At 40.3% G+C, this 144179-nt stretch overlaps 6 protein-coding genes across 6 annotated transcripts; all 6 read right to left on the bottom strand.

Annotated features, from left to right (window-relative positions):
• Positions 1–84767: 84767 nt before the first annotated feature.
• LOC139443106 (four-domain proteases inhibitor-like) lies at positions 84768–87646 on the bottom strand. The gene is made up of 4 exons (XM_071224048.1): positions 87541–87646; positions 86636–86754; positions 85512–85584; positions 84768–84940 (listed from the first exon to the last, which is right to left on the bottom strand). Exons 1-4 carry the CDS (start codon positions 87644–87646, stop codon positions 84768–84770), a joined length of 471 nt encoding a protein of 156 aa, XP_071080149.1.
• Positions 87647–94705: 7059 nt separating this feature from the next.
• LOC139443796 (carboxypeptidase inhibitor SmCI-like) lies at positions 94706–106483 on the bottom strand. The gene is made up of 6 exons (XM_071224711.1): positions 106409–106483; positions 103442–103571; positions 101572–101743; positions 95578–95710; positions 95341–95413; positions 94706–94890 (listed from the first exon to the last, which is right to left on the bottom strand). The coding sequence occupies exons 1-6, from the start codon at positions 106481–106483 to the stop codon at positions 94706–94708; spliced, it is 768 nt and encodes a 255-aa protein (XP_071080812.1).
• Positions 106484–107899: 1416 nt separating this feature from the next.
• LOC139443925 (uncharacterized) lies at positions 107900–112440 on the bottom strand. Its single transcript, XM_071224814.1, has 5 exons — positions 112343–112440; positions 111514–111659; positions 109986–110107; positions 109162–109237; positions 107900–108183 (listed from the first exon to the last, which is right to left on the bottom strand). The coding sequence occupies exons 1-5, from the start codon at positions 112438–112440 to the stop codon at positions 107996–107998; spliced, it is 630 nt and encodes a 209-aa protein (XP_071080915.1). The 3' UTR covers positions 107900–107995.
• Positions 112441–116264: 3824 nt separating this feature from the next.
• LOC139442958 (putative carbonic anhydrase 2) lies at positions 116265–117459 on the bottom strand. Its single transcript, XM_071223882.1, has 2 exons — positions 117150–117459; positions 116265–116290 (listed from the first exon to the last, which is right to left on the bottom strand). Exons 1-2 carry the CDS (start codon positions 117457–117459, stop codon positions 116265–116267), a joined length of 336 nt encoding a protein of 111 aa, XP_071079983.1.
• Positions 117460–123377: 5918 nt separating this feature from the next.
• Positions 123378–126027, bottom strand: LOC139444289 (aspartate and glycine-rich protein-like). Its single transcript, XM_071225221.1, has 3 exons — positions 125939–126027; positions 124324–124708; positions 123378–123442 (listed from the first exon to the last, which is right to left on the bottom strand). Exon 2 carries the CDS (start codon positions 124689–124691, stop codon positions 124377–124379), a length of 315 nt encoding a protein of 104 aa, XP_071081322.1. The 5' UTR covers positions 124692–124708; positions 125939–126027; the 3' UTR covers positions 123378–123442; positions 124324–124376.
• A 3812-nt stretch (positions 126028–129839) lies between these two features.
• LOC139442407 (aspartate and glycine-rich protein-like) lies at positions 129840–134247 on the bottom strand. The gene is made up of 3 exons (XM_071223221.1): positions 134112–134247; positions 132042–132257; positions 129840–129865 (listed from the first exon to the last, which is right to left on the bottom strand). The coding sequence occupies exons 1-3, from the start codon at positions 134245–134247 to the stop codon at positions 129840–129842; spliced, it is 378 nt and encodes a 125-aa protein (XP_071079322.1).
• Positions 134248–144179: the final 9932 nt, after the last annotated feature.

Here is a 144179-nt window from a genome sequence, read left to right as displayed (position 1 = left end):
CATTTGAGACAATATTTGGCGTAAATCTCAAAGAGTATGGACAACCACGGCTTGATGTCAGGTCTCTTCATAGATCTTATATTATAAAGAGTTCATTGAGGATATGAACTTGTTCAGAATGAGTTCGAAATTACATGAACGTCAAAGCACATTCAGTCAGGCAAGAAAAAATTTGAAGATGTTGAAGATGTCTTTTTTGACCTGGTGTCTTACTTCTCATTGGGCCCGTGAAGATCCAGGGTAGAATAGGTCTTCAGTAACCCATGCTTGCCGTAAAAGGCGACTATGCTTGTCGTAAGAGGCGACTAGCGGGATCGGGTGGTCAGGCTCGCTGACTTGGTTGATGCATGTCAGTGATCCCAATTGCGTTGATCGATGCTCATGATTTCAATCACATGATTGTCTGGTCCACACTCGATTATTTACAGACCGCCGTCTTACAGCTGGAACATTGCCGAGTACGGCGTTAAACAACAAACCAAAACCTCTCATTGGTATTTGTTAGGTCAATGTGATATCAGTCATTGGGATTTGTCAATATGATGCCGTGGCCTTTTGTCTCTCCTTTCCACTCTTCGGCTGTCTCATCAATGCAGCTAATTAAGCATCTTAGGGGATTCTAAATAAAGAAATATATAGAATTGAAGCTGACAAAACGTACTTCAAGATCTGAAACAATGAAGCAATTCATTAATACATATTTTTTTTTCCTTTTTATTAAATTGAGCTTGGGGGCAGGGGTGTCCCAGTCGCCTAAGGCGCTGCGATTCGCTGTGCAGAGTTGCGTCCCTCGGGCACGCCAGAAACCTATGACTGTGGGTTCGAATCCCGGTTCGCCCTGATTATGTTTCTAGGTTTGTCAGCACCATACCCGTGCTGGTGTGTTTCAGACCTGCATCCCTTCTGGCTTTCCTCACAAATTAAGCTGACACGCCATGATATAACTGGAATACTGTCAAATCCAACTCACTCACTCACTAAATTAAGCTTGGTTATCCCCAATGTACGACAATACATTACTTACTTACGAGGCTTCATATCTGGTCTCCAGATAGAGCTCATATAATTAAAAGCTCGACTGTGTTCATTACAATATGAACTTCCAAAGCAAACACCAAATTGAAACTCAATTTATATTATTGTGATAACAAAAAGATAATTGGATATATCATATATTCACACTCAATTTCATTCTGAACGTGTGATCTTAATGTGTACGTTGATTGTCTACTAAACACTAGCTGTATCACAGAAGGAAATAAGGGGCGGTCGGGTAGCCTAGTGGTTACAGTGTTTGCTCAACACGCCGAAAACCCGGGTTCGATTCCCGTAAGGCGTAAGGAGCCCGATCAACATAGTGTTTAGTCGCAAGATCCACGATCTCAAGCAGATTGTTTCGTCCCATATTTTCGTCCCCAGCGACATCCCAACCTACCTGTTACACCATACATCAAAGCTGGATTGCGAAATCTACTTAATTTACCTAATCGTAGCAGCATCAATCTAATGAGAACGTTCTCAATGGAAAAGTAGAATAAATAAGTTCGTTACTTATAGCGACATTGAGAATCTCGATTTAAAGTCATGAATCATTAAAACAGCCACATTCCAAACTACCTGTTACGACAACGTTCAAGGCAAGATGACGTATTCTACCTACTTTAAATGTACCTAATCGTAGCAGCATCAATCAAATTAGAAGGTTCTCATTTGGATGCAATGCATGCTATTTTGGAACAGAAGACATTTGTCCAGCATCTTGTTGCAGGTAATAGATCAATCGTGTCCATGTCCATTACGATAAACTGCAATTACATCGAATCAAGGCCGTCAGGATATCGTCTTCGGTTTGGAAAATGATACAAATAAGATGAAATGTAGAATAAAAAAATATGTTTCAATAAGGCTTCTGAGAATCACGATACACGTCACGAGTCTGTATGCCACTCTTATTTCCAGTATTTTCCCATATCTGCAAAACAGAAAAGTTTACATACACTGATGCATTATCCCAGTTTGAATGTAGTTCCCATAAACTTTCGAAATCGTAATCGAAAGAGAACGACGTGCAAGAATGGATAGAAAAGAAAGGATATGCAAAACGTTCAAGATAACATATTGAGGATGAGTATATTATTTTCTATTAATCAGAACAGACTATAATTAACAATCATGTACATCAACTACCACCTTAAAATGTATTTGATAACTACAGGCCAATGACCCTGGGCCACGCAAACCACAACCATTACACCTTGCCTAAGTCTCAATTTACAAATTAACCTAAGACATTAGATGCACAGTGATAGGGTTATGTGGACAGAGTCATATGTTCATGTAAGACTGTTAATTAATTTTAGTACCAATATTAACCAAAGACTCACAAGAAACAAAATGAATTAACAGAATGTTTTTTCACAGAACATAACATTGAATATGCTCTGTCTCCAAAATGTTTTAAGATCTTCTTCTCAGAACCAACAAGGCTCTCCAACCCTTATCAGTGATGCTGACCACAGGCACTTTATTAAAGGACTATTACACGTTCATGTGAGGAGAGTTTTCATTTCTACTGTCTAACAAAGCAGAATTGTATTTAAAGCTATGAAACTATGACTATTTGACAAAATAAAAGGCAAAACGTGACTATGTGAACATTTGCATTAACACTGATGTATGAAACGTTTCCTGTTAGAAACAATGATACTCAGAAATGGGTCTAATAACACTGACCGAAAGTTAAATTTCATCTCAAGTCAGCTGCGTAGTTTAATTATCTACGTATCATTAAAGAAGTCATTACCCTCATAACTTCAAGAAACGCCACTATATATCTTGACGAATACCTTGTCCAAAGCTACCATCATCATACCCATTGTATGCACAAAACGTTACACTATGCCAAAGGTAAAAATGCAATATAAGTATTACACTATACTTGTTAAAATACGATAAATCATTCGTGCATGTTGGTGTGCTTGATATGAAATAAATAATAGCGACCAAAGTTAACTCTTTCCATAAAAAGGTCAAATGAAAACTCATGTTTCAAATAATTGGTTTGTAAACATGTTTCGACTGGAAGATGTTTTTAAAATGAGATTTTGTGATTGGTCACTTACATACTTGAAAATCATAAAGAAAAATTATCAACGTTTCTTTCCTGACTTTTGCATAACTGTTTTATTCTATGAAGAAAATTAATGAATACTCTTCTAGACTGAAATATCTTTCAAAATGGCGTTAAACTCAACTCATTTACTTGCCCGATCAATGTTCTTCAGGACAACTATACACCAGTGGATACGACAGTAGATCTACTGGAAACATACGTATGTTGGAACTCGAACTTAGTCCTCGGCAAAATAATCAGCGAGCAAACTCGTTGATCAAGAATCTTCCTTGTCAACATTTATTAGTTTGTGCCAGGCGAGCTTCACCGTCTGGAGCATTCTACAACGCCATACCTTGTTAACTAGTCAGTGTTTCCCTTAATTCAGATCGAAACCCACTCAAAACTATAAACTCAACCAATGCCGCTTCACTCAATATCAATCAGTTTGCGTATCATTTTGTAATACTAGAATATGGATACATATACCATGTATTTAATGTGGAGATAGGTTACTTGTGGATTGAACCACGCTCAAGAAAACATTTGTAAACCTTATGATCACGCTGCGCGTTCAGTTTACCTCGTGAATATCTTCAGGTAACCTAGCTTTTCATGCAAAGCAAAGTAATTTCATTTATCTCGGAATGTTTTATATATCGTCCTTACTATAGTCAACTTATGGCGTGGATGTGCTTTACGAATGGAAAAAGTAGCCCATTCGACGCCTTTTGCCAAAGAACACACCCTCCCCAAAGATCTGCGCGCGAAACATAACAACGCTCGGGATACGAAATCAATAATTCAAAAAGGGCTCGTTGGTTATTGTCGAAATCATTATGGTATGGACATTCCCAGTCGCCTCTGAAATAAATGAAGGCGGTTGAAATCTATGTCCCCAATACTGCCATGTCTGACAGTGGCATGTAAAATACAGACCATATGATGATGACCCGGCTCCATAAGAGTGTCTCGGGCACACACTTTCAAAGATGTCTTATACATTACATATAGGGATGAACTGATCTTTGGACTGAGTGCTCTAATCTAAGCTTCTATGGACCCACATATTGACATATTTAGAAGAAGACAAACAGGGATTTATTGGGAGTCTTTTTCACAAATAACATATTGTTAGGTGAAGTCTGGTGGGATGTGGTGCCTATAGATACATTTACATATCTATCTTCAGAGGTTCAGGGCAATTAGTTGAAAATGAAAGCAAATACCGTCTGAAATTTACTGAGAAAACAATATCTGAAATGCTGGACATTCTTATTGGTAACATCAATATAGAACATGGGGTAGGACATTCAAGCATGAAGTATGTATCTCCTATTGTACCCTCCTTCTCACTGATATGTTGGCACAGTCAACACAAGGTAACCAGGCCAAGAAGTGTAACTTAAGCTTCAGGTATATCGATGATCTGATATCATTCAATAACCATAACATAGCCAGCTCCCTTTCACTGATTTACCACCTGAACTAGAAATGAAAGAGACCAGTGAGACCGCCTCATCTGTTTCATATCTATATATATGCATAACGATTAAGAGTAACAAAACAGTCATACGACTCTAGCTCAGGGTGAGTGAGTGAGTTGTGTTTAACGCCGCTTTTAACAGTATTCCAGTTATATCGCGTCGTGTCAGCTTTATGTGGGAGGAAAGCCCGAAGCGATGCAGGTGAAACCAACGAGACAAACCTAGAAACATAATTGGGGCAAACCGGGATTCAAACCAACAACCATAGGTTTCTGCACAGCGAATCGCGGCGCCTGAGACAACTGGGCCACCCGTGTCCCCCTCCTGCCCAGAAGCTGTTTGATCTAGGTTATAACATCCAAGGCCTCAGGAAAGCTTTCAAACAGTGGTTGACAAGAGGAGGACATTTCCAAAATTGACGCACCAGCGTAAAGAATGATGTCCGATGCAATTTTCTATTTTGACATGTAATTTTATTTCCATGTTTTTTTTCCATGTAAACAGTTGTCTTGTCGTTGTGATTCATAAACATTTAGTCGGAATCGTACAGTCTTTTGTCTCATAATAACAGTCATCTATCAGTGGGCTTTTGATATCGTATTATTGTATCCTACATTACAATAGTTGGTTTCAGAATAGCCGGCGAATACATTTCTTTTCTTAAATAAGTTTGTTACCAGGCTACACGAGCTTTAACAATGGTAAATTCCTCCTACCCGAGGATTTGAGTCTTGACATATATATATATATATATATATATATATATATATATATATATATATATTCCATTGAGCTACTGTTGACACCCGATTTGCACCTGCGCCGCACTGACAGTCAGAGATAAAGACTAGCAAAGTGTCTCCGCAAAGCGTGGTATGGTTGTGTTCAACAACTAAACAACTCTCAACAAGAGGTTCCAACCATGTGGTGTTTCATCCTCTCCACCACAACGGGAAATCACCGTGGTTAAGCCCTGTTGAGAATTACAACATGGCATTTGCACGCTATTAACTCTAACAACCACGGAGTGAGTGAGTGAGTGAGTTGGGTTTAATTCCGCTTTTAACAGTTTTCCAGTCATATCACGGCGTGTCAGCTAATGTGGGAGGAAATGCCCGAAGAACCGGGATTCAAACCCAAAATCATTGGTTTCTGGCGTGCCCAAGGGACCCAACTCTGCACAGCGAATCGCGGCGCCTTAGACGACTGGGCCACCCGACTGGGCTTCTGTACAATATAATCATATATTTGTCAATTAGTGTTGTACAGAAGCATAATGAAACAGGAATCCTGTCTTACGTAAACTGCAGATAATGACGTTCATCAATAAATGTGGCAACGTGCTTAATAACATATATTCACGACCTATGGCGTTGTATGTAATGAAGTAAAAGTTACATAAGCCTTGTCATCACAGCAAGTTTAACGGTGTTTCATTAACGTCATTGACTGTAAAAGACGTTGCCCATGAATGCGCGAATACGTTAGTGAGTAAGGATGGATTTACACCGTTTTTAGAAATATATTTCAGCAACATAATAACTGGCATGGTCTGCATGAAATGTATATCAGCAGGGAATCACAGTCGGTGTTTTGTACAGAAACGTTAATCACTACGTTAAACTTCGATATAATTCTGCCCACAGGGGCATGGATATCGGTGAAATTATTTTCAGTAAATTGTCACTGAGCATTATAACTTTTGCATCATTGACTAGTTCGTTCCAATTATCCAATTGTTTTCTTTGTTTGGGAATATGCCCAAGGCTAGGAACTTACACAATTACTTCAACCGGGGCAGTGTGAGTTAGTGAGTTAAAATTTAATGTCGCATCGGCATTATTTCAGCCATATAGCGACAAGACCAAGTTAATATATTCACAATTTAGTTATTTATGCAAAGTTATATTTTAAAAAACAGTTTATGAAACATATTTGAGCATAACAATATCCTGAGTACAGTTTTAAAACACGGGCTATAGGGCACCAGTAACCAAAGCTAGGCCACCTCCCTGGGGATGATGGTGACTTACAGTACGTCTGTTTCCTGCACGATACCCCATGCGACCAGCAGGATTTACGTCATCACTTTAGCTAATCGTGGTTGTGCACAATACTAGCCAATATTAAAAGATACGCAGCAAAGAGTTGGCTTAAAAACACTGGTTGAAGATAGTTACATCGATCATGATAGGATTACGTGTCACACAGGGGAACAACAGTTTTACGGTACTTTAACCTCCTGGAAAGAGCCTTCAATAATGTCAGTTGGTAATAGCATCACATATTTAAAAACAAGCATTTAATTATTCACATACATATTTAAAATTTATTATACAGACCAATTTCTTTCAAGTAATTTATGATGAGATGCCCGCTGACACTGGCAAAGAGATCTTTCAGATTTACATTTTGATAATGCGAATCCCTTGTGATTGCAAAGTCCATACAAGCAATATAGGCTTGACGGTGAACCTTTAATGACAAGGATACACTTAGGAGGTTCGTCCTCATTTGTCTTAAGCATATATTGGTGGGTAATTATAAACCGACTGTGGCCAATACGGCATAAAACGACTAGGTGGAACCAGTAAACTTTCCAAATACACGTAAAGAATAAACATGGAATTTGTTGTTTCCCACATACTATAGGAAACAACTGATTGGTCTAACATACACTGAGTTATTCTGAAATGGCACCATGTGTCTTTTTTATAGAAAACCCTTTCCTCTCGAGCACACTGTACCTTTCTCTCTGTGGACTCAACAAAAGCGTACTATCTTACACCAATTATACCATAGGTCCTTTATATTACTTTACTGCGTCCGAATTTTCATAACACCAGCTTCATATGCAAACTATATAGTTCTACTGAAAGGTATGAAGAAGCTGATAAATGTCAAACCTATTACGGGGCTCTCACCTGTCGATCAAGTGCACACGTATTAACACCTTAGGAGATTCTTGTGTTATCCAAGATAGGTGAATCACCACGATGATTAAATGACATTCTAATCCGTTAAATGACATTGAGTAAGAGTTAAACTACATTGTCCAGTATGGCCTGGTTATGTTGGGCAAGCAGAAAATTTAAGATGTATTGCTTTTACCATTTTCTGTAATCATGCCATTTGGCGATTCACCGTCGAGACGTTGATTCGCTGGTCGGACAAATGTACAAGAAAACTCATTAGGACACAAGCATGACGTATTTTTCCAGTAGGATACAACCATCGATATCCTTAATGGTACGTGTTTGAAATAACGAGGTCTTGTTTCGCACAGCATATACAATATTACGTACTCGTAAGGTAATATTTCTCTATAGAACCTGCCAAAGTCATTGCGATAAGTCTCATTGGTATTTGTTAGGTCAATGTTATATCTGTTTTGGGGATTTGTCAATATGATGTCGTGGCTGTGTCCCTCCTTTCGGCTGCATCACCAAAGAAGCCAAGTATATTTGGAATACTAAATAAAGTAAAACATAGAATTAAAGTGCACTTCATAATCTGAAACAATTACGAAATTCATTTCAATACATTTTTTTGTTTCCATTCTATGAAATGGAGCTACTTGATCCCCAGTTTTGACAAAATTTGGTTTAAGTTTAATCTTAAGAGTATGGATTCATAGTAATAGAGTATGGTTATTTTCATAATCAATATTGCTGAGTGCGGCGTTAAACAACAAACCAACCAACCAACCAAATCATGATCCCGAGGATTGATATCAGGTCTCTAAATAGAGTCTATATAATTGAAAGGTTGACTGTTTGTGGGTTCATTAGAATATGAACTTTCACAGAATATCAGAGCACAACCAAATGAAAAAGAAACATTATCATTACACAATGGCTAAGTGGATATTTCATATGTTCTCACTGAATTTCACTCGTAACGTGTTATCTTAATGTGTACATTGTCATCTAAACACTTGCTGTATCGTGGGAAAAAAACTTATATAATATATTATACAATGTAGTAATCATAATGGTTCACAGTAAGAAGTATCTAACTGTGTACAATTTCTTTAAAACGTGTTTTAAAAGACGACTAGGGTCACATAAAAAATTGCAAATTATCTTATGTGTTGAATTAAATCACTAGTATGACTAAATGAACACTATTATTATATTGCAACTAAACTAAAATATCATGTCCATCGTAAGTTGCACCATCCTCGGACTAACGGAATAATGTACGAAAACAAAATCAATATATTTAAGTCTTGCGTTTGAACTTTTCGGACATTATCTCTTCTCTTCTTGAACACATCTTTTCGAGGCGTAAGGAGCCAGATCTCAAGCACTTACTTACTTACTTACTTACTTACTTACTTACTTTGGAGATTTAACGTGCGCTTTCCGACCGATGCGTATTTCGCACACGGCCCGGCCAGACCATTTAATGTGTTTCCGAAAGGGACGAAAGTGGTCTGTGCAACCCAAGAGGGAGGTTTAGGGGTTGCTTATATAGAATTTGGGAATTTTGAGATTTGGAATAGATGCCGATGGGGTTGGGGAGGAGAACTAAGGGAGCTGGGTATGGTGGATGTTTGTTTGTTTATGTGATTTTGATTTGGTAGGTTATTGTGTTTTTAGATGCGTTTTATTAGTTCCGTTTTTATTAAGAATACGCCTAAGGCCTTGAAGTTTTCTAGTTTATTTTGTGGATTTAGTATTGCTTCTAGAGTGAGAGCCTTGTTTAGATTGAGGGTGGTTTGTAATGCGAATCGATGTGTTAGGTATTGTGTGCAGTGGATGAGTGCGTGTTCTGGGGTTTCTGGTTGTTTGCAGTTACCTGTAGTGTGTTTTTTAAAAAAAAATTAGGTGGTTATTTAGGTTGGTGTGTCCTGTTTGGAGTTAAGTGATTACTCTGTCGATCTTTTTATGGATGGAGAATTTTTGGTTTGGTTAGTGGTTTGCTGAGCACTTTTTTTATTTGGCTATTTGGATCTCAAGCAGATTGTTTACTCCCATATGTATGTCTCCTAGCCATCTCAACTGTAAATCGTCTCATCTCAGTTTCTCAGTGTAATAATTGTTTCTTCCTATTGTTATTTTTGTAATTTCTAAAAATTGTCTTCTCATCATACAGGCATCAATCATTACACTTACATTAATTCTTCTTTTTTTAAAAAACTTTCCTTTAAGTCCCCTTACCCCCTAAAGCTCTACCCCTTTCATTTCTACTACATCTACTCCAGACCTTAATCTCTCCTTTAGGTGAGTTCATAATGCCAGACAGGTAAATGCCGCGTGTTGTTTTAACTAATTGTAGGGGAACTGGGTTGTAGGGGAAATGGGATGTAGGGGTTTTGGGAGATAAACCCCTGCGACATCTAAACCTACTGTTACAATAGTTCAAGGCAAGATGACGTAATCTACCTACTTTAAATGTACCTAATCGTAGCAGCATCAATCTAATTAGAACGTTCTCATTTGGATATAATGCATGCTATTTTGGAACAGAAGACATTTGTCCAGCATCTTGTTGCAGGTAATAGATCAATTGTGTCCATGTCCATTACGATAAACTGCAATTACATCGAATCAAGGTAGTCGGGATATCGTCTTCGGTTTGGAAAATGATACAAATAAGATGAAATGTAGAATAAATAAATATATTTCAATGAGGCTTCTGAGAATCACGGTACACGTCGCAAGTCTGTATGTCTATCTTATTTCGAGTATTTTCCCATATCTGCATGAAGCGCTATCTTAGAGAAATGGGTTAACATAAATTTCAGGTTGCATTAGCTCAGTTTAAATGTAGTTCCCATTTAAGATTAATCGAAAATGACGATATTCAAGAATGGATAGAAAAGAAAGGAAATGCCAAATGTTCAAGGTAACATGTATTGAAGATGTGTATCTTTCCTAATCAGAACAGATTATAATTAATAATCATGTAAATCAACCAACACCAAATAAATGAAAACAAATTGCATAATAAGGATACCGTCATTAAATGTTCCGAGAAACTGGAATCCCAATCCGCAACCAACCAACCCTTGCGTACGCGTCTTTCTCATTTTGTAAGTTTCCTGATATGGTAGACACAGTGGTAAGGTAATGTGGACGTTGTCATACTGGTAAACGTGATGATTATATTGAACCGTTAATTTTAGTACCAATAGAGCCATAACGAATCAAATGTCCAACACGTTGACAATATATCATATTGCGATGAATGGAAGGGCTGGATTAATTGACATAATATGTTTCTCTGAACTAGCATTGGATATGCACTGGCTTGTAAAAATGTTTAAAAATCTCCTTCTCAGAACCAACAAGGCTATAAAACCGGCATCAGTGATAATGACCACCGTAGACTCATGTCTATTCAAAGCATCGTGATAGGCATTCAACTTTGACCATAGTACACGATATGACAAGGACGATATTTTAGAATTCATTTGTCTAAAGTGTATGACAAGCAACGAAACTGAGATAATTACATAGAAATGATTGGAACACATGTACATTTGCATTAATTCTGATGTTCGAGACGTTTCCTTTGAGGAACAAAACTACCCAGACAACTGAAATGTGTCTGAACAGTAAGATATCACGAGGGACATCAGAACCTTCATAGCAAATATCATGATACAAATTTAGGCCAAAACGACATTTATATTATATTATATTATATTATATTATATTATATTATATTATATTATATTATATTATATTATATTATATTATATTATATTATATTATATTATATTATATTATATTATATTATATTATATTATATTCAGTGCGAGTATTATCAATACTCGGTCATCATTACTCGGTGCTCCAAAATTAGTGTCATTTCCTCATTTCAAATACGATTAAGGATTCGTGCATGCAACTATGTATATCACATAAAGCGACAAAATCCGTTCCACAAAGCAAGCAAAATGATAACTATTTTTTAAATTATTTGGTATATAAACATATTTCGACTTGAAGATATTATCATAGTGTGATTTTGTGACTGATCACTTTAATATTTTAAATTACTATTTCTTTCCAGACCTGTACATACATAATAATTATATGGTGACATTTTCTCAGTGCTCTCCTGAAAATTAAATTATTTTTCAAAGCGGCATTAAACCCAGTTAGTTGCCCACTCATAGTTATGAATTTTATACAAGAATAGAGACAGAATACGACAGTAGATCTGCTGTAAACATTAACTGCTGGGCAAATGAAAGTATTCACCCATGTTTGATGGTGGCTAAAACTGAAAGTATTCACCCATGTTTGATCGTGGCAAATGAAAGTATTCACCCATGTTTGATGGTGGCAAATGAAAGTATTCACCCATGTTTGATGGTGAAACAAACGCGGAATGGTTATTCGTTGAAGATGTATTCGATACGGGCTGTTCTGTTTTCATCTTACGTTTGTACGTCGTAATTTTTTATGTAACCAAACTTTCAAGAGTATTCTTTCCCTTGTTCAGCAGGTATTTACTTCCTGATGACTCACAAAAGAGGGAAGACAATAGAGTCTCACATTGTTGGTTGGTTGGTTTGTTGTTTAACGCCACCCTCAGCAATAGTCCAGCTATATATGACGGCGGTCTGTAAATAATCGAGTCTGGACCAGACAATCCACTGATTAATTCGCACGGTGTACCCAAGTAGGAAATCGAGCCTGGATCCTCCGCATTATTATTAGCGCACGAACCCATTGATCACAAGGCTTCCCAACCGATATGTATCAGTTTCTACCAAGTAAGCCACCCCGTCTGGGATTCTAAATGTCAATTCCACGTTCTGGCGTCGCATTTGATCTTATCCTGTGTTAGTTCGGACTTTTCTCCTGTATCGCCGTGTCTATCTCAGAGAAATATAGGATTGCTCACCTAAACGAGAGATGACATTCAATGCTAATCAGTGGGTGTCATACCAAAAGACGTTAAAAGATGGTACTTGTTGTTACCCTGTCTGGCGCTCGGCATTTAGGGGCTAAAACGAAGACTGGTCGGCTCGGAGTCAGTATACTGTGTCTGAGTGGGGTATTCATGTTCAACTGCGGCATGGTATCTCAGTGTGTTAGCACTATAAATCGGCATCAGTCCGGACTAGTACAAGCAGCCACACAAACACACACACGTACATGCACGTCGCTATATAAGTGCAATAATCTTGGACGCGACGTTAAACCCAATTTCAACCTTACCTTATCATTGAGAAACCATTGCATTCCCGCCGTCATAAAGCTGGAATATTGCCGAGTGCGGTGTTAAACAACAAACTAACAAAACAAAACCATTGTTTAAGTGTATACCACGAGGTCATACATTGACCCGAAAAAACAAAATGTCAAACGGACCGTCATGATAAACGTAACGGGTGGAATTATATAGTGTATTCTTACTTATAACTCTTTTTACAGCCCGGTGATATCATCAAATACGGGCTTAGCAGACAAACTGCAGTGTACATTCTACCTTAAATTTGGAATATGTTCGAATCTGATTGGTCAATCAGAGGTTTTAAATTACAATAGACACTTCTGACTGGTACAGCTGATTTGATGGCATCATCATCGCGAAACTAATATTTCAAGAAAAGAATTTATTTCTCAATAATTGTCGGTAAGTACTTTTAAATAATGACGTGTACAGTAATAGGATACAAAATGCAAAGTTTCGGATGCTGCAACATTGTGTGCTTGATTTTGGGGGACAACAATAAGATTTGGCGCCTTTCAGTGGCTTTTCTTTCAGGGGTATGCTGCACAGTTTCAGTGCCTGAAATATATGGGTGGGTGGGGGTTTGGAGTAAAACAAGATTATTTCAGCATTTACAGCTTCATTCTTTGTACATTTAGAGACCCAACCCCAAGAAAAACACTGAACGTAGCTTTTAATTACTCATGTCTAAGTTAAACATTTGTAACCTCGTGATCACGAGGGGCGTTTAGTTCAAAACTCTGATAAGCGCGAAAAGATCTATGTGTAACCTAGCTCTATATTGAAAACAAAGTGTACTTATGGATCTCCTTATTTACCATCATTTCGAAAGTCACTAGTAAACAGATCTCGTTAAAAAACCTATGATCATGTACATTTAACATTCTTGGTCATGACATTATTCATCGTAATCCTGTCAGGCAAGAGACTGACAAGCATAATGACGTCATCGCGTGCAAGTTATGGCATTTGTGTGCTTTATAAATGGAATAAGTAGCCTATTCGTAGCCTTTCGTCTCGTAAATCACGGTTAAAGTCTTTTAACAATAGGCAATTTACAATAGGGCACACATATTTCCTTAAACTGTCAATTCATACATGTTCGACATTCAGCTAAGAATCTGTTCATACGATTACGTCGACCCGTATGGTAAATAAAATAACGTTATCTCCGAATGCCCCCCTCCATTTTGAATTAATAAAACAAACCCTCCCCAAAGAGCTTTGCTTCAGATATAAAATCGCTCGGATACATAATCCATAATTCAAAAGGACTCGGTGGTTATTGTCGAAATTATTATGGTGCCAACCGTATAGAAATTACCAGTCGTCCCGCAAATAAATGACACTGAAGTCTCTGTCCCCAACACTGCCATATGTCTAACTGTGGGATGCAGAAGTACAGATCGTATGATGACAACCAGGCTGCCTCAGAGTGGCTCGGGCTTACAGTTCGAAATGCAAAAGATCAGGTATAGGGCTGAACTGATCTTGGGACTGAGTGCTCCTAATGGAAGCTTCTGTGGACCCATACAATGACTCTTTAGGAAACAGAAAAGGATTTGAAGCAGTCTATTTCGCAAATTACATCTTGTTAGGTGACGTCTGGATGAAACTAATTCTTGTAGGACTGTGTTTACACTGTGTGTCTTTTGTCTCATAATACGAGGTATCTATCCGTGGGATTTTAATAGGACATTATTGTATCCTACATTCAGGCGCACATATGATAGTTGGATTCAGAATGGCTGCTGACGAAGGTGATAATTATAACTGATATGTAGCCGTGTGACCGTATCGAGGATGATATTTGTCCAGCTCAGATAAGGCAGTGATTTGGTCACACCTATTCCTAGGTGAAGTAAACTAAAATAATATAATTAATTACAATTCCGAACTTTCAAATCCAACAAAATAAAAGTAATTCCGCTTCTTGTTACTGTTATGTTCAAACAGTCAGTACTGTGGTCGGTTTAAAATCAACATAATTAGGGTCACATCCATGTGTATTACGTAAACCAATAGTAAGTGAGCATTTCGTTTCTTAAATAGGTTTACTGCCAGGCGACAAGAGATTCAACAATGATAAATTCCTCCCAAACTAGGATTTGAGGGTATGTTCTGTATTCCATTGATCTTATGTGGTCATCCGATTACAAGTGAAGTCATACTAACAGTAAGAGAGGGAATCGATAAAAGTGTCTCTGTGATGGTACTCAGCAAATGAACAACTCATAACAAGGGTTCCCAACCATGTTGTGTTTCATTGTCTCAGCCACAACAGGAAATCACCGACCTTAAGCCCTGTTGAGGATTACAAGGCAGTGTATTCTTTTAACTCTCACAACCATGGAAACAACTTATTTGAACATATTTCCATCGGGTAAAGGCTTCAAAGAAATTATCTCTTGTATCTAATAATGTATTTCAGTGTTAGGTTTATTGATGTCGTAGACATGTTTGAAAGTAACAGCTAGCTATAGGTTATTTGTAAAGATAACAGGTCCCTTGTGGGTAGAGGAGGTATGTTTGTTTTCCATCAGTGACAGACACGAGGATGTGACTCCTGGCCCTGAAGACACGTTAAAGGAAGACATACTAGCAATAACGAACCGAAACAGTGGATCATTAAGCTTAAGTAATCACAATATTTTTCTCCATAAACCACTACCTTGCTTTCTTTGTTTGCCATGTGACGTCAAATGAACCTATTGCCTCCTAAACTAAAGCCAGGAACTTATTTGAAATTACTTCACTCGGGAAAGATTGAAGCAATAAGCTATCCAAATATACGTAAAGATTATGCATGAAAACCGTTATTTCTCACAAACCATAGGGATGACAGCTGATCGGTCTGACAAACACTGAGTTACCCTCAAATGCGGCCTTGTGGGTTATTCATAGAAAACCATTTCCTTTCAGGAACAAAATGCATCATTATGACCGTGTACACAACAAAAGCATACTATCTTACAGCTAGTATTACGGTAGTCTATCTATCAATATTACTTCGTCCAGATTTCCATGACATCCGCTTCATATGCAGACTGAATAATTCTACTGAAAAGTATGCAGAAGCTGATAAATGTCAACCCTATTAAGGGGATATCACCTGCCCATCACGTATGCACGCATTACCTCCCGAGGAAATCCATGTGTTGGCCGAATCAGGTGGACCACGATGACTAAATGACATTGTGACGCATTGTCATTTACGGCGGAGAAATACTACACTGTCCAGTAAGGCTTGGTTATGCTTCGGCAAGAAGCAAGTTGACCATTGTCTGTAATCATGCCATTTAGCGATTCATCATTGGTGTTAAGATAAAATATTCCCCACAACTACACGATTTAATGTCAACAAATATAAGGTACATGTATCTCGAACTCAGATCTGAGCATGAATCGTTTTCTTTGAAACGAGTCCGATCTGGAATAATGCCGATTTTATAGTGCTAGCCCACTGATCATGATCATGAGATACCATGCCAACATGAATATCCCACTCAGACACAGTGTACTGACTCCAAGCCGACTAGTCCTTGATTTAGCCCCTTAATGCCGCGCGAAGGCAGGGAACCAACAGGTACCATCTTTCCCGTCTTTTGGTATGACGCGGCCGGGGATCGAACCCTTGACCTTCGCTCTCTGGTCAGGCACTCTACCACTAGACCCACGGAGGCGGTCTTCGACTTTTGGTTGTTTGCGCGATGGTCTGATAAATGTAACACAAATCAATGGAAATATAGACCATTAAAAATACACCTCACCTTTGTCACCACATGCGGACTAATGTTGGCATATTTGCGGCCCAATGAAGCATGTTTGTTAATTACCGTCAGAAGGAGAACAACCTTGTTTGCAAAATCAACAGAACAGAATTTTATTACTCTCAGGACGAACGTCATGGCATGCGTAAAGTAAAATGTTCGTTTGTTTGTTTGTCATTTCTTCATTTCAAATACGATTAAGGATTCGTGCATGCAACAATGTATATCACATATAGCGACAAAATCCGTTCCACAAAACAAGCCAAATGATAACTATGTTTTAAATTATTTGGTATATAAACATATTTCGACTTGAAGATATTATCATAGTGTGACATTAGAGTCTCACATTGTTGGTTGGTTTGTTTGTTGTTTAACGCCGCACTCAGCAATATTCCAACTGTATGATGGCGGTCTGTAATTAGTCGAGTCTGGAAAAGACAATCCAGTGATTGACACCATGAGCATCGATCCACGAAACTGGGATACGAAGACAGCGAGCCTGACCACCTGACCCCCTTAGTCAAAAGGTGCTTTGAATTTTAACACATTGGGTCTTTCTAAGTATTCTCAACATTGTCTCTCTTCAAGGAAATATTTACATTTAAATATAATGGAATTTATCACCAATGTCATCAATTCAACGTTTCCTTTCATATGCTATTTTAATCGATCTTCCCATTTTATTAGGCAGGTGGTGGCATTATGTTCAGAAATGTAGTTACTGCAGCTTTATTGCCAAAAGGAATGGAATCAATTCCGTCTCCCTGCTATGTTTTGTTTGTTTTGTTTGTTTGTTTATTGTTCCACTCCGCACTCAGCAATATTCCAGCTATATGACGGCGGTCTGTAAATAATCGCGCATGGACCAAACAATCCAGTGACTGATATCATGAGCATCAATCCACGTAATTGGATACGATGACGTGCATCAACCAAGTCAGAAAGCCTGACCACCTGATCCCGTTAGTCGCCTCTAACCCCAAGCACAGTCGTCTTATACGGCAAGCATGGGTTGTTGAAGACCTATTCTACCCCGGATCTTCACGGGTCGCCCTGCTATGTGGCACCTATAAGCCGAGGATTGTGTTTGAAAAGACTGCTGAAGTGTCTATTATGATGCTATTCACTCAGTACAAGTTATCGCTTGCTCGGCTTGGTGGCCGCTCCGATGTTAATGTGGTTTCATATGCCTTATTGGCCTGGTGTGCTGTGTGACACACACATCTTATATTTTAAAATTACTACAACACAATTATTTTGCTAAAGATGCCTACGTGTAGTTAAAATATAGGAAACAAGTGTACGGATGACACTCTAAGCCATGAAAAAACATAAATATTTAGATTTTACTTTTGCTATCTGCAATTATAAAAAGAAAATGAGAGTACCTATAACCTGGATCATTCAAAGGGGGACAGTTTCAGCTCAATCCTTCATGTGGTTCTGGAAAAGAAAAATTGTAAAAACAGTTTAGCATAAATTACTGCGTCCGATTATATGGCTATAAAAATGACTCCTAATAATCTTTATATTCACAAATGTACGCTTTCTAACATTCCTTGTGTAATATTAAACCGGTTTGTAAACGATGGCTGTGTTACAAAAACTTTTGATGACAACTTTATAGTTTTTGCTTTCCTCAGTGTATTTCCTATTGCTATCGATTGTGATTTATGTTGTTGTACGTATTTTAGCTGATAGAAGAGATCGTTAAGAGATGTCAAGGATGTAGTGATCTTCTAAACATATAATAAGTAACCCATCCTTCTCCTTTTCAAAAACATTGTGTGAAAATGTTCATGTCTTTAAGACGTGCTCTAATACGCATTGCCATTCTTAATCGTTTGTTGTAAAAACATTATCTTTGCAATTGAAATATTTAGAAATATATACGTCTTTCGATTCTGAATAACCAATGTCATCGGTTTGACGTTTCATTATATAATTACTCGTAATTGTGCATCTCATTTATAATATTAATACTTTTGATTTCACTGATTTTTAAAACCAAACAAATGTAATTACTGGATTAAATTAAAAATTAATAACATAATTATCTATCGTCAGAAAAAAACTAATGTCGTTTTCGTAACACTACAATATGCTATCATAGTGATGCCGAATAATTGTCTTTTCCTTGTACTGAGGATAAAATACTCAATAATCCTTATGAGGCGTCTCAATTGATCATATAAAATTCTGGTCTTGCCTGCCGATCACAGGGCCTAGTTAGTTCAGCTTATGCCTAATTGTGATCACTGGCGCCATTATTTAAAGCAGTATGTGTTCTACGACCTCCGAAATAAATACCAGCCATCATATTCCAACCACAAGCCAGACCTCAGTTGGTTCACAGAATAAGGCCGGGGCGTTAAGGAACACTTCAAATGGCATGAGTACGAACTTTATCTTCCAGTAAAGGATATATATCTGGAATTAAATTCATCATTATCTAACTTGTGTCTCCCGTTACAGTTAGCTTTGATCAGTATCAGTTCTATCAATACCATAGTACTCGATACCTCTTCAGTACGTCTTTGTTCTATTTTTGCTCTCCACCTTTATGCCTTTACAATCATTGTCCACAGGAGCGCTTCTCGTACTCTTGTTAATCACAATTATATGGTGGATAAAAGGACTGAACAGGCCTGCTGTAATGGTGAACATTAAGAGGGTTTCATTGTATAGCTGGAGGCTACATATGTTCGTTATATCACTTTTTTTTATTTCTAGGAATTTATAGGTCGTGTTTTCTGATTGCTCACACGTTTTTTCTTTTCCAGTTGGGTCGCATTTCAAGGTCAATTAGGCAAAAAGTCAAACAGGTGTTAAGGTGGGTGTCGTGCCCTCGATGTTGTTGTAGGAAATGCTATCACTGATTAACTCAGTTGACCTCTACGCACGAACATATCTGGGATCGCGTTTCTGCATAATGGACACGTAATTTCATCTTTGACATATATGGTATCGTAAGGTTGCATTGTGAAATTCATAAACATGGCGGCATTAATTAATTGAAATACAGCTAATCATGGTCAAACAATGCATGATTGGTAACTTCTCTGTAAAACCTTGTAAACGAAGAGATACACTATGTGAGTGAGTGAGTGAGTTGGGCTTAACGCCGGCTTTAACAGTATCACAGTTATATCACGGCCTTCCATGAAATGATGCAGTTATCAATTTTTTTACCGCTTTGGTAAAACCCACAAGTACGGGTATGGCGTTGTCAAACCTAAACACAAAGTCGGAGAGTTACACTATGTGTTCACAGTACATTTCTGACCGTTTTCCCGATATTGTAACCATTCACCTCTGCTCTTTAAGACTTGGACGGAATTTGATCACGTTTCCAACATTAGCAGTCGTTCGCGACGACTTTACAATTGTGCCCGGTGGCCAGATGGTGTAAATTAGGCGCCGTTTCAATGGTTCCTTTTCAGAGTTATCTCTCCTTACCTCCGGGGGACCGCAACATCCCTCGTCTGCCACCCTTGAGGGTCACAGTCGGGACCCTCATTAAGCTTCTCCACAACTGTGGCTATTCTTCCAAATATGGAATTCCTTTTTACTGTCATAATCTTTATATTCTTATTGAAGGAATTCGGCTGAAAAGAATGAAAATAATTACCGTGAATGTTACAAGGAGGTCGTTGCGAGGAAAACATTCTTTTGTTAGGACTTTCATCTGTTCTATATCAGACTTTGCTTGCAAGGCAAGCCAAGGATGCCCCGAAGCCTCAATGAGTATAACAGCATTGTCTCTGTTTTGTGTTACGGCGGCAGACAGAGTAATGAAGTATTTAATTCGATACAATGTTTGAACCACTGGAACAAATCCAACTAAACCGAAGATGTTTATCGTGTTGGTAATTTTATTGAATAAATTCATTGGAAATAAATACAGGTAGATAATATGTGTTCTTACCGAGGTTTATAACATTCTGTTTATTTGATCTTTGAAATTTAGATTTAATGCAAAATACATTATATCAATACGATCTACACAGATCGTCCCCGGAATGTCATTTGTTTTCACATAATGAATGTTCAACCTTGGATATGACGGGGATTTTATAAATACCGTATTTCCTCTATTAGACGCCGGGCCTCTAATAGAAGCCGGGTAAATTATTTAGGGCAAAAAAGAGAAGCCGGGCCTCTAATAGAAGCCGGGTCCAATTGATACAATTTGGGACCCAAATTACATAATGATAGTGAAATGGGGGTTTTAATAGACGCCGGGCCTCTAATTGACGCCGGGTCAAAGGCTTATCCGAAATAACTAGAAGCCCGGGTGTCTAATTGAGGAAATACGGTAATCGAGTCTGGACCAAACAATCTGGTGATTGCAATCATGAGTTCAAGTGTACTGCTCTTGAGATGTTCAAGTGTACTGCTCTTGCTATGAATAATCAAATATAACTAATACTACTCACAACAAGTTAAAGAACACCCACAATTGGAAGACGGTATGTTGCAACACCCACCAGCCATGGCAGATTAAATGTCATATGAAAAAGCTCGAGTGTCCTTAAAGACTTAGTTCTTTTGAGTAGTAAATATAGTTTATAATGTGTTATTTATCCATACAGGGATCCATTCGTCAAAGCGATCATTGCTCTTAAGGCCGCAACTGCCGTCCACACTGGACAAGGGGAATCGTTGTAGGACGGGCCTGCCGTACAACGAGCACAGATGCCTATGTTGCAGTAGAGTATATTGGGGAATTAAGAGCAAGATTGTGCAACTGGATACCAGTAAAAATATGTCCCAGATTGAAAATGGTGAAATAAAATTTGATTAATTGATTTTGCTAATTCGATGCGTTCACATGTACAAAAATACTCTTATTTAATACGGGGGACTGGGTAAGAAGCCTGATGAATCATTTACTAATTCAAATCGGGAACTTCATTATACTTAACACCGAATGATTTGGATTCATCACACCAGACAGATTATTATTTGCCAGCTTGTTATGGGTTCGCCATACCAGAGTACATTTGCCGAGGTTTATTAGTAAACCAAGTCTCATATAGCTTCCTTTGTTTGGACTGTATTTGAAAGTTCCCCTCCGAAGCAAGACCGGCGAGACATTTCTAAACATAGTGGCTATGTCTGGGATGGAGGTAAATAGGCGTTATGTCCCACTGGCTTCAGGCCACTCAAAAGCACTTGGCTGGAACTTCATCGCTCCTGGAGGGACTTATTGCAGTTTCTAACATTATTAGGGTCGCCCATGCCATGATAGATGCCTCCAGAGATGGCCACGGTGTGTTTGTAGTCAAGCAAAGTAATGGATCTATACAAAGGTGTAATCTCATTCTGATAAAATGACAGTAATATTTTTACTTTTCTATCCATGAAATGTCTGAGATGCTAATCGTGCTAATTAGTTTGTGATATTGCTGAGCATTAATAATTGTATTTATGGTTGTATGTCAATGAGATTTAAAGAATTAAAGAATATTTCAAATATATCACGACTTGACAGTTTATAATTAAGTATCACCTTTCTGAGGACACACCCATAGAAGGTCTTGTCAGGTGTACCCTCGGGGAAGTTTGACTTCCAAATCTAACAGGTGAGGTGAGGTGAAATGGGGTTTAACGTCGCGTCCAAGATTATTGCACTTATATAGCGACGTGCATGTACTTGTGTGGCTGCTTGTACTAGTCCGGACTGATGCCGATTTATAGTGCTAGCTCACTGAGATACCATGCCGCAGTTTAACATGAATATCCCACTCAGACACAGTATACTGACTCTGAGCCGACCAGTCCTTGTTTTCGCCCCTTAAAGCCGAGCGCCAGACAGGGTAACAACAAGTACCATTTTTTAACGTCTTTTGGTATGACGCGGTCGGGAAATCGAACCCCGGACCTTCCGCTCTCCGGGCGGACGCTCTATCACTAGACCACGGAGGCGGTCCCCAAATCTAACAGAAGGGTGTATGGTTCTTGAACCAATCGACTTTTGATTCGGCTTTAGTTTTTCTACCATCTCGATTCGGAAATTTCAGTTTGTACAAATAAAAACCCACATACCACACAAATACTCCTTCGCTGGTACCCCAGTTTGGGTGTACATATAAATATATAACGTCAACTCCAGAGAATAACCTGTCTCGATTATCCACCAAAACAGACTCCATGTCCGCGAAAAGAGTAAGCATATTCTTCTCTACCGATAGCACCCGCCACTGACTCAATTTGCATAAAAAAAAGTAAGTGTTTGTAGCCTGACCCCACACAGCAGCACTCTTGCAAGGCGACGGTATGCCACGGCGCTCAGAAACGACAGGGTGTGTCAAATATCTACGACAATATACTGGCACCACAAAACTTTCAAATTTCGGAATTTGTCGTTTTAATATGAGATACAAAATTAGATGTGCTGAATGTTTCGATCAATCGAAAATGTAGAATCCTAGGCACTTATTGGCTGTAAGGAACAATCACCTGACGCGATGTCCTTCGGAGGTTTTCTCAGATCAGATCAGATACGGAGAGTGGTATCGTATTGGAATATAAGTATAAGTATGACAGCTTAAAGTAAAAACCAACGACAGCATATCATGGGATTGCTAATTGACGCAACTTTTAAGATTGAAGTAAATAATTAACCAGACAGGTGAAGTAGAAATTACTTCCTTTCTTTCGAACACATGGTGTCATCGCTGGTTTTCAGTGATCCCTTCATATAATTGTAATCGCTACTTTGCCCACAATGGAATCTCTTTCGGCGGATCATCGACACTTTTTATTGTCTGGCGTTAGCGATTTATATTAACTAGCTTGGTCTGTTTTCTTCTCCAAGACAAGACTCACATTTCCTTATGAGCCCAAAGTTTATAACTATTCATGTTATCAGCCACATTGTCATGTTGAAAACACCGCCACCTAAAACTTTCCTATAAATCTTATTTCTATAATCGGAGCCTAATAGCCTCCATATGCCAATACAGTCATTAATCTGAGCTTAAATAGTGAATGTCACTGTCAACTGATTGAGGCCCTAGGCACGACGTGACTGATAAGAAAACGCACGCAACAGACAAATTAATGTGACTTTCCCAACTCAACGGATTTAAAAATGTTTTTTCTTGATGACTAACTGATGAACAATACATGCGTCGCAGTATCAAACTAAACATAATCGTAGGTAAATATCAGTAGGTTATAACTAGAAAGCGACAAAAGCCATTTTCCACAAACACTAGAAACCACAAAGCCCGATTCCACTGTACGACTCGACCACATCATCAGCATGCGCTCACGAACCACTGATGACACCGTGGCCACAAGACGTTCGCGACAGGGCGTGCGCATCCCCCCAACGTAGCTGTCATGAGTCTTGTACAAACCTGTCTGGAAGTGATAATTTGGTTCATTAACTTGAGTTTCCTTACAATATAATTAGAGCGACACCTGTTTGTCTGATTGTCTTGGCGTTTCTGCGTGTGCGTTCCATGATTCATTTGTCCCCATTTTTATCTTTGGCTATGATAGTGCTATTATTGTGAACTTGAGATTCACCAGTGGTGTAATCACTACGCTACGCTTTCCTCCCATAAACAGCTGACACGCCATGACACAGCAGAATAATTCTTAAAATCTAATGCTCTGGCGCTCTTATGGGATACAGTAAACTACGGTTATAGCGAAGTCAACGGGACCACTATTTTTAGTTCGTTATAACCGTAGTTCGTTATAAGCATATATAGAACATAACTACAGCAAATTTTTTGGACAAAAAAGTAAGTTCGTTATATCCGTCAGTTCCTTATAAGCGTGTTCGTTATAAACGTAGGTTACTGTATATGAATTAGTTATTGTGATCCCCTGACGTAATGCACTCAACTATCAGGGTTGGATTCTAACGGGTTTCTTGTGTGAAAATGACTGACCACCAGAGTCATGTTTTGTATTCCATTGGTATTCAAAGGACTAGTGTTTTATGGGGTTGTTATTTAAAAAAAAGCTTGGAATAGAATTCACAATACAGGAAGTAGACACCATGCATGTTGCATGGATAAAAAAACCTCTACTGATCCAAAACAACAGATTTTGTTCAATTAGGTCTTACATTTAGATGTACCTAGGGTCTGTTTAGAGGCCATCTCTATTTGTGGCTGTTGGTATAATACTGCTTTCAATTTGATTGATAGACCATTTCCTGGTGGCATGAATGAAGCTTAACTTAGCAAAGAATTAATGACATGGCTAGAGATTGGCCCATAGGATTTAATCACTATTATTGTAACCAGATATTGTTGTAATGATTGGACATGAACCAAACATGTTCTTAATATTGAATAACCGTTGTCGAAAGAGTTATGTAGTAGTGGAAGAGTAAGAAGAAAAAAAAAGAAAAAAAATTTCATCAAATGATTATGTTTCTTATTTTCTTAATCACAATTGCGGATATCAATTACGTAATTAGAAAGATAATCTGCCACGTGAAACTAATTTAACTAACATCGAAGGATATATGATACACCCTTGACAAATTGCTTGTATTAAGTACAGTTATACACATGATGTCCATGATTCGAGGCATCGTTTTAACTAAATGCATAACCAGGCTGCATACTTCTACAGGCATCAAATGACTATGTATTCTCTGATAATGAAAATGGACACAACAATTGGCTACCGCGTTATCATCAAGTACGGTCATATATGAGGACATGGTGTCAACTTTAGGAGATGATGCCCTTTCCTTCGCCACCATTAGTAAGCGAGGTAGCGGAGGTCAAGAGAGGAAGAGCTAGCCTTAAAGATGATCCAAGATCAGGAAGACATCTGCAACCCATTCGTCACCACTCGCCTCTTTCCGTAACTTGCGAGAAGATTCGTCCCCCTATCGATGAATGTTATGTGCGAAAATACGACAAACCAAGCAGAAGGCGCGTATGATTTCAAGTTCTTCGTCAAAGAATTCCTCAGAAATATCTTTTTGGATTTTACATCTGTTTTGCATCTAAAAATATACCCAAGGCACAGTTAAATGTGTTCAATGATACCTTATAATTCCCATGTCCTGGTGTGCTTAAAATTGCATCTGAAATATAAAAAATATATTGGGAAACATATGTGAATCATTACGCAACGAGTTGACAATTTTTTTAGGCATGCCCGTTTGCACTAAGACGGAACCCGGTCGCAAACATTTCCATGAGAGTCACTATTCGGCTTGTCCCGGAATAACACGAGTTGGTCACGAATGCTCTGCAACCACCACGGAGAATGTTGATGAAATACATGTGCATCATATGGGTATGGTTGAACAACGAATCATCATACGTCACATAGCCAATACCATATGCATCTTTCAAAAGAATGTTGAGAACATTCTGGGGAATGAACTGGCCATGACGTGATAATTCTTATCGTTTTGATGCAGTCTTAGCTGTTTTCTTTGGATCGCAACTATCAGCCAGAGAATAAACAACCGTCAAAGCAGCAGACACATCTAACATCTCCTCCGAAAAAGGCTTCGGTTGTCCAGGGTTCCTTCTGGGTGTCTACATACCGAAAGGTCAGATTAATGGCCAATATTTTGCTTATCTTTTCAGGCAACTTCGTGCTATATAGGCTAACTATCTATGTATAGTTCCAATAGGACTATGCGTCTGTGAAAAGAACATTCTCTGTGTTCACGAGATTTGGCACCGTCAGAGTCCACTTCTTTACAAGCAAGAATTATGCAAATGACGATGACGACATTTCTGCTGGAGGGACTTTCTACACAACCAAGAGAGAGCTTTCGACACCAGTGGAATCCAGGCGCCCCAGTATCATTGGCAGAAGTGTGTGAACCTCGGGAGGGATTAATAAAAAGCTATTGAAAGATAATTTGTCGCCAACTCAGCCAATGCAATCCATCATAGACTCTGAACTTTCGGCGGCCCCTTGTATGTTTGATACATTTGTAGGAAAATGTTGAATCAGCCATAGCCATGATCGTATGTTTCAGAATAATCCCTTAAAATTTTCTGCAAGATGATATTAAAATATGCATGCCAAGTAAGATTGTGTGTTTGAAACATATCCAGACTGAGTGTTCAATAAAGACTTTGTACCTTACAGAGGATGCAAAAATATTAATCGCATGATTATTGAACAAACTTCTTATCTATAATCTATAAATATTACAGATGCCCTTGCATTTTAGTAATATGACAAGTAAGGAACGATGAACCACAAAATACATCGAGTCTTTTATACTTCTCAATCATTGACTAACTTCAACAAGGGTCAGATCTTACTTGTTCAGGGCTGTTATATCAGGTTTCTTTTGAAAGGTTTGAATCTTTTATTGTAGCTGGAACTAATAAGATTATTATTTTCTGCAAATTTATCAGGTCTGTGGTAAACATGCAGGTATCATAGGGTAATATCATCCTTAGTGATTTCCTATAGTTTGACGTTATTTGACAGTATTTTTCATGTCCGTTTTCACAGACCAAATATCTTGAAAGTATTATATAGATTCAGTGAAGACATGTGCAGTAGGTACCTGTGGCCACTGTATAACAACGACATGTAAAACAACATGCCTCTGCTATGGATGGCATGTGTATCAGGATCGGCATGAGGACTTGAATTTAGATGAAGAGAATTTCCATATTTGGCGAATGTAGTCGTCCAATAATTACAATTTCCATCAAGGTTCTCTAGTGCCATCTGTATGGTAACCTCAGCGTTCCTACACTGATAACCCCGGTATGTCATGACAACCTTTCTACATACATCTTGTGTAATCAGTGTAATTAAATTGATTTATCAGTCTAGATTTTAAATTGTCGTTTCAATTTCATTAATTTTAATTTTGGTTCTTGTGTCAAGGAAGATAACTTTTAAACACGCCTACCCTGAATGTAAACAGATCAGCTAAATTCATGAAATGAATAATACATGTACAGTGAAGGTCAGGTAAGTCTTTGTTACTTGTTCCCTTTCATTTCATGACGAAAATATATGAGGTGGGGCTGATTACTTCTGTAACTCATGGAAATCCACTTAGTTCTACCGTTGGCTTCTGTGGGCAAACCATTCCATCAATTACATTCACTCTATTAGGCACGCACCTACTGAAACCGCCGAGCAGGTCATCAAGTCTCTTCAGAGACATATCAACTGTCAAATCTCCATGTCCTAGGTGTACGTGGTATGATAGTGCAGGGCTTATTTGGATCGTAATGGCAATATCTTACAGTCTCGCCATCCTTCACTACCCCATGATACAGTCATCAACAACCACTCTCCACTGTCACATTGATTTATCAGCAACAAACCACCAACTCCCATACCAGACTCGATTCCACTTTCCTTCGCCCTAGACAGCATGTTCCATCTGCTTCCATGCCACAGACCTTAACAAAACTGTCAATCTCTACACTTGTCCACCAGTGTATCAGTGGGAAACAGATTGAAATCATGCACTCCAAAATCAATGACGAGGTTATCATATTGATGAGATATCATCCACTGATGTTTTCAGTGAAGGATGAATTAACAAACAGAAAAGGTCTCTGGGAGCAACATGAGAGTGATACATCTCCGCATCCTTCTATGATGTTGATGGTGGCTGACGTCTGAATGAAAATCGTTGAAGATTTGACAGGGTGGGACATAGAGAAATGTGTAAAAACTGCACCAGATAAAATTACTGAACACCATCAACATGTCATCGAAGGTGAAGGACATACGAAAGAATGTTGAATTATGCATGTACATTTCTTTACCTGGTAGGAGAAAAATACATCGTAAGGTTATGTTTTGGTATACATGAATAAGCATGAAATAATTACAACTGAAAGTATGTGCATATATTGAATGCCTTAAGCATATAGTTGATGTGAATAACGACATCAAGGATTGTATTTATTGTACAAATAATGGATAGTGCAGACCTTGAGATCGTATTAAGATGTACGTAATCGGATCAATGTGTCTGCATGCACAATGGAACCTAGAAGACACATATCTGGCTGTCTCAACTACACTTGTGTTCCTACCTGTGACCTCATGCCCTGAAAGCACAAAAGTCGTCTACGTGTATGCAATCAGATCATAGAATTCACATGCACTGTACTTAATCACGTGATGAATAAGCATGTTGCATTAGCACAATATGAAACTCTCAACGTAGCATTGTGTCTTAACCACATATAATAAATACAAGTGGTCTCTTTGATCCTGCTTAGATAAAATTTACTAACAGTATTTGCAACAATCATATCACAAATACAGTACCAATACAAGATTTGTCCCTCTGCCTATCCATGGCACTGTTGAAAACAAAAATGTCTTAGTATTCATCTTTGTCAAATGATATTATATATGAAATCCTGAATCACTGAGAACAGCTCGTTGTGAATGAAAACCGATTATATTTATAATCATTGCCATTCCCAGCTAATCGTGAAAAAACATATGTCAAGATTCCTATAAAATGACACCGAACGTGATAATTACTTAAATATCGTCTCTAAAGTCCCGAAGACATGTTGAAAGTAAAACCCTTCATCATTATTTCATTTTGAGTGACCTCCTACGGAAGAGCTCTGCTGTGTCATTATGGGGATGGTATCAAACAATTTGAGTCGTTTAAAACCTGCTCTACCGCGAGGTAATCCCACGATAAGGACACAAAAACATGTACACTGTTTGTATTTCAATATTGATCTTACAATATTTGATGTTGATGCTGTGAGGAAGATGTTGATTGAACTCTAAAATATGAGTCTACGTAACCGGTGATACAACCTCTGCTCAAATCATGTCCACTGTGTGTCGTTCGAATGCAATCGATGCTAACCAATGGATCACGAACTGAGGCTAGCTTCATCACAAATCACCCATATTAACATTCGTCTGTTTGTGATAATCGCTTATGGCTCTGGTCGTTTTTCTCGCAATCTTCCTAATTTTGCCATTTCTACATAATTGAGGCATTTAGCTGTACATTACAGCCGGAAATCACACTAGGAGTTTGTCAGTGACAGCAGTAAACCCTTAGTGGCCATTTATAGAACTGTTCACTCAGACCGTAAAAGACCTGGGTATCATTGAACAGGGAACGTGTTAACCAAATGACTGCCACTATTGATTTCATGGCAGTCGTCGTGTAGAATTCTGTCAACATTTAATAGTGTTGTTTGATTGAGGAAATTGTTTTGTCGCTTTTGTTTTTCTTAATGAACATAGGCATTTATATGTCAACAGGTTTCTCAATATAAAACTCTCAATGATGTGTGATATACTTCACCATTTAAGTCTTGTGGTCAAACACCGTTGCACGTCCGTCAATATTCCCTTTAATACCAAGGAGTCAAAACCGCGTTGTCAGCTTGTCATTTGACACTTTGTTTTTGTTACTCTTTCCCTCTGGTGACACATTGTACTCCCACCCTTGCCACGGATCATTTATTTGAGGCGGTAGTCGCATTCTTTAAGTCCTTGTTATGTATTTGTGATAAAGAAAGCAGGCTCCCAAAAGAAAATGCATAAACGCAGTCAGCTATGATTGCACAAAGGGGAATTGGCTTGAAGTTGTTATGTGATATATAGGACCACTGGTGGCATCGGATCAAATAATTCAGTTTCAAGCATCGACATTAAAGTGTTCTCTTCTGACGGTGAGTCAGTTACTGGAATTATCTATTGCAAATGTGAAATCTTTTATATATGGGGCCGTAGTGTAAGATGAATTTGCCATGAAAGTAACTCATTAATGGATGGTCGAAGACAACGAATCTTCTATGTCTTTGAAAGAGATACCAGTCTGAATACCACAAACATAGTACAATACTACCATCAGGACTCGAAAAATGTACCTCTTACAATTAGTTGCACCAAATACGTATTAATTATTTAAAATGCACAACAGGGTTCACTTTTTATATTTTTTAAAGGAAAATCAAATGTACTCTGTTATCAATACAGAGAAACCCCTCTTGAGATCGGCGCGTGCTCCTGCGTAATTGGACATGTCTGGTTGACAGAATCCAACAATGTTGACAGGAAGACTGGAAAACTACTGGGCAAGGTCAAAACAGAAATATCCCCAATGACAGACAGAGTTCACTCGTGGAAATTACAGAGATTAGTGTATGTAACTCCAGCTACATCGTCTTAAAATAGAAAAGTCAGGAACAATAATATGACCCATTCTTATGATTCCTTAGGATAGGTGTGTACTAATCGAATATCTCGAAATTGGTTTATGATAACAATTATGTGTCATATATGTAACACATTGGTATATGTAACACAACTAAAAGAGTGATGAACTTAAGCATTCAAATATAATTTAAGAATGTTTGTGTATTTGTAGAGTATTTTTGCGATACTTAATTTATATAAATTACATAAGATTTCAGTTCAGTTTTCATTTTAAACCTTTAGAACTAGAGCCATCACTATATGTATCTTGCACATCCCGAACCTAATAACGCCATCATCCTGTCCGTGAGACAGAACCGCTCTTGTTATCATTATATTGTCTGCTTATAGAGGTTACAACTTGTCTGATACCCAAAATGATGCGAACCGCAGTTGTGTGATGCGATGATAAAAGATTGTCACACAATCATTTTGCACAATTCGGCTCGTCCCTTCATCCAAATTATATTACTTGCGGTAGTCTAGATATTGATGGGGCACGGGTGGCCCAGTCGTCTAAGGTGCCGCGATTGGCTGTGCAGAGTTTCGTCCCTTGGATACGCCAGAAACCTAACCTATGATTGTGGGTTCGATTCCAGGTTCTCCCCGATTATGTTTCTAGGTTTGTCAGCACCATACCCGTGCTCGTGGGTTTCACCGACGTAGTGAACATCTGAGACCTGCATCACTTCGGGCTTTCCTCCTACATTGAGCTGACACGCCGCGATATAACTGGAATACTGTTAAAAGCGCCGTTAAACCCAACTCACTCACTCACTCACTCACTCACTCACTCACTCACTAGATATAGGTTGTCCATGAAAGCCTTTCCGTGTGTTTGAGAAATGTACGTATCAGAATGGTATACATAAATACAGTTGCATGTTTCCATTTGACAGATAATGCAGGCTAAGTGGTTTTAGAAACAGTTTCAAACCTGACGCATGCCAAACATGTGCGTTCTTTGTACAATGAAAACTCTAGGTGTTCGTTCTTTCTTTGTAGAACCGAATTAGTTCTGGAACTTTATTTACACATCACATGGTCTCCAAAATGTCAACCATTAAGCTTGAGAGACATTATAAATGTCACTGCCTATATTAAGACTGTGATGCCCATGTCGCTTTGCTGCTAGTGCTGTGTTATGTCAATCAGTGCAAACGTACTAATCAATTGATTCAAGGGATATCCCATGCGTGAGTTCGTTCACCCTCAGACGCTGTGGTACACATTGACAAATGCTTCTTGAAAGAGATGGTGTTCAGATATATCCCAGTCATTGATCTGAATATTTTCGACTACGATTGTATGATCTTTTTCTGCTTATAATCTCTCCATTGCCAAATAGTATCTAATCCTCTAAAACAAAAACCTTTTGTAACCTTATTTCAACCCATTATGCTTTGTCCTAGTAATGATACTTTGAAGGATCAAAAGACTTCCCATTACTGTTGTTTTGCTGTTCAGATAAGTGACTAACCACGTAAAGAATTGACTGTGACTCTTCTCCACGGATCAATGATTGAATAAATGAGTGTGTGCGCGTGAGATGTTGGTGGTCGTGGTGTGTGTGTGGTGGGGGGTCATTTTATGTCCCCTTTTAGAATATATATAATATATTGAAATGAAGGTCTAGGCACTCTAAATGTAGTTTTTTTTCTCAAGATACCACAAGTAAATGACTAAGGTACTTAAAATGAAGTATTAATGAAGTTTGGAAATAATGACTTCGGTGTCTGGGAATAGGTTACTTGATAAAACCTAATGATAATGTATTACTAGTGGTAATAGATGTCACAAATAATTATTTCGTGGGACTAAATTGTTGTTTCGATTCATTTATCCATGTTTACAACTCACGACACAGTCTCTCAGTGGATGGGAAAGTGTTTACATGTAACAATGGGAGTTTCTGGACGGATGGTATTGGCTTTCAAACCTATGTAAACCAAGTGAGAATTATGTGTAGTGTATATGTACTGAAATATCGTATTGCATTCAAAGAGAGCAACCAGTTTTTGACATGTTGTCACTTTGTCTGTGTGTACTTGATAATGAGTATCAAACAACCTTTATTAAAATTAACATGAACAGTTTTATTTTCTCATTACAAATTACTTTTGATAAAAATGTGGCACATGGTTAATTTCATTTTAGTAAAAGAAGTAAACCATCAAAACTAAATCACTGTCAAATCACGTGGAAATGCGTGCAAAAGACGATGTTACTACTGTTATGAAATTGCACTCAAACTGTTCAAGGTGCCATGGTCAAATGAAATCTAGACGAGAAATCTCACTGTTCAAGAAGAAAGTAGTTATTTATATTACTACCACTATAGTTGCTCGACGATACAAAGAAACTGACATTCGTCTATAGAAGTGAGTGAGTTGGGGTTCACGCCACTTTGAACAGTATTCCACTAACACCACGCGTGTCCGTTTGATGTAGGAGGAAAGCCCGAAGTGATGCAGGCTTCAGACGTTTACCACTTCGTTGAAACCCACGAGCACGGGTATGGTGCTGACAATCCTAGAAACATAATCGGGGAGAACCTGGAATCATAACTTCAAGGTGTGCCCAAGGGACGCAACTATGCACAGTGAATTCCGGCGCCTTGGACAACTGGGCAACGCGTGCGACCCGTTTCCGGAAGACGTTGGAGAGGACCACTGACTGAATACATAGATGTATCTGTTGAACACGTACATGAATTTCGCAAGTGTATGCGGGAGCATGAAAGAGTTCGTAATATTTTTTTTTCGTTTGACTCGCGGTTTTTACATTGGAGGCTTACACATCATTTACTGTTGTCGTTCCCGTCAAAACAAGTTTTTGTTCTGGAAGACACAATACCATATTACGAACAGCTGCTGTTGTGAGCAATTGGGAATTATTATTATTATTATTTGAAGTATCAAGGCCATGCAATTTTACAGTGCCCATTGCTGTCTTAGACAAATTAATCAATCTTTATACAGAGAGTCGCGGGATTACTAAGTCTGATTAAAGTCGACGCAGATCCAGTGTTGGTTTCTGTGAGGAAAACGTCCCTTCAATTACACTCACTCCATTAAACTCTAAAGAACTGAGGTCAGCGAGGGGGGTGGGGCCACTCTGTTCACATTCCATATCAACCATCACATTTCGGTGTCTGGAGGATCATACAAATTGCTATATCTTTCAGCCTCTTCATCCTCCAATAAACTGTGATACTGTCATCAACAACACTTCACACTGTCACGTTGATTTATCAACAACAACCAAACATCTCTTCACAAGACCTTTCATTGCACCTCCCTTAACCCTGAACAGCATGTTCCGTTTGCTCTCATACATCACGCCTTCGCCTCCTGTCATTCTCTCCACCTACCCATAAATATATCGATAGGCAACATATTGAAATCAGGCACTCCAAAGCAGTGAGGAGATTCTTATATTGACGTATAGCATCCGTTGATGTGTTCAGTAAAGGATGGGTTAACAAGTAGTAACCTTCCACGATGATCATGAGAATGATGTTTCTCCGATTTCCTGTGATGCTGATGGAAGCTGACATCTGAATGAGGATCGTTAAAGACCTGGCAGAAAGTGGATACGAGTTAATTTGTCAAAGACCTGACACACACTGAACTCCATCAAACATGTCTCACTTTCCACATTTACACTTCGTTGGTTTAAGTTGGTTATGGATTATGTAATGGTTCGAAAGTTTACGTTAATCACATGGAGAAATTCCAAGACAAGCAAGGAATGTCTGGATTGACTATTGAAGCTGTATGATGGAACTATGACAACGTGAATGTGTACATATCTAATGTGTGTTGTCTTACATTTTAACAAACATTGGTCCCTTGATCGTGCATCACATCGCTACAAATTCACCAACACACCCTTTACCGTTTACGCCATTACACACTGGCAGATTTCTACACAAATTGATTGAAAGATCACAGCGTCTTTGTTGATAATATCGTTGATATATACTTGAAGGCAAACAAGCACACGCAGCATATACATTTGTCAAAAGAAAGAATGGTTAAATATAGTTTTGTGCAAGATATTAAGCCCTAAGAGACATAGTTAAGAAAGGTAAATAGTTGTTATCAATCGTTGCCATTTTTAATATTAATATAGGGATCGGTATATACGTGTACCTGTACATCGTTTAGTATAACGGATCATGACTAGGTGTTTGCTTCAGTGTGTTCTGTACACTCCTAGGGCGGTGGGGTTAAAGCGTTTGCTCGTCTTCCGGGTTCGATTCTCCACATGGGTACAATGTGTGAAGCCCATTTCTGCTGTCCCCCATCGTGATATTGCTGGAATGTTGCTAAAAGCGGCGTAAAATAATACTCACTCACACACTCAGTACTTGTGAATATTTACCGTTATCAGTCGGGCTACTAATGAGTTATTTAGTGTGTGTTTTGTTGAACCAAAACCGAAATCAGGGTCGAATCATGGATTCGATTCCTCGATCATAGGTTATCGTATATGTCGACTTATCCGACTTCGACGTGACAGTATAACAACATTCTTCCGAACGCATTGTTCTGAAGCTGACATAAATGTCGTCTTAGATATTAGCATATCAAGCATCCGATTTCATAAAAAATAAAAAATAGTGATGTAGTCTATAGGAATGCCAATATGAACAATTAAGCTATACATGCAGCAAACGATGTATACGACTATATCATGAGCATGTGTTAATGAATCACTATCAAATAGTGATGATACCGGGTGATACATCGCTTGGGTGAGATCAAGCGATATCTACATTGTGGATATCGCTGCAATGAAATTGCATCACAATGCATCGCAGATAATTGTGACGTCATTGGTTACCATTGGTCGCTTTCGGGACCCGTGTGTCTTGCCCTTCCCAAGTCTGGAACTCTAGAATCCTGTTGTTTGCTCATCATTATCGCCCCCGGCAGATGGATGTCGTTGTGAGTGTAATGGTTACAATTTGTGAAGACACAGACCGGATCAGAGGATTCGACTTGGCTGGCCTCATTTATGGTGCCAAACGCTTAGTTGTCTTATGTGCTACAAGAGGATAGTCACACAACTTGCTCTATTCAGCTTGCAACCTTCATCCAAATTACATTACAATTCATGAGTTTACATCAAAGTGAGACTGGTCCCTCGTTGTTATCTCTTGTTGAGAAACCTGTGTTAAAAAAGCAAAAAAGGGGATATCTGTGACAGAATTTGTGTTCTACATATAGTTTAATTTAGATTAAACAGAAACAAACGAGGAGTAATAGAATCAAACCAGAATCGTAGGTTCTAAAACATAGACTGGTCACTTGACCTGTCAGATCCTCTGGAAACCCATGTTTGCAGTCATAAAATTGTCGTTAGATATTCCTACTTCTCATTATCGAAAAGGTGTTTTTCACTTGTAGAAAATGGATTTACTTTCGTCATAAGTTCAATAACTTGTTCCCATGTGATTTCAATCTGAATAAAATATGTTTAAACTAGACCATAGTTGCGAGTGTGCATCTTTCATTGGGAATATGTTCCCTAAATGCATGTCACATCTGGCAAGAAGGAGAACTATGTTAATACCATGCCTCTGTTAGATTGCAGTACGAATGTGGCATACGGTAAGTATCTTATTAAAGACGACATCAAAATCGCTTCATCGTATCGATTCTTCTCAAATTAATCACGCGCCTAATAATTGCGAACATTGCGTTTTTCGCATTCCGGAAGGTGCTCACCCCTTGAATGAACATAGATGCCAAATATAGACTCTCGGCAATGAAGATGACCTCCTTGGAACACAGAGTGTATACAGGAGAACTTTCTATCTCTCGCATGACATGATTTAATCACCGCATGATCATGTACGGTTTATATAGTTGATGATATCATCTTTTCAAGCAATTATTTTTATTGAGTTGATCGTACCAACGCGGCAACATTCCAATTTCTCTGTGCTCAGTTTGACAGGTTTAACAACCAGTTGAGAACAGGATCCCACAAGTGAGCAGCATATTCACAATCATAAAATGCATTACAATAGTTTCACTGTATGCACCACAGAAGCTGCAACTTGGTGAATCTTTATAACTTATACGATAAGTATTAATGTTGCCATAGATACGAAAGTACTGAATATGCACATCGCTGTTAGTCATTGTAACTACGCGTTTATACCTATGATGCGTGAATTTGTTTGATCAGTTAAAGGAAAAACTGTGTTATATCAAACATCACATGCTCCATTCTTTTCAAAGGGTTGACATTTGTCGCTTCGAATGGCTGTCTTATTTCACTCCCGATTGTCAGACGTGCCAATCATCAGACAGGTGAATGTAGTGTGACCGGTTTTTACTGCATAATCTCACCTTCCTAATTAATGACCATCTCCAAACTGTGAGCAGAGTAAGTTACCTCAATTCCTAAGGTGATACAGATTAATCAGGTTTATAAGTTCCCGTTTTTTTCAATGATATAGAACATGGGACTCGTGTATGTTAATAAAATCGTTTGACCTTAGAGTGAATATGGCATTCTTATCAAGCGACCTAAATGCAAGAAAGGATAAGAACACATTGAACTTCTCCGTAACATGAACAGAACCAAATCAAACAGAAGTTTACTCAGAAAGAGAACTTGTCCCCTCGTCTTACATATACACAGCGGAGGGAACAGTATTTAATAGAAGCAGCATTTGATGTATTTTGCGATGTACATGGTAAGACTTTTACTATTACATTTTAACATTTCTTTCATTTTTACTTGGGTTTTGTCGGTAATATTCAGTAATATATATAAATCAATAATGGTAAAACTGTGGACATATGATTAAGATACATTTCACAAAAAACCGTTACTTGAGTATATCCTGGAATAAGCCGTCTTTGCCGCCTGACATTTGGGAGGTTACATCAGTCTCAGCATGGACAAGGCTTGGGACTAACATAATTAATTCAATCGTATAGATTATTATATGTCTATATTTTCATAATATGTAATTCTATAATACCCTGTCGCCATTCTCGATTATTGTCTTTAACAATTCACATATGCCGTTGCTTAATGGCTTTTAAGAAATTTGAATAAGGTTCTTATGGCGAATGCGCAGTTGATAATAGTTGATTTAAACATTAGATTTACAAATAATGTTAACCATTCTTTTACTGCAATAAATAGTGGGAAAATAGTGAAGTCTTACAAACTTGGTACATGTACATGAATCCAGTGGCTAGTTCAAACCATTGTTAGAATAGATTTGTTACTATCATACGCTGAACGTTAGTGTATAGCAATATCACGCCTAAAATCTTCATAGTTGAGATATAAGATAAAAATATCACTTCCCTAAATATCGATGTCACATGCATGATGATCAATAGATGTGGTGATCAGAGTTTATCTTTCCGTGAATTTTATCAACTTTCCTTCCACGTTGTGGAGTCAGGGCAAATGAGTGAAATTACCGGTGATCACAGCGTGACGCTATTCAGCGTTAACGCTTTCACTTGAACTGGAAATCATTTATTGAAGCGCGACAGATCTCATTCCGATTGCGCTACAAATGTAGCAATTGCATTTACCGGGGTTGTCCACTCCCACGTTCTGATATAGAACATGCCAAGTCAGGCTGACATTCACTGTCCTCGTTGAAAGCGTGCATTTGGAACGAATGTGGAACATACAACGTTTTAATTACCAGGGGTTATATTTTATAAATAGTGCTCAGAAAGAAACTAATCGCAAGAACAGAAAAAAACCTCCAACAGTCAACCATTATATAGTAAACTATGTGCGAGTTAGGTAAATAATTACTGACGAAAATGAAGCGTTGCTGAGAGTGATTGCTTCGCCACTGGAAGGTTTTGTACGCTAGAACCACTGCGAATAATCTAATCATCTGAAACTACTTTAGGCGACGAAAATAAATGACGCACGAATGTATCTAAGCCGCAAGTTCCTTGTAAGGAGATTTCTTTAAGAAGGTGATAGGAGCGCATTCATGGGCTTGTCATTTATGATATACTTTTGAGCATCTTCGAAAGAACAAATCTTCACTGCAGCAGCCAAATGTCTAATGTCAGTTTAAAAATGTATTTTTGAAATGTAGGTCACTAGCGTCTTTTAGAGTATCTAAAACCTTATTATCCTCTTACATGTTTCATTGGTGTGTGGTCATCTTGTTTATTAAGTTCATCCGTGTTGCTAACAAATAACTGTAGATATGGAACATTGAAAAGAAGAAGACAAAGACATCCAAGATCCCCTCATTCTTTGTATGCTTTGGGTGTTAGTTTTATTATATCATACTTAATTTGTGTGTAAACGACAATCACCAGTCCTTCTTTGCAAAGTGTAATGGACAAAGAATGAGAGGTTTATGAGATTGGCACTGGAAACAAACCCTTACCTGACTTGATCATGCCAACAGTTTCATAGCGTTTGGATGTCTGTAGTCATAGTGCATTCCATCACTGATGCCATTTGTGGCTCAGATTGCCCTTATCGTGTCAAATAATGAAGATACATGTAGGTCCCCAATGTATCTCACGTTTCCGGTCTCCCACCACGTCAGTTGAGGGAGTGTTTGGGAGGAGAGTTGTGGGCTTACGTATCCTATTCTGATATCAGATTCATAGATATTGCAAAACATTATTTAGGACCCATTGACACTATCATTGACCAAACCTTGTCATACCTAGCTAGTTTTCAATCAAAAATGTATTATTTCTCTTTTTCTCTTTGTCTGTATTAGTTGGTAGTTTGGGAGTCGATGAAGCATAAATAATAGTCATTTCAGTGTTTCATATTCTCCTTACATGTTCTTAAATCAGGTAATTTCTATTGGGCGTGCTGTTTTTTCTAGGAATTGATTTGTTTTCTATGAAAATAAAAGCGACAAACCCTGTCCATAATCATACGAAACCTCGTCTGTTTGTGGATTGGCTTGAGTTGGTTGGTTGGTTGTTTAACACCGCACTTTGCAATATTCCAGCTATATGGCGGCGGTATGTTAAGGTTTGCTTTTTAGGAAAGGCTGAAGTATTTCAGCCTTGTTAGATCCTAAATCAGCCTTTGTGCATCTGAACTATATGAACTATATCACGGTAACTACCTGAAATAAGGCATCATGACAACAGTGAAGTAATTTAAAATATCTTTCAACAGTTTGTTAAATTTATTTCGATATCAAATAAATATTTAATATATTAGTCTTTATCATGTACGAATTATAAAATTCGTAAAACCTTATTTTAGGATGTCCCCGTCAGTGGCGTTCTTTTGCCATTTCATTCGCGATTTGCCCATGGGGACGGAGGAGTCGACAAGTAAGTGGACGAGAAATTAATACCAGCTATCAAATGTCATGTAAAAATCATAGGATGTAATCATGACAGAGTTATATCATGATACTGGGCAAGGCCGAGGGACGGTGAGGCCGTTGTTTCGCAGCTTGCTGAAATGAGAATTTCAGGAAACCAAACTAAGTCACCAACGCAGTCAAATGTACATTTTGGGAATAGTTTTGGAGAAAAGTAATGATAATGTCACCGAGATAGAGGATGAATCAAATGTGCCGTGATTCTTAATGTAAGGGGCTTTCAGATATCAGGAAACACATTGCCTTTCTACAGCTTTAGCCATCCTTTAAAGCCAATAATATATGTTGGATGCCGTCCTTTAGCTTGTTCAGTCCAGTAATCCCGAAAACCCGGCCTGTCACAACTGTGATGTTCTCTCGTTTCTTGGGCAATGCCTACTTACAACGACATATATACAGCTGCACATGCTGCGTACGATCATAACTGATAGAAGATTAATTGATAGAATTACTTACAATCGGATTATTCCCAGTTACTATAGATGTATATCTCTGCCATATACTTCTGTTCAAACAATCCCCCACGACCAATGTGATCGAAGGAAGATTTGTTTCAGTAACAGTGTACATATATTTAATTGAAACTGAAAATCGCAGCATTCTTAAAGGAAATTAGGGTCATGTTAAGAAGACTGACAAGTGGTTTTGTCTTGGAACATACTTGTAAATGCTAAAAACCTCTTTCAATACAAATTCCTCAGCAAACATTACTTAGATTAAACACACAATAACTTGTCATGGAACATAGATGTAAATGTTAATAAAAGCGACAAAAAATCCTTTCGATGTTCATAGGATCTCATGCAAAGGCACGTCAGTTGTTCACCTGAAAAAACACGGTAACATTTGGTACAAGTAAAAAAATTGGGGAATTGCATCGGATATCATTTTTGTCTTTGAAGCGTCAAATTTGGAAATGTCAACATTTCTACCATACAACTTTTGGAAAGCTTACTGAGACCTTGAATTTTGTAACCTTGATCAAAATACGTCTGAGCAAGAGTTTTATGATGCTCTTGTCGTGCTCGATTGTACCTCAAAAGTTGTGAATTAGGTATGTCAGTATCTTTGCATTTTCAGCCCTGATAAGAAGAATATCAAGTGATGGGCTGAGACTTGATTGGTAAAATTCCAAATATCTTTAATTCTAAATTTAAAGTGAACAAAACTTTGATAATACTCGATGAATTAATACATATCAGTTTCACTTCATAGGCCTGTTGAAAGGTTCAAAATTGTCTTTTGTAGGAATGAATCGGCTCAAGTATATATCAAGTACTTAGGTATATCAAATTGAAATATGTTCTTTCAGATTCACAGAATCTGTAGAGAATCGCAAAAGATAATAAACATAATAAGCTCTGAGTATTAAGAAAACGTTCACTTTAATTTTCTCCGTACAAAATTGTGTTTCTTGGTGACCGTTCATTTTGTCAGCAATCATTCATGTTGTTTTCTTTGGATATTTTTCGCTCGTCTTTTTACCATGTACTCAACGTAATTCCGCGGCACCACATGTATTCCATCATAGGTGCTGACTGTGATGCTAAGTGGATGGTTACAATGATCTGGCCTGTTCAGTGTCATCCTACCACGACGCCGAAATCTTGCCATTATCAATGTGTTGTTTTTCTCTGGCAGATACCATCAGACAAAGTCACATTATTATTACATATTCCACACAATACACAAATAATTCGGTTAGTTAGCAACAAATCCTCCTGCCATTCATAGTATACACGTCCCTTTCCCAAATTAGTGCACTGTAGCGATTAACTGGAGACATTTACATCCGGCCAATTTGTTTGAGTATACTTCATTGATACTACTACATCAAGTCTTGTCTTCATCACGTCTTTATGAGGAGTCACTTGGACCAGTAATAACCACATGAGGGTTGTGGCCGCTCTGGACCAGATATCACGATGAACAAAAGGCTGACGACATGGGGTTTTGCGGCTGTGACTCAAGTGACTTCACTTGCCCTTATTGAGGAACTAACGCATTTCATACAGCGTATCTGTATACCGCATGTATATGTTCCAGTAGGACAGCTTTATGTGGGCGCTTTTCATATTAGATTGTACAGTTAGTGTAACCTCAATATTACATGTGTGTTGATGTACTGTGTCGGATTCTAGCCCTTTTCTGAATAATTCAGGTATTTTATCGCACCCAATGTATAGTGCACACAGCCACATAAATCCAAATAAACAAAGACATGTTTGGCAGTGATATCTAATCCTTTGCCATAAGTGAGTGAGGTTTTCCGCCGCTTTAAGCAATATTCCGGTCAAATCGCTTCGGGGGACACCTGAAATGTGCCTCACACGTTGTACCCTTGTTGGGAATCGAACCAGTGCCTTCGGTCTGACGAACATCCGATTGAAACCACTTGGCTACCCATCATCGTAATAAAGAAACATAGCAAACTGAAATGAAAGTGACAATTTGTCGGAGGTTTCTACTCTCTCGACTCGCTACTAATCAACAGTGATGAATCCAGGTGTTTATGCAACAGAGACCATGTCCCCCGTACAATTTGCCCCAGAAACCATTCTACGAATACATCAAGGGAATTATTAATAAACCGCTGGCAAACGAAAGTATACACTTAACATTGAATTCGGCCTAAAATTTACAAACGTTTTCAAATCTTTACTGGGCACAAAATAGTCGCCGAAAAACTAATGTCTAAATAATGTCTAAACGAAACTATGATACCCGTATCAAATACATCACAATCGAACATAAGTAACAATTTCTTGGTTGTTATATTTTTAGCCAACAACACCATTGGTGTATACTTTATTCGTTATGCATTTCTTTCTCTAACAATAAATGTGACGAATACAGTTGATGTGTATGTATTACGTTCAATGTCTATAACCAGGCAATATGTATATTGACTGGAAATGTAATATATATAAATGTGTATTGAATGATTTATCCAGGCAACCTATGTATCGACTGAAGGTTTCAGTCAGTATACGTACTTCCTGAAATCGTAGACTGGATTATAGACAGATTGACTGAAAATAAGTAGACGCACAATAAACAATCGGGTCCTATTCAAACTAGGATGTCTTCAGGGACTATGCAGTAGGAACGTAAATTATTCGCAAAAGCCGTTGTTTGTTCTCACTTCCAGGTAGCAGCATACACAGAATATCATGTACATCTAATTTTGACCAACAGTTTAGATGCAACGGCTAGCGATCCGTGTGGTAAAGTGCACTCGAATCTGATAGGCTCCATCACCTTCTAATCACACTCGTGACGCTGATGTTTTTTAGACATCAAAAAGCGATGAAAGATGCATGATTGTACGATAGCACATGACGTGTGAAGAAGTGTTACATTCTTTTTTTTATTAATTCGCGTAGGCATGCTGTTAAATCATCGATTGGAATATTTAGGTGCAAGCACCTTTAGAAACAAATTTTATGATCTCAAACATCAACTCATACTTTGAGAAAAAATATTTCTTTCCGTAACTGTGAAATATATATTGGATTGGGACCTTCCATGGATTTTCTGACATTACAATAGAATGGCCATAGGACTATTGGTACCGTTTTTATGATGTTGTCCAGATAACATGTCCATCACAGGAGGGTATAATAACTCGAGGACTAACACGTTTCATTCTTCCTGTTTTATTTTTACAATGCGATGTTTCGTAGCATTGAGGAAATAATCAAGTTGAAATTCAACTCTTTATTGTCACTCCTCCTAAAATGTCACTTGAACATAAAACTCACATACTTTGATTTGGAGTCGATCTCGGCATTAAAAGTATTTTTTAAATATTTGTAGCTAAACCTGAACTAAATTGAAATGAACGTGAAGATACTTGGAATTTGACCTGTCAAGTGTCAGCTCACTTTTGATAATTATCTTGTTATGACCCAAAATGCAAAGATACTGACACACTTTGGATATCTGACCTTTTTTTAATTTAATCTGAGAAAGGTTTGCTGAAGAATTTGTATTCAAAGAGGCTTTTAACATGTATGTTCCAAGACATCAACACCCGTCCGTCTTCTTAACATGACCCTAATTTCCTTTTCAAATTCTGCTGTTTTTAGTTTTATTTAAATACATACACAATCTTCCCTCAATCACATTGGTCGCAGGGAGATTTGTTTGAACAGATGTGTATGATAGAGATATAAGTCTGCAGTAAATAGGGATAATCCGATTGTATATCATTCTATCAATTGATCTTCTGTCAATTATGATCGTCCGCAGCATGTGCAGCTGTATGGACTAAGTATGACGTTGTAAGTTGCCATTGCCCTAGAAACGAGAGAACGTCACAGTTGGCATTTCGGGATTACTGGACCAAACAAGGACAGAATCCAACATATATTATTGGCTTTATAGGATGGCTAAAGCTGTAGAAATACCATGTTTTTCGTGATACCTGAAAGCCCCCTTTCATAAAGAATCAATTTCCTCCATCGCAAAGACATTCCACTACAATGTACATTTGACTGCGCTGCTGACTCAGTTTGTTTTTCTGAAATTCTCATTTGAGCAGGCTGCGAAACAACGACCTTCCCGTCACGTGGCCTTCTCCAGTATCATGATATAACTGTGTCATGATTACATCCTATGATTTTTCATGACATTTGATAGCTGGTATCAATTTCTCGCCCATTTACTTGTCAATTCCCCCGTCTCCATTGGCTAATCGCGAATGAAATGGCAATAGGACGGCAGTGAAGGGGATATTTGAAATAAGGTGTTTCTTTCGGTGGGTTAATTGGTCACTCAAAATTCCTAAGGGATATGTCACTACGAACAAGCTTAACGTTGAAGAGGCTGCGTCCGCTCCGACAGGATAACATTGAGTGAAACAACAGGAATATTAATATTTCTGTATTTTGTACAACATACAGATTTCAGATTTAAATAATTTTATTTTTTCAATGTTAAAATTAACTTTATAAGCATACTGTTGAATGATTCTCTACATTGCTTCATGGCTAAGTGACATGTAATATATGTGGGGCGGTCGGGTAGGCTAATGGTTAAAGCGTTCGCACGTCACCCAGGGTTCGATTCCCGTCATGGGTACACTATGTAAAGCCCATTTCTGGTGTACCCCGCCGTGATATTGCTGAAATCTTGCTAAAAGCGGCGTAAAACCATACTCACTCACTCACTCACTCACTCACTCACTCACTGTAATACATGTACTTCCATAGTGATAGATATTTTACAAACTCCTCATTTCTAAGAGGAAACCATATAAAAAGGTCGTGGACTGTTACTTGATAACTGAAAGCTGCTGTAATGGTGACTTATTTCAGAAAGTTACCGTAAAATAGTTCCTATGAACTAAGGCTGAATCTTTGAAATAGAATATATACAAATAGAATAATATCAAAAGAAGCTTCAAACACTTTTTACATTTCTTAATTTGTGTATATTAACTACGAAACCTTTACTATCACAATTTCACAACACTAATAAAAAACATTAAGTCAATACCAATATTTGCTAATACAATCAAAAAGCTCCTAAATTTGTGATGTTGGAATGTAACGATATGGACGTATTTACCATCGATTGCTGACATGACAGGCGATGAAGTTGGCACAGCGTAGATAGTTCTGACAGTGATATGGTTACTGTCAATATATGTGCATAGTTATGTCATAAGATGCCTCGCGTCTTCTTGTCCTGACAAAATTCTGACTGTTGCCTTGTACAAATAGGGAACCTCTGGGTACTTATGAAACGAATATTTCGTATGTAATCGTTCTTCTGAACAAACACCTAATACACATAAGGAAGACCTTCGTTTGGTGCCCAACCACAATTCGAATAGAAAACACAGTTCATTCTTTGTCTGCCGCTAGTATGAAATGACAATAAACTAAATTCTGTTTGTACTGAAGTGATCCCGAGGTGACATAGTGCAAAGAATTGATCCCCAGCACCCTATGGTTGGTTGTGAGAGGTGACTAAATTGGATCGGATGGTCATACTCTGTGACTTGACTGTTGACATCTCCCACCATTCCTGGTCTCAAGAACTAGTTTCTTGCTTATGAGTATCTACCCATGAATACACACCACACTGATATAGCTTGTTGGAATATTGTTGATGGTGAGGTACAACGATATTCACCACTCATTCAATCATGAACAACCCTGTAAGTTTAAACCTTTATAGCTCGAAATAAGTGACTATATATATATTTTCCTTCACTTCTTCGCAGAATGAATCCTGGGGCCAATCTTATGTTTCACTGACCTCGATTCCGTTTAAACTCTTTTCTCATTTCTCGTATTTATATGGACACCTATTAATGTGTCACTTGATGCGTTAAAACACATGCAGTATTCACAAAGGGATTACAATACGACCAATATAACCACGAACATACAAGATATAACAATTTTATAGACAATGTACATGTGTAATGTACATGTGGAATAATGTGAATTGTAATTAGAATATACGTGAATATAAACATGACTTTGAGCAAAGCCGATGTACTATTGTAGGATAACGGTGTGTTCATTAAGGATAACTGCCCGTGAAGTCACTTGAGTCACAACCATGGAACCCAACATCGTTATCCTTTTGTCCTTCGAGTCAGCTGGTCCAGACATGCCAGATCCGGGGCACTTTGTTATTACTTGCAACAATTACTCTTTATGGACATATGGAGAAGACACGGACTGATGGAGTTTTAATGAAGTATACAAAAATCACCAAATATGTCCTATTTCTCGTGAATCTGGCTAACAGGGAAAATATCTTAGCAATAGGGTTTGCTATCTTACATTGAAAAAATCATGACTATGAGAACAAAACGATTCTTTTCTATGGATTATGCATTTAAATCGATAAATGTTTCTTTTGACCTGATTGATTGGATTTGGCACAGAGAAAACACTTCTTGATAAGAGCAAAGGTCGCGCAGTCGGGAAAGGATTACAGAGCATCTGTCAATTCATTCATTGTTACCACCCAAGCAGCATTTGTCGAATCCTATGGAGGATGGAGTATAGAAATATCTACTTCGACGGAATAGTACCATTTAGAAATGAGACATAAATACAATTATCTTCAGCAAGCCATGCTTGTTGTTAGAGGCGATAGCGGGATCGGGTGGTCATGGTTGCTGACTTGGTTGATGCATGTCATCGTATCCTTATTGCGTAGATCGATGTTCATGATGTCAATCGCTTGATTTTCTGGTCCAGACTCGATTATTTACAGACCGTTGTCACATGCATGCAGCTGGAATATTGCTGCGTTTAACAACAAATAAAGAAACCTAATAAGTACATTTACACGCAGGTTCATCCATCGATGATGCTTGAGTTAGAACAAAATATTCTAGAGCAGAATGGATCTTCACCCCGCATTAAGGATGTTAGGGCCGACATATGAAGGCTGATTGGTTTCACTGTGTGAAAGCTGGAATATTTAGATCAACAGATACTCCGTGCATCGAAGGCCATGTTCGATTTCCGAACTTAACACCTTGATCTGCCTTGGTGGGCAACATCTGCACACATTTTCAGCTAAAGCCATGAAGTCGAAAGTGTGACATGTTTACTGAACCCAGCTTTTAACTCAAGAAAACATTGATGCAGACCATCAAGCTCCCGAGAACAAAAAAGTGTGCCTTCCAGACCAATTGAGATCCCTTCCCCGTGAGTGATAATTCCATTTTGTTACGAAATTATTGCATGAATGAATAAGAAGGTGTTTCAGCAATATTCCAGCAATATCACGACGGGGGAATCCAGAAATGGGCTTCACACATTGTACCCATGTCGGGAATCAAACCCTGGTCTTTATTTCATGACAGCTACAACACATCGCGAACGTCTTTAATACACTGAAAGTTTTGCTAACCAGTTTTTATCTGTAGGACGATAGCAAAAAAGCACAGAGGGGGTTTATAGACGTACAGAGGAAATTTTTTATTATTATAGAAAGGATTTGTCTTTTTTATTTTTAGATTAACAAATTAATTTGAAGGAAATACAAAGGATGCTTCCTGATTTGTGAACAAAGGAATATAAAAGGAACAAAATATAACTCTGTCATTACTATAATTTAAGCATCGTCATCTCCCAAACAATACAGATAAACAGAATAAGAGAAATAATACACTTCGGACAGAAAACCAGTACGCTTTTGGCAAGATTTAGTCTCCTGTTTATGTGTCAAAGGGGCATAGTAACGCTATGTAATATCTTTGTTCCTGATCACAGAAAAGGATACATAAGCTCCTCCCCCTAAAAATTATGTCACAGTGAGAGAAGACCCTTTTGGGGACCTATCGTCAATATAGCAAAGGATACCAGAAGGTCAATCTTAGCCAGAAATGGCACCAGTGATGGAAGTACAGACATCCCAAATCTAGTGGGATATTCAAGTCACGTAAGGGTTTGTTTTCAGAGTGTTTGTTCTCTATTTCACTTTACAAATAAATGTACCTGAGCAGTAAGGACTTACACACAAATTAAGGATGATGTAATTAAAATAACACCCAAAGCATACAATGATGGAAGGGATCTTGGATGGCTTTGTCTTCTTGTTTTCAATGTTCCATATCCACAGTATGTAGACAACACAAATGAGCCAAGATGACCACACAACACACACCCATGTAACATGTGAGAGGATCATATGGTTTTAGATACTCTAAAAGACGCTATTGATCTACATTTCAAAAATACATATTTAAATTGACATAAGACAGCTGGTTGCTGCAGTGTAGATTTCTTCTTTCGAAGATGCTGAAACTTAAGTAGATCATAAATGACAAGCCCATGAATGCACTCTTATCACCTTCTTAAAGAAATCCCCTTACGAGGAACTTGCGGCTTAGATACATTCGTGCGTCATTTATTTTCGTCGCCTAAAGTAGTTTCAGATGATTAGATTATTCGCAGTGGTTCTAGCGTACAAAACCTTCCAGTGGCGAAGCAATCACTCTCAGCAACGCTTCATTTTCGTCAGTAATTATTTACCTAACTCGCACATAGATTTCAGTATAATGGGTGACAGTAGGAGACTTTCTTTCTGAGCACTTTTTATAAAATTATACCTCTGTTAATTAAAACATTGTATTACCAGATTCGATCCATATGCACGCTTTCAACGAGGACAGTGAATGTCAGCCTAACTTGGCATGTTCTGTATCAGAACGTGGGAGTGGGCAACCCCGGTAAATGAAATTGCTACATTTGTAGCGCAATTAGAATGAGATCTGTCGCTCTTTTATGCATGTTTTTCTGTTCAAAAGAAGTTCAACGTGGAAGGAAAGTTGATAACATTCACGAAAAGACCAACTCTGATTACCACTTCTACTGATCATCATGCGTGTGACATCGATATTTGAGGACCGCCTCCGTGGTCTAGTGGTAGAGCGTCCGCCCGTAGAGCGGAAGGTCCGGGTTTCGACCCCCGGCCGCGTCATACCAAAAGACGATAAAATATGCTACTTGATGTTACCCTGTCTGGCGCTCGGCATTAACGGGCATAAACAAGGACTGATCGACTCGAAATCAGTATAATGTGTCTGAGTGGGGTATTCATGTTAAACTGCGGCATGGTATCTCAGTGGGATAGCACTATAAAATCGGCACCAGTCCGGACTAGTACAAGCACACACACACACACACACACACACACACACACATTCTCTCTCTCTCTCTCTCTCTCTCTCTCTCTCTCTCTCTCTCTCTCTCTCTCTCACACACACACACACACACACACACACAAACACACACACATGCACATGCATGTACGTCGCTATGTGAGTGCAATAATCTTGGGCGCGACGTTAAACCCAATTTCACCTCACATCACCTCACCCGATATTTGGGGGAGTAATATTTTTACTTCTCTGTCATGAAGATATTTGGTTTGACCGCCTATACACCAACGTATTGACTAGCTTTTTATATGCAAAATGTCAAGGCAAATGGCAAAAGGCTGAGTGTGTGATGTTTGATATAACACAGTTATTCTTATGACTATTCTATCAAGATATATCATGTTCACATATCATTAGTATAGATGCATCCTGTTTTATATTAATTTAGTTTTGTTTGACAAGATTAGCTAAATTTGTCCAATTATATACAATTAAACCTCGAGATGGACCGTTGTCGTGTTGGTGCGATCAACTCAATACCAAAAAACATAACAATATCAACCATGTGTAACCGATGTTATATTTGGGATAACACTTTCTAAGTCCCGTCCGGGATTCGATCCCCATCTTGCCAGAGTGAGGCACCTAATCGCCAGCACACAAAGTCAGCGATCTAGCCCACTCAGCCACCGAGGCTTCCACAAATATAAGAGTCCGACAACTGGTAGTCTAGATCACGTACTTTGAGTACACCTCTGACAATTATTAAATGGCACGGCTCCCATGGCCGAAAGCTATGAATACACAATGCCTTTTAGAAAGTGGTCACATGTAACCGATGTTATATTTGGGATAACACTTTCTTAGTAAAGTACATAGAAAGTGTTATCCCAAATATAACATCGGTTACATTTGACCGCTTTCTAAATGGCATTGTGTATTCATAAATATCCACCATGTAAACCGGACATTCTGATCTTATTTTGCTCGCATCATATCATACAAGAGAAGAAAAGTTCTCTTGTCTACACTGTGACCCCAGGAGGTCATCTAGTTCATTCCAAAGATGAATACCTTCCGGAATTGAACCCGCTATGTTCGCAATCATTACGATCTTATCTATTTGGAGAAGAATCGATGCGATGACGCGATCTTTATGTCGTCTTTAATATGGGGTTCAGTATGCCATATACGTACTGTACTCTTACAGAGGCCTGGTATTGACACATATTATCAACATTTCAACGCGAGGCTAAGTAATTATTATTCCAGTTTTGATTTTTTATGCAGGTCGCTAAATCATAATTTAGTTTATGACATCGCGCAACATCGTTAACGCGAACTCATTTATTTCGATGTATCGTTCAAGACATGTAACTCTATAGTCCCACATGAAACATATAGGCATTTGTTCGACAACCATATATGTAGTATAATATGGGGGACTCCCTTGTATCGAACGACGGAGACCTCGAGATGTATCTGAGAGCGATAAGGCTAAGGCTAAAATCATAGTCATGTCAAGAACATTATTGCTGTATTTGCTCAATTTGGACGAAAACAAATCCATTGTCTACAAGTGAAACAACCTTCTCCGATATTGAAAACTAGAAATATTCGATGGCAAATTTACAAATGGAAACATGGGTTTCCAGAGGATGCGACAGGTTAAACGACCAGCCTCTGGCTCAGAACCCACGAGTCTGGTTTGATTCTTTTGCTCCTCGCCTGTGTCTGTTCCTAAACTGAATGAGGAACGCAAAACCAATCGCCCCAGTTTTCCCTTTCTAACAGTTTTCTCAGCAACAGATGACAGCGAGGGACGTACCTCGGCCGGTTTCAGTTCTTTGATGTAGACTCAGAGGTTTTAATGTAATGTGGTTGAAGGTTGCGAGCTGAATTGTGTAAGTTGTGTGACTGTCTTCTTGAACACATTAGACAGCTAAGCGTTGACGCTATGAATGATGTCAGCCAAGTCGAATCCTCTGATCCGATCTGTGTCATCACGAATGGTAACCATTACTCAAAGAACGACATCCATCTGCCGGAGGCGAACATTACAAACCGACAACAGGATTCTAGAGTTTCAGACTCGATAAAAGGAAGACAAACGTGTCCTGAGTGCAACAGATTTATCAAAAAGTTGAAAACATAATTTCCTGCATATAAGGACTTATTTTGATTACGTGGTTACAAATTGTTCTTTCAAACCCCGAGGCGGCGGTCAAAAGAATATTATTTTGCAAATCATTCTCTAAAACGTATGATCGGTATTGTGAGCAATATTACTGAAAAAATCGTGCTTCTTTGTGGTATGTTCCGCTTTATTGTTCAACAGTTACTTTATTATTGGAATATGACTCATTCAGAGTTAAATTTCCACACGTATCAAATAACGTCATGTGGATCTATAAAACACGTTCGAAGTTTTCGATCTAAACTAAGCGGCAAAAAAAGTATAGGTTGGCAATGTGTAAGTTTCCTAAAAAAAGCGATAACTAGTGGAAAGTGGGTATTGGGAATATGACTGCCCAGCAACAGGTACCAAAAAACACCTCACCCGAACGCGGCACCTTTGACGGCGCTCGTGCGGTGACAAATAAATGGTGAAACAGGTTTCCCGCCTATGGTACAAACTGCACGTGCATGTTAGCTGTATAAATGCGTTCGTCTGCAGGGTACAACCACACGTGATAAAAGCACACAAAAGAAATGCCACGACTGTCACAGGAGCAGAGAGAGCCATCGGTATGGCCGAAATGGGGGCAACACAGGTCCAAATTGCCAGAAGGTTTGGTTTTACATCACTGACAGTAGCCAGGCTGATTCAACGGTACAGGCAGACAGGGAGGACACAGGACAGGCCTAGAACCGGACGACCCCGAGTGACAACAGCACTGGAAGACGGTCAGACACGGCTCATTCACCTGCGAAACAGATCCGCAACGGCGACGGCGACGGAAGCGTTGGGACATCCCATTAGCCAACGTAAAGTACTACGACGACTTCGTGCTGCTGGAATCCGAGCGTATCGTCCTTTCCGAGGAATTGTACTGTCTGCTCAACATCGACGTATGAGACTGCAATGGGCGAGGCAGGTTCGACGCTGGCAAGTGAGAAATTGCCGTCGAGTGCTGTCTACTGATGAAAGTCGGTTTAACTAGTTTCGAAATGACAGCAGAGAACGAGTTTATCGATGCAGAGGGGAACGTTTGGCTCCGGCGTGTATTCGAGAGGTCCATCCATTCGGCGGGGAGGTGTCATGGTGTGGGGCGGTATTTGTGGAGATCAGAAGACTGATTTGGTGTTCATACAGGGAAACCTGAACGCTGTGCAGTACAGAGACCAAGTGTTGCAGCCAGTTTTGCTTCCGTTCTTACAAAACCAACAACAGGGGACATTGTTTCAACACGACAATGCCAGGGCCCATACAGCAAGACTGACTCGGAACTTTCTAAACCAGCAGAACGTTGACGTTCTGCCCTGACCTGCCCACTCACCCGATATGAATCCTATTGAACATCTGTGGGACCATCTTGACAGACAAATTAGAGCACGCCATCAGCCTCCCGTCAACAGACAAGAATTGCAGCAGGCCCTGAGAGACGAGTGGCAACGGATTCCAGTCCACGTCATCAGAAGACATGCATTGAGGCAGCCGGAGGTCATACACGCTATTGAAGGCAACTGTGTCGACAAGGAACTTGTAGTGTGTCTGACAACTTTTTGGTCACATTTCAGACAACTTTTGAAAATGAAATTTCTTACCCCACCATTGTTTACCTTGAGTTTACATTACCTGTGATTGCACAATTTCATTCAAACTGTGGTTGATCAATCATGTGTGACCCCTCCCTAGATTATATTATAATTCACAACAAAACCTCTTCTTGTTATTTTTTTTATCGATCATGGAACTCGACCTATACTTTATTTTGCCGCCGAGTTTATTATATTCTGATGTTGCACATGCCAGACGCAATTTGTATACTACCATGTGTTTCAGTGTTACTCAGTGTTACCTGCAGCCATGAAGACCCGGTTGCCAGATGCTCACAGATTATACAGCATAATGCAATTAGTCCAATAGGAGACTTGTGAAAGCGGTGGGTAAGACCTGTCACAGAGACGGAATAGCCATGTATGGCATATCGTGAGTAGGTGCGAGAAGTAAAATTATACAAACAAGAAAGAACAGGAGCATTTCATGTAGGGATACTTATACAAATTCAAAGTATGGCACTTACATACACATTTTAAGCAGATTAGCTGTTTATGAAGAACAGCGTCCACACGAAAAGACCAAACAACTCGTCACAATCTATTTCACTTCGGGCTTTCCTCCCACATTAAGCTGACACGCCGTGATATAACTAAAGCGGCGTTAAACCCAACTCACTCACTCACTCACAATCTATTTACATTGCTTGTTACGAGGCTCCTCTTTCCTGCAGAAAGTCACGTTTATTATGATTATGCCAAATGCTTAAGCGATTACTTGGACGACCGTGAGATGGTAGTTGTATGTACAGATTATCTATTATATTGGGATTAATTAAAACTACATTATTAGTTACGTACATTGTGTTATGTATATTGTGAACCTACGTTATCAGTCAACTATTATTTCTCGAACTCGGATGCTAGATATGTAAGACAACATTTATATCAGTTTTGTATTCAAAAGAATATACTCTTTCATACTTACGCCGAAGTCGGATAGGTCGTTATACATGATAACCTATGATCGAGGGTTGGAATCCCAGATTCGACCTTGCTTTGTTTTTTTTGGTTTGACAGCCGCCATTGCTTTACTCGTGGGTTTAATAAAATTGATGAACGTCTAATACCTGCATCGCTTCGGGCTTTACATAAAACTCAAACTCACTTACACACTGATTAGTAACACAATGTTAACTGATAACGGTAAATATACACTGGCATACGAGTACTGGACCCTCTAAGTCAAACACCTAGTCATGATCAGTTCCATTGGTGTAGGATGGCGAATTGATATAATCACAGTAAAACGTAACGATTGTCCAGGTTTCTCTGAGAGGTTTAGCAATGCTCAGTTTTAAATATAACACTATAAACTGATATCATTGACACTTTTCGTTCTTGTGTTATTTCTCTCAGCAGGTTGGAGATAATTATACTTTTGACAATACGTTGTTGAGACAAACAACCAATTGCTGATGTGGGTGTTTTGTGATCGATTTCTTGAGCAAACAAATTAACTATCACTCGGTATATATTAACTATCACTCGGTATATTTTCACTGCTACCAGAGCACTCTTGATTAATACAAGTAGTAGTAGTAGTAGTAGTAGTAGTAGTAGTAGTAGTAGTAGTAGTTGAGCAAAAATATGAACTATCACTCGGTACATATTAACTATCACTCGGTATATTTTTACTGCTACCAGAGCACTATTGATTAATACAAGTAGTAGTAGTAGTAGTAGTAGTAGTAGTAGTAGTAGTAGTAGATGTAGTAATAGTAGTATATTTTACAGATACATCCAGCCTCGTTAGGCTCATCATCGGCTTGGCCCTTGTCCCCTTGTCGAAGAATGTGAAGACTCCCTAACACTGTAGCCTTCTGCATTACCCAGACTGTCAGAAGGGCTGTATTCCTGGTAGCAAACCCGTATATATTCCCAATGTCAAACCTGAGGCACCAAGAACAATGTGTGATTTCGCGTTTCAAGTCTATTTCTAAAAAATAAATATTTTATATTTCAAAGAAGTTCAAGGAACTCCAAATGCAGTTTTTCTCTAGACCTTACACGTAAATGCCTAAAGTAATTACAATGTAGTATAAATGTCTGAAACTAATTTGGAGTTAGAGAATAGGATGCTGGAAGTAACCTGATGATAACATTGGGAACTGTGACACCAATGTAACAGTATTGATTTAAGGATTACAACTTCTTATTATGTGTAATAAAAGAAACTGAAATCCATATATCAATTATGTTGTCATACAAAATATTATTTAAACAGACATGGCTCGATAAAAGTCCCTACAGGGATTCGCGCACGGTAACAATGGTGTCACTTTAGTTGAAGGAATGAAGTCGATGTTGTTTGAAACCACAGTACTTTTCAGCAATAAAGACCAGTGAGTAAGACGTTCCTCTTACAAATGAACAATTCGAAATGTACTACATAGAGGCGTAGAGTCAAACTCACATTTGCTAAGGATTTCTGATGATGCAAATATAGCGACAAAAACAATAGACGCATAAAACAGAGTCGATTGTATGATGCCGACCATATCATGAGTATGTGTTTTTGAATCACTATCAAATAGTAATGACACAATGTGTTCGCGAAAAGGAGAGCGTATCCTGCCCCACCGGTGGCACCCGTCACAAGGCAAGTCAAATGTTCACCTGAAAAAAACACGGAAGCGTATGGTAGTGGGTGAATGAGTTGGGTTTAACGTGAGTTGGTACCCGTAACAAACACATGCAAAGTCAAGTCAATTGTTCACCTAAACAATCACGGGTACAAGTCAAAATAGGGAATTGCATCGGACATCATAATGAAAGCTGTACATGGTCAATCCGACCACGTTCTTATTAAGCGTGTCCGAGACGTAAATGTTGCTTTTACTCCCTCCTAATGGTTATGAAGAAAGGATATTGTATTATCTCTTTCTAGTAATAACTATATTCATGAACAAGTCATTGTAGGTCATTAACCTTTCGATATGTTCTTCAGTAAAAGCATTTATGATATGGAGTAAAGGTTATCATAAACTGCCAGGCAAAAGAAGAAAATACACTTGAAAATTGGATTTGACCCAAAAATTACAAACGTTATCAATAAGATACTCGGCGGACAGTCCCCGAAACAATGCAAACTTAGGTCCAAAACACAACTATGATACTCTTAATATATACATCACCATCGAATAACCCTTTCTAGTTTGTTTCATCTTTAGCGACAATCGAACATGGGTGTATGCTTTCTTTTGATGGCAGTTTAGATTGCTTCGTTAAGTAATGCATACAGAAACAACGGAGGTGTACATACAACATACAGAGTATAGTGAGTGAGTGAGTTTGGTTTAACGCCGCTTTTAACAGTATTCCAGTTATATCGCGGCGTGTCAGCTTAATGTGGGAGGAAAGCCCGAAGTGATGCAGGTCTCAGACGTTTACCACTTCGGTGAAACCCACGAGCACGGGTATGGTGCTGACAAACCTAGAAACATAATCGGGGCGAAACGGGATTCGAACCCACAATCATAGGTTTCTGGCGTGCCTAAGGGACGCAACTCTGCACAGCGAATCGCGGCGCCTTAGACGACTGGGCCACCCGTGCCCCCCATACAGAGTATAAGGCTCTGTCAGCACGTCTGTCCTACACCTAGCCTCGAAACGTTTCACTATCACAACGCGGACAGTACCCACCAAGCAATTACTTCAGGTACACGGGCGATCTCATCATGGAAATCACCGCAAGAGTAATCAGCTTTAAAATTGCGTTTAGTCTGGCACGCAGCGCCAAATAGGTCTGCCTACTTTCCCTGGATACCTACGTAGATAATTACAAACATTGCTGTTGTTCGTGGACCTTAGTACCTTTCGGTTTGAAACAAATTTACCTTATTCATATATGTGAATTAACATCCTTAAAAGATTGTTGCCCATCCGATAAGAAACCATCACTCACGTTGAAATTGGTCATCGGGACCAAAATGAGTAAATAAGATCTGAAAGAGTTTCAAAGTATACGCCACTGATGAATTGTGTTGACGTGGGCATTACACTGCTTTGAACAATGTTTCAGTATGATAATGGCGTCAACCTCAGGAGGAAACCCAAATATGACGCAGGTCGATGATTGAAATTAGTTTCTTCGACGTCTAAAATGCTCGCAGTGACAAATCTCGAAGGAATCGTGAGTGACCAATTAACCTACAGAAAGAAACACCTTCACTGACGTTCTATATGTTCCCATTTTATTCGCAAAAAAACAATAGTGTCGGGAGAATCGACAAGTAAATTAACGAGTACACCATATCAGCTACCACATATCATGAAAAATGATAGGATGTAATAATTAAATCATGGCATTGCCAAGGCCACCGGACGGGAATGTTTGTTTCAATAAGAATGCAGAAAAAGAACTCATTCGCCTAAACCCCGACGCAGGCAATTGTACTTTTTGGGATGTGCAGAAAAATAATGATAATGCCATCAGAATACAGATGAAATCAAATGTTCCGTGATTCTTAATGTAAGAGGGCTTTCAGCTGTCACGTATATATGTAAGATGACTATTACAAAATACAAAGGGTCATGTCAAACACTGACCAGTGGATCTCGACTAGGACCATGATCGTTCGTTCAAAGTGACTAATACTCTCCTCTACATTTATTATAGTCCCCAGAGTTGCTTTACATTACAGTGAGAGAGTGAGTGAGTATGGTTTTACGCCGGTTTTAGCAATATTCCAGCAATATCACGGCGGGGGACACCAGAAATGGGCTTCACACATTGTACCCGTGTAGGGAATCGAACCCGGGTCTTCGGCGTGACGAGCGAACGCTTTAACCACTAGGCTACCCGAGAAGCATTGTATGGCTTAGGTATTTAATACACAGTTCTACACAATCGTGTGGACAAGGCTTTGTCAATCGATATCAATGTTATATTTCTCGAATTGATAATTTGCTTCTGATAGAACCATGTACAAACCAAGGACATGTTTTCGTCATGGGCTTCCTCGATGGACGTCGGAAATAGTCGGCATACTTAATGCCATTACTGTCTAATTTATTATCTGACACAATTTCCGATTCCTTCCTCGAATCTCATTCTTTGGTATTCCAACTAAATGTCGAACCTCCTCTGCCAAAACACACGCCGCATAGCAGCTATAACCTCTTGTCAAATCCCTGTTTTAATTAAGATAAAAGGGATAACGTAGACACTACTGGTGATTTATCACATATACTTTCTGAGTAAGTCGGTTTTATGGCAAGTCGGGCGAATGCTAGCTGAATTGTAAATGCCCTGCTGGCCATTCATACATCGTAAAAGCTTGTCCGATCGTGATGTATGTCCAATAACATTCCAATGTTGCAAACTATCACTAAGACCAACATGAAACTTCTCTCCATCCTATGGGCATTTGGACTATCATATTGCAAGATGTTCTTTCATTGCCCGCAAGAGCCTTTGATCGGATTGCTTCGATCCGCAATGTGTTAAAGGGTGATCGGCTAGTGTCATTTCATGGCAGCTAGATTTGCAATCGTAGTTGTGTGGCCTGCCAACAGCCAGAAGGGTGGTGGCAACCCTGAGTAATGATTGTATTGGCAGCTCTATAGACCCTGAGGAAACACGAACTTTTATACAGACGTGTTTTATGGTTTCAGAGGGAGTTTAGGTGACACCAGCTAAGAGGGCCCGTTTACACTCAAACCTTAATGGGACGGAAAATAGATTGCAGGCATTAGATAACAGCATCGCTACGTATTTATAGAAGCATGCGCCATGGAATATTTAGTAAATTGCAGAAAATCCGATTGGAAGAGTCAATTGATTATCTTTAATGTGTTAATGCAAGCGTCTGTGCTGCCTGGAACTTCATTTACACTAACTATGGAGGATTGTGACCGTTTGTATGCCATTTATAAGCCACAATTGCTATACCGCCAGGATAAAATTCTGATGCAGTCTGGAATGCAGAACTGCTCCCCTAGTGACAACATCTTCTCGAACTCTCTGATGTAGTCTTCGGCAAGATATATCTTCGTTCATATATCACAGGTATCATTGTCATACTAACAATAAGAGAACGTATGAAATAACTCAAATCACTACATATCTAGCAATCATGCGGAACTATGATGCTAATGCATCTACGTAAGCAAATAATAAATTATGTAAGTTAATTAGCCAAAACAAAAAGTAAAGAAGAAATAATATCTACTCGAGAAGCCTGCTTTTACAGCTTTCACAACTGACAAATTACGCCACTCCACACAGCTTCAAGAACTATGGTCATGTAGCTGAATAGGGTGCAATATATACCCTACAAATATTGCAAAATTACACCGATGATACCAGGAATTCGTGAAACGGTTAACGCTTGATTACCCTAAAGCAGATCTTTAAATTCAACTTTGCCCTCAGATTTGACATGTTGAGCTATTATCCTAAGGCTTCTACAAAAGACACTGCAGCATGTGCAGAAGTATGTGAAATATTACATCTATCGGATTTTACACTCAAAAAAGACGAAAGATCTTTTGCTATCAACCCTTTAATGTCTACTTATAGTCCGCTGAGATACAAAGTCCTTACTCTTTCGGCTATTGTGAGATCAACAATGGCACTAAGCTATTTCCGGATTCCACAATTTTCTTCATCTTAAGTTAAATGACTATAATCACTTATTTATAGATAGACAAATGCAACTATATGACTTCAGAAACTTAAAGAGTACTTTCTCAGACGATGTTATGAATATTTTCATAAACCAATATGGATTTTCACAATGCCCCATCTATTCTCACAGCGTATAGTCTGTTGTCTCGTGTGTATTCTCCACGTAGGATCTCTACATTCTCATCCATAGTCATAGGAAGAAAATCAATCACGGCCTTATGTGCCAAATGCGTGAATGTTTATTGTTCGTTATAAATACATCAGTTAGGGATGAAAATTCTTTTCATCCCTTCTTTGTGTGAGATCTGAGGATAATGTTGTATAAATTTGTTTGATGAGATGAAAAATACTGTGGTAACCAATTAACTGTGATAACTTCCTCCAGATTGTTCTCAACCAAGAAAACAAGAAGCAAAAAGTTGTGTTCACAGTTTGCATTATCAAGATCTAAAGCTGAAATACAATCAATACATGTACCTCTGGCATTTTCCTGAAGCTTTTTACATGGCATCGTGTGGATAACAGTACTGTTTTTTTTATCTTACAATTAATCATGCCAACAATAAGCATGTATATAGTATGTAAATTTGGTGTGAAAGAAGATGGAATTCGAGGATAAGTTATGTTCTAATATGTCAGAAGCTGTGCTGTTGTAGCAAGGCATTAATCTAAAAGCTCATTATTCTGTCACACTTAGTATTGGGAATTGTTAACTTTGACAAGACATGAACACTGAGATTTCAACAAGCGAATAACTGAAGTAAATGACCCGAATGGTTTCTCTTAAATGAAGAACTATTCATAACGAGATTTTGAAAATGAAAATTGATTACATGATTAGGTATTCCAAGCCAGTGCCTGGCGTGCTGATTTATTTTTTAGAATTCATTATTCCATACACTGGACAAAGTCCAAATTGCAAAGAATTTAATGTCATTCTTTAATTCTAAAAACGGGATGGCTTAATTTCATTAAAAAAAAACTTTTCAATTTGTTAGTAACTGTGAAGCAATTTGAGATTTTTGGCGAAGATAGTGAACCTGAGAAATGTTCGTAGCAATGGAAACTAGTCGGGAATGAATATCAACATCGAGCACTGACAATTGTGTTTAATCATGTCGAAATCGAAAGTTATTTGAGAAACCTATATAGCTATACAAGAGCATCGTCTGTATTTACGGGCATTAATCTAATGAAATTTAATTTTACCCTTAATAAGACATCAAGAATAGAATGTCAAGACCATTTCCTCTTTTGGTGGTTCTCGATGCCTTGCTTTTGAAACAAGATGACCCTTCAATTTAAAACCCCACGTACGAAACTGTAGTTGTCCGTTGTGGTAAATATCCTTAGGAGAGATATGTGCCCCCTAACCACGATACGTCATATACTCGTTATGTGCTACAAACACTTGGCGCCGTGCTACTGTATTTCATTATTGAGGTTTCTTGGTAGGTGTCGACTTACAGAGTCTTGCCTATTTATTCAATAACAGAAATGCTATAATGTTCAGCTGATTAAAACGATTTATGTTTCGTGTATCGATTTGACTCTGAAGGAACCCCATATATGTTTAAATCAAGGCTGTCTTAACAAACGTTAGTTAAGGTGAATAATATGTGTGCCTTCCACAACGCACGATTACATTTCGTTACAGCTCTTCGGTGTAACCGATGACGTCACAATATATTTCATTGCAACGATATTTCCAAGGTAATATTGCTTGATCCCACACAAGCAATATCTTCTGTGGAAGACAGGTTTGGATGATAAATTGTATTACCCCTGCAACGCTTACGTCTCTGCTTCTGTCTGTGCCATTTCCGGATCATAAATCAGAAACACATCTAACACATCTCAATGTCACTTTGTACAATGGATCATATGATCTTAAGACAAGTTTTGTTGTTTGACATTTGAAATATATTCATTGAAACAAGTTTCAGCGATAAGGTTTCTGTAATGGGTAGTATGTCATGGGTAATTCAAGATGCCATCCTTAAATATACTAAACAACAATAGTTCCGGTGACATTGAATAAAATTTAATGCAAAGTTATGTTTTTTACCAAATCTGAAACAATTTTGGTTTGCAACAGATAAAAGAATCCTGTAAGTGTTCAAATGGTTCAATTTGCCGTACTGACTTCAGAAAATGCGTGATTTCATAAAAAAAAATACATGAACATGCCAAAATGTCAATTTACAAATCAATAGCGTGTGTGTCCACCTCTGGTTGCGAGGCAAGCAACACATCTTCGTCTCATGGAATGGACCAGGCGTCGCACAAAGTCCTGTGGGATATCTGTCCATATCTCCTTGAGTATGTTTCGAAGTTCCTCTAGTTTCCTTGGAACAAGTGGTTGACGTCGAATGCGCCGATCCATCTCATCCCACATGGGCTCGCGATCGATTGGTGAGAGATCAAGGGAGCGAACCGGCCAGTGCATGACATTCACGTTGTTTTGTTGAAGAGAATCCGGAACAAGTCGAGCAATGTGAGGCCGGGCGTAGTAATGTTGAAAGGTAATGTCTTGCCATGACGACGCCAAAACGGTAGAACAACAGGGCCGATGATAGCGCTGTCCAATGAGATTTCCCTCTACCACTATCAAACAGGTCCCCTGTCTTGCTGTAATCCCACTCCATACCATAACGCTGGCGCCCCCGAACCGATCTTCTTCCAGGACATAATGATTGACGTAACGTTCACCTCGACGTCGGTACACTCGAATCCGTCCATCGCTGTGGCTGATGTGAAAACGAGACTCGTCAGTGAATAGAACTTGTCCCCACTGCATGGACGTCCAGCGTAGACGCTGTCTGCACCACAGTAGACGTGCTTGACGGTGGTTTCCTGTCAAAATGGGACGTCTGGCGGGTCTTCTGGCGACGATCCGTGCACATCTGAGGCGACGGCGTACGGTTTGGGAAGATATTCGTCGTAGACCGGGATGCTTCTTGCATTCACTGTTGCTGGCTGGAATCGATTTCGTAGGTGTGTTGTTCGAATCCAGTTGTCTTGTCGATTATTGGTTACACATGGCCTGCCACTCCGAGGATGGTCTCTGGCTGCATTCGTCTGTTGCTAACGTTGTCATAAACAACAAATGGTGTTAAATTGTCCTGCAGCATCACGTTGACTCGATCCTGCTTCAAGCATACAAGACTCGCAGACCCTCATTTTCGGACAGGCGTGGCATTTTGAATATGCTGAATAATTGCGTAATGTTGTTGTTTTTCTGAGTAGTGCTAAACAATGCATATGGAATCCCATTAACGCACATGTTTTTATACCCATTCTTGGGAAGTGAAATGCATGAGGCTTGCATAAAAGTCAACTTTTGCATGGAATGCATGCTTTTCTGTAGCAGTTGCGTTTTTGTGACTTGATTCCATACATGTACTACAATATTGAAAATCACTTTACTTGTTTGAAAAATACACTAAAATATTGCTGTCACAGGAACTTTTGTTGTTGAGTATACATATTTACCATCAACATTTTACATAGTTAATATTTCTTCTAAGAATCCATGGGAAAGACTAAACGTAGTGTTTGAACTCAAACCCTATGCAATAATGCATCTTCACGAAACTTGGCACACATCTTACTGATCGACTGCCTCCTTGGTCTACAGAAGAGCGTCTGCCCGGAGAGCGGAAGGTCTGGGGTTCGATCCCCTGACGCGTCATGTCAAAGACGTTGAAAGGCTGTATTGTTGTTACCTCTTCTAAGGCCCGGGATTATGGGCTTAAACAAGGACTGATCGCCTGGAAATCGGTATATTGTGTCTGAGGGGGGTATTCTCGTTAAACTGCGACATGGTATCTCACTGGGCTAGCACTATAAAATCGGCATTGGTCAGGATTAGCACAAGCAGCCACACACACATACTCGCATAACCACACACACGCACACGTGCGACACACACACACACACACACACACACAAGACACGCACACATCACTATATGGGAGAAATGATCTTGAGTGCGACAGTAAACTCCATTTCAATTCACCCACTTTTGTGATCAAGGGGTGGCATTTGTTGTCGCATGTTCATATAAAATAAATAATATGAAACTGTTCTATCAGAAAACTTAAATTCATGTATGAATATCTGAAATTTAACGTTGACGTTGAACGAGATCTTCTCAAAGATGTATCCATGTATTTTCACCAGAATGTTTGCACCAGTAATGATGATCAGAGTTCTTACTTGATGCGTCACTTGTTTACCTTTCAAAATGAGTAAGCATGGTTTCACGCCTCTTTTAGCATTAAACCAACCATTTCACGGCGAGGGACACCAAGAAAGGTCGTCATACATTGTAAATGTATGGGAAATCGACGTCGGGTAATTATGCGTGCCAACGCTTTAGCAACTAGCTAAGTCACCCAACCAACCTAACATATTTCAGTTACTGTCAATGTTATTAACTTGTTCAGAAAGTGGTTCGCGATGGTTGGGAAGACAAGAAATAATATTGATACATGTACATGGTCAATGTTCTTATGAGATGATTATTTAGAAACAAATGTGCTTCAGCATTGCTTTGAAAGTTCCTGAAAGTTTAGAAACTGTAAATGATTTAAAATCATACGGTACTATGACATATATGTCTGAATATTTATGGATGGTAAAGCGTCTATCACAGTTGTCTGTAATCCGTCCAACATGGAGCTCTCATTTTCGGCTTTGTTGGACACTACATAACTACCAGCTGAAACATACTTGGGTGATGTCTGAACTTTTGTACATATTTTTCATTTTCACGTGTATGCCACTAAACAGGAAGGACCTCTCGATTCTTTCATATTACTGTAGTTACTCTGTCATGGCTTGACAGATACACTATAATAATATGAAAGAACTGGTTCGTCCTTAACTTTGTTTAAGAAGTATATTTCTTCATACACTTCTGACACGTGCAGTATTGTATGTGGATGTGCAAGAGGATCCATATACAAATACCTACATTGTTTCAATTGTTTGTGAAATATAAGAAAACGATTCCTCAAGCAAAAGCAAGAAATCTGACATACGGGAAAGGCTGGGTTATTCCTCTTTACAGCAGAGTAATAGCATACATGGCCATAATTTATCCTTCAAAGACACAATTGCAACTAGTTCATCAATTTTATCCTTTGATCTACGAATATAAATTCAAGAGAGTGGACATATCTGCAGAAGGAATTATGACAAAAGGGAAGACTTGACTTTTCCAATCGTAAACGTTCCCTTTATGGCAAGCAACATACCCTATACCCACGCAGTTATTGGGGTACTTGAGAGCAAGTTCATTTTATGCTGACATTGTTCAAACGTCTTTCTGCTTAGGAAATTACTTGATTGATCAAGAGTATGGCATTATGAAACTCATAAAAAGGTTCAAAATCCTGTATGGTAAACGCGCTGCAGTCTTCGAACTAATATTGTTTGTTGTGGCAAAATGTTTGACTTCAGAGGGTCAACTTGCAAGAGACATTATCCTTCGAAAGTGACTTCATTAGATGAGCATAGTGATCGTTCATCCTTTTTGCTATCGCCTTTCTGAGTACATTAAAGGTACAGTGTGCTGATGGCATCTCCCACTTTTCTATCACGGACTCCATGATACACGTGCAACACTTTGAATATGATCTAAAGATACTAATATGTAGCCCAGGGGCGGTCGGGTAGCCTAGTGGTTAAAGCGTTCGCTTGTCACCCCGAAGACCCGGGTTCGATTTCCGACATGGCTACAATGTGTGAAGCCCATTTCTGTTGTCCCCCGTCGTGATATTGCTGGAATATTGCTAAAACCGGCGTAAAACCATACTCACTCACTCACTCACTCATTTAGCCAACGTTATGCTTCCTTATATGGACAGAATATTGCAAATGCATACATTGTTGAATCTGTGAAATGACCTTTGATATTCGCATTTTGGTAATAAATGTTAGGTTATTTGCGTCGTCATGCGTCGTCATGCGTCGTCATGATCGTTGAAATTCGCAGCGCGTCAAACCCAGGGAACCCGTTTTAACTGCAGTCAGGGGTCATCTCCTCAGCTGCGTAATGTGTCGTTCGTTTCGCCTGTCGTTTGTGTAACGTCTGTTTTTACGCTTTTTACGTTTTTCAAATTCAATTTTGGTCAGAATTTTTTTTTTTTAAGTATGCGCTTAAGTATTACTATATTGACATGTCTTGCCCATTAAGACCTCGTGAGTTTTTACAGCGTCAAACATTGCTCGTGACGTACATACGCAGTCTTTAGAAACAGACAACATATTACCAATGTTTCATCTACATTCCACCCAGTACGCTTCTCTATACAAAGCAGGATTCTGGGTAAGAATGATTAATGAAGGTGCCAAAGTACCAACGTGCATGTCGTAAGAGGCGACCAAATGCATCGGATGATCATGCTCGGTGAATAGGTTTATTGCATGTTACCGTAACCAAGTTGCATGGATCGATGCTTATAATGACCATCACTGGATTGTCTGGTCCAGACTCGATTATTTACAGACCACTGTCAAATAATTAGAATATTTCCGAGTGTGCTGTTAAACAGCAAACAAGGAAAACGAGACAAAACTGCTGGAAAACTGCAAGAAAGTATACTCCCATGTTTTGTACTGAAACAAACATAAAAGGTTACTCTATGGTGATGTCTGTGCCTGGTTTATAAGGGTATCATTATGTATTGTGTGAGGGTATTGTTTTTTGGACCATAAGTTTGCAGTGTTTCGACGACTGTTTTCGTTTGTAATGTTTTGGTAAATCCAGTTTCTGTATATCTTCTTTCGACCGTCATTCAAATCTTGATGTGTTTCTGTGTCAGAGTCGTGCAGTCGACTCTGCTTTTGACAGGGGTTTCCCATCCGTTTAGAAAGGGCCTCGTCGCTTTAAATTACAGGACATAGGTTAATATCGACAACATAATATATATTTAAAAACAACAGACAGAATATTTCAACAGTGACGGATAATGCTTTACGTGATAGTGATTTACGTGAATGCTTTCCCGTTGCTATTAAGTTCTTCGTTTGTTCAAATTGACTTCAAGATATAAATGTAGTTAGTTCTCTGAAGCTAACCGAGTTTATTTTGGCATGTATGAACAGTAACATGCACAACGTGGTCAACACCGTTCTTTCCTTTGATATTTGGATTAACACTGCGAGTCCTTCAACATTATGTAATGGGAAGAATCAAAAACATATCTGAAAGGATAGCATGTTTAGAAGAGAATCCAATAGCATCAAAGTAATTACTTCAATGCAAGTGATCATACAAGAAATAGGTCAACGTGTCCAGGCATAAAATTATCTTTGTTGTTGATGCATTGTCAGCTTTCCCACTAAAGGCTATCATTTGGTATTACGTGGTAACATCAAAACGGAACTCTATCACATTACCGATGTTTTGATCTTCAGCAAGAGATTCAAATCTTTCTTCCAAATCATTTTTCCTTTCACCATCCCGTGACAAGTCATGCATTGTCTATGCTTCTTAGTTTAACTAGATTCATTACCCAAAAGGTTACAAAATAACCGAGTTCATCAAAAATCGTATTTGCACTGGTGAAAATATCACTTCAAGCGGACAAATGTATTGTTTGTGACGTAAAATCGGAATGACGTCTTAATAAAAATGGCGTAATAGCTGGAGATTGCTGATGTCATTTGATAATTGTGGTTTTCTAAGGTGGGGTGGTGATCAGTGCATTTTTTGTAATGGGGATCTGAAAGGGGATAAGGAAATAATGGGAAATAAAGAAATTATTTTACTCGCATGTGTTTCATACTGATTTTTTGAAACTCACTCTAGCTCGGGAAATGAAAGAATCATGACACCCGCATGACACACGTGCACGTGTAATAATATCTAGTTGTCGACTTTTCGTCTCATTCATGTATACATTCAATACCAAAGGCAACATGCAATGAGTCAAAAGCTGTTAAGGTCAAGGATACAAAATACAGTTCCCTTGGACCCCGTGTTTGTCAAAGAGGGGAATGCAATGGGGTTAGTTCAGTACTTGTCTGCAAACCAACATTGGAGAATCAATGGAAACCGATAAACTGATTGCCAGAGTATGAGAGTCATAATGCAACTATGCACACGGAGCCAATCGCTGGTTGACTAGATATACCTTTTATTACATTTCGTAAACGTGATGGCCATGTTGATATTATGTATCCAGCACGCGTAAACCCCCATTCACTGGCTACCATATATACAAGTGTCTGCACTGTGAAACGTGATTGACAATTGAAACGTTGCCACACAACCACAGCATACTGATATCTTGTTGGCATTGCAACACAAACAAGAAGGCAGAGATAACTGTATTACTTAAAAAGAAATAACCTAGTAAAAAAATCAAAGAAAATAAATCTTATTGGGAACCTGGCACCACCTCAATACAAACATGTATTTCATTATCTGTTCTCGGGCATGGGCTTAGGGTCTTCAGTTCTCTGATTTGTGGGGGGTTATTCCGATAAGCTCCGGATATAACCAAGGGGAATTCATAATGTGGTTACGTCCGTGTGAGGTCAAGCAGCCTTGTTCGGTTATACACTGCCGCGGAGAAGTCGAATGGGAAAAGATTCCGAGGTTCATCCTAATGGAAATGATGCTGAGTTGTTGTGACAAAGAGTTAATTAAGGGTAAACGGAGAAATATTGATGGACGCACTTACACGGGGCTTTGTACTGGGGACGTGTGTGAGGAGCCATCAATACGGCCTGGTGAGGCTACTACATATGAGCAAAGAGACTAGGCAGATGATGACAGAGAGTAATGGAGGCACACTGAAGTCAAAGTCAGGGCACAATATGCCCCGTCTGTAGAACTCTTGAGTAGCGAAGGCTAGAGATGGGATTAACTTGTCCATCTTTCTGCTTGCCACAGGTTACTGAAAGGCACGAAAAGTAGGGATCGAAGTGAAATATGAAATATATATTTCGAAGAAGCCACAGGGCAATAGACGTATCTCTTACCTTATTAAATTCTACGTGTTAGTTTTGCCAAATCACATCCCGGATGTGAATATCAAATGATGACAATCCGCTGACATCTCCTAACAGTCTCGGTGGTTGCAGATGCGGTTGCCATGCACGATGGCATAAGTCGACAGGTCATGTCAAGCTGCAATACGGTTTAAGAGTTACTTCAGAATTAAATCTTGAGTTATAGCAATTAGTTTGCCTAAATATTTCAGGTGAAATCGGGTTTAACGTCGAGTCCAGGATTATTGCACTTATATGGTTACATTCATGCACGTGCCTGTGTCGGTTTGTACTAGTAAGGACTGATGCCGATTTTATAGAGCTAGCCCACTGAGATACCATGCCGCAGTTTAACATGAATATCCTACTCCGACGCAGTATACTGACTCCGAGCCGACCAGCCCTTGTTTTAGCCCCTTAATGCCGAGCGCCAGACAACAAGTACCATTTTTTACGTCTTTTTGTACGGCGCGGCCGAGGAGCGAACCTCGGTACTTCCGCTCTCTGGGCGGAGGCTCTACCACTAGACCACGGAGGCTGCCAGAAGGAAGAACGGTAACGTACATATGGCGTCATACATTGATGCAGGATAGGATATCTTTGAAAGGTCGGCTTATTTGTCCTCGCGCAAGAATGGTTCCTTATGCAATCACCCACTGGTTAGTCTGGAAGGAATTTTATTTTATACAGCTCGTCGTGAACTACACAACACCAGGTATTGCAGGGAAAAGTGTAACTGCATTATTGTTTCTGAGGTGAGGGTCGTAGTTGATAACAATGCAACAATGTTGTCACATTCACGTCGACAGGGTGCCAGTGATAGTTGTTGGCAAGCATGTCATTGAACGAGCGTCACAGGTAGATTTTAACAGTCGACAGTGTGCAATTGAAAAACGTTGGCGGGTAGATATTGGCTATGGGTCGACCGTCTGTTAAGGCATTGGTGGAGCCTCACTTGTAGATATTGGCTATGAGTGAGTGAGTGAGTGAGTATGGTTTTACGCCGCCTTTAGCAATATTCAAGCAATATCACGGCGGGGGACACCAGACATGGGATTCACACATTGTACCCATGTCCGGAATCGAACGGGGGCTTCGGCGTGACGAGCGAACGCTTTAACCACTAGGCTACCCGACCGCCTCATATTGGCCAAAAATCGACCATGCGTTATCGACTGGCATCTGATCCATATACCGTTTTTAACTATCATTATACAAATTCTATTTGGTTATTACCAAACCCCATCACATTAGCCCATTCCTGTGATGCCTAAAAAGATCTTCCATCGATTATATATGTTAAGCGTCTGAACTATCCATCAAGTCAAACTGCATATCAGGGGGAACTGTGGTATTGACACTCCTCATTTCCATGATGTACAGGTAACGTTGTCGATGCCGCGGGACACAGAGGCTGATGGGAATCCTATGTGGTGTGACAACGACATGTAGGGAACATTTTCACAAGTTCAAAATCAATATTCTCTTTGTTCTCTCCTTTAAAGCTCAACACTGATCATGTGCTTTTTCATAGAAAAATGAGACGGATGAACAGCTGAAATGAAGTGTGAGAAAATAATAAGACTTCAATCTCAGAGTTCCAGCATACGGTTCTAAAAACACTATCAGATAATTGTAAATTGCGTGTGAAGAATCGTGAAACACACCATTCATTTTGTGAACCAAAGTTTTACATGGAGGATAGGACCAGGAGTTGAAGTCATGTTGCGCGGATATAACAAAGGGTCCGTTGTCAATTCATCTACAAAAAAAAGTCTGCCACTCTATCGGCAATAATAGAGGCAGGTAAATGTTGTTATGTCCGAGCATTTGTTTCGCGAGTCCCTTATGAGATGAGACTTGTGGAGAAGGAAAAGTCGAACCCATGGGGCAACAAAACCACAATCACACTCTTGATTTCATTTACCGAAACGTATGAGAACAGACGTAAATCATGGTTCTTAGGATGGGTTGATCTGAAGGGACCTACTGGATGAAATGTATCGGTGGTTTAGAATGTTTATTTACTGATTATTAGCGGCGTGGTAGCCCAGTAGTTAAAGCGTTCGCTCGGCACGCCGAGGCCTGGATTCCATGTATGAAGGCAATTTCTAGAGTTCAATGTGTGTATAGTTCTGCAATATTGCAAAAGATGATATTAATATAGCATACTATTTTGGTGTGCTTGTTATGAACGATGTGCAAAAGTTATTCTTATAAAAAAAAGTTATTCCCTTATCTTTAATATAAATGTTGTCGATTTTCTAAGTACATGTTTTTGCATTTGTTTCCTGTCTGCCAACCGCCAAGTATTGAGATAATGGGAGACAGAATGTGAATGCTGGATATACGCCACACTCAATAATATTCCTGTTTTAATATAACGGGAGAGGAAAGCCATTGGTTAAAAGCACGAACAACATTTAATACCAGACATTGAAACAGATCATTGAAACGACAGTAGTCGTCTCTTTTTATCATTGGGCACTTGAACCTAATCTGCCCTGGATATCCCACGGAAGAAACAACAGCCGAGTAAGTAAGTAGCGTTGTGTGCATTTACTGGAAATGTTTCCAATTACCAATGGGTACGCCTCAATCTTGGCCTCGCGAACTGTACCATTGCCGGGATTAAAAACCAAATGTGCACATGACACAGACATGACTGAGGCAACACTCAGCATTTTACCCAGTTTGGAACGCTCAAACGATGCCAGGGATGATTGCGTTGAGCTCATCATCCGGCCTGGCACGACATTAAGTATGTACTGGTATCTGCTATCACGAAGTCTTATTCTTACAAAAACAACATCACACACATAAAAGAGCCCACTGCGAAACACGTTTATAAGGTTATTCATTTACTTTCCCTTGCTCAATTATTTCAGTCTTTGTACCAGCCATTGCAACATAAGTGTCATCCAGAAGCAGTTGGTCAAGGCTTGTGTCGTAGGCGTTGAAATTCGTTCTCCCGAAGAAGCACATTTCTAGCAAAAAATAACGCATTTTTACTGTACAACCTCTGTGTGAAAATTGTCCTAATCAATGGCTTTATCAAATTAAGTGCGGATGAGAGATGAAGTGCTTCCTGGCTAAAAACCAACTCACAATTAAATTGAAGTTAAAAACTAGTTGTGGTTAAGAAATGATTACGTGATAAAAAGGTTTAATGAGGTTAAGCTCATTTAGAAAGCCTTGCATATGAGCAGGAAGCGAGAAATTACATTTTGTAAAACAATCATAAATTCGACGGAGAACCTGATTGACGCCGATATCAACATAATTTCAGTTCTGTCATTGCTTGTCACGTTGTTTTGGGAGGAATGCATGACTTTGTCCTTTGCACAACACAGGCATGTGCTGCTAGAACAAAGGTCCTAGCAGACACCTACATGTATTCCATCGGTGTATGTCAAATATTTGTCAAGATGTTTGATTTAACATGATCGTTGAAACTACCCCTCAGGGCTGTAGACATCGGTGCAAGTGTACCTACAGTGTTTTTGCAGTGACGTGTGGCGTTAGCGGATAACGCAGACAGTGTTTACGTAGTGATCGCGACGGAACATCACTTTCTCGCCTTCAATTACGGCCTCGAGAAAGCGATAATACGGGACGAGAAAGAGACACTCTCTCTCTCTCTCTCTCTCTCTCTCTCTCTCTCTCTCTCTCTCTCTCTCTCTCTCTCTCGGTAAAGCAATACTGGTTCTATACGATAAAAAGTATATCCGTAAAACAACAGTAATGAATTGTTAAAGCAATCATTAAGGGACTGACCATTAAATTATAAGGGTGGGGACATGTTGTTTTATTCAATTTTTTTATCTATTTATAATTTTATTTATTCTTTTGGCAGGGGGGGTGGGGGGGGGACTAAGGTAGGGTTTTTTTCAATAAAGAGAGCTGAGATTTTGTCCGGTCACGCTTCAAATTATTCCTGTGGAAGGGATATTGGACTTTCCTTACTGTCCACATGCATGATAATAACTATACAGACGTAGGTGATTTTGAAACAATCCAAGGATTTCTGCGTAAAAAGCAATTGATAGATTTATGGCCCTTTTAAAGAGTTTTATGGGACCGTCATGCCGTCAGCTCATGGTTGTTCATAGCAATACTCTCTAAATATATCAGGTTAAAATCTAAATATATGCTATTCAAAATAACTTTCATGTGATTATGGTTAATCAGCCATGGCTGATTGTTTTGCAAAACACTGTCTTATGATTGTGGGTGTTTTTTAACTTGTTTTGAGTAGTATATGATGTTACAGTGTGAATGCTATACAGTAGAACACGGATATGACGAACACGGATATAGCGAACATACGGATACAACGAACTGTTAAAAAATCCAGGATTTATCTCCTGTACAAGTCATTGCTGGAATTACGTGTATTGTGTTTTGTTTTATCCAAGATGGCGGACGTTTCTGGGCGAAAACGTATATAACGAACAACGGATATAACAAACTGATTTCTTTGGTCCCATGTAGTGTGTTATATCCATGTTCTACTGTAGTAGGGGTGCACGGGTAACCCAGTCGTCTAAGGCGCCGCAATTCGCTGTGCAGAGTTGCGTCCCTTGGGCACGCCAGAAACCTATGATTGTTGGTTCGAACCCCGATACGCCCCGATTATGTTTCTAGGTTTGTCAGCACCATGCCCGTGCTCGTGGGTTTCAACAAACTGGTAAACGCCTGAGACCTCCATCACTTCCGGCTTTCCTCCCACATTAAGCTGACACGCCGTGATATAGCCTTGGTCAGGACCCCTTTAATCCGGAAATGCAAACTTTCTGACGATTTCTCCTTGGAGGCTTATATGTATACGAAATGAAATTATACCCAAACCCACGATTCGTTAATCCGGACATGTGTTAATTCCAGGTAGCTATAGGCTACGCGTTTTGTAAGAAACCACTTAAATGGATCGGGTGGGCACGCTCGATGGCTTATTGTGTGTCATCGTGTCCCAACCGCGTGGGACTTTGCTCACAATATCAAAACCTGTTTATCTGGCTCGAAATCGATTATATACAGGCCGTATTGATAAAGATGGAATAATCCTGATTGCGGCGTAAAACAACCATCATTATATCCCCATTCCGGAGAATTGAACTCGCATCTCCGGCGTGACGGGCTGAAGCATTTACCTCTGGGCTCGGACACATCACAACTGATGTGGAGGTTTGTGCGGAACCGACACATCACAACTGATGTGGAGGTTTGTGCGGAACCGCGAGCATTTGCAAAAAAAAGACATTAGTCTTATTCACAAATGTTATTCTGCACACAGGCAAGCTGACTGATTATGTCATGCATCCCCGTTTGTTCCATCTATTGTAAAAAGATAGGAAAACCAAAATAGACTTTCCGATTAGATCGTTCAGTTCTTATCAACGTGGTATTGAAACGTGCCCAGGGTAGGTATGGAAATAGATGTAATTTTGTGTGGAGAGGTCCGGGGCCATATATCAATGACAGGCTTCACTGACGAGATATATAGCTTATCGCTGCCCATCACTGCCGTCCGCCTAACTTGAAATGACTGGTATTGATAGCCGATGTTCCTCGGTTTTAATTCGTCAATTGAAAACGACAGAATACCGGCATGATATGGACTGAGATTGGCAATGTCTAGACCGGATGACACCGCATTATCAAAATACTGCACACATATGTATGTCGTAGTTCACGTAGCCAAAGCAACGTTAAACGGATTGTACCCCACAAACCCGACCAAACAGCGCCGTGTGTCTACTTAGTTTGCATGACTGTCAATATAAATTGTCGGCATCGTACACTAAATATAAGGAATAGGCACACTCATCAGCCAAAGTGTTCTTAAGAGCGGGGATTTTGTATTCCTTAAACTATAATCAATTATCGAGAGCATTCATTACCGTATCAAAGCAAATCAAGAGTGTCAGGTCATAGATCGGGGCACAATCATTCATGAGTCACCCCGATGCTGACACTACACCATATAGAAGACATCACATCGGACTGGGACATTTAGATCGACGTTAGGCTGTAAATAGTCGAATCTGGGGTAAGCAAATGAGTGGTTAAAAGCGTCACTCAGTCACCATCCAACATCCATAATGACATCCAGTGGGACCATCCAGTCACCATCCACATCCAGTTTGACATCCAGTCGCTATTTAACATCCAGTGTGACTTCCAGTCGCCATCCAACATCTAGTATGTTACACTCACCATCCAACATCAAGTGTGACATTCAGTCACCATCCAACATCCAGTATGATATTCCAGTCACCATCCAACATCCAGTATGACATCCAGTCGCCATCCAACATCTAGTATGTTACACTCACCATCCAACATCCAGTATGACATTCAGTCACCATCCAACATCCAGTATGATATTCCAGTCACCATCCACATCCAGTTTGACATCCAGTAGCTATTTAACATCCAGTATGACATCCAGTCGCCATCCAACATCTAGTATATACTTCACTCACCATCCAACATCCAGTGTGACATTTAGTCACCATCCAACATCCGGTGTGATCATCCAGTCACCACTCAACATCCAGTATGACATCCAGTCACCATCCACATCCAGTATGACATCCAGTCACCACCCAACATCCAGTATGACATCCAGTCACCATCCAACATTCAGTATGACATCCAGTCAACATCCAACATCAAGTATGACATCCAGTCACCATCCAACATCCATTATGATATTCCAGTCACCAGCCAACATCCAGTATGACATCCAGTCGCCATCCAACCTCCAGTATGACATCCAGTCATCATCCAACATCTAGTTTGATCATCCAGTCACCATCCAACATTCAGTGTGATCATCCAGCCACCATCCAACATCCAGTATGACCTCCAGTCACCATCCAACATTCAGTATGACATTTCAGTCACCATCCAACATCCAGTATGACATACAGTCACCATCCAACATCCAGTATGAGTTCCAGTCTTCGTTCAACATTTAGTATGACCATTCAGTCACCATCTAACATCCATTATGGCCATCTGATAACAATCCAATATCCAGCATCACATCCAGTCGCCTTCCATTCTCCAGTATGACATCCAGTCACCATCCAACCTCCATTGTGACCGTCCAGTCACGTTCCAGCATCTACTATAATTCACTGACCATCATGTGATCATCCAGTCACCATTAAATCCAGTATGACATCCAGTCGCCTTCCAACCTCCAGTATGACATCCAGTCGCCATTAAATCCAGTATGACATTTAGTCACCATCCAACATCCAGTGTGATCATCCAGTCACCATCTAACACCAATTGTGACATCCAGTCACCATCCAACATCCAGTATGACATTCAGTTACCATCCAACATCTAGTATGACATTCAGTTACCATCCAACATCCAGTATGACATCAATTCACCATCCAACATCCAGTATGGCGTCTAGTCATCAAACATCCAGTATGACCATTCAGTCATCATCAAACATCTTGTGTGATCATCCAGTCACCATCCCAAATCAAGTATGACATCCAGTTACTATCCAACATCCAGTATGACATCCAGTCAACATCCAACATCCAGTTTGACATCAAGTCAACATCCAACATGCAATGTGACCATACAGTCACCATCCAACATCCGGTGTGACATCAAGTCGCCATCCACATCCAGTATGACTTCCAGTTACCATCACAAATCCAGTCACCACCCAGTATCCAGTGTAACATCCAATCACCATACAACATCCAATATGAGGGGGCACGGGTGACCCAGTCGTCTGAGGCGCCGCGATTCGTCCCTTGGGCACGCCCTTGGGCACGCCAGAAACCTATGATTGCGGGTTCGAATCCCGGTTCGCTCCGATTATGTTTCTAGGTTTGTCAGCACCATACCCGTGCTCGTGGGTTTCTTCACCATCCCAAATCCAGTATGACAATCAGTCAGTGTGATCATCCAGTCACCATCCAACATCCGGTGTGATCATCCAGTCACCATCCAATATCCAGTCTGATCATCCAGTCACCATCCAACATCCTGTATGATCACACAGTCACCATCCAACATCCAGTGTGACATCAAGTGACCATCCACATCCAGTATGACATCCATTCACCATCCACACCCAGTATGACATCCAGTCACATCCAACATCCAGTGTGATCATCCAGTCACTATTCAACATCCAGTATGACATCCAGTCACCATTCAACATCCGGTGCGATCATCAAGTCACCAACCAACATCCGGTGTGATCATCCAGTCACCATCCAACATTCAGTATGACATTCCCCGGACTATGCCCCGGGAGCGATCTTGTTGAAAACAGATCTTTTACTCCGAATGTTACCTCTCTTCGTGAAGATCTGAGGAGTGTCGTGACTTTTGAGTGAATCCTGTTTAACTAAGTTGTCAGCAATATCCCAGATATATCACGGCTGCTTCCACCGGTTCAATAGATAAGTAAATCAATTCAACTTTAAGCATTTCAAACTTAACACATAGAGTTACAGAATAAAGGTTTGTTGTGCAACTATTTATCATTACATTACATGACATTACATAACATTACATTACATTAGAAGTCTCAGAATCGGGCTGCTTGCAGTCATCATATATATTTATAATATAGCTTTAATTCACACGCACAACTCTACCAACATAAAATAAAAGTATAAAGGTTATGGATCCTTACAGTATGGACGCAATCTTTCCGTAAAATGTCTATTTTCTTATTGATATCCTGTACAGAGATTGTGATTAGTCCTCATCTAATGAGAATCTCGAAAATTAACTGTAGAAAAGATGTTCGACCTGTGTGTATCACCAAAGGCTTATGTTGCCCTTGGAACACCTCGACGTGTCGCGCTGAAGCTGAAGGGACAGAAAGCTCTACATGGCTCTAATCGTTTATCAAATCTCTGTGTGGCATTCCAACAGCTCTCAGTGGCAAGGTAGGGATTGGAGGCGATATCGGAATTATTAGCCGTGGAACAATTCATCAATAAGCTGCCACACATGATGACAATTTGGTCTCCACATTTGCGCTCAATACTGGCGTATTTGGAGATCAATTCCCTCTTTACACCCTAAGCAGCAGGGTGAGACCCTTCTAGCAAACGTTCATTTGCCATTCAGAGAGTGTGTAGCTTAGAGCATTGGGGATTGAACACAGACGTGGGTTCTGCATCAAGCATTACGGTGTTTCAGCTGACGAATTCGAGGCATAATTCTACATAATAGGTGCAAATCCATCACCATCAGTGGTTAAATTAATACTTGTGCCACAGATGTTGTCATTGTCAATGCCCAAGCAAATGTATTGTATCGCTTTCCAACCTTCTGAATGCTTGTCACATTGTCACTTTTTCATATATTATTTTTCATTATAGCTAAAATGGATTGAATTATCATTAAACCGCCCGCGCGTTATCAGAAATGAGCGGGCCACTGTAACTTGATAATGCCCTCATATTGCTTGACAACGGGCCATTATCACGCCCGTTGTTAGGTGGCGTCATAGGGTAGGGAAAGTGACGTCATTTGGTTTGTTCTATGACGTTTCCATATTTGTAAAAGTGTGTCAGTGACATTCGTGTTGATAGCAGTAAATGTTTCAAAACCGAGATTTGTGTTTCTTTTTATTTGATAACAAATTTCATCCATTTTAGCTAAAATAACGGTAACGCTTTTTTTCAGGGCATTATCATTTGAAGGAGATCTCTGTCTTTTCAACTGCCCACCTTCGTCCAGCAGTTAATCGAAAACCTCGGGCTTCTGCAAATGAAAATGCCCTGAAAAAAGCGTTTAACCTTATATTAATTTTGATCATCTTTTGTATCTCAAAGATTTTTTACCGCCTCCGTGTCCTAGTGGTAGAACATCCGCCCGGAGAGCGGAAGGTCCAGGGTTCGATCCTGGCGTTCGACATTGAGGGGTTAAAACAAGGACTTGTCGGCATGGAGTCAGTGTACTGTGTCTGGGTATGATATTCAAGTTATACTGCAGCATGTTATCTCAGTGGTCTAGCACTATAAGATCGCCATTAGTGCGGACTACAACAAGCAGAATACACACACGCACACGCACACGCACACGCACACACACACACACAGAGAGAGACACACACACACACATGGCTAAGTCGTCTAAGGCGCCGCGATTCGCTGTGCAGAGTTGCGTCCTTTGGGCATGCCAGAAACCTATGATTGTGGATTCGAATCCCGGTTCACCCCGAATATGTTTGTAGTCAGCACCATACCCATGCTCGTGGGTTTCACCGAAGTGGTAAACGGCTAAGATCTGCATCACTACTGGCTTTCCTCCCACATTAAGCTGACACGCCGTAATATAACTAAAGTACTGGTAAAAGCGGCGTTAAACTCACTCACTCACTCATAATTGTGGAAAAGCTCCTCTTTGTGAGAGTAAAACGATAACTAAGTATTTTCAGTCTGTACGGTGAGTCACAAAACTCGCTTGTGTTTTCTCCAGCAGGTAAGATGCACAAGTTGTCCCCTGAGTGACAGGGCGCTTACAGACGCCTACAGTCGTACAAAAGTCGTACATCTGATTACACGCTTTACATAATTTCTCTTCCTTTGATGACGTCAGTGAGGAGAACACCATTCCAATTGCAGCACCCATTAAGCAACGCCATACATGTATGTCCGCTCTGTACGCCAAGCGTACGTCGCAAGTGACGTTATCGTCATTGGCAAGACTATTAACATCAACACAATGATCAAATAAACACAGGTGAATCTTTCTGGTTAAGTGATAATGATGTGACAATGATGGTTCAGAGGTCTGTGCATTTGACTTTACGTATTGACAACTCGTTGGGGGTGGTGGAAATATTTCGTGTCACGTAAAGATTATTTAACTTCTATAACGATTTACATGAACGCGTGTGTGGCTGCTATCAATTGTCCAGACTTTCAGCGATTTTATATTGCTAGCCCACTGAGAAACAATACCACAGTTTCACGTCGGTACCCCACTCAGACACATTTTCATATTCCGTGCCGACCAGTATAGGTTTTATCCCATTAACGCCAGGCGCCAGACAGGGTAACAAAACCGTATTTTGGTGTGAGCCGACCAGGGGTCGAACCCCCGACCTTCCCCTCTCCGGGCAAACGTCTATTAACCACATAACATTATGCCACTTTTGCACAGAGTTACGGTGAAACATTGTAGCTTATATTTCATACGCTCTTTGATCCATGGTGTGTCAGCATCGTACATGTATCCGTTATATACTAATACCTGGATCACCTGACCCGTGAAGATCCGGGTTAGAATAGGTCTTCAGCAACCCAGGCTTGCTGTAAAAGGCGACTACGCTTGTCGTCAAAGGCGACTAACGGGATCGGGTGGTCAGGCCCGCTGACTTGGTTGATGCATGTCATCGTATCCCAATTGCGTGGATCGATGCTCATGATGTCAACCACTGGATTGTCTGGTCCAGACTCGATTATTTACAGACCGCCGTCGTATGGTTGGAATATTGCTGAGTGCGGCATTAAACAAACAAACAAACCTGGATCACCTCGGATTCTCCTCCTACATAGCACTACCACGCCGTATTAAAATACTTATCAAAACGCCGTAATACAATTCTCATTCGCTCAATTTAATTGGGTTTTTATAAGTGCTCGCGACAATATTTGTGGTTTGTTAATAATTTGAGGTTCATTCCCATGGTAGAATTAAAAAACGTTTGTCTCTCATCATCTGTGTAAAATTCTAATGATTTTTGTCCCTACTCATGTTAAAGTACCTGCAAGCATGACGTTAATTAAGCCATCATTGAAGAAATCCGAATCAGACGGAAATGTGTTATTATTCTTTCCCGAATGAGTTTTCATTTTTTAGTAAAACGTTCCTCTCATTCACACAAAAGACTGTGACAATGATAATTGTGACGTTAATAATTTAGAAAAAAAATGTTTTTTGTAATGCACAAAATTTTCATTAACGATGTGGACATGAAGCTCATAGTATAGCATTTGGTAAAAACCATGTTCAAGGAAATGTGCTGGTGACAGTTGACTGATGAGAAAGACAGAGGTGGTCGATTGGCTGATATTGATATTAATATTCCGTTAATGAAATATCCTCATCCTGCTCTTACGCTGTAACAGTAGTAAACGATTTGTCTCCCGCTTCTGTGACCAGCAAAAAAGGGGAAAGTGAAATTAACAAAATACCTTTTTGCCCTGTGACGTGAATTGGAAGAGAAAGAATAGACAGTGATGGACAAGCACAATGTGATTAAATGTGATCAAAGACTTGCTCTTTGTTGTCAATGTACGGAGGCATGTGGTTTGATATTGCTCTCTCAATAACTCTTCTCCAGATTGTAAAGGCTGCAACACTTTTTAATGGTGATAAAATACAAAGAACAATGGCGTCAAGGCATCTTTGGAGGCCTCCGTCCCAATTTTGATCTGTTAATATATTATGATTTCATTAATGGATATACAGGGTGTGCATTTTAAACGATGAGGCTCATGTTTGATCCACATATGGAATGTTTTCTTATTGGATTCAAGGCCTGTCGCTAAGAGTTGTATGAATTCTGTATTTCTTGTGGCAATACGCATGGTATAAGGGAGAGAACTCGATCATATACCGCTTCACACACAGCAAGAACCCGGCAGATGATAAACAAGGGTTTCGTGGACTTTCAATGGCTTTCGGGGCATGTTAAAACTACATATTGATGTCACTACTACCGTTCACTACATGTACATCTAACGTAAAGACAAAGCAAGAAATCGTCTTTTTTCAGTTGCAGGTGATTTGATACTTTTCAAAGTCAAACAACAGGTGTTTTATAAACTTATGGATCTTTTCGACACTAGTGTATTCCAGCTGACCCATCAACCTTCTGAGGGTGTGACATATTCATAATGATACAGTAGGCTTATGGAATCCACCTTCTTTTATTTATTCTTCAATACTACGTTTCGGTACAGATGCTGGTAACCAACAGCTGAGCTTCCTTCCAATCATGACTTATTTTTGTTAATCTCTGTACAAGATATACTTTAAGTTAGCTATATAATCACTCAGTCGTTGATCATTGTCTTGATAGAGGTACTACAACTTGTACCAAAACGAAGAATTGAAAAAAAAAAGTACTGATAGTTGCACCCACACCCACACATCCACACACACACACACACACACACACACACACACACACACACACACACACACACACACACACACACACACACACACACACACCCATGGTATTGCGTACGATCATCAGGCATAATGAAACATGGTTTTAAGTTTGACCCTTTCGTTTTTGCTCGGCTTGGGGGTTTACCATGGCGACAGGTGGAAATGAGCTCGCTTCTTTTTTTTAGCTTGTTAGTTCAACCATTTCTAGTAATTCTCTTTCAAATGTTGCAAAATGATATAAGGAAAGTATATCCAAATCTGTATTTATGCTCCACTTTGTATTGAGCACACTCTTCTGCAATTGGATCATACTTGTATATATATATATATATATATATATATATATATATATATATATATATATATATATATATATATGTATGTATGTATTTAGATCAAAGCATGAAAAACAACAACAATAATTCTCAAGCGTATTTTAAAACATAAATTTTATTGTTTTATTAAATGACAAATATGTTGTTTCATAAGAACATAGATACATTTTTCAAAACAATTTTATGCTTCCAAATGGCTGCTTTATAAATAAACATACGTATATACACTAATACCTGAAGACATGTCAAGGTAACCGTCTATATTGTAAGGAAACCATGGATGAGAAAAATCGTTTAAGGGAGGGTTGTGTTTATGCAGTATTTCAGTTACTGGTATATCAGCTCTTGGTATAGTCGGAATCGTACAATCGACGTTTATCGCTGTTATTTACAAACTAATATGTACACCCTGTGATATAAATGGATACTTCCCAATATTAACATAGTACCCTCCTCTAACATTCTTCTTAATTCATAATCAGGTATCGAGCAGATCCTGGTCAAATGCTGCGCTTGTTTCAATAAGAACGTTTCAATTAAAGGGGGTCTTTGCCGGGCCCGATTGACAGTCCATTCAAGTTTGATTCAAGTTGTCAAAACGCTATCATATTTTTCTACTAACGTCAACTGTATAGTGTAGATTCATCTAGCAGTTAGTGCACTTACTTACTATCTAGAGTTCGGCCATGACATTAATTACACCATCTGGATACAAGCTGGAGTGAGTGATTATTGCTTAATCCGTATCAGCAATTTTGCAGCTATTCGCGGGGATAGAAAAAGCTGAAAACAGATCCTCTTTTAAACGAATGATTTCAGTGTTTCAGTTATTAAGAGCGTGACAGCTTGATGTGGGAGAAGAGCCCGTAACGATGAATGTTTTGGATGTTTACCACCTTGGTCAAAACAACAAGAAGTATGGTGCTGACAAAACTAGAAACATAATCAGCGCGAACCGGGATTCAAACCTACTATACTAGGATTCTGGCACGTCAAAGGGATATAGCTCTGTATATCACCGGTGTCACCGGACCATCGTTAAAGGTGTTTTAGCTTCGGACGGTTATCATACGCATGCTTCAAAGCTATTGTTTTCGATTACAGAACCTCCTTATCGATGGGGACACGGCAGTGTTGGGCGAATGCTTTGTCGTATAATTGACTATAATTTCATGGCATTGTTTCTAGCTCAATGATCCAGGCATAAAATTGACTCAAACATTTTCAGAGAACCTTATCATTTTATTAATGAAAGCAAGAGACACTCGCTTTCTAGGCACTCATTTCATGCTCGCAATCCTTTATGATGTACTGTATCGAAGTCTATTGTTTTGGTGCCGTGTTCTAGACGATGGCACAACTGCACTGTGTCAAAATGGTATTCTGGTACTCTGCAGTTAAAATAACTACCCATTGTTAGATTAAACGCGATCAAAACAGTTGAGTTCGGTGATGAACGTCCTTGATTATACAGTGTATTATATCCCAATTCTTAAATGATAAATATGTTGGCTTTCTTTCGAAAGTGACGTCACTTTCACAACCCATGCTTGCTGTAAGAGGAGGTTATGCTTGCCGTAAGAGGAGACCAACGGGATGAGGTGGTCAGGCTCGCTGTCTTAGTTGGTGCATGTCATCGTATCCCAGTTGGATGCTCATAATATCAATCACTGGATTGTCTGGTCCTGAGTGGATTATTTACAGACACGTCATATAGCTGGAATATTGCCGAGTGCGACGTTTTACAACGAACAAAAAAAACAACAGAAGCTAGTTTCACTGTGCTGCTATTTTAGCGTCGTTTCGGATTCAAATATTGTTGCGAATTAGTCCAGGTTATTTATCGCAATAGAATAGAAATTGATATAAATACCTGGATAATCGAGGATGAGTGATTGTATGAATGACCTTAAATAAAGTGTTATGTTGCCAGAGCTTCACCAATGTTCAAATAACATATGATGATGATGATGATGATGATGATGACGATGCCGATGATGATGCCGATGATAATGTCTAAAATGTAGGTGCCTTTTATGGTTCATCTTCAGCCTTGTATCATCATACAAATCTTTTGACATAGCTGTATGCTAATGAAGTTATTGGCATTAGGGCTGCAGCCTCCGAAGACAAAAGGTTCGCAGTTGCCGGATCGGTGGTTGAAGTAGTAGCGGATTACTGTACCTGTGCACAGACCTCTCATCTGGGGGAGCAAACACGCTGCAACACGGACGTCCTCATGTTATCCCAAGCACATGTTATATACAGTAGCCACATGGATAACCAACGTGAATTAAGCAGCCATGTGGTAACATAAGAAACCCGTAACGAGTAAATGGACGTAAATCAATGTAAGAAGTTGGAAAATGAAGAAAACACATCGAGACAAATACAGTAGAAATGCAACAGTTGTATTTTGAACAAGGTACAGAAGTTATGTTTTGTTGGTTGTTTAACACCGCAATCAGCAATATTCCAGCCATATCACGGTGGTCTGTAAATAATCGAGTCTGGATCAGACAATCCAGTGATTGACATCATGAGCATCGATCCACCCAATTTGGATACGATGACATGCATCAACCAAGCGAGCCTAACCACCCAACCCCGTTAGTCGCCTTATACGGCAAGCATTGGTTGCTGAAGACCTGTTCTACCTCGAATCTTTATTGGGTCACAGAAATGATAACACAAACCCCAGTACACGTCCCCAAAATGAATGAGTGAGTGCATAAATAACTTGGTTGAATCAAGATTCAGAGTTTGACATTGTGTTTAAACGGCATCGTACCTTTCGGCATTGGGAGACAAACGGGCCTGCTTCCAAAGGCGGTGCATCGGGTCCCAAATCGACATTTTTTGTTCTGTGAAAAGAATCGACAGTTTACATCTATCCATACCACACCATATTCGTTTTGTACTTACGCATGAGGTTACATGTATGCGTATATCATGTTTAGATACACTCCAAAAATATAGAGGGTCATGAAATATATATGTTAGGATCGGTGTTCAAATCAGCTTTGACAAATGAGGCCAGAACGGTTTCGAAAGGAAACGATAACGCCCCAGTTAACCGTAACCATGCAATTCCTCAGTGTAGGGAGTCTTTCTTGATTTTGACACTTCAGAAAAAGGTCTTCAAATTGCTTCGAGCAATTAGTATTACAATTTTCGATCTCGACATTATCATAGGCGTGTACGTGTATGAAGGCGTTATAACGAACGTCACGCAAACGTCAATATTGCAGATTTGGGGTTGGTCTGTATCGCTATGGATGGCGGGATCAGTATGGCTGCCAGAACGCCCACTGGAAGAGCTACTGAACAGTTCTACCGAGACAACATACTGGCGCCAATAGTTGTGCTGTCTGCGCGCCATGCTTGTCCACCTTTTGTCTTATAAGACGATGGCGCTCGTGTCCACCGAGCCACCTCCAGCAGCAAACCTTCACCAGAATGCAATGACCAGTCATGCATCCTGTGTTTTGTCCCATAAAGCATGGCGAGGACATGATCTGGAGACGTGTACGCCGAAGTTGAAAGTTACCCGTTACGTTGGTTGAACTTGGCTAAGAGTTGTAAGAGGAGTGAACAAGACTCAAGATTGATTTGGACCATGCCATGCCCTACAAATGAATGTTTGACCAATCGTGGAAGCATGACCCATTTTGATCAAGTCATCTCAAACGTTCCTACAGTACACACCCGTGTAGCACCTAGTCCTTCCTTTTTGCTTATCGATCAATTGTCATCATTTGATACCTCTTTGTATTTATGTTATCATCTGCTATTTTCAAATATCTCCTTTTTTGAGAGAAAATAAAACTTATATATATTAAAGAAACAAATGAATATGTACTGTGGCATAATACAGCGAGTGCTTTTCCAGATATGTTATGAAAATTCTAGTACCTGGCAAGGATTCGAAGGCAATGCTGCTTTGGACGAACACTGGCACTTGTCCACAACTGGCTTCTGTCGACACATTTGGTTACACAGACGTGCAGAAGGATGCCCAGACATTGCGAGACCTGAAACGGAACGTTAATAGACTATTAAACAGGACTTACGAAAACAAACGCAGCTGCTATTACAATCAAGTATATTCTATTTGTGTAATGCTTGACTCAACAGCTGACCAGTTTGAGTCCCAAGCAACCTATGCACTCACCCAACAGTGTGAGAACGGTGCATTAAACAATGTGCTCTTCCCAGTGCAATACGGTTATGAGATATCCTGAAAGATCATTTAAATTGACATTGACAGGCCAATGAGATGAGAAACCGTAACAACTGGACATCTTATTATTTTGTTCTCCAGTTGATCGAGGGACTTTGATTGTTTGAATGAGTTCACGTGAATACTTTGGTGCTCATGGTGTACCACTGATGCCTTTTTACTCCATCATTCTGAATCAGGGGCTGGTGGGTAGCCAAGCGCTCATATAAAACATTCCCTCGTCACTCCGAAGGCCCGGGTTCGATTCTCAACATGGGTACATTGTTCGAAGCTATATCTGGTTCACCCACCGTGACATTGTAGGAATATTGTGAATAGCGACGTTAAACCATTCTTTGTACATTAATCCTGTGTCATTGGCGTTGTCATTATATTGTTATCTTTGTTACATTCATCTCACCTTGTATAAACATATCATGACTAATTTAATGCACTTACTAAGCATTCACCTGCTGAAGGAGCAAGACGTAGCTCTGGAACGTCGTGACAAAGAATACAATAAGTTTCTATCCATAAAGGTGTCATTTATTCTGCATGAAAATAAAACAATGCTGCACGTTTACAGCTCGTGATATACCTGGATTCGAAGGCTCCTCAGCTCCTTGACTCGCCACTGCCACCAGGATACACACCAGGAGGCTCCCAATCAACGCAGTACGTGTTTTCATCATGTAATCAGTCATATCTAACGTGAATCCGGCATTGAAAGTTGACTCTAAAAAATACAATATTGGATACATATTCATAAGCTGGATCTACACGTAGGTTCTAAACTTTTTTTACTCCATATCTTAACATTATCTGTGAGACCATAAAACATTATGTTCTTATATAAATAATAAACAGCATGGTATTTCTGGATATAAATATTCCTGAAAATTGAATATCACAATACAAAAGAACTACTCAGCAAATGTGTACTTGGAAAACATGACCTGATACAATGACAAACAAGTTTTAGGGTTATTTCTAACAATAATAACCATCAGTCACATTTATTCCACGTGACTAATATTACAATATCCATCCCTCAGGTCTTTTTGTGTTTAGTTTTCGTTCAATCTAATGCAGCTCATGTATTTAACTAAATGTATTCTTAAAAGCTTTCACCCTTAGCTATATATATATATATATATATATATATATATATATATATATATATATATATATATATATATATAAATATATATATATATATATATATATATATATAAATAAAGCCTATCTATAAAGCATATATATATATATATATATATATATATATATATATATATATATATATATATATATATATATATATATATATATCGTTGTGTGTTAATATGTGTTAATTGACAAATATCAAAGTTCTTTTCCAAAAACAGTTATAGTTGTAAAACTTGCTTCCGGTAGACAAGATTCGTGTTGTTTTCAGAGCAAGGACTGTTTGACCTTGGCAGTCACATAGGGAGTATCAAACATTAGCATCTGAACCGGAAGTGTTCGGGGCTTTATTGATGATTGATAACTTAACACCTCTATCCCTGCCGGCACAGCTCTCCTCTACATCCACTATATTATAACCCCAAGCCTGATGATTTCATGTCAACACTATTCAATTTTGTTAACGAAGCAAGGTTTTCTTATTTGGACATTCATGCTGAATACACCCGTTCTTTTGCACTGCATACTCCCGAAATAAAGCCACAAAATATGGATTGAAGGCCGTTGTGTGACATACAAGACATATAAAGGTCTATGTCATTGCGGTATTCGTCATCACATCTTTGTCACAAGAAAAGAAAAGGAGACGAAACTAAATGAGTGTTTTGAATTACCTGCTCTTCACACTCAAATCAACTTGTTTGCTATAATGTCTGAGCGTGTTCCAAAAACAGCCTTCTTGCGTGAAGGTCAAGGTTATTTAACTGTGTCCCGAGTTGGTTGTTCTTGATATAATTTCGGACGAATCGTTATACCAGACCAAACCTGACCTAAAGTCATTTCGTGTAATATGCCTTGGTCCACAGTTCATTTAAATGATTAAATGTTTGATAACTGAGCATTTTGTCTATATGATAAAAGTTGAAACTATGGACATTTTATGTTTAATAAACAGTATAAGAATGTAAATTTCAATTACGATTCGAAATAAATTTAAAAGCTTAAGAACATGCGATAAAAAGGGACAGTACTCACCCAACAGGTCGTATATGTCCGATACTGGTATAGGATTGTGGTTGTTACGTCATCGACGTCATAAAATAGCGGCGCCCTCTCACGGCTGAACTTTGTGCCTAGTGTGGCCAGGTGGAGGTGCAGTCCCGGGCGCGACTAGTGGAATGTACGGACGTCCGAAGCCCATCAATCTCCCTGTCACTGCTCCCTCTCTTTTCCATAGGCCATATAACCTGGATCAGATATTTAAACACACCCTTTTAGCACTCACTGGGGAATGCTGATTGAGATGATTTAAATTGATCATATTCATGTACTATTAATTTGAAACAGGCAATTATGGAATCATGCTAATAAAATTTTAAATAATTACCTTTAAAAAATATTATCCCCTTCAGCGTGATTACGTCATGCGGAAATTAAGTTCAACGCGTATTAATACACTGAATATGTTTGTGTGTTGTTTAACACCGCTCTCAGCCCATGTCTGTAAAACATAATGGAGGAAAAGGTGTGGCGTTATTGGTCTTTATTGTTTGACTTTAATTGATACTCCACATCTTTAATGAACACTTACCTATATCATCGTTATTTATGGTCTGAAGTGCACACACAAAAAAAGAATAGATATACCCCAAGTTTGTATGTATATATCACTACCAATATATCTGTGCATGGATTATTCCTTTGTCCGTTTGACCTTTCGATACAAGTACATTGCCATGTTTACTTCAACAGCATAGGTAAACACATCCATCATTCATATCTGTCTTGCCTTGTCATTTTAATGATTGGTTGAATAGTTTAACAACGAACATCACAGCGAACAGACTTGGTGTAAAGGTCTCTATCATAAGCCTGGCTATGTCATGTTTCGCTGAGTTTCGTTTGCTTATTCATAAGATGTAAAACAAAACAAATGGGAGTGTATGCTTTCAGACTAGTCTCAGTGTATAACGACCCTTCTTTATAAGTATCTTATTAATATTTTGCGCTGCAATTCTCTCTACAGAGTTGCGACCCTTGGGCACGCCAGAAACCTATGACTGTGGGTGCGAATGCCGCTTCGGCCCGAGTTCTAAGTTTGTATCCAGGTTTGTCAGCACCATAACCGTGCTCGTGGATTTCACCAACGTGTTAAGCGTCTGAGACCGGCATCACTTCGGGCTTTCCTCCCACGAAGCTGACATGCCGTGATGTAAGAAGAATGCAATGCGGCGTCAAACCCAACTCACTCACACAATCAGTTTTTACAAACGTGTCATTTGTTTTGGCTTAATCAAATATTAACTGATCAATATTTATCAGAACCACTGCGATTAAGTTTGGGGTTTTTCACATCATGCCAACTCCATGCATTTCAAAATCCAAAATTTCAAAATAAAACTTTCGGACATCGAAAACTCGATAAAATCTGAACACACATAATGTATTTATCTCTTCAATCAAGATCTGGCCTAATTGCTTATGTCATTGGCAATACATATTGCATGATAATACGAGACACCAAACATTAATGCATTGGTCCAATGCATGTATCAGTGATATAACATCAGCACGTTGGAGACACGAAGCCTGGGGGTCCTGTCACGTCATCGGGGATACATCATACTACATCAATGCAAGGTCAGTGTAGACATGGTTGCTGGTAAAATAACTTTTTCATCTTCTAGCGATGCCATGAATGGCACCTGGCATGCTACTGGTGCACACAGATGGGGAGATCTGTGAGCCAGTGAAATATTAAAGCCTGGCAGAGTCACTGTTTACGGGGGTGAAAGGTGCGTTGTCACTTGTAACGGTATCTTGTACACCATCTGTATATATGGAGCACGTGTCCTCCGTCCACAACGCCAACTGCCAGTCAAATATATATGGATCGTCACAAGCATAGGTGGGGAGGTGAGGCCACTTTTCGTATATGCATCATCGAAACCACTGCTAACTTGATCAGTTAGTTTGCAAAGACTTTCACACAAACAAAATCACAGTGAAGGTGCTTGACCGAAGTTGATGCGTATGGACGAAATGATTCATTGGCGAATTATTTTATACCGGCCGATTTTGTGTCATTGATAAAAATCATGCTGGTATATTTTGCAATTGCTCAACTGTTTTAAGCCATGTGTGGTCCGTCTGTAACGTCTTCACGCCTTTGTCACGTTTAGTTTGTGTCAAGTTACAAACTATTGTTATTAAAACAACTCAAGGTATATTCAGTGTTTTGAATAACAGTGTAGTGCATTTACTTACAGTATAAATCGAGTAGAGAGGGCATGAACATACCTGCACACTGGAATGTCTGCAGTATGTCTTACCTGACCACGATTTTCACGCAACTATCTGGAAGTGGAATGTTTTCCCTTGAGACAGTTGTTTCTTTCCTTAGTGTTTGTATCGCTCGACATTTATAAGACAGAATTACTGACGACAGGACGTTGAAATTTCCCTCGAGCAGGAAGTGCGACTTCAAACAACACCTCATAAACATCAATCACATTGAAGACCTTTGTGGGAAACTCGTCAATGAAATAATCAGGTTTGCCGATTATGTTAACGGTCAAGTGTTTATTCATCAAATATAATTTTTCATTTGTCATTGACAATGATTTACAGGACGTGGGGTGGTGGGATAGCCAAGTGGTTAAAGCGTTTGCTCGTCACGCCGAGAGTCCTGATTCGGTTTCCCACATGGGTACATTGTGTGAAGCCCATTTCTCGATTATGTGCAGAAAAAAATTCCATTGGGCGTAAAAGACCAAATATCTATATAAAAAAATATATGGATCACTGGAAACCAGTGACGACATCAGGTATCAGAAAGAAACTTCAGTATCGACGAATGATATAAGCATCATAAACCTATCCATTGCACGTACCAAGGATAATAATAGATGAGATTCCAACTCACGAAAAGCGGCATGTATCAGTGAGTCGATGAGCATTTATCAATAGTCAAGCCAGGTCACGGTGGGGCACACCAGCAATGGGCTTCCCACAATGTGACCATGTGCGACCCGTGAAGGTCCGGGTTAGAATAGTTCTTCAGCAACCCATGCTTGCCGTAAAAGTCGACTATGCATGTCGTAGGAGGCGACTAACGGGGTCGGGTGGTCAGGCTCGTTGACTTGGTTGATGCATGTCATTGTATCCCATGATATATATCACTGGATTGTCTGGTCCGACTCGATTATTTACAGACCGCCGTCATATAGCTGGAATATTGCTGAGTGCGGCGTTAAACAAAAAACAAACAAACAAACAAACCATGTGCGAAATCGAACCAGGGCCTTCGGGTTGACGATTGAATGCTTTAACCACAAGGCTACCCAACCCCCCTAAGCGACACAGCCATGCACATCACATTGTTTTCCTTTAAACCACTAGACTCAATTTCTATTGTTATTTGTCGATTCCCAGATTGAAACAATATGTTAACCGATAAATCTGAACGTAAAACTAAATAGTGTGAAACCAACAAGCAAACAACAATTGGTATACAATAAACAATTGTTTCACAAAATGAACTAGGTTTTCAAATCAATACAGTTTCCTGCACAGTATTTACAATTTACAATAGCAGTATGCAATAGAGTGGTAGTACAATAATCAATGGCAGTATGACATACAAAACAAATTTTGTGATAATAATATTCACCGATCCACAACAGTGATCACGCTTCCGAGGCCAAGGCTGGGAATCCGAGGTGGTAAGTGATCTTCACACAAAAGCTGGTCTTTATGTAATGGGAGACGAAATGGGAGATGAAATATGAGATGAGACAGGCACACACCCTCTCCACTTATGTAGTCTAACTGGCTTCCATCACTTTCCACACAGTGCTTGACCAGTCAAGTATCACTAGAACATGACAGAATATCCCACATGTCCGATTTGATAGTTCTAGACCACTGAGATACCATGCCGCAGTTTTAACATGAATACCCCACTCAGACACAGTATACTGGCTCCGTGTCGACCAGTCCTTATTTTAGTCCCTTAGTGCCGAGCGCCAGACAGGGTAACAACAAGTACCATCTTTTTACGCCTTTTGGTATGACGCGGCCGGGGATCGAACCCCTGACCTTCCGCTCTCCGGGCAGGCGCTCTACCACAAGACCACGGAGGCGGTGTAATGGAAACAGGACCATTCAGGTGACAACGACCATTTTTGCATAAGATTAAGAACCTCAATATTCATTCAAAACAAAAAAATGCATAAAAGTGTATCATCCGTTATCAGAAATGAAAACACAATATACTATGGCAGTTTGTGAATGTATCAACGACAGTGGTTCCTATCTTTTTCTGGCATATAATAGCGCGTGACATCAACGAACGTGACTACAGAAAAGTCGATGACGTACTTCCCATGTTAATATGTAATGCAGGCAAGAATGAAACGTGCAACATGCGTCATACTGTCTGTTCCATTGTCATCCGTCAGGGTCTACCGGAAGTCACTTAGACACAGTAATACATGTATTTTCATTTTGTTTAAATGCTGTCCTTTCTCCGTGACAGCGATGCGACTATGAATCCGCCTCAAGCACTGACGTTAATAACGCGAGGACAGATGTCTACCTGGGGGCATGAGGATTATGTTTAACACAGCTGAAAGTGTCGGTGCCTCGGGTGTCATCACTAATTTTTCAATGGTCCATTCACATAATTTGTACAGCTAATTTGCCCTTACGCCAATTGGAATCTGTTCCTTATAATCAAGCCTGGTTATTCTCTAGCATTGACGATTTATCGTTACATGTGTTGCGACATGGCGGTTCATGTTCTAAATCGTTCAGATACACATCATTAGTATAAAGTTGTTCAGGACAGGGCTTCTCCGCCCTCGTAAACAGATGCTTGGATACGAATCCTATAGCCACACCTCGAAAATGTCAGCATGATAGGGAGTGAGTGTGGTTTTACGCCGCTTTTAGCCATATTCCAGCAATATCACGGCGGGGGACACCAGAAATGAGCTTCACACATTGTATCATGTGGGGAATCGAACCGGGACTTTGGCGTGCTGGGCCTAGGAGCCTAACGGACAGCTAGTGTGTAACATAATTTGTCCACTTGTATCGTCCATGAGAACAATTGTCACTTAAGCTATGGTTATACGCTCATCCACTGATTTGATATCAGTTTTCTTCATGTCACTTCTGGAAGCTACGGATCGACCTGGTACATCGCTGGTGTGCCAAGAATAAGGAGACTGGTATGTTCATTATTGAAAAACTTTATCATTTGCAGCCAATGTAGAACTTGCGCTGTAAATCCTACAACGTCATTGGCACGGTTTCCTTAAAGGAAGATCCATATCCCTGCATTGACATAAACCAAAATCGATGGCCGAATGAGCGCGTACCATGCAGCGAGTCTACCAAGTCAACTTAGAGACTTTAAGGACTGTAATTGTCAACCATTGTGTGAAAACGATAGAGAAAACTCAATACATTCGTATTATTTCAAGAAAAAGCAAATATGATAAACGATATTTATTTCATTGTTTACAAATTGTAGCTACATTCATATCCATGCCATGGTACGTAAAGGGAATATCGACTCCGATCTATCTCCATCAATAGGCATCCCCTCTGTACCGGATTCTGCAGCGTCGGTTACACTCGTCGAGCGTCTTGAAGTTGTTTCCGTTTCCACCACATCCGCCGTAGATGAAACTCTCACATCTCCGGGAATAGCAATTGTAGTAGTACCGGGGCAGGTAAGCCTTGCAGTTTCCGCTAACTTTAGGGAGCCTATACACTGTAATAACACAAACATAGAATATAGCACAATAATTGCAATGTACGGTGTCACGTCAAGAATGTTTTTGCCTGTAACCATATCGCAAGTATGCACTGGAAACACAAAAACCAGTTCACGTTAAAAATACCATCAGCTCTTGTAAAGTACTTTCGGGATGTGATTCTATTGTAACTGGTGAGTGCCTTGTCAACACAAGTGTTAACGTTGTGCGTGTGACAACAGAATTTGAATAAACTTAACATAACAGCGCCATTAATTGCATGCAGCAGTGATATATGACATATGCATGGCTAACAAGGAAATGTTAATGTCAGTTATTACTTTGATGAAATCCGAGGAACCCGGCTATGGTACTTACAGGTAAAGGGTTATTATCGAGGAACAGCGGATCCTGGCACGATTAAGGGGACAAAACACAGAAAGGTAGAAAGCGACACATCCACGCACCTGATGTATCCGGCGCACAGCGGGCATGTCCGTATACCTCACTGCATACGTAGCCATCAGAACACTTCTTTGTCTGGAACGTAAGTGGTTCGATATACAACATACATATACATGTAGGTACAGGGAACAATATGAAACTGCATTAACCCCAAGTACATAAGATGTAACAATTTCATGACGCCCCAAATAGGCTTTCACATAACGGCAAAATGTGATGTCGATGATTAAGAAGTGTACAGCACCTTGCATGTAACCCTCTGCGGGCACCTGCAGTACAAGCTCCCCATCCCGATCTGGCAGAGATAGTAGCAGCTGAAGAGCTGAGGACGGGTGTCTGGCTTGTAACTTGGCGGAGCTGTAATATGCATTTCTGTAATGTCAAGGAGTAACATAAACAATTCAATAAAAACGAGTGGGACAAATACAAATACCTCTTCGTATAAGTGAATCAGTATGGCTGGGGACACTAGAAATGAGCTTCACACATTGTATTCAAGTTGCGAATCGAACCCAGGTCATCGGCGTGACGAACCATCAGGCTACCCCGCCTATATGTCAGTGCTGCTTCGAGATATTTTCCCTTACCGCAAGGGTATCTTATCATGGATATCAATTGATTCTTTACATGTGTGAAAAAGGAAAGAGAACATTCAGTATGGTCTCCTAGGAAATGAACGAAGAACTTAGCAGAACTGTAAGATATAAATATTTCCGAAATAATGGTATGCGCAGGAGGAATATTGTCATTACAATTTGGTAAGTACTTACCAAACTATTTAAAGAATAACAACATAGTAATATGGATTTTCAAATGATAGCATGTGGCATCTCATAATTGTTGTGTAATGGTTAGCGTCTTGCCGCATCATGAGTGAGTGAGTGAGTTGGTTTTAACGCCCTTTTTTACAGTATTCCAGTTATATCACGGCGTGTCAGCTTCATGTGGGAGGAAAGCCCGAAGTAATGTAGGTCTTAGACGTTTACCACTTCAGTGAAACCAACGAGCACGGGTATGGTGCTGACAAACGTAGAAACATAATCGGGGCGAACCGGGACTCGAACCCACAATCATAGGTTTCTGGTGCGACCAAGGAACGCAACTCTGCACAGCGAATTGCTTGCCGCATCAGTTTATGTGGATCACGTGGACCGCATTGTCTAAAAGATCATAGAACCGGGGAGACAACGAGCACGCCAAGCATTCCTTACCAAACCTAGAGCACTGGTGGGAGATTAAGAATAAATTGTTTCCTCGATATAGGATGGCATTTTGATAAATATTGATGCCAATCATGACAATTCAGTAATTGACATCACATAATTGATAAAGCTTAAGACAAACATGGAAGCATTGTCAGGGGCTGGACCTGGTTCACGGATTGGTGGCACAGTATCCCCCTCATCTATACTACTTAACGAGTTAAATCTGGCATGTCCAGGGAACATTTATGTAATTATTTTATAAATCTTTCATTTGTTCCAATGTGCCTTGGAATGGCCCAGAAACTCAATCGCTCGAAACCTTACGACTCTATTTGAACTTGTCCAGCTATAAGGTCATCGATATCGTTTGTAAATGTCAAATTCATTATAGAGTTGACCACTTAAAAGCATAAAGATCAAAGAAAAAGGTTGTCATTCAGATGAAGTCAATAGAAAACATTCGACAGCTTTAACCTTCGGGGTAATAGAGGTTCTAAAAAAATGGCACATGTATTTGGCTTTCCAAATGATGACGAACAAACAAACGTTTGATATTTGACTTGCTTTATAAATTTGCCTTATATTGTTTGGACTCACGCGGCAGATATATGACATCTTTAACAGCTAACTTCCTTTCGCCATATCAAAGACATTTGCTCAAAAGGCCAAAGTAGCTAGGGTATGACGCTCGACATCATAATAAGGCCACAATATTTTTATGTGTTTGTCATCTCACCCTCTACTAGCAAAAGAGCTGGTGGGCGAAATAACATTTAAAAAACTGAAAAGGTGAGAAAGACCAGCTGTTTTTTACTGATTGTGTAATTTATCCTTGATATTTTAAGTAACAGTCTTCAAATCAATTTATGACGTAGATCGAATCGCTTTGCTTCAGAAAGGAATTCTTAATTCATATTGCTACAGAAAGATTAATGTGACCTGGGCTTGTAAGTGTGCAATGTAAGTAGAATATCTGGGCACAATTTTCCAAAGCCGCGGGGAAAATTCAGATAGGAAAAAGTTTTATTATTTCATGTAGGAATATAAATTCAGAGCTGGCGAGAGATGGAAAACTCCGAAATATGCAGCCTCATGTGTCTGACAAGTAACGTGTACCGTAATCTCTGTGAATATTTGCTTAAACACTCTGACATACAAATTACAGTTGACTATTCTAACATGCCTGCGCCTCGACTAGTATGAATAATATGCGCGTACATGCACTTAGGTGGTATCAAAGTAATAAAGGCGAGGCCACTGTGTGCAGTCTGTACCTGGTTTCCCTGTTGTGACCGGTGCCGTTGTGGTTATTTCCTCCTTGTCATCACCCGTCACGCACACTACTGCGCATGTCAGAATTACCACAAATATAAACGGTTTGATATTCATTCTGACGGATTCTGAAAGGAGCAAATTGCATTAAGTTAATTTGGTCGAATTCCGATCAATATTTCAATGTTTCCGATCTACATTTTATGATCAGATAACCTTGTATTCGGTTTATTTTTGAAAATACCATTAAATTATTTGAAAAAAAAGCGACAAAACCCTTTCTATATTCATAACAAATTTCTGCCAAAAGCGGAGGCGATTATACATATCAGCATGTGTCCGTGAATCACCATCAAATAGTGATGATAAAATGTGTTCGCGAAGAGGTGAGCGTATCACAAACACATGCAAAGTCAAGTCAACTGTCAATTGTTCACCTCACAAATTACGGTTAATCAGTTGGTATTCAAAATATATGTCGTCTGAAAAAGACATTCGTCAAACAACAACCAAGCAATCGCCATTTTAATACATTCGCATATAACACTGTATCAAATTTCTGTAGTTTTGTCAAACTTAACAAATTTGTATAGATTTTGAGTTCCGGAAAAGAAAAGCTAATAACTTACCATGTTGGTATGTATATAAATCTATCTGCACGAGAACTTTTCAACTTGCCTACCGCCTCCGTGGTCTAGTGGTAGAGCATCCGCCCGGAGAGCGGAAGGACCGGGGCTCGAACCCCGGCCGCGTCATACCAAAAGACGTTAAAATATGGTTATTCTTGTTACCCTGTCTGGCGCTCGGCATTAAGGGGCTAAAACAAGGACTGGTCGGATCGGCGTTAGTATAGTGTGTTTGAGTGGGATATTCATGTGAAACTGTGGCATGGTATCTCAGTGTGCTAACACTATAAATCGGCATCGTTCCGGACTTAGTACAAGCAGCTACACACACACACACACACACACACACACACGTGGATGCATGTCGCTTAAACCCCATTTCACCTCACCTCACCTCACCTCACCTCACCTCACCTCACCTCACCTCACCTTGCACCTCCTGTTTGCCAACCTTACGCGCACCATACTAGTCTCTTAACCGTACGTCAGAATGTATGGTTTCTCAGAACGTATCACAGGGGCTGACGAATGGCTATTGAGAGGTTACTGTTGGTCGTCATGTCCTGAGTAAGTGGTTCGTTGCTTAAGCTGTTAACTACTATTTGTTAGAAGCCATTATTTACAGGTCAGAGTGGACTCACTTGAATATTAATGAATGCGCCACAAAAGGACATTCTTCCACCTGTATGATAATAACAATAATAATCTTGTACAAGTAAAACAATACTGATCCAGCACAACCAAGATACCGTTTGGGAACAGGATAAGCATATCCGCTATCTTATAGGTCCTGAAATCCGGGTGTAGTGAGTGAGTCAGCATTAAAAGCGCTCTGTAATGGATTTGCATGTTCCGAATTTACTGAATTACAAGTACTTAATTTTGCTTCTGGCTATGGTGCAAACATTAAATAAATAATAAGGGGCGGTCACATGTTATTTAATGTTTTTATATTGTGTATTTGCGTAGGACCACAAATGTCAAATTCTTCAAATTATACACACGTTGCAACTGTTGAAGGTCACCTATATAATATGGGACTGAAACTAAAAACAATTGCCAATAACAAAAATACACTCAGACATTATGTCTGAAAGTGTGCTGTGTCCCCCGCTATGATATTGCTGGAATCTTGGTAAAAGCGGAGTAAAACCATACGCTCTTTTTCAATCCAAATTCAATACAAAAGCGATACAGTCAATATGAGTTTAACTTATATAAAACGTCAAAGTGTCGATTATCTGCCAAAAGTATTCCATGGGCGTGAAAAGCAGCATGGTTGTGACAACTGTATGAATGGATCGTTGAAAATCAGTGATGACACCAGGTATTCGCGAAAATTGTAAGCATAGAGTCTAGTGATTTGAGCATATCAAAGAGTATCTTGTTCACATAACCTCTTGTCGCACTTACTGCATTGTAGATAGTCAGGGTATTGTGTAACCATCCTTGAATTTAATCCCTTTGGTGCATAATGGTCTCATACTCATAGACTAAAGTCAGGAGTGCAAGCATGCCAATTCATTCTGTGTATTCTTTGTTATCGAATGAAAAAAACATTTACCACATTTACACAGTATGTGTGAGCATTGTCTTCTTGGTTTCTTGGTGATCAAGGCGCCTCTGTACCTCATATCATCTCTGTAGCATTGTGGGTTGAGATTCTACCGAAGAAATGCCTCCGCATATCATTATGGAACCACCAACAGAATGATTATGCACGACTACATCTGCAGCCTCAGAACGTTCATAACGCCGTCTGTAAAGACGACCACGGCCATCATATAGAAGGAGGGCTGACCATAAAATGAGCTTGCTGGACTTTAACACGGAGAACATCAGATTGTTATCCACTACTACATACCAAATTTCATTACATATGGATGAATGTATGAATAATGACAATAAATAAATTAAATATTTAAACTCGGATTCAAGTCTCATCATTGGTGTTAAAAAATATGTGAAATTTCAGCTTCATAGGTGTAGTGATGTTTACAGACGAAACCATGGACGACGACAGACGCCAGGTCGTGACATGAACTCAGTATATCGTTTGTATTGTGACACCAAGAGAACTTAATAAAAATGTTGACCGCACCATCAAAATTTCACTTAATGTAGTGCCAACATGTAAATGTGTTTTTCTGCAGCGGAATCATGGATGAGTGAATATTGCTTTACGCAGCCGCTTTTGGCAATATTCTGACAATATCACGGCGGGTTTCACCAAAAATGGGTTTCTCATAGTGTACTCATGAGGGGAATGGAATTTGGGATTTCGGTGTGACAAACAAATGCACTAACTATTTAACTAGTTTGTATAACGAACCACTCCCGGCTACAATGAGGCTCGGACCTTGGACAAACATGAGATTCAGGCTTTGATCATCTTCTCAAGCAGGAAAAGTGGCGTTAAACCCAACTCACTCACTCACTCTCAAGCAGGATTTTGATAATGGCACTTTTACCATTCGTCTGAACTGATGATAAAATGCCGTGTAAGTTTTATGCACCTTTTATCGTTGTCAGGAATCAGTGCGTATGTAAAAGGTCCGATTGTGGAACAATTAACAACAGCTTTAACCTTGGCTTAACACTCAACCCCTTAGGAGTGGCGGGCCACAGATATGTATGAAGTAAGTGTATGATCCATCATGTCTATTTTTTTAAGACTATATCCTGCTAGTGACGTAAACTCTAACTTATCGGACATTAAGCAGAAAACCCGGTAGTTCTCAAACACACGAACAACACTTGTGTTTTGTCCCTATAAACGTCCACCAAGTAAACTAAAACAATGGAACTCATCACACAACTCCAACACTCCAACGCTCCACCACTCCAATGCTACAAGACAAATCCAGTATGTCCTCGCTCATTCAAAACTGGTCAAATAATGGTAGCTGAAATTTATTTACCACATCTTATGAAATCACACTTTATCATAGTTAACATCAACGCCAACAATAACGTAACGTCATTCGAAGTGTTTAATTTCTTTCCTCAATTATCCATTTGTCCAATGAAACTTCATTGTCGCTATATCGTCATTAACAGCTTCACAAAGTGGGATGAACTAATTTCAAAAGTTCATTTCTGTTTGATATGAAGTCAGTATGGCTTTTACACAACGCCTCTTCTCCTGCACGTAGCAACACAGTCCCCACGGGTTTTGAAGTTGTTGCCGTTTCCTTGACAACCACCATAATAGAACTGCTGGCATCGACGGGTGGCTTGGTTGTAGAAATATCGCGGCATGAGAGCTCTGCATGGTCCAAGTTCCCTTGTCAACTGGCACACTGTGTAAACGGGACAGGGGTTATCATATTTGAGATGACAAACAGTTTAAACGTCAAGATGCTTTCATGTAATCAGATTCATGACATAAGTGTTTCTAGATGCTGAGTTGCTCGTAGGGCTAGATTCTTGTAAAAAAAAGTCGTCGCTGGTGTTTTCTGTTCGTATGTATTTGCGTTCATGTATCGTCCTCAAATTACGCATCTGAGATGAATTGTGTTTGATAAACAGAAAGACGCATAAGTATAACTGTCCCCTTACCTTCGCGATCAGCAACACAGACTGGATTTCCCTCATTCATTTTACACCGCTGACCTGCTTGGCATACTTTAGTCTGAAAATGTGTAATTGTTTTAAGATACGCATACGTTTCCGCGCACATTCTTCATTGTTTTCGATTCCATCTATTATACTGACATACTGGTGACATTTTTAGACACTCAAAACAAAAGCACTAATGTGCAGGTCGAGATAGACATGTAAGCGTACAAGTAGTAATATGAAATTATCTGACTGCAACGCATTTCATGGGTTATTGTTGACCCGATCGCTAAATATGGTTGCCACCTGAGATGTGCTAGAATTCTATGATCGTGGGTTCCAATACCCGGTTTTCCCTTATTATGGTTCTTGGTTTATAGCGCCATACCTGTGCTCATGGGCTTCATTAAAGTTGTAAGCGTATAATACGTTCATTACGTCGGGATTTTCTCCCTCTACTATAACTTTTGTTTGTTTGTTGTTCAACGCCCCACTCAGCAATATTCCAGCTATATGACCGTGGTCTGTAAATAATCGAGTCTGGACCAGACGATCCAGTGATTGATATCATGAGCATCGATCTACGGAATTGGGAAACGATGATATGCATCAACCCAGTCAGCGAGCCTGACCACCCGGTCTCGTTAGTCGCCTCGTATGACAAGCACAGTCGCCTTTTATGGCAAGCCTGGGTTGCTGAAGACCTATTCTAATCAGGATCTTCACCGGTCCGTAATATAACTGAAATACTGATCCGCATTCAGTCATACAGCCAAACATTCTCATCAGTTGTATCACCAACACCCGTTGAGCCTAATCCATCCATCTAGCCACCAGCGTGGCACTACATGTACAATTGTGTTTAAGCAATTTCCTTAAAATGACGATACGTATCAATGTAATAGTCTTGTACCAAACATTTTGTGACTTCCGCTTTCCTCTCTTTGAAATATTCAAAATCATGAAATACGATCGATCAATTAAATCTTACCTTACACCTGGAACAATCACAGCGGGTGTCCGTCAAACCTCGCCGACAGATGAAGAAACAGCGAATTGTTCTCATATAGCCCAGGACGTAAGGCCCTATAAAGTATCAAGTACATGTACGTCTGGACGCCATCTGTGATGAAAATGGTCATCTACGTACCACATTCAAAACTATTTCACGGTGGTTGTCTATGCTGATGAAAAAATAGAAATTTACGTCTCCCAAGACAGTTGCACCCCTGTTGCATGAAGGCTAGTTATTCTAAGATGTCTCAGATATTAGATGACTGTTATTCGAACCGTTATGCAAAATGCGGCCCTCAAGAACGAGTGTTGATATACTGGGATCACTAAACCCTTGACCGTTCTTGTGAATACTACATACATCCAGGATAACTACTTCTAAACATATATATAATAAATATTGCCAGCTAACTTTGTATCCTCACCTTCAGCTGAAGCCATGGAAGTTGCCCTTCTCTGGGACGTGGTTTCATTAGTGTCAGCCACACCATGGCCATGAGATATAGCACAGGTTATGATCAAGGCCACGACAAGCATCATCTTACTCATCATCACCTACAGGAAGAAGTAACAGTTGAAGTTTGTATAATGGATACTGCTAGTCTTTGAAATGGTGTAATAAATACATGCAACTTAAGGGAATACGACTTCTGTGTAAATACTACTTTAACATGTTTCGGTGTTGCATCTATTCTTGCAATTCATTTATATTCACCTTGTTCAACTGTAAGAAATGTCGTTCACATATTATATTGATTATTGCATATTTATATCATCTGAAATCTAAGAAGACTTTTCTACGTAGAACATTCTACATGTACATGTACATACCTGGAAACGTGAATAAGCTACTTCACTGGATATGGAAACGTAGACAGTTGCACTCCCCCTGTTCTGTCCGACTTATGTGACGTTGTAAACAATCTCGTAACTTTATTTCCTTAATACTTACATGAATCGTATGAAGGCACATAGTCACATGGCAAATTCACTTTACATTAGTGTCAAGTGTTGTCTGTTTTTACAGCATACAAATTCCAGCATGAATCATTCAAAGATGTCTGCCTTGAAAATGGACATTTATCACCGAAAGACTAAATCCCACGTCAGTACAGAACTGGCCATAAAACTACATAGCATAAACCATAATCCCATCTGAACCCCACGAGCTTGACCCAAAATGCAAAAGGATTAGGGAGAGAATATTTCATATTCTGGGTGTTTGGGTGATGGTGGGATCTGACCTTGATTCAAAAGTTTAGTTGCAAGCAAAATTGGTCTTTCCATGAATGTTTGGGAAGTGATAATTATAAGTAGATCAAAACATTAAATTAGTTACACACTACGTCTGTCGATGGTCTATTAAAACTGGAAATCTAAACCCTGCAGTAAACAGTATTCGAATTTGACAAACAGTATTTGAATTTCTTTCAGTTAACTGTGTTTTGTACTTATTATATATATATATGTGTGTGTGTGTGTGTGTGTGCGTGCGTGCGCGCGCGTGAGATGTATGTATTGTTTGTTTGTAAATGGTGGCGACCTGCAAATAATCCACTCTGGAACCGACAATCCATACAAATTATTAATGTAAAAATAATCAGTTTTGATTATCTGCCGAGATAGTGAAAAAAATCACATGAAAGAATCAATAAAAACAGTGATGACACCAGGTGTTCGCAAAAAGTTTAAACATGTCGAGCAAAGTTCCCTGTCGTCGGGGAACTACGACATGCCATCAAACCAAGTCACTGAGCCTGAACACCCGATTCATTAAGTCGCCTCTTGCGACCAGCATCAATTTCTGGGGCCCTATTCTAACCCAAATTCCATACGGGATATGTGTAAAGGGGAGAGGAATGGGTACTTACGTAGATCAATCGAAAACTATTTGTCTTTAAAACATACTAATACTCAAGCCTGTAACTAAACTGTCTGTCAAACGAAAGCATTAACTTGGAAATTCAATTTGACCAAACATTTTTTTACAAACAGCCACTGAAACACTACAATCTCTCAGTCCAAAAACATAACTTTTATACCCGTATCAAATACTTCACCGTTGAATGAGCATTTCTTGTTTGGTTGATTTTTAGCCATCATCAAACATGAATGTATACTTTATTTTACCCGGTAGGTTAGTTCTCAAGCTTACTGCACGTAACAGCTGCATATTGTCAACATTGTGTGAATCCGGTTTGGAATGCAGTGTCGATAGTAGACAGCCACTTTAAACCTATAAATATACGGCCTTCACGTCATAAAATGGCCCTTGGCTACGTCAACTAGTGACTTTTTTTTAAAACGGTTGCAGGTGTCTTTCCTGAGGGTGTGGGCCAGTGGAAGAGGTCTAAATCGTTAATGCAGAGCATGGCTCGCATAGAAACCTCATCTAAATGTATTCCATACAAAGTTTTTAATTCATGTCCAATGGCGCTTTATCACCTACATTCAAAAAATATTAGGAAATGTTTCACCACATACTGTCAGACAAGCAGGTTGGGGCCACGGATTGCCAGATCGTCTAAGACGTTGCGATTAATTTGCAGAGTTGCGCCCCTTAGACATGCCAGCATCCTATGATCGTGGGTTGGAATCCTCCATTTGAAAACATCATACGTTGTTCGTGAGCGTCATACGACTCTTGCTCAGAAGTTGTTAGATCAAGGTCACATCAGTCAAGGCCTCAGTAAAACTTTCAAAACGCTTTATGGAAGACATTTTGGGGACATTTCCAAATTTGACTAATTCGTGACAAACGTGATGTCCTATGCAATTCCCTGTTTTTTCAGCTGAACAATTGACTTCCCTTTGCATGTGTTTGTGACGAGTGCCACCGCCGGGGCAGGATACGCTCACATTTCTGCGAACATCTGGTATCATCACTATTTCATAGTGATTCAGAAACACATGCTTATGATATACTAGCAGTCGACTGTAGTCTCAACAGGACCGCCTCCTTGGTCTAGTGGAAGAGCGTCCGACCGGCCGCGTCATATCAAAAGACGTTGAAAGGTGGTACTTGTTGTTACCCTGCCTTGCGCTCGGCATTAAGAGGCTAAAACAAGGACTGGTCGGCTCGGAATCATTATACTATGTCTGAGTGGGATATTCATGTTAAACTTCGGCATGGTATCTCAGTGGGCTAGCACTATAAATCGGCAACATTCCGGACTAGTACAAGCAGCCCCAACACACAGACACACAGACACACACACACACACACACACACACACACACACACACACACACACACACACACACACGTTGCTATATAAGTGCAATAATTTTGAAGCGACGTTAAACCCTATTTCACCCAAAATGTTAAACAACTGAGACATCAAAACTTCGGGTTTTCCTCCCACATTTAGCTGACACGTTCGATTTCTCACTGCCACCATTCCCGTGCTTCTTGTTTTTTCCATCGTCTCTTTGTGTTCAACCTTATTTGCCATTCCACGCTTCATGCTACCAACGTGTGCTATGTTCATATGCTTCCTGTAACCGCATCAGTGACATAAATGGTGTCAGATGTTATTCCCTATTTTAACTTACGTTCACCATACGTTTCGGGGTTTTTTTTCCAGGTGAACAATTGAAGTCCTGCATTTGCTTCAGTTATTTGCGGTACCACCGGTGGGGCAGGATTCGCTCACCGTGTCGCGACCACCTGGTATCATCACCTATTGATGGTGATTCATGGACGCTTGCTCATGATATTGCTGGAATTGTGCAATTTTGGCAGACATTTCTTATGAAAACGAAAATGTTTGTTTGTTCTTCAGCGCATATATTTCTAATATAAAATGGTGTTCTGTGTAATGATATAATATGGATCAGAGAATCCAGAGCATCGATCCACGCAGTTTGGACATGCAGTCATCTAAGTCACTGAGTCTAACCGCCCGATCAATTAGGCGATTTATATGACAATCAGAGGTTGTGAGGGATCTATATTCCTACCCGGAATAAGAAGAACGTAATCCATGTGTCAAACCGAAGAAATGTTTTAACATAATAATGATATCTTTCAGTGCTGCCTCGTGGGGACCCGGCGTAGAATGTGTCCCCAGTACGAGTACCTTACTGCTTGTCGAAAGAGGCGACAAACTTGGGCAACCAGTTTGTCGTGAGTTGCGCCCCTCTGTCGGTGGAAGAAGGTAGTCTGGTTCCAAGAGGACGGTACCGGTTCCTTTGCCCAACACACCACTTGGACCCTAAGTTCACCTGGACGGGTGTTAGAATGGGCCCGGTTCTATCAATCGGCTGGTCGCGCCATGCCCTGAGCATGGTAAATTTCAACTTTTTAAAATCCTGATATTCATCATAATAATTATGGGAAAACATCACATGTTTGAAAAATAAAATATTATAAATATTATAAGCTAGAGACCTATGCTAAAAGGCGGTTGTTCATTGGTCAATCTTGCTATAAATCAACCTCCAGTTATACTTGACTGCAGATTATTGTCAAGACAGAACCAGTCTGACTCTAAATTCTGTTTGTCAAGTTTGCTTGAGTCTGACATCACTGTAATAATCACCAGCCATCACTCAGCTAAGGCGACACAGCACAAATGTCAGAGCTTGACAGTCAGAAATGTCGGCGTTCGTATAAGTGGGAAAGATTATATATTCACTTATTCCCTCGTAAATAAGAGGGAGGAAGGGGCATTTTGGCTTGAGATCAGCGTTTGTTTCAATGTAAATGACCATGGGCCTGTACCTGACAGATCGATTCAAGGATTTATACCTTGGCGAATCTGCGTATTAATCACGAGGCATTCAAAAACAAAATATTCCAAATTAACACATTTTATTGTAAAACGATTGATGGACAATATTCAAGACAATACTCAAGTTATTTTTCAATTTTTGGCAATGATGCATGACGTGTGATCAACTTTATGTGGATACGACAATACGGCTCTGGTCTACATGGAATTCAAGTAAAGCATGGATTTACTACAGTTACAATGTTAAGGTCTGTTAAAGAAGGCGCCTCTCTTCCTACAGGTTCTCATACACGCCCTCTTGTTCCGGAAGTTGTTTCCGTTTCCTCCGCAGCCGCCATAGTGGAACTCCTCGCACCTTCTGGTGGCTTTGTTGTAGTAGAAACGGTGCACCAGCTCTGAACATGTCCCTGCGTCCTTGCTCAGTTCACAAACTACAGATGTATAAAAATAGGCTATTTCTTGTGTCGAGTCAAATATTATGTTACTCACATCGAGAAAATTGTTGGAAGCGAAGGAATGCACGCTGGTCAAATAACAAAAATGGCGCTTTCCGAAACGAGTCTCCATTGACAAGTTAACTGAGAAATTTACAGTTAATAACAAAACATCTTCAAGAAAATACCAAACGGCAAGAAGCGATAGCAACAGACGATCCAGTAATTGACATCATGAGCATGGATCAACGTAATTGGGATGCGATGACATGCGTCAACCAAGAGCCTGCCCACCCGAACCCGTTAGTCGCATGAGTTAAGGAGGCCAAATCTAACTCGGATTGTCAAAGGGAATGGAATGACAAGCACGTACAAACAATGACAATACCAGCATGTAACAATCCCTACAAACCCTGCAAAATATATGTTACACAGCAACGGTACGTTATGCCTTATGGTAAGGAAATTGTGTCTCGTACAGTTGTGAGATCAGATAAATGAAGTTTGAAAATTCAATAATATTCTTATCAATCTATCAATCCGGATAAAACCGGTCCAAGCTCTGGAATCATAGGTAGAGAAAAATATTCTTTTAAGAAATATAGGCGAGGTGTCCAGGCACCTGATCAGGTTTTTTGCGGTGTTCAATGTGTTAGGGCAGGAGATGCTCACCCTCTTCGCCAACACCTGGTGTCATCACTGACTTCCAGTGGTCCATTCATATAATTTTCAAAGCTATTTTGCCCTTGACGCCAAATGGAATCTGTTTCGGAGGATAATCTAGAGTGGATATTCTCTTGCATTGGCAATATTTATATTTCATTTAAATGGTTTTTAACATCTCTATTGCATGACAGGACCCCGTGTTGCATTAAGATTTTAATAAGACGACAGTAACAGTGTAGATTTGTAAAAGTATGTGATGAATAATACTATTGCTACACTACGATCATTTGGAGACGCTGTGCGACTTACCTGCCTGATCTCTAACACAGCGGGGGAATCGGCCAAACAACACCTTACACACCTTGTCATCTGTACATTTCAATTGCTGAAACACATTATGGGTACACATTAAACGATAGGAAACCATTGCCTGAACGGACTCTGTGGTTCTAATTGATAACAGTCAAAATATGATAAACCCTCAATAGGAGTCACGTTAGGGGAGGTGGTGAATAATTGACTTGCATATGCATGTGTTTGTGACAGGTGCTCCCTTTATATAGCGAACACATGGTATGTTGATTCATAAACACATCAGTATACTGTAGTCGGAATCGCAGAGCACCAGAGATTTGGCATGGTTATGAAATACAGAATACCGATAAGTTGTTCTGGATGATTTCGTTGAAACGAGATATCAAAAACTGCCATGTCAGCGAGCTGATTAGAACGTTCATCTGGCGTGACCTCCTGCAGAGGGGTTGTCATATTTAAATGTAAAAAATTATTGCACTTAGCGTCGTGTGGTATGACGCAACTCGGGATCGAACCACCGACTTTCCGCTTATGTGAGTGAGTTAATATTTAAAGTCACATCGGCAATTTTCCAGCCATATAGTGACTTTCCGCTTATGTAACAAAAAACAACAAAAAGACTTGGCATTAGATCGACCTCATTCAGTACAATACTTCATTCCAACAAAACAAACCCAGAGGACAACGTCAGTACTTGTGCCCCACCTTGCAAATGATAAAAACTGAAGTAAATAGAACGGCATTCAGAGTAAATATGTCACCTTGATTCTAAAATTACATTTCAATTTGCTAAAGAGAGAAGCTACCATTCTACTCACAGCACAGGTATATTCTGGTCGACGTGGACACGTACAGTCAGACGGGGCGTTGCCAAACCGACACCCTATCAGGCATCGGAAGGGTCGGAATATACGGCCAAAGCCACGAAATGGGCGGGGACCTGCCAAAAGCCAATGGTTCTGAAGTCATTACTTATATACAGAAAGAACACATCACTACAAATGATCAAGTCGAATGTTCGAAAACACTTAGTATCTCCTGGCACAATATAAATAAGCAAATCAGTCGATTCCATCCATAGTACAGGCCAATAAATAGAGGTTATCACGCGAGTGTGTTTGGGGATGGGAAATATCCTGCATTAGGAATAAAAATTGTATTTAGCGAGCCTTATTGTATTTACCATCCCCAAACACACAAGCGTGATAACCTCTTTATCATATAATGTCACTCTTTAATTCTGTACTTCAAAATCGCTTTCACTCTCTCACAAACATTACCGAAACGTTGCGAGTTTTCCTGGAATGAGCGCATTAATACTTATTACGTCACAGGGTAAGTGGTGTGTCAGTCGGACAGTGACAGTAGCCAATATAGCTCCAACTGAAATCTATTTCTTATACAGTGGCGAAGCAACATAAACGCAACACAACAATTTCGCGGCAATCCATGGGTCTGTCAGCTGGAGTAACTGCCCTTTGTCAAAGGGAAGCTACTCTAACCCTAGTCTATGAGACGTCACGGCCACGGTCAGATGTTGTTGACAGTCGATCTGTCCTGTCATAACGTTAAGAAGTGTAGTCAGATGTACACACAGCGACAAAAAGAAACAAGGTAACAATTCAAACATATTTCGGCCAAATCCAACTTTTTTCAAGCCGCAGAGGTCTACAAGCACAGATATGGCTACTGATCCCGCTTGGCTAGGACTCGTGCCCTCGCAAATCTTTCGAAATTTATATATCTCCAAAGTTGCCAAAACTTATAAAATACCTTAGCTCCGTCACAGTGAGACACTGATTGTCAGTATATTAGACTGTTCTTTTGATAATGATAGCAATTATCCCTGTAGTTTATCCATATTCCCGATGGTTAATTCTGACTCGATCGCCGACTTGTTTGTTTATAAACAGTGAAAGTAGTCCATACTTGTCCTTTGATATGTGCATCTCTATCCGCATATGACCCCAACGGATATCGTTTTTATCCGTTGGGTTTATCCTGCCGAGAAACCTACCCATTATATGATAAACAATATTACCAGACAGATTACATATTTTTAATTGTACAGGAGAAACAACGTTTGTAGGAATTGGAAGTTTTACAAAAAACATATTTACTTTTGAATACAAGCCACGTTTTTATGGATAGCGACTTCTTTTATTCTTTGTACGACGTTTTAGAGCTACTGCTTGCTCCTTCATCAGCGAATGATAAAGGAACAAAAAGTAGCTCTGGAACGTCGTACAAAGAAAAAAGGAAGTTGCTATCCATGAAAATGCGTCATATATTCATGTTCTTCCAACTTCTAAATGCCTATCAAAGTCTACATTTACTGTTATCTACCTTGCCAGTCCATGCTCGGAATTGGGGTTGGCGTGTCCACAGAAGATGGCATTGTCGTCATTGATGCATCGTCGCCAGACACCAGAGCAACGCTGACACACGTAAGAATGGTAAACGGTACTATACCGTGTGATGTCATAGTGAATCTGAAAACAATTAAACGTTATCAGATTAAATAGTCATATGTGTTGGATCGTTATGGGCCAATTGTGTTGAGGTGGGGTGAAATGGGTTTTAATGTCGCGTTTAAAATTATTGCACTTATTGTGAGGTGCATTCACGCGATTGTGTGGCTGCTTGTACCAGTCCGGAATAAATGCCGATTTTATAGTTCTAGACCACTGAGATACCATGCCGCAGTTTTAAGATGACTACCCCACTCAGACAGTATACTGACTCCGAGCCGACCATTCCTTGTTTTAGCCCCTTCATGCCGAGCGCCAGGCAGGGTAACAACAAGTGTCATCTTTCAACGGCTTTTGGTACATATGTATGTACTCGTAAGAACAACAAAAGTAATAATATAGCAAAGGTGGAAACCTAAGAAGGGATGACAACAGTTAATTGACGCTAACAGGTGATTAGTAATCGATAAATGGTATCCAACACGTTGCAGTTCTCTGCTCCATAGCATTTATTCACCCGATGAAGGAGTCAATATATACTCCCTAACGTTTTGTTCCTCATAATAAAGAGGTTGGCATCAATTAATTCTCTTCCTGTTAAAAGTAAGGAATAATGTTTGTTCCTTGTATGTATTAATCATAACACGTGCGACATTAACTTAAGAAGTAATAAATGCACAAAGAATGACAATTGTTATACTTACATCAGACCAGTGGTGTTAACGAATATTATACTCTTGTATGGTGACGTTTCCTGATGATCGTCCACTCTCTTATTATATAGACACACGTGTAACGTCATGCCTGACCTAGTTCTCATTTATCATACACAATATGTCATATTTTATCTCTTTCACGCCTTGCAGAACCTGCTTCGTGACGTCACAAAAGACAGGATAAACAAACCGCGGTATAATTACCCATGATGTGTCACGCTCAATATGCATATTTTATGCATGTGAATTACTATAACCATTGCCAGGAGCATGTCGTGGTTTGCTGGTTGATCAACAAGTTGTTTGAATGACATGTATTGCGCAGTATACATACTTTTATGGATGCAGAAACACTTGTATCGTGATACGTAAATATTATCTTTTTGTGTTTGTGAATCACGCCATAAACAAGAGATCCGTGTTTTATAATGTTGGAGAATATATGCGACATAACTATATCATTAATCTTGTATATGATGTGTTACTGTTTTGTAAGAACAGTGGCACATACATTTAACATTTAAAGCTAGGTGAGGAGAAATGGGGTTACACGTCGCGTTTGATATCGTTGCAATTTCATGGCGACATGCATGCCTGTGTGTGTGTGTGTGTGTGTGTGTGTGTGTGTGTGTGTGTGTGTGTGTGTGTGTGTGTGTGTGTGTGTGTGTGTGTGTTGGAGTGTGTTGGAGTGTGTGTGTGTGCTTGTACTATTTCGGAGTAATGCCGAGTTTATATTCCTAGCACACTGTGATACCATGCCGTAGTTGAACATGAATACACAGCATACTCAGACTCGGAGTCGAGCAGTCCTTATTTTAGCCCCTTATTGCAGAGCGAAAGGGAGGGTAACAACAAGTACCTTCGTTTAACGTATTTCGGTATCACGCGGTGCGATTCCCTGACCTTCCGCTCTCCGGGCAGACGCTCCACTAGGCGGTTTTCATAATGCTAAACTAACACACACCATGTGTATGGTTTTAGTATATGACAGTTAATAAGTAACATAATGATAAATATAATAATTAACATAAACCACGGTACTTATAATGAGAGGGCACGAGTGACCATGCAGTCAAAGACGACGCAATTCGCTGTGAAGGGATGAGCCAAGGGGCTCTTCTGGTCTTATGTTCCTCGAGGGATGATACGTATGTTTTCCTGTATGTCGAGTACTATTTCAGCCGCACCTGTCTTTGGTGTCTTCATTTTATAACTTTTGAAATGCAATCAAGCATGCTCTTTCTATGAATACAGCGTCAAGTGGCTCTTGTTCAAAAGTTGTTTGATCAGGGCTACAACATTCAATGCCTCATTACGGCCTTCAACACTTTTTACGACCAACATGTGGAGGAAATTTCCAAATATGATGCATGAGTGGCTATTGTGATGTTTGGTGCAATTCTATATTTTGGCGTGCACCCTTACCGTGTGTGTTTTAGGTGAAAAACTGACATGCCTTTGCGTGTGTTAGTGACGGGTGTTCCCGGTGGGGCAGCATACGTTCACCTTCACGTATAATCACTATTTGATAGATTCATAAGCACATGTTAATGATATATTCGTACAAGGCACTGCGATCTCTTTGGGCTGCAATGCTTGTCGTAAAAGGCGACTAACGGGATCGGGTGGTCAGGCTCGCTGACTTGGTTGATACATGTCATCGATCCCAATTGCTTAGATCGATGCTCATGATGTCAATCACATGATTGTCTTGTCCAGATTCGATTATTTTACAGACCGCCGTCATATAGCTGGACAATGGCTGAGTGCGGAGTTGAACAACAAACAAACAAACAAATATGATTAAGAAAGGGTTTTAAGGCGTTTCAACAGACCCGCTCCTACAGTCACTTCACTAATCCAGTTGCGCTTATTAGTGTAACGATTGATGTAACAAAACAATATCACTATCAACTTTTGCCCTGGATCTCTATATAAAGCTCCATAACACTCCGTACCAGGATAGATGGATTGTAGGGTCTAGCAAATGTAACAACAAATTCTTGTCGCAAAAGATTAACCCTAACTCTTAGAACAATCAAGGAAGGTCTTTTTGTTCCTGGAATCCTGGCAACGTATATCATAACGACAATGGAAAAGGGAAAGCTATGGTTACGGCAATAGCAAATGTGACGACCATGTCATAGCGCTCACATTTATCGGATCAGCATAGTTGGCCACGATGTTAATAACAGAGAACACAGAAATGACAAGTGAGTGAGTGAGTGAGTTTAGTTTCAAGCCACTTTGAACAGACTTCCAGTTGTACTACGACGTATCAGCTTATTGTGGGATGAAAGCCACGAGGTAATGCAGGTCTCAGACGTTTACCACTTCGGTGAAAGCCACGAGCACGGGTATGGTGATGAAAAACCTAGAAACATAATCTGGGCGAACCGTGATTCGAACCCACAGTTATAGGTTTCTGATGTGTCCAGGGGACGCAAATCTGCACAGCGAATTGCGGCGCGTTAGACGACAGGGCCACCCCTGCCCCCTCTTGAAAATAGATTTCACACTCTTTTTAGCTAAATTTACTTATTTGTATCCTACTACACATCAACATGAATGTACAAATCCATTTTCTAAATGAGAGTATAATCTGTTGCTAGCATGCGCTTTACGGTATGAAAGATATATATGCCTCTTTACTTAATAAACAGATTGACCTGATAGCAACTGGCCAGTCCTTTGAAAGTTATCATGTGTTACAACATTTAATACTGGGAACCTTAAATCTACAAAAGTGGAGAGTGAGTGAGCTGGGCTTAATGCAGTTACATCACGCCCTGTGAGCTTCCGTGTAATGTTGGGGAAAGCCCTGTTGTGGCTTATTCTTCCATGAATCCCCAACAATTGAAAAAATTCTCAAATGTCCAAGGTGGACATACCCGATAACTATTACAGATAGACGTGTATTTAATGTATCAGGTTGTGTTTGAATTGCGTAAGTGAGTGAATGGATGAGTATTGGTATGGTAGTGACAAACTTTAGACGACCTGGCCAACCGTTCCCCAACAAAGGGGGAGAAATAATGTCAATAGTATTGATTTAGACCTGCGGTTATTATACCAATGGACATCTAAAGCTGATAACTGACCAGTATGACCGATTGGTTTTTGATAGGACACTGTGTGGCGTGTGGCAGCTCATTCCAATGCGAGTGTTACGTTTTAAACTTTCACTTTCAACTATTACAGATAGACGTGTATTTAATGTATCAGGTTGGGTTTGAATTGCGTAAGTGAGTGAATGGATTTAACGCCGCTTTGAACAGTATGCCGTTTATATCACGGTATAAGTGATACAGGCCTCAGACGTTTTAAATTACCACTTTGATGAAACCCATGAGTATTGGTATGGTACTGACAAACCTGAGACGACCTGGCCAACCGTTCCCCAACAAAAAAGGGGGAGAAATGATGTCAATGGTATTGATTTAGCGGTTATAATACCATTGAACATCTAAAGCTGATAACTGACCAGTATGACCGATTGGTTTTTGATAGGACACTGTGTGGCGTGTGGCAGCTCATTGCAATGCGAGTGTTATGGTTTTAAACTTTCACTTTCGTCGAGAGCCCCGATCTAAATAATTTACTCTACAAACAATTGTTTGTGATCTTCCACCTTAAACAATGTAGAAAACCCCTTAGAATCCACGAACCTTCAACTTGTCATTTTTGTTTCGTTTGATTGTTGTTTAATGCCGATCTCAACTATCCTTATCTGACAAATGATGAAGATATCGCCATAATAATTTCTCCGAATATCAGTTAATGGCCGGACCTATCGTCAAACATCTATCAAGTGTCATAGCTCTCAACAATTAACAACAAAAAGATTGTCGACAAAGTTTGAAAGATAGGGGAAAGTTTTTATTCAAGATTGCAAGACATTAATTCATGATTACGCTCGCTGGGAAACTGCTTCACCTGAAAGTAAAAGCATACGTTTAGTACGTTATACGCCCGTACATCATCAGTACGGATCTGAGGACCACACTGGATGTGTGGTGGTATAATGGTTGGATTTCTCACCACAATATATAACTGATATTCTCGTCATGGTACACCGTTAAGCCTTCATTCTATCGACCACCGGTAATACAGACTCGATTACGCACACGCCACCGTGATAGGGCTTCATATTAGCTTATTACATGATTTAATGAACCATTTAATGGGGGAGGGGGAGGTGAGAATTATCCCAGAATATGTTTTAAAAGAATTGAATTATGCTTCAGACTGTTGACAAAAAAAACATTGTTGCAAGATGTTGGGGGGGGGGGGGTTAAAAAAAATTTAGGCTCAATTTTCATTGAGGACTGGTCAGTCCATTATGTTTGCAACATCCCCAACACGTATAGGAGTTGAGATAATGGATAATGGATACTGATTGCATAATGGTACATGCTCTGACCACTTTGTACCATCACATGTACCAGTACAATTTAGCCTATCGAACCGACATGACAAGAAGGAATGTTGCCCATATACCCTCTGGTGTGAATTGTGCATGTGTTCAATGCATCCATGCTTATTCAAATATAAATTGCTGCTTTGCCAGCATGTCATTTCAAAGGTAGGAAATATAAATTCAACAAGTTTATGGAAAAGGTTCGTCGTGTTTACTTACAAAAAAACAGTTAACTCAAAGTGTGTCACATTCATATGACTTACATTTAGAAAGATGCGCTGGAAGAGCATTTGTTCGACCTCAGTTAACGTTGCCGTTACGCGTCGCCATTGCCATTGCCGTTGCCTTTGCCGTTACCGTTGTCGTTACCGTTGCCGTTGCCATTGCCGTTACCGTTGTTGTTCGGGTCATCAGCTTTGTCATCATTGTTCCCTTCGTCACATTCTCCATTGCCGTTGTCATCGTTGCCATTGCCATTGCCGTTCTCACCGTTGCCATTGCCGTTGCCGTTCTCACCTTTGCCATTGCCGTTGCCGTTCTCACCTTTGCCATTGCCGTTGCCGTTCTCACCGTTGCCATTGCCGTTGCCGTTCTCACCTTTGCCTTTGCACCTCCTTTTACGAGGAGCGCTTAGGGCGACAGCGCAAACGCATGCCAAGACAAGGAGAAATACGGCGAACCTCATGTCTGCTGTTCAAATAGCTGTGAAGTAAGAAAGACTCTTCAATGTCATTCATGTGCTGATAAAAATCTTGTTAAGACTTGCCATCAAACCCTCACTACCTCTCATTGCCATGATTTAATTGACAAACAAGTGACAAACAACATGAACGACTTATATATAAGACATCGTTTACATTTAATCACGTATAATTAGATTCCTTTATCCTTCATGCTACTTTATGACAGTAAATGAGACTATGGCTTTTCGCCGCTTTTAGAAATATTCCAGCAATATCAAGGCGGGGGACACCAGAAATAGGCTTCACATATTGTACCTATGTGGGGAATCGAACCCAGGCCTTCGGCCTTAACCACAAGACTACCCCACCGCCCCTTATAACAGTAAACACAGACAACACTATTTGAAGTATCCCCGTATTCGCATCTCTCAGACAAGAGTTCCAAAACACAGACCTGATAAATTCATAGATATCTACAATCTGGAATCATTGCATTGACTTCTTTTTTCTTGCTATGCGACATTTCGTTACTTTGCATGGGAAGACTAATTACAGACATTGAAATCCATAATGCTATCAGTCAGTCTCAATGAGGCGTCGCGTTCAAGCTTATTGCACTTATAAAGCGATGTGCATGCACGTGTGCGTGTGTGGAAGGGTGTGGTGTGCTTGTGATAATCCGGACTAATGCTGGTGTTATAGTTCTAGCCCACTGAGATACCATGCTGCATTTTCAGATGGACTACCCAACTCAGTCACAGTATACTGACTCCGAGTTGACCACTGTCATTGTTTCCCCTGAATGACGAGGGCCAGGCAGGTTAACTACAACTACCATCTTTTAACAAGTACCATCTTTCATGGGTAAGACCCGCTCAAGGGATCGAACTACCGACCTTCCGATCTCCCACCGGACGCTCCATCCACTAGACCACGGAGGATGCCCACTGTCAATGCAGACAAGATTGGCTTATGGATAATTCGGAAATCGCTGTAGTGAGCGAAGTCCCTTGGGGACATCAGAAACCTATGATTGTGGTTTTGAATACCAGTTCGCCCCGATTATGTTTCTAGGTTTGTCAGCACCATACCCATGCTCTTCAGTTTCACCAAAATGGTAAACTTCTGAGACCTGCATCACTTTCCTCCCACACCAAGACACGCGTTAAACCTAACTCACTCATTCACTCTCTAATCATCGCCTACTAACAGTGAGGGCAACACGTGTTCGGCTGAGCATGTCCTGTTCAACTGATAACACTGTCAGTGCGTATGGTTAGCATAAAAAAGCAAGACTTACTAATGCTTTACTAAGATTTGCTAATGCTCAACTAAGATTTACTAATGGTTTACGAAGATATACTAATGGTTGAACATGTTAAAACTACTTACAATTTCACTATAGATCAGATCGGACACAATTGCGGGAGTAGTGCGGGATGCAAGAATATCGAAATGATCCCCCTTTATACCTGTTGTTGGTTTTCCACGTGACTGATTATGATGCATGGCGAGGTAGTTTTCCACAAATGGTTTTAACTTTGTCAATCCGTCATCTTCTAAAATAGGCCTCTCGTGCCCTAGATCATTTCTGACAACCGGCAAGAAAATAATGCTAATTATATATTTGGTTTCATCCTGTTGCATTGTTTTTATCCACAAAGACGAGTACGACAGGGAACGTAGACACTCACCACATTGCATGCAGAGCCGTAATGTCGACACTCTCCACATTGCATGCAGTGCCGAAATGTCGACACTCACCACATTGCATGCAGTGCCGAAATGTCACCACTCACCATATTGCATGCAGGGCCGACATGTAGACACTCACCACATTGCATCCAGTGCCGAAATGTAGACACTCGCCATATTGCATGCAGGGCCGAAATGTCGACACTCACCACATTGCATACAGAGTCGAAATGTAGACACTCACTACATTGCATACAGTGCCGAAATGTCGCCACTCACCATATTGCATGCAGGGCCGACATGTAGACACTCACCACATTGCATCCAGTGCCGAAATGTAGACACTCGCCATATTGCATGCAGGGCCGAAATGTAGACACTCACCACATTGCATACAGAGTCGAAATGTAGACACTCACTACATTGCATACAGTTCCGAAATGTCGCCACTCACCATATTGCATGCAGGGCCGACATGAAGACACTCACCACATTGCATCTAGTGCCAAAATGTCACCACTCACCATATTGCATGCAGGGCCGACATGTAGACACTCATGACATTGCATGCAGTGCCTGAAATGTCGACACTCACCACATTGCATGCAGGGCCGAAATGTAGACACTCACCACATTGCATGCAGTGCCGAAATGTAGACACTCGCCATATTGCATGCAGGGCCGACATGTAGACGTTTACCACATTGCATGCAGTATACATAATTTTACGGATGCAGAAACACTTGTATCGTGATACATAAATATTATCTTTTTGTGTTTGTGAATCACGCCATAAACATGTTATAATGTTGGAGAATATATGCGACATAACAATACCATTAATCTTGTATATGATGAGTTATTGTTTTGTAAGAACAGTGGCACATACATTTAACATTTAAAGCTAGGTGAAGAGTAATGTGGTTACACGTCGCTTGTGTGTGTGTGTGTTGGTGTGTGTGTTGGTGTGTGTGTGTGCTTGTACTATTTCGGAGTAATGCCGAGTTTATATTCCTAGCACACTGTGATACCATGCCGTAGTTGAACATGAATACACAGCATACTCAGACTCGAAGTCGAGCAGTCCTTATTTTAGCCCCTTATTGCAGAGCGAAAGGGAGGGTAACAACAAGTACCTTCGTTTAACGTATTTCGGTATCACGCGGTCCGGGATCGAATCCCTGCAGACCTTCCGCTCTCCGGGCAGACGCTCCACTAGGCAGTCTTTATAATGCTAAACTTACACACACCATGTGTATGGTTTTAGTATATGACAGTTAGTAAGTAACCTAATGATAAATATAATAATTAACATAAACCACGGTACTTATAATGAGAGGGCACGAGTGACCATGCAGTCAAAGACGACGCAATTCGCTGTGAAGGGATGAGCCAAGGGGCTCTTCTGGTCTTATGTTCCTCGAGGGATGATACGTATGTTTTCCTGTATGTCGAGTACTATTTCAGCCGCACCTGCCTTTGGTGTCTTCATTTCATAACTTTTGACATGCAATCAAGCATGCTCTTTCTATGAATACAGCGTCATTCGGTTCTTGTTCAAAAGTTGTTTGATCAGGGTTACAACATGCAATGCCTCAGTACGGCCTTCAACACGTTTTACGACCAACATGTGGAGGAAATTTCCAAATATGATGCATGAGTGGCTATTGTGATGTTTGGTGCAATTCTATATTTTGGCGTGCACCATTACCGTGTGTGTTTTAGGTGAACAATTGACATGCCTTTGCGTGTGTTAGTGACGGGTGTTCCCGGTGGGGCAGCATACGTTCACCTTCACGTATAATCACTATTTGATAGATTCATAAGCACATGTTAATGATATATTCGTACAAGGCACTGCGATATCTTTAGGCGGCAATGCTTGTCGTAAAAGGCGACTAACGGGATCGGGTGGTCAGGCTCGCTGACTTGGTTGATACATGTCATCGATCCCAATTGCTTAGATCGATGCTCATGATGTCAATCACTTGATTGTCTTGTCCAGATTCGATTATTTTACAGACCGCCGTCATATAGCTGGAATATTGCTGAGTGCGGCGTTAAACAACAAACAAACAAACAAATATGATTAAGAAAGGATTGTGAGAAACATGATCATAAACTGCCCTTTTAAGGCGCTTCAACAGACCCGCTCCTACAGTCACTTCACTAATCCAGTTGCGCTTATAAGTGTAAAGATTGATGTAACAAAACAATATCACTATCAACTTTTGCCCTGGATCTCTATATAAAGCTCCATAACACTCTGTACCAGGAGAGATGGATTGTAGGGTCTAGCAAATGTACCAACAAATTCTTGTCGCAAAAGATTAACCCTAACTCTTAGAACAATCAAGGAAGGTCTTTTTGTTCCTGGAATCCTGGCAACGCACACAGATGAGTATATTATAACGACAATGGAAAAGGGAAAGCTTTGGTTACGGCAATAGCAAATGTGACGACCATGTCATAGCGCTCACATTTATCGGATCAGCATAGTTGGCCACGATGTTAACAGAGAACACAGATATGACAAGTGAGTGAGTGAGTGAGTTTAGTTTCAAGCCACTTTGAACAGACTTCAATTTGTACTACGACGTATCAGCTTATTGTGGGAGGAAAGCCACGAGGTGATGCAGGTCTCAGACGTTTACCACTTCGGTGAAAGCCACGAGCACGGGTATGGCGATGAAAAACCTAGAAACATAATCTGGACGAACCGTGATTCGAACCCACAGTCATAGGTTTCTGGTGTGTCCAAGGGACGCAAATCTGCACAGCGAATTGCGGCGCCTTAGTCGACGGGGCCACCCCTGCCCCCTCTTGAACATAGATTTCACACACTTTTTAGCTAAATTTACTCATTTGTATCCTACTACACATCAACATGAATGTACAAATCCATTTTCTTAATGAGAGTATAATCTGTTGCTATCATGCGCTTTACGGTATGAAAGATATATATGCCTCTTTACTAAATAAACTGATTGACCTGATAGCAACTGGCCAGTCCTTTGAAAGTTATCATGTGTGACAACATTTAATACTGGGAACCTTAAATCTACAAAAGTGGAGAGTGAGTGAGCTGGGCTTAATGCAGTTACATCACGCCCTGTCAGCTTCCGTGTAATGTTGGGGAAAGCCCTGTTGTGGCTTATTCTTCCATGAATCCCCAACAATTGAAAGAATTCTTAAATGTCCATCTCAAGGTGGACATGCCCGATTACTATTACAGATAGACGTGTATTTAATGTATCAGGTTGTGTTTGAATTGCGTAAGTGAGTGAATGGATGAGTATTGGTATGGTAGTGACAAACTTTAGACGACCTGGCCAACCGTTCCCCAACAAAGGGGGAGAAATAATGCCAATAGTATTGATTTAGACCTGCGGTTATAATACCACTGGACATCTAAAGCTGATAACTGACCACTATGACGTCCAGCCAAGGCATTTACTCTCCGATTGGTTTTTGATAGGACACTGTGTGGCGTGTGGCAGCTCATTCCAATGCGAGTGTTACGGTTTTAAACTTTCACTTTCAACTATTACAGATAGACGTGTATTTAATGTATCAGGTTGGGTTTGAATTGCGTAAGTGAGTGAAGGGATTTAACGCCGCTTTGAACAGTATGCCGTTTATATCACGGTATAAGTAATACAGGCCTCAGACGATTTAAATTACCACTTTGATTAAACCCATGAGTATTGGTATGGTACTGACAAACTTTAGACGACCTGGCCAACCGTTCCCCAACAAAGGGGGAGAAATGATGTCAATGGTATTGATTTAGACCTGCGGTTATAATACCACTGAACATCTAAAGCTGATAACTGACCAGTATGACCGATTGGTTTTTGATAGGACACTGTGTGGCGTGTGGCACCTCATTGCAATCCGAGTGTTACGGTTTTAAACTTTCACTTTCGTCGAGAGCCCCGATCTAAATAATTTACTCTACAAACAATTGATTGTGATCTTCCACCTTAAACAATGTAGAAAACCCCTTAGAATCCACGAACCTTCAACTTGTCCTTTTTGTTTCGTTTGTTTGTTGTTTAACGCCGATCTCAACTATCCTTATCTGACAAATGATGAAGATATCGCCATAATAATTTCTCAGAATATCAGTTAATGGCCGGACCTATCGTCAAACATCTATTAAGCGTCATAGCTCTCAACAATTAACAACAAAAAGATTGTCGACAAAGTTTGAAAGACAGGGGAAAGTTTTTATTCATGATTGCAAGACATTAATTCATGATTACGCTCGATGGGAAACTGCTTCACCTGAAAGTAAAAGCATACGTTTAGTACGTTATACGCCCGTACATCATCAGTACGGATCTGAGGACCACAATGGATGTGTGGTGGTATAAGGGTAAGATTTCTAACCCCAAAATATAGCTGATATTCTCGTCATGGTAAACCGTTAAGCCTTCATTCTATGGACCCCGGTTGCACAGACTCGATTACTCACAAGCCACCGTGATAGGGCTGCATATTTGCTGATTACATGATTTAATGAACCATTTTATGGGGGAAGGGGAGGTGAGAATTAACCCAGAATATGTTTGAAAAATAGAATTATGCTTCAGACTGTTGACAAAAAATACCACCGTGATAGGGCTTCATATTAGCTTATTACATGATTTAATGAACCATTTAAAGGGGGAGGGGGAGGGGAGAATTATCCCAGAATATGTTTTAAAAGAATTGAATTATGCTTCTGACTGTTGACAAAAAAACATTGTTGCAGGATGTTTGGTTTGTTTTTTTAAAGTTCTTTAGGCTCAATTTTCATTGAGGACTGGTCAGTCCGTTATGTTTGCAACATCCCCAACACGTATAGGAGTTGAGATAATGGATAATGGATACTGATTGCATAATGGTACATGCTCTGACCACTTTGTACCATCACATGTACCAATACAATTTAGCCTATCGAACCGACATGACAAGAAGGAAATTCAATGTTGCCCATATACCCTCTGGCGTGAATTGTGCATGTGTTCAATGCATCCATGCTTATTCAAATATAAATTGCTGCTTTGCCGGCATGTCATTTCAAAGGTAGGAAATATAAATTCAACAAGTTTATGGAAAAGGTTCGTCGTGTTTACTTACAAAAAAACAGTTAACTCAAAGTGTGTCACATTCATATAACTTACATTTAGAAAGATGCGCTGGAAGAGCATTTGTTCGACCTCAGTTAACGTTGCCCTTACGCGTCGCCATTGCCATTGCCGTTGCCTTTGCCGTTACCGTTGTCGTTACCGTTGCCGTTGCCATTGCCGTTACCGTTCTTGTTCTGGTCATCAGTTTTGTCATCATTGTTCCCTTCGTCACATTCTCCATTGCCGTTCTCACCGTAGCCATTGCCATTGCCGTTCTCACCGTTGCCATTGCCGTTGCCGTTCTCACCGTTGCCATTGCCGTTGCCGTTCTCACCTTTGCCTTTGCACCTCCTTTTACGAGGAACGCTTAGGGCGACAGCGCAAACACATGCCAAGACAAGGAGAAATACGGCGAACTTCATGTCTGCTGTTCAAATAGCTCTGAAGTAAGAAAGACTCTTCAATGTCATTCATGTGCTGATCAAATCTTGTTAAGACTTGCCATCAAACCCTCATTACCTCTCACTGCCATGATTTAATTGACAAACAAGTGACAAACAACATGTAAACATGTGACAGTAAATGAGACTATGGCTTTTCGCCGTTTTTAGAAATATTCCAGCAATATCAAGGCGGGGGACACCAGAAATAGGCTTCACATATTGTCACTATGTGGGGAATCGAACCCAAGCCTTCGGCGTGACGAGCGTACACTTTAACCACAAGACTACCCCACCGCCCCTTATAACAGTAAACACAGACATAACTATTTGAAGTATCCCCGTATTCGCATCTCTCAGACACGAGTTCCAAAACACGGACCTGACAAATTCATACATATCTACAATCTGGAATCATTGCTTTGACTTCTTTTTTCTTGCTATGCGACATTTCGTTACTTTGCATGGGAAGACTAATTAAAGAAATTGAAATCCATAATGATATAAGTCAGTCTCAATGATGCGTCGCCTTCAAGCTTATTGCACTTATAAAGCGATGTGCATTCACGTGTGCGTGTGTGGAAGGATGTGGTGTGTTTGTGATAATCCGGACTAATGCTGGTGTTATAGTTCTAGCCCACTGAGATACCATGCTGCATTTTCAGATGGACTACCCAACTCAGTCACAGTATACTGACTCCGAGTTGACTCCAAGGGATCGAACTACCGACCTTCCGATCTCCCACCGGACGCCCCGTCCACTAGACCACGGAGGATGCCCACTGTCAATGCAGACAAGATTGGCTTATGGATAATTCCGAAATCGCTGTAGTGAGCGAAGTCCCTTGGGCACATCAGAAACCTATGATTGTGGTTTTGAATACCAGTTCGCCCCGATTATGTTTCTAGGTTTGTCAGCACCATACCCATGCTCTTCAGTTTCACCAAAATGGTAAACGTCTGAGACCTGCATCACTTTCCTCCCACACCAAGACACGCGTTAAACCTAACTCACTCATTCACTCTCTAATCATCGCCTACTAACAGTGAGGGCAACACGTGTTCGGCTGAGCATGTCCTGTTCAACTGACAATACTGTCAGTGCGTATGGTTAGCATAAAATAGCAAGACTTACTAATGCTTTGCTAAGATTTGCTAACGCTCAACTAAGATTTACTAATGGTTTACGAGGATATACTAATGGTTGAACATGTTAAAACTGTACTTACAATTTCACTACAGATCAGATCGGACACAGTTGCGGGAGAAGTGCGGGATGCAAGGATGTCGAAACGTCCCCCTTTATACCTGTTGTTGGTTTTCCACGTGACTGATTATGATGCATGGCGAGGTAGTTTTCCACAAATGTTTTTAACTTTGTCAATCCGTCATCTTCTAAAATAGGCCTCTCGTGCCCTAGATCATTTCTGACAACCGGCAAGAAAATAAAGCTAATTATATATTTGGTTTCATCCTGTTGCATTGTTTTTATCCACAAAGACGAGTACGACAGGGAACGTAGACACTCACCACATTGCATGCAGGGCCGAAATGTAGACACTCGCCACATTGCATGCAGAGCCGAAATGTAGACACTCACCATATTGCATGCAGTTCCGAAATGTCGCAACTCACCATATTGCATGCAGTGCCGAAATGTAGACACTCACCACATTGCATGCAGTGTCGAAATGTCGCCACTCACCACATTGCATGCAGTGCCGAAATGTCGCCACTCGCCACATTGCATACAGTGCCGAAATGTCGCCACTCGCCATATTGCATGCAGGGCCGAAATGTGGACGCTTACCACATTGCATGCAGTATACATAATTTTATGGATGCAGAAACACTTGTATCGTGATACATAAATATTATATTTTTGTGTTTGTGAATCACGCCATAAACAAGAGATCGGCCGTGTGTTACAATGTTGGAGAATATATGCGACATAACAATACCATTAATCTTGTATATGATGAGTTATTGTTTTGTAAGAAAAGTGGCACATACATTTAACATTTAAAGCTAGGTGAGGAGAAATGTGGTTACACGTCGTGTATGTGTGTGTGTGTGTGTGTGTGTTGGTGTGTGTGTGTGTTGGTGTGTGTGTGTGCGTGTGTGCGTGTGTGTGTGTGTGTGTGTGTGTGCTTGTACTATTTCGGAGTAATGCCGAGTTTATATTGCTAGCACACTGTGATACCATGCCGTAGTTGAACATGAATACACAGCATACTCAGACTCGGAGTCGAGCAGTCCTTATTTTAGCCCCTTATTGCAGAGCGAAAGGGAGGGTAACAACAAGTACCTTCGTTTAACGTATTTCGGTATCACACGGTCCGGGATCGAATCCCTGACCTTCCGCTCTCCGGGCAGACGCTTCACTAGGCGGTCTTTATAATGCTAAACTAACACACACCATGTGTATGGTTTTAGTATATGACAGATAATAAGTAACATAATGATAAATATAATAATTAACATAAACCACGGTACTTATAATGAGAGGGCACGAGTGACCATGCAGTCAAAGACGACGCAATTCGCTGTGAAGGGATGAGCCAAGGGGCTCTACTGGCCTTATGTTCCTCGAGGGATGATACGTATGTTTTCCTGTATGTCGAGTACTATTTCAGCCGCACCTGCCTTTGGTGTCTTCATTTCATAACTTTTGACATGCAATCAAGCATGCTCTTTCTATGAATACAGCGTCATTCGGTTCTTGTTCAAAAGTTGTTTGATCAGGGTTACAACATGCAAAGCCTCAGTGCGGCCTTCAACACGTTTTACGACCAACATGTGGAGGAAATTTCCAAATATGATGCATGAGTGGCTATTGTGATGTTTGGTGCAATTCTATATTTTGGCGTGCACCATTTTTTTTTTAGGTGAACAATTGACATGCCTTTGCGTGTGTTAGTGACGGGTGTTCCCGGTGGGGCAGCATACGTTCACCTTCACGTATAATCACTATTTGATAGATTCATAAGCACATGTTAATGATATATTCGCACAAGGCACTGCGATCTCTTTAGGCGGCAATGCTTGTCGTAAAAGGCGACTAACGGGATCGAGTGGTCAGGCTCGCTGACTTGGTTGATACATGTCATCGATCCCAATTGCGTAGATCGATGCTCATGATGTCAATCACTGGACCAGACTCGATTATTTTACAGACCGCCGTCATATAGCTGGAATATTGCTGAGTGCGGCGTTAAACAACAAACAAACAAACAAATGCTATTAAGAAATGGTTGTGAGAAACCTGATCATAAACCGCCCTTTTAAGGCGCTTCAACAGACCCGATCATACCGTCACTTCACTAATCCAGTTGCGCTTATTAGTGTAAAGATTGATGTAACAAAACAATATCACTATCAACTTTTGCTCTGGATCTCTATATAAAGCTCCATAACACTCCGTACCAGGAGAGATGGATTGTAGCGTCTAGCAAATGTAGCAAAACATTCTTGTCGCAAAAGATTAACCCTAACTCTTAGAACAATCAAGTAAGGTCGTTTTGTTCCTGGAATTCTGGCAACACACACAGATGAGTATATTATAACGACAATGGAAAAAGGAAAGCTTTGTTTATGGCAATAGCAAATGTGACGACCATGTCATAGCGCTCACATTTATCGGATCGGCATTGTTTGCCACGATGTTAATAACAGAGAACACAGAAATGACAAGTGAGTGAGTGAGCCTAGTTTGACGCCGCTTTGAACAGACTTCAATTTGTACTACGACGTATCAGCTTATTGTGGGAGGAAAGCCACGAGGTGATGCAGGTCTCAGACGTTTACCACTTCGGTGAAAGCCACGAGCACGGGTATGGTGATAAGAAACCTAGAATTCAAACATAATCTGGATGAACCGGGATTCGAACCCACAGTTATAGGTTTCTGGTGTGTCCAAGGGACGAAAATTTGCACAGCGAATTGCGGCGCCTTAGACGACGGGGCCACCCCTGCCCCCTCTTGAAAATAGATTTCACACTTTTTAGCAAAATTTACTTATTTGTATCCTACTACACATCAACATGAATGTACAAAACCATTTCTAAATGAGAGTATAATCTGTTGCTATCATGCGCTTTACGGTATGAAAGATATATATGCCTCTTTACTAAATAAATTGATTGACCTGATAGCAACTGGCCAGTCCTTTGAAAGTTATCAAGTGTGACAACATTTAATACTGGGAACCTTAAATCTACAAAAGTGGAGAGTGAGTGAGCTGGGCTTAATGCAGTTACATCACGCCCTGTCAGCTTCCGTGTACTGTTGGGGAAAGCCTTGTTGTGGCTTATTCTTCCATGAATCCCCAACAATTGAAAGAATTCTCAAATGTCCAAGGTGGACATGCCCGATTACTATTACAGATAGACGTGTATTTAATGTATCAGGTTGTGTTTGAATTGCGTAAGTGAGTGAATGGATTTAACGCCGCGTTTAACAGTATGCCGTTTATATAACGGTATAAGTGATACAGGCCTCAGACGATTTAAATTACCACTTTGATGAAACCCATGAGTATTGGTATGGTACTGACAAACCTTAGACGACCTGGCCAACCGTTCCCCCACAGAGGGGGAGAAATGATGTCAGTGGTATTGATTTAGACCTGCGGTTATAATACCACTGGACATCTAAAGCTGATAACTGACCAGTATGACCTCCAGCCAAGGCATTTACTCTCCGATTGGTTTTTTAGAGGACACTGTGTGGCGTGTGGCAGCTCATTGCAATGCGAGTGTTACGGTTTAAAACTTTCACTTTCGTCGAGAGCCCGGATCTAAATAATTTACTCCACAAACAATTGATTGTGATCTTCCACCTTAACCCATGTTAGAAAATCTCTCAGAAATCAACGAACCTTCAACTATCCTTGTCCTTTTTGGTTTTTTTTGGTTTTTTTGTTTAACACCGATCTCAGCTATGCTTATCTGACAAAATGATGAAGATATTGCCATAATAATTTCTCAGAATATCATTTAATGGCCGGACCTATCGTCAAACATCTATTAAGTGTCATAGCTCTCAATAATTAACAACAAAAAGATTGTCGACAAAGATTGAAAGATGGGGAAAAGTATTTATTCAAGATTGCAGGACGTTCATTCTTGATTACGCTCGATGGGAAACTGCTTCACCTGAAAGTAAAAGCATACGTTTAGTACGTTATCCGGCTGTACATCATCAGTACGGATCTGAGGACCACAATGGATGTGTGGTGGTATAAGGGTAAGATTTCTAACCCCAAAATATAGCTGATATTCTCGTCATGGTAAACCGTTAAGCCTTCATTCTATGGACCCCGGTTGCACAGACTCGATTGCTCACAGGCCACCGTGATAGGGCTGCATATTTGCTGATTACATGATTTAATTAACCATTTAATGGGGGAAGGGGAGGGGAAATTAACCCAGAATATGTTTGAAAAATAGAATTATGCTTCTGACTGTTGACAAAAAATACATTGTTGCAAAAAAGTTTTTTAGGCTCAATTTTCATTGAGGACTAGTCAGTCCGTTATGTTTGCAACATCCCCAACAGGTATAGGAGTTGAGATAATGGATAATGGATACTGATTGCATAATGGTACATGCTCTGACCACTTTGTACCATCACATGTACCAGTACAATTTAGCCTTTCGAACCGACATGACAAGAAGCAATGTTGCCCATATACCCTCTGGCGTGAATTGTGCATGTGTTCAATGCATCCATGCTATTTAAATATAAATTGCTGCTTTGCCGGCATGTCATTTCAAAGGTAGGAAATATAAATTCAAGTTTATGGAAAAGGTTCGTCGAACAAAAACAGTTAACTCAAAGGGTATGTCACATTTACATGTAGAAACTTACATGTAGAAAGATGCTCTGGAAGAGTATTTGTTCGACCTCAGTTAACGTTGCCGTTACCGTTGCCGTTGCCATTGCCATTACCGTTGTCGTCACCGTTACCGTTACCGTTGCCATTGCCATTGCCATCGTCGTTACCGTTGCCGTTGCCTTTACCGTTGCCATTGCCGTTACCATAGGCTTTACCTTTGCTATTGCCGTTACCGTTGTCATTGCCATTGTCGTTACCATTGCCGTTACCGTTCCCATTGCCGTTACCGTTGTCTTTACCGTTGCCATTGCCATTGCCATCGTCGTTACTGTTGCCATTGCCAATGCCATCGTCGTTACCGTTGCCGTTGCCATTGCCGTAACCGTTGTCTTTACCGTTGCCATTGCCGTTACCGTTGTCTTTACTGTTGCCATTACCGTTGCCATTGCCTTTACCGTTGTCATTGCCGTTACCGTTGCCATTGCCAATGCCATCGTCGTTACCGTTGCCGTTGCCATTGCCGTTACCGTTGTCTTTACCGTTGTCATTGCCGTTACCGTTGCCATTGCCAAATCCATCGTCGTTACCGTTGCCGTTGCCGTTACCGTTGTCTTTACCGTTGCCATTGCCGTTACCGTTGTCTTTACCGTTGTCATTGCCGTAACCGTTGCCATTGCCAAATCCATCGTCGTTACCGTTGCCGTTGCCATTGCCGTTACCGTTGTCTTTACCGTTGCCATTGCCGTTACCGTTGTCTTTACCATTGTCATTGCCGTTACCGTTGCCATTGCCAAATCCATCGTCGTTACCGTTGCCGTTGCCATTGCCGTTACCGTTGTCTTTACCGTTGCCATTGCCGTTACCGTTGTCTTTACCGTTGTCATTGCCGTTACCGTTGCCATTGCCAATGCCATCGTCGTTACCGTTGCCGTTGCCATTGCCGTTACCGTTGTCTTTACCGTTGTCATTGCCGTTACCGTTGCCATTGCCAAATCCATCGTCGTTACCGTTGCCGTTGCCATTGCCGTTACCGTTGTCTTTACCGTTGCCATTGCCGTTACCGTTGTCTTTACCGTTGTCATTGCCGTTACCGTTGCCATTGCCAAATCCATCGTCGTTACCGTTGCCGTTGCCATTGCCGTTACCGTTGTCTTTACCGTTGCCATTGCCGTTACCGTTGTCTTTACCGTTGTCATTGCCGTTACCGTTGCCATTGCCAAATCCATCGTCGTTACCGTTGCCATTGCCGTTACCGTTGTCTTTACCGTTGCCATTGCCGTTACCGTTGTCTTTACCGTTGTCATTGCCGTTACCGTTGCCATTGCCAAATCCATCGTCGTTACCGTTGCCGTTGCCGTTGCCGTTACCGTTGTCTTTACCGTTGCCATTGCCGTTACCGTTGTCTTTACTGTTGTCATTGCCGTTACCGTTGCCATTGCCAAATCCATCGTCGTTACCGTTGCCGTTGCCATTGCCGTTACCGTTGTCTTTACCGTTGCCATTGCCGTTACCGTTGCCGTTGCCATCGTCGTTACCGTTGCCATTGCCAAATCCATCGTCGTTACCGTTGCCGTTGCCATTGCCGTTACCGTTGTCTTTACCGTTGCCATTGCCGTTACCGTTGTCTTTACCGTTGTCATTGCCGTTACCGTTGCCATTGCCAATGCCGTCGTCGTTACCGTTGCCGTTGCCATTGCCGTTACCGTTGTCTTTACCGTTGCCATTGCCGTTACCGTTGTCTTTACCGTTGTCATTGCCGTTACCGTTGCCATTGCCAAATCCATCGTCGTTACCGTTGCCGTTGCCATTGCCGTTACCGTTGTCTTTACTGTTGCCATTGCCGTTACCGTTGTCTTTACCGTTGTCATTGCCGTTACCGTTGTCTTTACCGTTGTCATTGCCGTTACCGTTGCCATTGCCAAATCCATCGTCGTTACCGTTGCCGTTGCCATTGCCGTTACCGTTGTCTTTACCGTTGTCATTGCCGTTACCGTTGCCATTGCCAAATTCATCGTCGTTACCGTTGCCGTTGCCATTGCCGTTACCGTTGTCTTTACCCTTGCCATTGCCGTTACCGTTGTCTTTACTGTTGTCATTGCCGTTACCGTTGCCATTGCCAAATCCATCGTCGTTACCGTTGCCGTTGCCATTGCCGTAACCGTTGTCTTTACCGTTGCCATTGCCGTTACCAATGCCGTTGCCATCGTCGTTACCATTGCCATTGCCAATGCCATCGTCGTTACCGTTGCCGTTGCCATTGCCGTTACCGTTGTCTTTACCGTTGCCATTGCCGTTACCGTTGTCTTTACCGTTGTCATTGCCGTTACCATTGCCATTGCCAATGCCATCGTCGTTACCGTTGCCGTTGCCATTGCCGTTACCGTTGTCTTTACCGTTGCCATTGCCGTTGCCGTTGTCTTTACCGTTGTCATTGCCTTTACCGTTGCCATTGCCAATGCCATCGTCGTTACCGTTGTCTTTACCGTTGCCATTGCCGTTACCGTTGTCTTTACCGTTGCCATTGCCTTTACCGTTGTCTTTACCGTTGATATTGCCGTTACCGTTGCCGTTGCCATCGTCGTTACCGTTGCCATTGCCAATGACATCGTCGTTACCGTTGCCGTTGCCATTGCCGTTACTGTTGTCTTTACCGTTGTCATTGCCGTTACCGTTGTCTTTACCGTTGTCATTGCCGTTACCGTTGCCATTGCCAATGCCATCTTCGTTACCGTTGCCATTGCCGTTACCGTTGTCTTTACCGTTGCCATTGCCGTTACCGTTGCCGTTGCCTTCGTCGTTACCGTTGCCATTGCCAATGCCATCGTCGTTACCGTTGCCGTTGCCATTGCCGTTACTGTTGTCTTTACCGTTTCCATTGCCGTTACCGTTGTCTTTACCGTTGTCATTGCCGTTACCGTTGCCATTGCCAAATCCATCGTCGTTACCGTTGCCGTTGCCATTGCCGTTACCGTTGTCTTTACCGTTGCCATTGCCGTTACCGTTGTCTTTACCGTTGTCATTGCCGTTACCGTTGCCATTGCCAAATCCATCGTCGTTACCGTTGCCGTTGCCATTGCCGTTACCGTTGTCTTTACCCTTGCCATTGCCGTTACCGTTACCGTTGCCATCGTCGTTACCGTTGCCATTGCCAATGCCATCGTCGTTACCGTTGCCGTTGCCATTGCCGTTACCGTTGTCTTTACCGTTGTCATTGCCGTTACCATTGCCATTGCCAATGCCATCGTCGTTACGGTTGCCGTTGCTATTGCCGATACCGTAATCTTTACCGTTTTCTTTACCGTTACCGTTGTCTTTACCGTTGCCATTGCCGTTACCGTTGTCTTTACCGTTGCCATTGCCGTTATCGTTGCCATTGCCGTTACCGTTGTCTTTACCGTTGCCATTGCCGTTACCGTTGCCGTTGCCAATGCCATCGTCGTTACCGTTGCCTTTGCCATTGCCGTTACCGTTGTCATTGCCTTTACCGTTGTCTTTTCCTTTGCCATTGCCGTTACCGTTGTCGTTCGAGTCATCTTTTATGTCATCATTCTTCCCTTCGTCACATTCTCCATTGCCTTTCTCGCCGTTACCATTGCCGTTGCCGTTCTCACCTTTGCCTTTGCACCTCCTTTTATGAGGAGCGCTGAAGGCGACAGCGCAAACACATGCCAAGACAAGGAGAAATACGGCGAACTTCATGTCTGCTGTTCAAATAGCTGTGAAGTAAGAAAGACTCTTCAATGTCATTCATGTGCTGATCAAATCTTGTTAAGACTTGCCATCAAACCCTCATTACCTCTCATTGCAATGATTTAATTAACAAACAAGTGACAAACAACATGAACGAATTATATTTAAGACAACGTTTACATTTAATCACGTATAATTAGATTCCTTCTTCCTGCATTCTAGTTTATGACAGTAAGTGAGTATGGTTTTTCGCTGCTTTTAGAAATATTCCAGCAATATCAAGGCGGGGGACACCAGAAACAGGCTTCACATATTGTACCCAAGTGGGGAATCAAACCCAGGCCTTCGGCGTACGCTTTAACCACAAGACTACCCCACCGCTCCTTATAACAGTAAACACAGACACTGCTATTTGAAGTATCCCCGTACTCGCATCTCTCAGACATGAGTTCCAAAACACGGACCTGACATATTCATAGATATCTACAATCTGGAATCATTGCTTTGACTTCTTTTTTCTTGCTATGCGACAATTCGTTACTTTGCATGGGAAGACTTATTAAAGAAATTGAAATCCATAATGATATAAGTCAGTCTCAGTGAGGCGTCGCGTTCAAGCTTATTGCACTTATAAAGCGATGTGCATGCACGTGTGCGTGTGTGGAAGGGTGTGGTGTGCTTGTGATAATCCGGACTAATGCTGGTGTTATAGTTCTAGCCCACTGAGATACCATGCTGCATTTTCAGATGGACTACCCAACTCAGTCACGGTATACTGATTCCGAGATGACCAGTCATTTTTTTCCCCTGAATGACGAGGGCCAGGCAGGTTAACTTCCACTACCATCTTTTAACAAGTACCATCTTTCTTGGGTAAGACCCGCTCAAGGGATCGAACTACCGACCTTCCGATCTCCCACCGGACGCTCCATCCACGGAGGATGCCCACTGTCAATGCAGATTGGTAAGATTGGCTTATGGATTATTCGCAATTCGCTGTACTGAGCGAAGTCCCTTGGGCACAACAGAAACCTATGATTGTGGTTTCGAATACCAGTTCGCACCGATTATGTTTCTAGGTTTGTCAGCACCATACCCATGCTCTTCGGTTTCACCAAAGTGCTAAACATCTGAGACCTGCATTACTTTCCTCCCACACTAAGACACGCGTTAAACCAAACTCACTCATTCACTCTCTAATCATCGCCTACTAACAGTGAGGGCAGCACGAGGGCTGAGCATGTCCTGTTCAACTGATAACACTGTCAGTGCGTATGGTTAGCGTAAAATAATGCAAGATTTACTAATGCTTTACTAAGATTTGCTAATGCTCCACTAAGATTTACTAATGGTTTACGAAGATATACTAATGGTTGAACATGTTAAAACTCTACTTACAATTTCACTATTGATCAGATCGGACACAGTTGCGGGAGAAGTGCGGGATGCAAGGATATCGAAATGATCCCCCTTTATACCTTTTGTTGGTTTTCCACGTGACTGGTTATGGCAATATTTTTCTTACAAAGTTGACATATTTTGTGGATAAGGACGTATATATTTTGTGCAACAGCGACATTTAAGGGTCTGTACCGAAACGTGGCCATTACAGCAAATTAAAGAAGTAGTTTTCTATAAATGGTTTTAACCTTGTCAATCCGTCATCTACTAAAAGAGGCCCTAGATCATATCTGACAACCGGCAGGAAAATAATGCTTATTCTATATTTGGAGGGTTTCATCCTGTTGTATTCTTTTTATCCACAAAGACGAGTACGACAGGGCACGTAGACGCTCACCACATTGCATGCAGAGCCGAAATGTAGACACTCGCCACATTGCATGCAGGGCAGAAATGTAGACACACGCCACATTGCATGCAGGGCCGAAATGTCGACACTCGCCACATTGCATGCAGGACCGACATGTAGACACTCGCAACATTGCATCCAGTGCCGATATGTAGACACTCACCACATTGCAAGCAGGGCCGAAATGACTCTCACCACACTGCATGCAGTTCCGAAATGTAGACACTCACCACATTGCATGCAGAGCCGAAATGTAGACACTCGCCACACTGCATGCAGTGCTGAAATGTCGCCACCAGCCACATTGCATGCAGTGCCGAAATGTAGACACTCGCCCCATTGCATGCAGAGCCAAAATGTCGCCACCCGCCACATTGCATGCAGAGCCGAAATGTAGACACTTGCCACATTGCATGCAGGGCCGAAATGTAGACACTCACCACATTGCATGCAGTGCCGAAATGTAGACACTCGCCACTTTGTATGCAGAGCCAAAATGTCGCCACCCGCCACATTGCATGCAGAGCCGAAATGTAGACACTCGCCACATTGCATGCAGTGCCGAAATGTAGACACTCACCACACTGCACGCCCAGCCGAAATGTAGACACTCACCACATTGCATGCAGTGCCGAAATGTAGACACTCACCACATTGCATACAGAGCCGAAATATAGACACTCGCCACTTTGCATGCAGTGCCGAAATGTCGCCACTCGCCACATTGCATGCAGGGCCGAAATGTAAACACTCGCCACATTGCATGCAGGGCCAAAATGTAGATACTCGCCTCATTGCATGCAGTGCCGAAATGTAGACACTCGCCACGTTGTATGCAGTGCCGAAATGTAGACACTCACCACATTGCATGCAGAGCCGAAATGTAGATACTCGCCTCATTGCATGCAGTGCCGAAATGTAGACACTCCCCACGTTGTATGCAGGGCCGAAATGTAGACACTCACCACATTGCATGCAGTGCCGAAATGTAGACACTCAGCACATTGCATACAGAGCCGAAATGTAGACACTCGCCACTTTGCATGCAGTGTCGAAATGTCAGCCTCTCGCCACATTGCATGCAGGGCCGAAATGTAGTCACTCGCCACATTGCATGCAGGGCCGAAATGTAGACACTCACCACACTGCATGCAGTGCTGAAATGTCGCCACCAGCCACATTGCATGCAGTGCCGAAATGTAGACACTCGCCCCATTGCATGCAGAGCCAAAATGTCGCCACCCGCCACATTGCATGCAGAGCCGAAATGTAGACACTTGCCACATTGCATGCAGGGCCGAAATGTAGACACTCACCACATTGCATGCAGTGCCGAAATGTAGACACTCGCCACTTTGTATGCAGAGCCAAAATGTCGCCACCCGCCACATTGCATGCAGAGCCGAAATGTAGACACTCGCCACATTGCATGCAGTGCCGAAATGTAGACACTCACCACACTGCACGCCCAGCCGAAATGTAGACACTCACCACATTGCATGCAGTGCCGAAATGTAGACACTCACCACATTGCATACAGAGCCGAAATATAGACACTCGCCACTTTGCATGCAGTGCCGAAATGTCGCCACTCGCCACATTGCATGCAGGGCCGAAATGTAGACACTCGCCACATTGCATGCAGGGCCAAAATGTAGATACTCGCCTCATTGCATGCAGTGCCGAAATGTAGACACTCGCCACGTTGTATGCAGTGCCGAAATGTAGACACTCACCACATTGCATGCAGAGCCGAAATGTAGATACTCGCCTCATTGCATGCAGTGCCGAAATGTAGACACTCCCCACGTTGTATGCAGGGCCGAAATGTAGACACTCACCACATTGCATGCAGTGCCGAAATGTAGACACTCAGCACATTGCATACAGAGCCGAAATGTAGACACTCGCCACTTTGCATGCAGTGTCGAAATGTCAGCCTCTCGCCACATTGCATGCAGGGCCGAAATGTAGTCACTCGCCACATTGCATGCAGGGCCGAAATGTAGACACTCACCACATTGCATGCAGTGCCGAAATGTAGACACTCGCCACATTGCATGCAGTGCCGAAATGTAGACACTCGCCACATTGCATGCAGTGCCGAAATGTAGACGCTCGCCACATTACATGCAGTGCCGAAATGTAGACACTCGCCACATTGCATGCAGTGCCGAAATGTAGACACTCGCCACATTGCATACAGAGCCGAAATGTAGACACTTGCCACATTGCATGCAGGGCCGAAATCAAGACACTCACCACATTACAAGCAGTGACGAAATGTAAATATTCGCCACATTCAGTAAATCTAGAAAAGACGAAAGTTGTCTTTAATAAAGTATGGTCCTCATCTAAATGAACGGGTGTCATCATATATATATTTTGGTGCATGTTTTGCAAATAATTTATCTTGGTCAAAACTGTTATAGTGTCTGTTATCTATTTGTTTTCCATCTTGAAATCACTTTGGGATATAAACCTCTTCCTTATACACTATTTTCCAAAACAAGGGGTATGGATGATATCAAAGAAATAGAAGTTGAACACTCTCTTAATGTAGAAGATCCCTAGCAATCAAATTCTCACGCCGAATCATGTCGCAATTGGAGAATGTGGTAGATATCTATATTATATGTGTAGGATAAAGTACGAGGCCGAGGTCATGATTGGAAAAGTAAGGACCTCAGTGCGAAGGAAGTGTAAAAGTAAGACCGACCGCGAAGGAAGTGTAAAAGTAAGACCGACCGCGAAGCGGGAGGTCTTACTTTTACACTTCCTGAGCACTGAGGTCCTTACTTTTCCAATCATGACCGAGGACGAGTACTTTATCTAACATATGAACCGTCAAATGAAAAGATTATATTTTAATGATCAAAATAAAAGAGTACCCTTTATCCAAGTACTGCCGGTCGTAACACTGCATCGTTTATACCGCGCTGGGTGGTACCCAGCTGGTATATCGTGGAGCATGGTCTAATTTTAAAACAGCGCGCACGTGCTGCACGGAAGTTTCGTTACGCGGCATCATGTGTCCTGTTAGAACATTCATTTGACGGAGACACGATGGATGAGGCAGACAGCGACAGAGAACTGTTCATAACCCAGTCCAAAACCGTTAAAAAAAGGGTGATGAAGCAGAGAGTGACGATGACTTTTTGTTTCGTTTCAAGGAACCTGGAGAGATGTTTTGTCCGCCTTTATAAAAAAAATACAGGCTTCTTTGGTAAGATTTCTTTTGAAAAATGGTAAACAATGAATCGTTTGTAAAATGGTTTATATATATATGTACTAATCAGCGTCGGACGAAAAAAGGAATGAATGCAGTCATATGGTATCCTAGTACTTATGTTGTATATCAAGTCATGTTGTAACTGTCGATGGAAATTCGAAAATATTCCAAGATGTTTTTTTCTTTTACTGCAGTAAGGCAGCAGGCGAGGAAACTATTGCATTCTACTTCACTGCACTGAAGAAACTGTCTATATTACCACTCTAAATACTGAACACTACAGTTTGGAGAATGTATTTATGCAGCATGTATGTATAACTACTATTTAAATGCATTCTCACTTTGGAGGATTGGAATCTGTTGTAATAGATTGAATTTGGTTCTTCAGTTTAATACTTTATTTAATTGAATTTCAGGTCACCGCAGTGAAGCCGTTCGGTTGTACAGGAGGTCTTCAGATGACCAAAAGGCATCAGTTTCCGACCTGTTGTGCGTGTGTCCCCGACAGAAAGAGAAAAGTTGATTCTGAACCAACTGCTCAAATTTCTGAACCAGAATCAAAAGTTTCTGTTAACTGTGGAAAATGCAAAGACAAGCAGTATTCGTTAACTATTAATTTCAACTAAAATAAAGAATTGTTGAAAAATTGGTTTATTTTTTGTTGTTGAAGGATTAAGAAAATCAGGTATCGGAAACGTGCTCCGATTTCTCGGAACAAACTTGAGAATTCTTACTCAAAAATTTTCTGACTAAATTTCTCTACATGTTTCCAACACTAAAGTCTGATTTCAACCTATACTGTAACTTTGTACAAAATATCACACTGAAACGTTCATGTGGGCTAAATTTGCTAATGTCGTAAGTAAATCCGGTTTTGACTGAAAACTTGGTTTGTTTCGAAATCAGGGCAAGGTTTTACTTTAAAAAGTAAGACCCGATAAGAGGTCTTACTTTCAAAAGTAAGACCCGGTAATAAGTCTTACTTTCAAAAGTAAGACCTGCTACTGGGTCTTACTTTTAAGAAGTAAAACCTCCAACTCAGCAAGAGGTCATTACATGAATTTGAGTACCTCCAGTATAATGGGACATATCAGTGATAGGTTTATATATCAGCGTTTAAACCTTGTATCAAATATTGGTGTGAAGAATGGACAGATTCAGATTCACAGTATCCATAAAAGTTATGAAAAGATATATCAGGCATGTAATAATGGAAAAAAAAAACTGATAAAGTCAAAGATAAAGTCTCATCTTCAAAAATATGGATTTGGATATTTGAGAAAACCAGAGACTCGAGTCAAGAACAGTAAAGATATATATCAGAATTTATTTATAGATTAAATACTACACATCAACAGGAAGATCCGGGATAAAATAGGTCTTCAGCAACCCATGCTTGCCGCTTGTCTTAAGAGGCGACTAACGGGATCGGGTGGTCAGGCTCGTTGACTTGCTTGATGCATGTCATCGTATCCCAACTGCGTGGATCGATGCTCATGATATCAATCACTGTATTGTCTGGGCCAGACTCGATTATTTACAGATCGCCCTCAAATAGTTGGAATATTGCCCTGAGCATGGTAAATTTCAATTTTGAATAAATGCTGATCACATGATTGAAGCCAAAAGGCGGTTCTCATTGGCCAATCTGGCTATAAATCAACCTCCAGGTTGTATTTGACTGCAGATTACTGTCAAGATAGAACCAGTCTGACTCTAAATTCTGTTTGTCAAGTTTGCTTGAGTCAGACATCCCTGTATTACTCACCAGCCATCACTCAACCCTGGCGACACAGCACAAATGTCAGCGCTTGAAAGACAGAAATGTCGGCGTTCATATTCACTTATTTCCTTGTAAATAAGAGGGGGAACGGGACTTTAGCTTGAGATCAGCATTTGTTTCAATGTCAATATCCATGGGTCTGTGCCTGACAGATCGATACAAGGATTTATACCTTGGCGAATCTGTGATTCGAATTCACAATCAGCGGATCATAGCACGGCGAAGGGATGCAACTCTCGAGAGCGGATTATTGGCTTTGGCTGTTGGGTTTGTTTTATGTTTAACGCAATATTTCAGCTATGTGAGGGCAGTCTGTAAATAATCGAGTCTGGATAAGACAATATAATGATTGACATCATGAACATCGATCTGCGCAATTGGGATATGATGACATGCATCAACAAAGTCACTGATCCTCACCACCCGATCCAGCATGGGTTTGTACAACTTGTTCAAGTCACAATATGGCTGAAATATTGCCGACGTGACGTGAAAATTTAACTCACTCTTTCAGCGCTTACTTTCAGTATTATGCATTGAAGTGAGCAAAAATGCGTCCTCCTTGTGTCGTATATAAGTAAATGTGTGAACATAGGCGGTAACGTCACCCTTTCTAGTACTCTTTCTAGTATATTTTTAGAGCTGAGTACGATGCAGCATCGTTCCTCTTGTACGCTTTATTATTACGTTACTCTAGAAGATATATATTAAAATAAAAACATATAAGGTATTTAGGTGAAAGTTGTTAGGCATGCCGCTGTCCGGTCCCTTGGGCCACTGGAAGATGTGTGGTTGGAGACGATTGCCGATACATTACCGCCTGCATACCGCCTACTATGTCACAACATCTTGGTTTGAAAGGAGCTGAGGCATCTAGAACCACTTTGGCAACTCTGATCATCGGACTAACAGCCTTGAAGAGTGGCACCACAAGACCAACCATCTAGCCAGGAAGAGCCACTCCAACATCTGCGAGGTGGTGCAGCTGTCCAGAGAGAGCAGTTCAACACCGAAGTCAGCATCCTTGGCTTGGACGGCAACCCCTCTGAACCTCCTCGTAAGCGACGTTACCGCCAGATCGACGCCCACCCCGGGTCACTGAAGGGGGACCTGGTCAGCCACCATCTCTCACTATACAGACCATTTGTCAGAACTACTTCATCGTTACTGAACATTGATAGGAGTATGTACATTTTTAAAAAAATAACTTTTTAACTTAACATGCACAAATACGGTAATGGAACTGATGGGCAATACTTCTCTGTTCTCGTTTTATTTTCCTGGTACCGGGAGCGGTAAATATTGTGTCAATGAACCGTGTCTGAGCACTCACTGGTCCCGGGAACGCTACAAAGAGTTGTCCTCTTAAAAATCACATTAGGCGCTCCCAGGCCGACACCGTGGTGTACATTATTCTCAAGTGTCGGCCAACACATACAGTTTGGACGTCGAGCCTCCGAACAGAGACAACATTCATTAACGTTGTGTTTTTCCATTTCAAACAAATCACGCGTATGACAAGCTGGAAGAGGACATAAATGTTCACCAGAAAGACGTTTCAAACTGCCCCAGCCATCACTCAACCCAGGTGACACGGCACAAATGACAGAAATGTCGGCGTTCGTACAAGTGGGAAAGATTTCATATTCATTTTTTTTCCTTGTAAATAAGAGGGAGGAAGGGATGTTTTGGCTTGAGGTCAGAGTTTGTTTCAATATGGGCCGGGGCCTGACAGATCGATTCAAGGATTAATATCTTGGCGAATCTGTGATTTGAATTCACAATCATCGGATCATAGCACGGCGAAGGGATGCCACTTTGAAAGCGGATTATTGCACTTTATATCACAAGGCTTCAAGGAGAAATAAAGTTATATAATTGTATGAAAATATTAGTTTTGTCTGTTTATTTGTTTGTTTAACGCAATATTCCAGCAATGTGAGGGCAATCTGTAAATAGTCGAATCTGAACAAGACAATACAGTGATTGACATCATGAACATCGATCTGCGCAATTGCGATGTGATTGTATGTATCAACCAAGTCACTGAGCCTGACCACCCGATCCAGTTATGTTAGCCACCTCTTACGACCTGCATGGCTTGTTGAAGACCAATTGAACACCGGATCTTCAATAGGGAAAATATTGTGATCAAAACAATGAATCTCAAAATAAATAATATATCTGTCCAACCTACAGCATATTTCACACAATACTGAGAAAACAAGATATTTAAATCCTTTGGCCTCATGGAAAGCTCGTAAACATTGACGCACGTAGAGGTGTTGGTGCTCTAAACACAAGATCATGATCTACGATTCGAACATATTCAATAAGCATAGCGTATTAATCACGAGGCATTTAACAAAAAGAAAAAAACTATTCAAAATTAACACATTTTATTGTAAAACGATTGATGGACAATATTCAAGACAATACTCAAGTTATTTTTCAATTTTTGGCAGTGATGCATGACGTGTGATCAACTTTATGTGGATATGACAATACGGCTCTGGTCTACATGGAATTCAAGTTAAGCATTGATTTACTACAGTTACAATGTTAAGGTCTGTTAAAGAAGGCGCCTCTCTTCCTACAGGTTCTCATACACGCCCTCTTGTTCCGGAAGTTGTTTCCGTTTCCTCCGCAGCCACCATAGTGGAACTCCTCGCACCTTCTGGTGGCTTTGTTGTAGTAGAAACGGTGCACCAGCTCTGAACATGCCCCTGTGTCCTTGCTCAGTTCACAAACTACAGATGTATAAAAATAGGCTATTTCTTGTGTCGAATGAAATATCATGTTTCTCTCATCGAGTGATGAGGCAAAGGAGATACTTTCCTTTCCCCCGTAATATTTGACGAGACAATGGAATAAACTTTTGTGTTATATACTTATTGTGTAGTTGTCTACCGGATTGTTTTTGTCATTGCAACGTGTAAATTCACCCTATCTAACACGCAGCGACGTTTCACTTTTGCGACTTCAAATTAAAGTAGTTCTGAGTTTGCATTATTTATCGTACATTTGGATATGATAAAATACAAAATCAACTTGAACTAAAACTATTCTTGAAACCTACGAGAAAGTTGTTGGAAGCGAAGGAATACACACTGGTC

This window comes from Haliotis cracherodii, unplaced genomic scaffold, assembly GCF_022045235.1.
Source record: "Haliotis cracherodii isolate W230 unplaced genomic scaffold, xgHalCrac1.p SCAF_5, whole genome shotgun sequence".
Taxonomy (NCBI): Eukaryota; Metazoa; Mollusca; class Gastropoda; order Lepetellida; family Haliotidae; genus Haliotis; species Haliotis cracherodii.
This window is presented reverse-complemented; position numbering and strand designations above follow the sequence as displayed.

What these genes read in the sequence shown, in the direction of transcription:
- LOC139443106 (XM_071224048.1), bottom strand. Translation starts at nt 87,646, where the DNA reads ATGACTGATTACATGATGAAAACACGTACTGCGTTGATTGGGAGCCTC. An exon ending in TGCCTTCGAATCCTTGCCAG is followed by an intron (nt 85,585 to 86,635) that starts GTACTAGAATTT and finishes TTCTTTTCACAG; the next exon opens with AACAAAAAATGTCGATTTGG. An exon ending in TTGTCTCCCAATGCCGAAAG is followed by an intron (nt 84,941 to 85,511) that starts GTACGATGCCGT and finishes TCCGTGTTGCAG; the next exon opens with CGTGTTTGCTCCCCCAGATG.
- LOC139443796 (XM_071224711.1), bottom strand. Translation starts at nt 106,483, where the DNA reads ATGAAGCGTGGAATGGCAAATAAGGTTGAACACAAAGAGACGATGGAA. An exon ending in TTCCATGGCTTCAGCTGAAG is followed by an intron (nt 101,744 to 103,441) that starts GTGAGGATACAA and finishes CCGTTTACACAG; the next exon opens with TGTGCCAGTTGACAAGGGAA. An exon ending in CTGTGCGCCGGATACATCAG is followed by an intron (nt 94,891 to 95,340) that starts GTGCGTGGATGT and finishes GTGTTATTACAG; the next exon opens with TGTATAGGCTCCCTAAAGTT.
- LOC139443925 (XM_071224814.1), bottom strand. Translation starts at nt 112,440, where the DNA reads ATGACGTTACACGTGTGTCTATATAATAAGAGAGTGGACGATCATCAG. An exon ending in GTTAACACCACTGGTCTGAT is followed by an intron (nt 111,660 to 112,342) that starts GTAAGTATAACA and finishes AATTGTTTTCAG; the next exon opens with ATTCACTATGACATCACACG. An exon ending in CTGTGTTAGAGATCAGGCAG is followed by an intron (nt 108,184 to 109,161) that starts GTAAGTCGCACA and finishes ATACATCTGTAG; the next exon opens with TTTGTGAACTGAGCAAGGAC.
- LOC139442958 (XM_071223882.1), bottom strand. Translation starts at nt 117,459, where the DNA reads ATGAGGTTCGCCGTATTTCTCCTTGTCTTGGCATGCGTTTGCGCTGTC. An exon ending in CGGTAACGGCAATGGCAACG is followed by an intron (nt 116,291 to 117,149) that starts GCAACGGTAACG and finishes TTTTACTTTCAG; the next exon opens with GTGAAGCAGTTTCCCAGCGA.
- LOC139444289 (XM_071225221.1), bottom strand. Translation starts at nt 124,691, where the DNA reads ATGAAGTTCGCCGTATTTCTCCTTGTCTTGGCATGTGTTTGCGCTGTC.
- LOC139442407 (XM_071223221.1), bottom strand. Translation starts at nt 134,247, where the DNA reads ATGAAGTTCGCCGTATTTCTCCTTGTCTTGGCATGTGTTTGCGCTGTC. An exon ending in CGAGAAAGGCAATGGAGAAT is followed by an intron (nt 132,258 to 134,111) that starts GTGACGAAGGGA and finishes GCAACGGTAAAG; the next exon opens with ACAACGGTAACGGCAATGGC. An exon ending in CGGTAACGGCAATGGCAACG is followed by an intron (nt 129,866 to 132,041) that starts GTAAAGACAACG and finishes TTTTACTTTCAG; the next exon opens with GTGAAGCAGTTTCCCATCGA.